Source organism: Brassica napus, chromosome C3, assembly GCF_020379485.1.
Source record: "Brassica napus cultivar Da-Ae chromosome C3, Da-Ae, whole genome shotgun sequence".
In the NCBI taxonomy this organism is placed as follows: Eukaryota; Viridiplantae; Streptophyta; class Magnoliopsida; order Brassicales; family Brassicaceae; genus Brassica; species Brassica napus.
The window spans coordinates 12,838,540-12,971,728 of NC_063446.1; the positions used below are offsets into that span (position 1 = coordinate 12,838,540).

Consider the following 133,189-nt stretch of genomic DNA (forward strand, 5'->3'; position numbering starts at 1 on the left):
CTTCTTTTTTTAATTTCATATTATTAAAAGATATTAGAAAAATCACATTAAATATATAGTAAAAACATTTATATTTTTTCTTATATGTTATATTTTGAATTTTTCAAACCGTCTATATATTATTAGAAATTTGAAGATTCTCACTCTGAAAATTTTGTGATCAATAGATTATTTTTTTTGTTATAATAAGTTACAAATGATCATAAAATATAACGCATATGAATTTTTATTTAATAAATATTCAAACTAAATAATGTATATATATATATATATATATATATATACTAATGATTTAAAGCAACAATATTGGCTGATCAATTTAGTTGTCCAGTTGAAATCTTTCAAAAGTATGTGAAAGACTAAAGTCAAAGTAAATATGGATTTAGAATAATAGTTATATTTTACTAACCAAAATACCGAAAAAAACCGAACTGAATCGAAACCAACCCGATATCTGGATTGAACACCCCTAATCCAAATGAAGCCAAACTATTGTTTAATTCTCCAAAATATAATAAAAATAATAACTTAATTCCGCGCAAGGCGCGGATCTTATCCTAGTAGTAATTGTAAACTTCAAAAATATAATTACATTGATTAAACTTTTATTGGTTAAAAATTACTGGAAATAGTTAACTACAAAAATAATACATTTGTAACTAAAATTTTGTATACTTTCTTAATAATGTACAAATTCTAAAACATACATATTTTAAAAACAAAAAAAAGAATAATATTTTATATATTCAGAGACAGCTTTAAGCAAAGTAAAGCAAGTGTAAATTTGCGGTCTACACTTACACTTGCGGCTGTAAATGGATATATGAATCTTAGGACCGGTTCTTCTGTTTATATCTAAAGTTATTGTATATACATTAGGTTTTGATGACTGAAAATAAATTATTTTCCAAATATAAAGTTGTATGTACAAAAATATTGTTTTAGCATTTTTTTTTTTTTGAAATAGAATTTACGTAAAAATATAGTTTAAAAAATTGAGGTCATCTAAGACTATATTAGTCTCAAACAAACTATAGAGTAATCAAAACAGTGATCCAGAGACGGACCTACATGATCAATAGGGGTGTCAACTGACAACCCTTAAATTATATAAATATGAAATGTAAGCTAGGAAACGTTAGTGTAGACAACATATTTGGTTTGATTCAGTCATGAACTTAGTGCTGGGTTAGCGGTTAAACCCACTCCGATCCGCCATGCGGACCTGCGGATCGAATCACTTTTTTGATTCAAGAATTTGACCTGTATAACCTGCAAACCAAAAATCTTATACCCACATCCACCTCGCCAAAACCCGCCTGCACCCGCCTGCACCCGCCTTGCCAAAACCCGCGAATAAACCGCCTGACTGCCCGCCGCAGTTCGATATCTTTTTTTTTTTGTATTTGTCCATTTACATGAGCATGAGACCCAGGTGAACAAATATCCTAGGTCCGCCATTGCGGTGATCTAGGACAATAACGTGCTTCAAATGAAACTGCGAGTGAGATGTTATACTCTTCATGAAAATAAAATAAAAACATAATATTACTCTTAGGACGTGGCATGTAAGTGGTGTTTTAATCACATTTTTTTTGGTTCAAAATGGAAGCATCCCTCAGCACAATTAAAGAAGTATAAAGGGATAGAAAAGAAGGTATTGCTGAGTGGCATTCAAATCTATGAGAATTCAAAGGCAAATAATGACATGAAAATATATATTTATCCAAAGGATCGTTAATTAATGAGTTGAGCTCATTGGTTATTCTTTCTAAAATTTTATTGTTGAAGCAACAACTCAACGGATTTGTCAATGTAGTAGTGTTGACAACTCTTAGCTCCATTAGTTGTTGTTGTCCTTTACATTTTCCATTAGACTACTACTAATGTGTCATCCACTTTTTTTGTTGACAAAAAGCTAATGACAATCTAATCCTTGTCAGCATCCAATCCATCATGTAAGTCTTATTTGGTCGGTCCATTTATTGGTTGGTTTGACAAATTTGTGCCCATCCCTTGTTAGTTTTCTTGATAATTTTCCACAAGACCCTCTTATTGGCCCTAGCAAATAATATATTCAACTTTGTCTACAATATTACGTGAATTGAGATATTACTATGAAAACACAAGACACATTAAACAAGTTGAACCAAAACCAGATGACCGTTCAAACTACCATCAGGCATATTCTCAAGAAAACCTCAAATGAAACCCTAAACCTTTGGTATCTAGTTGACCATGCATGGAAAGTGCTTTAAGTAGGTTTATCATATAATATATATAAAGACTAGTGGGCTCCTCCACCTAGTGATGTATACTAACTAAAAGATACAATTCCACTCTGTAAAATGCGAATGATGTATTATCATTAGTACTAAATAGTAGAGGATTATGTGCAAGGTATGTGAAAGTGTTAGAATAAAAATAGTGGCGCATATACAGATTGTGTGTTAGTGAACTCGTGCGCTTGCTAGTTTTGACCCCATTTACATAGTTTATATTACTTTTGCATACCTCATAAGTTGAGAGACTTAGTGGATGAAGTTAACCAGTATCTTCTACCTAACCAAAGCTCTTTAAATACTCTTTAACTAACATCTCTTCTCACCACTACAATATTCTAATTAAGACTACTTTCTCCTCTTATTAGTCTTCTTTTTCACCATTGATATCAATACAACAAAACTTATCTAGTATCAAAAGAACGTCTTCTAATTGTGTATTCTCCACTGCTTTTCTTTTGTTTATTCACCAATTATATCAGAAGAATCAAGAGCAATGGAGGGATATAAGAGAGTGAAGTTGCTTCTCATCTTTCTAATAATCTCCTCAGTGGCAACCAGCGCAAGTCCATGGCTGCCGATGGACGGAAACTATCCAGGTAGCTATTGCTTAAGCTGGAGACTAGCAATAGAAACCAACAATGTACGTGCGTGGCGCACCGTTCCTATTCAATGTATGCGTTATGTTGAGGTATATATGCTGGCTGGTCAATATGATAGAGACGTTCAGTTGATTGTGGAGCAAATCAGGGTTTATCTCAATGAGATAGTCCTTCCTGGTGATGGTATGGATGCATGGATCTTCGATGTTGATGATACTTGCTTTTCAAACGTCTTTTACTATCGGCTCAAGAGATACGGGTACACACAATTTATTTTCCTTCTCACATTTCAGACTAATTATGTTAAACCAGTCTGCCTAACACTAGTAGAAATTAATCATATAGCCACAAAAAAAATTCGCGACTGATGTGTCATATAGGTGACTAATTATGTCATGTTTCTAAATAAACCGTGAGTATAAAATACACTGGTAGCTCAACTGATGTATTAGAAGACATCTTTAAAAGAAAACTAGTTTAACATGTTGTTGTGTCACTTAGACCTAAAGTTAACATGCAGATGTGACCCTTATGATCCAACTGGATTTAGAAAATGGGCGATGAAAGGAGAGTCTCCAGCAATACAGCCTGTTCTTGAACTGTTTAACGAACTGATAGAAACAGGTTTCAAAGTTATCCTAGTAACCGGAAGAGATGAAGAAACTCTTGGCCAGGCAACACAAGAAAATTTGCATAATCAAGGCTTCACTGGTTATGAAAGGTTGATTATGAGGTTAGGATCAGCTTTGCTTATTTTCTTATAGAATTTTTTCATAATATAAAAAGAATAATAGTAGGTCTTTCGTAATGGGGACAAATATTATACTTTCAGGACGCCAGAGAACAAAAAGCACAGCGCAACAATATACAAAACATCAATCAGAAAGCAAGTGATGGAAGAAGGTTACAGGATATGGGGCAATGTAGGTGACCAATGGAGTGACTTACAAGGAGAATATTCAGGGAACCGCACCTTCAAGCTTCCTAACCCTATGTATTTTGTTCCCTAATAATTCTACTATAAACCATTTTCTCATTTTCTACCAATCAAATTAAATGTACAACATGATCATAATATATACACAAAGGTACATCTCGACTTGTCATGTGGCGGTCCAGTTTGCTCTTCCGTGAAATCATAATAACAACATGATTTTCAAATTCATTCTAGTGATCCACCTTCCGTCTTCTTCTCACATTGGAACCACAATAAAACCTCCTTGCTCAAAGATTATATACCATAGACGAAGAAAAAGAATATGAATATAAATAAGCAAAAAAAATTTTAAAAGATTCCAAAATCAAACAATAAGAATCAATCCAATAAATGTCTCTGTTTTTGTTTTTACAGTAACAATTTTCAATGCACGCCCCCTCCACATGCACATCATTTTCCCTACATATATATTTTATATATCTGAACCTTCTTTTCATATATCTCTTTTTTTTTAATGAATCTCTGATGTAGTCTCATAATGACGAATAAGTAAAAATAAATAAAAAAATAAGGAAAATAAGGAAGGAAAGCCACATGGTCGCTCACCGGAGAGAGAGACCATAGGGAGACCTTGACCACCACCACTGCAGTCATTACTGGGCCAAACCAACACATGAGTGTTTGTGTATGCAGACAATGTACCTCTGGTTGAAGAAGATTAAACCATTTTAAAACGCTCCTTTAGCATCCTGTTTTGGGGCGTTTACCACTTGAGTTAAAAGGCGAAACACTTCCACCGCCGCTTGGTCCTGGACTCTCTTCCCTCAAGTTGTTCGAGTTTATCAACGCTAGCTCCCTTAGCTGCTGCCTCTTTATGAAATCTTGCGAGTCGTCCTTCATTACAACCACCAAACACAAAGCGTTATGTTAAAAACGAATCCTATGTTTTCACATTATGCTTGCGGTAGAAAACAAAGTACAAAAGATCAAAGACAAAAACAGTTATGCTTTTTGGCGTTTGCGATTACACCAATTGGCTGCCTTGACTGGTATGACAGTGGTCACACATGTCTGCATAATTGAATACTAACCGCAAACTCCAAAGAGTGTATACTAAAATACAAACATTGAGACCAAAAAAAACAAGTAACAATAGAGTCTCAACGGTGCAAAACAACTAAGGAAGAACCTAAAAGAAAAACGTGGCCTTTCAATCTAATACCATCAGAGGAAGACGAGACTACAATCTTAACTGCCTTGTGCTGATTATACTAATAGAAGAAGAATTGAAAAAAAGAGTGGAGAAGAGATGTGTGTGTTTACCACAGGCTTAAGTAACTCTTCTATAATCTCTTGAGCTTGTCGCAGACGTATCTCCACAATACTGGCTGGAAGATCTGCTTCTATTAAGATGTGAAGCTGCTCATTCAAGTGTTCATACCCCGGTCTTCCCCTTAACTTATCTTCCTACAATTTTTGATCATCAAACAAGAAAAATACAACAGAGAGAAATCAATATAATCCTCATTGGAAGCTTATGACATGTTATTTGATCTGTGATAGTGTTTGATGAAGTGTCATGGAACTCACCTTTTCAGGATCCTTAATTGAGCCTTTCCCTCTGATGAACACGCGGCAGCCAGTGGTAGCTTCAACGCGTTTTAACGAGTTGCCTCTAGGACCGAGAAGTCGACCAACAAAATTGAACTGATGAAAAGCATTGAAAAGTTCAGAAACTGTACTGTGAAGTTCTTTGCATATAAACAATCTGAGTACTCACATTGGGATAGCTATCTACTGGAATCTCCAGACGCAATATCCTTTTCACGGTGTATGAGCTTGGGCTTCCTGGTGCACCTTGCCAGTCCATTGTCATTCCAGGTGTTCCACTAAGTCTCTGTAAGAAACCGAGTGTTTTAGACAAAGCTTTGGTGAAGCATTGTCAAAGAAAGAAGCTAAAGTAAATGAGGCTTTTAAGCTAAAAGATTGTGAATGAAAGGTGAAACCTTTAGATACTGAGCTTAAAAAAGATCAACTACTATACAACTGTGTAACTGAAGATTAGATGATGACAATACCTCCTGAGGAAGGCCGTTCCAGCCACCACCTAGCCCGGCGTTAGAAACGTTAGGGATAAGATTAGAAGAAGCCATAGGACTTGGACTTCTGTGTCTGAGCCTATCAAAATCGCCAAATCCTTGGTTAGAAGACATCATTCCAGACACCCTGAACATCTCTGCACATCCAAGAAACCCCTTTTTAAACAAGGAGCCAATTGACACTAAGGCTAGTACTAAAGTGTGACGACACTGATTGATTCAAACATACCACTGAAGAAACAAATCAAGAAATTAGAATTGAAGATCAAGAAGAGAGTGAGATAAAAGGAGAAACCTTGATTCAGCAGGCGGCTGCATATAGGCAAGACTTGAGTAAAAGGTGTAAGCTTTTGATGTTCGGCGAGAAGCTCCGTCAAGTACTGAGAGCTGTTTCGAGACAAGAAAGAAACAAATCAGATCGGTATTTTCTTTTTTTCTTGCTATAAAAACGAAAGGAGCGTGTGTGTACCTGTCGATCTCAGGAGGAGTGCTTCGAATCTGAGGAGAAGCAGCTCTAGCGGGAGAGGAGAAGTAAGAGGAGTTGTTGTTGTATAGCCCAGACATGGGTGATGGGTTCTGTGCTCTGTGCTCAGTTTCCTTCTTTCTTCTTTCTGTATACAACAAGCAAGAAAGACGCAGAAGTAACAGCTGAAACTAAAAGAAAAGTAGAGAGAGAAAGACACCAAATGTGAATCCTGCAGAAAGAGGCCTCACTTTTTTTTTTTGTTTTCTTCCTTTTTATTGTTTTTTCTTACTTCTATTTTTTTTTTTCGGCTAAAAACTTAGTTTGACAAAATTAAATTTTAAAAATGATTTAGGTGACAACGTGGATCTTTCTGTTTAAATATATGTATTCCTTCCGATTTTTAATATATTTTTTATATAATTGTGTAAACTAATTAAAAACACTTTCAATTTTTTTTTTTTTTACAAAAACTCATTAGTTATTTATTTATTCACAATTCGACCAATGATAGAACACGCTGTATATATAAAGAAGCAAGCTATACAATATAAAAAGTTAATAAAATATACGTCAGAAATAGAAAACATTATTTATTTTGGAACAAAATATTTCTTCTATGATTTTGTGATTTTCATCAGCAATCGCTAGGGGGCAACTTGGGTATGTGTTGGGTGTTAGATCGTATCAACCATGCAATCGCTCATCAGAGCGTCTTTTGGGCTGTATATTTCCTTTTGTATTAATTAAAGAGAAAATTACTAAAATAAATCTTGACTTTCGAAAATAAACCAAAAAATCTTTAACTCACAAATATGTTATTTTAACCATCAATTTCTAGTCAAACACGAATAAATCTCATACTTTCGTTGATCAAACCATTTCAATCTCGTCAAAAATCAAATATTTAGTGTCGTTAGATATATTTAACAGTTGACTGAAGCCAAAATGGTTTGATCACAAATATGAACATTTTTTGTTTTAATTTTAAAGCTGAGGATTAAAATATCTTAATTAAAGATTGTTTTAATTTTAAAGCTGAGGGTTATTTTTCTGGCTTATTAATCAAATAACTGCTGATAAATGTGTTCATGCCTCCAAGTTTTTTATTCATGTATGGTAATTGTTTGAAAGTGGTCTCTCGTTTATGTTCAATGAGTCTTCTTCCCCAAGTTACATATTCTATAGTACCTTTTAACTATAAAATGTAGCCAATGATGTCCAACTAATCCCACTGTCTTTTGACTGTTTATATAGATTGCGTGGTTACTTTTCCAAATCTCAATAAAACCTTTCTAAAATCAAGTATTCGTAGTTCTTATATGTTTTGTCTCCTTTTACCCTTCTTTTTTAAGAAAACGTACCACTCCTACGATATTTTGTATTATATGTATGATCTCTCATAGTAAGCAACATTACATCATTTCAAATAATAAAACTATGTAGGTATTATTAAATTGTAATTAAAATGTATAATTTAACAAAAAAATAGTTTGAATATTCCAATTTTTGTACAACTTAAATTTTGTCATTGAAACGGCAAAACGAACTAACATAAAATTTCGGGGACACTGATGTGATACTTTTGAGACTTTTATTAAGTTTAAGTTGGCAAGAAAAGAGCCCCCAATAGCCACTAAGTCAAAAGAAATATGAAATCTCAGAACGATATATCTTAAACTTAGCCACATACACTCTCGGATTAGTGTTGAAGAGTGTGATTATAACGTTATGTTCGAGTATTGCAACAATACTGAACATCAAGAGGCTTGGGAAGTTTGTTCCAAGTTTTGTAGGGCCCTAAAGTAGTATTGTAGCTTATTGTTTTACAATTTACATATTGGGCCTTATAACCATTTGACCCTATGCACGTTCCCATGGCCAGCCAGCCATAAACATAAGACCATCGAACCTGAACTATTCATTAAGTATCACTTATATACCATGTTCAAAAACTCGCTAGACGGAACGCGTTCGGCTAACCTGGGTCTAGCGAGTTATCAGAAAATCGGAAAAAAATCGGAGAGTATACGAGGAGTAGTTTTTATAAAGAAAATGATTCTAAAGGAAAAATTATACAACATTCGGATAAAACATATTTATACCGACCATGACATATGAAGTATTGTAGCCTAGCGGTGTGAGGAGCTAAAACTTGACTTTAGAACCAGGGTACGATGGCAGTTAAGTGTCATTTTGTGTGTTTTCATTTTTTTTAAGGAAGGGTACAATTGTAAATTCGGCTTCTTCTTCCTCCTCCTCGAACTCTGACCTAATTTCTGCGGCCGTTTTCTGTGTTTTCAACATAAACACAATTTGTTTTTCGCGATAGACTTCATTTCAACTTAGTTTTTCCATTACTAACACTAAACTAAGAAAGATCTATGAATTTATTACTGATTTAGACTCGAAATCGACATACTGTATACACTTTTCTTTTTCTGAACCGAGTTTTAGTCCGATTATGGTAGAATCGCAGCAGCGGAGCTCCGCCGAAAGCTTTTCCGGCGTGGAAGCTTTTCGAACATGGGTTATATATAAGGTGAAAATCTCTCGACTAAGTTTGTTTTGGGTAAAAACTCTCAAACTAAGTATTTAACGTAAAAGCTCTCAAACTAACTTTATTTAATAAATTAAACCTTAGCAGGTCTTAATTATCATTACTATCGGTAAATCTTTCACTACAAGAAAACATATTTTTTACTAGGGCAGTATTCGTTGTAAATTTGTCGTAAATGGGGTGTTACGACGAATTAACGCCGAAAGACGTTTCGTTGTTAAACGTCCGTCGTAACGGAGGTTTCGTCGTAAACGACTCGTTACGTTTACGACGAAATATATTCCTCGTAAAGCGCAGGGAAAGGATTCGTCGTAAACGCCACGTAAGTCTTCGTCGTAAAGCCCACGTAATTATTTCGATGTAAAGCACACGTAAATACTTTCGTTGTAAATCACTCGTAAACATTTCGATGTAAAACCCTCGTAAATATTTCGATGTTAATCGCTCGTAAACATTCGATGTAAACTCCATGTAATGTTTACGAGGAGTTTACATCGTTTCTTATTATATTATTATTAATTAGTATATAATAGATTTTAATTTATATTTAATATTCAGAATTTAAAATAATTTAAATTTTAAAACGAAATATGAAATTGGAAAACATATTTTAAAAAGTCATACAATAATATTTAAATTCATAATACAAACAGAAAAATAAAAAAAACTACATATTGTCGAAGTAGTTGGTTGGGTTGCTCGGCTGTTGACGGATTGGATCGGACTCTTGGGGATCTCGTGGTGGCATTCCAAGAGCGGCTCGTCTCTCACTCAACATTCTCTGCATAACCGGGTTTCCCACGGCCATCACGTCTAGCAAATCCTCAAGAGAGTCTAAACGAACCTGCTAGCTATCCATTTGAGCCTTCTGGCTATCCATTTGAGCCTTCATCTGAGCAGTCTCTTCATCCCGTCTCGAAGTGTATGACGAAGTTGCCCTTGCAACTTCGTTAACAGAGCCTATACCGACTATCCGTCCCTTCTTTTTAGGAGCCACCTATAAAATCAAAACATATATTAATATAGTTAATTATGTTAAAATATTTAAAATAATGTAAACAAAAATTTTAAGTTACCTCTTCGAAGATTCTGTCGACCTCTTCGGTGGACAATGTGACTGGTAATCCATCAGGAGACTCCTGGGTTAGTTGCGTCTCCCGTTCTTCAATCCGACCAGCCACTGTTCGGAAGAGTTTCTCAGATGCGGGATCCACAAAAACTCCGTCGGATGTGGCGTGAGTCATCTTGAATAGGCCAGACAGAGAAGGTAAGACTCTCGTCTTCTCGAACTACAAAAAAAAATTAAATTAAATATTATAAATTATATTAATTGAATATTTTAAAATATATATTTAAAACAAAACTTACAACTTCTAGATGGACTCCTGCATGAGGTTTTTGTCCGGTTCTGTGAAGCATGGGCAAATGACCATCTTTATCCTTCGTCCTTCGAGAAGCCGAGCACGAATTGGCCTTTTTGATCGAAGAGGGGTGCTCCCAATAGGCGATGAGGCCATCCCACACATCCGTCGTGAGCTCAGTGGGCTTTCCCTCATACCCGTAGATCTCCCACTTGTCCTTCCAATCAGAGACTGTGTTGCAGAGGTGTATCTTTGCCTTTGCAACGAATTCCGCCTTCACCTTCTCGGTGATTCCCAAAGACCAATGTCACTTTTGCTGAAACATAAAAATTTTGAAAAAATTACAATTAATAATAAATATTAAAAATATATATATTTATTTAAAAGTGAAAATTTAATTAAATTTAAAAATCTTACCGCAAAACATTTAAACCACGTGATCTTAACGTGATTTGGTGTCTTGCTCCAGTTCGGGTATGCCCCATCGTAGTAACCCTTAATCGTCGCCGAAACGCTCCGGCTAACACGGTTGTTAGCCCCAAACCTGAAAAAAACAATTTAACCGTTACAAAATAAAAATTAATTAAATTTTAAAGTAATAAAAATTAATAACTTACCAATAAGTTCCTCGGGGTCTATCGGGGTCTAGAACATCCAAACCCTCCCGTCCAGGCTGGGCAAGCAAATCCTCCACCGTATATCTCGCGAAGGGAGCATATGAAGGCACACGCAAATCCGGATGAACTGCACCTTCTGGGACAGGCTCAGGTGCAGCCGCTGGAGGAGGAGGTGGAGGCATCTGCGGTGGAAGAGGAGGACTCGAAAAAACTCTCTGAGAAGTCTGAGAGTCTGGAACTGCATCGGAAGATGATGGACCGGAAGAAGATGTACCGGAACCGTCGCCAAACAACTGGGCATAAGTAGGTGCTGCTGGTTTCCTTCTAGGAGCCATCTAAAATAAATTTAAATAAATTTAATCAATTATGACGACATAATTAAAAAATTATTCCGTTACCTAACTAATCACCTAAACTATAGGATTCCGTCATCTAACTGATCACCTAAACTAATTATCTAAATAATCACCTAAACTAATTACCTAACTAATTAATAACCTAAACTAACTTAAAAAAAAAAAAAGGAGGAAAGAGAATGTACCTTAGAGAGAGAGGAGAGGAGTTTGGGAGGAATGGACGAGGCAGCCTCGTCTCGGCGTCCCAATATATAGAAAATGTTTCGTCGTAAACGCGACGTAATATTACGACGAAGTTACCAGGCCCGCGTTTTTTCATTTACGACGAAGTTACCAGGCCCGCGTTTTTTGATTTACGACGAAATTACGTCGAAAAATCGGTTTACGACGAATTTACAAGGCCCACGTTTACGACGAAGTTACCAGGCCCGCATTTTTCCATTTACGACGAAATTACGTGGAATAGATAACCATTTACGACGATTTTACAACGCTTAACCCTAAACACCGAGAATGAAATCCCTAAACCCCAAAGTCACATATCATCTAACATCATATCTCTTCTCTACTACTTTGTGCTCTTTCTCCAACTTAAACTCTAAAACCCTAAAACTCCAAATAATTTTTTTAAAATTAACACAAATACATATTATATAAAACAACATTTGTTACACATACATTAGGATGGTAAAAAAACAATATTTCTTTAAACATACGTTACAATAGAGAAATACAACATCAGAGACATATATTACATCACTCTAAATCGTTTTCGTTCTCATCAATATTACATCACTCTAAATCGTTTTCGTTCTCATCACTATCATTACAATCATCATCGTCGCTTCTCTCGAACTCGTCTTCACGTGCTTCATCTGTCGCATCTTCGGGAATATCTTCATATTGAAAGTTTTGCGGGTCGATCAAAAGGATTTCATCAGTTGGTTGTTCTGGTACCTCAACTTCATTGATAGCGTCTTCTTCTTGCAAGGGCGGTTCTTCTCCAGCGACAATGCGTCCACGAGGTGTAATTTTGATAGCAGCTAACCAGTTTATCCCGGAAGTTCGAAGCCGAGGATAAGGAAGGAAGCTTACTTGCTCGGCTTGTGAAGCTAAAATGAAAGGCTCAAATTTGTTGTATCTTCTCCCAAAATTGACATCCACAACACCAAATTTGTTATACCGAATCCCTCGGTTCACAACAGGATCGAACCATTCACATTTGAAGAGGACGCATTTTAGCTTCAATAACCCCGAAAATTCCACTTCAATAATCTCCTGCAAGATCCCGTAAAAGTCCGTTTCACCTTTCACACATATTCCGTAGTTACTCGTTGCCCGATGTCTCCCATACTCGTATGTGTGAAAGGTAAATCCTCGTGTGAAATACATAGGTGATGTGGTGACCTTTGCAACTGGACCTTGAACCAATTCGTGAAACCATACGGGATAATAAGGATCGTCATAATCAACCTGCAAAAAGCAGTTATTCTTAATTAATATTGAAGTATCAAAACACTTACTTAATTAATCAATGTATGAGATATATTACGTACCTGTGATTTTAACCACTTGACAAAGTGCTTATCTTTACGTGTGTCCACATCAGTTGCAGATATTCCTGGTATTGCTTCTTCAACTTGAGATACAAACATGCTGCAAATTAAACAAATAATCAAGTCATACATAATTAACTGCAATTCATATAATTAACATTCACAAAAATATTTACCTTTCAAAGTAACGGGTCACTGCATCCTCGCTGTTGAGCAGAATACAAGTGTGGGCACTATGTTTATCCTCTTCACATGACCACCATACTTCTTTCGTTTTACCACCAAACCGTGCAATTTCGCAGAAAATGTCAGGAACACCATCAATTGGATATGATGTCGGTACTCCACCATCATCATATCTTCTAGGAATTCTTTTCCTCGTACGAACAGTTGGAGCAAAGTAGTATGATGTGAAGTTAGATGTTTCGGCTGTCAAAATTCCCGCAACTATTGAACCTTCCACCTTTGCAAGATTTCTTGCTTTCCCCTTCAAATGTTTCATCTGTCGCTCATACGGATACATCCATCCGTTGTGAACAGGTCCATGAAGCAATGCTTCATACGGTAGGTGGACAACTAGATGCTCCATGACGTCAAAAAATGAAGGAGGAAATATCTTCTCCAGGTTGCACAATATGATCGGAATGTTATGATGAAGTTGTTCGATGACTTCTTCCTTGAACGTACGTGTGCTGAGATCTCTGAAAAAAGCGCCGATGGCTGTATATTGCAAAAGTAATCAAATTAATAACATTTCATAACATATGTATATATATTAACGTTTTATAATTACCTGCAAGTGCTTCATGGACATTTGCTGGAAGGAGCTCGGCAAAAGCAAATGGAAGTAGTCGTTGCATAAACACATGACAATCATGACTCTTCATTCCGGAGAACTTTTGACCTCGTTCAACACATCTTGACAGATTTGAAACATAACCATCAGGAAACTTAACTTCTGATGCAACCCAGTCAAACAAGGTTGTTTTGGCTTCTGATGACAACCGGAAGATGGGAACAGAAACGTTTCCATTGCTCTTGATATGTAACTCACTTCTTGAGCAAATATCAGGTAAGTCCATCCTTGACTTTTTGTTATCTTTTGTCTTCCCAGGGACGTTAAGTAATGTATTCATGATGTTCTCAAAAAAGTTCTTCTCAATATGCATGACATCCAGATTGTGGCGTAAGAGAAGATCCTTCCAATAGGGTAGCTCCCAAAATATACTCTTCTTATGCCAATTGTGAGACACACCATACCCATCAGGCATATTTCCAGGAACATGACAATTTCCTCCAACTTTTACTGTTTCCTGAGCTCCGTAATAATCAATGTCTGCTTCGATCTGCTGGCCGGTGAGATATGAAGGAGGACCGTCTCTGACAATTTTTTTGTGCCGAAACAATGTCTTATTTCTTCTGTACGGATGGGCAAGTGGAAGAAAGCGACGATGACAGTCAAACCAACAACTCTTCCTACCATTTTTCAGTTGAAAAGCATCCGTCGATCCAAGACAATATGGACAAGATAATCTTCCATGTGTTGTCCAGCCAGACAACATCCCATAAGCAGGGAAATCACTTATCGTCCACAGCAGAACTGCTCGCATCGTAAAATTGTTTTTCAAGGAACAATCGTACGTCCTCACCCCTTCTGACCACAATTGCTTTAGCTCTTCTATCAATGGTTGAAGAAAAACATCAAGAGACCGTTTTGGATGCTTCGGCCCAGGGATTAATATGGTCAAACATAGAAATTCTTGTTCCATGTACATATTCGGCGGTAAATTGTACGGCGTAAGAATGACTGGCCACAAAGAATATTGTCTACCAGACATTCCAAATGGACTAAATCCATCGGTGCATAACCCAACATAGACATTCCGAATATTTGTAGCAAAATCTGAGTGTACCTTGTTGAAATGTTTCCACGCTCTTGCGTCTGATGGATGTGCAACCTCACCATCTCTCTGGACATGTTCCGCATGCCACCTCATCAACGCAGCAGTCCTCTCAGATTGATATAATCTTTTCAATCTGTCTGTAATTGGTAGGTACCACATCCTTTGGTACGGTACCCTATTCCTCCCACGGCCTTGCGGTTTGAATCGTGGTTTTTTGCAGAATCGACACTCTTCTAACTTGTCATCTTCTTTCCAGTAGATCATGCAGTTGTCGATGCAAACATCAATCATCTCCGAATGCAACCCAAGACTATAAACCAATTTCTGAATCTCATAATAAGATTCAGGAGACACGTTGTCTTCTGGCAAATACTCTTTAAACAACTCCGCTCATGCATCCATGCAATTCTCAGGTAAATTAAGATTCGTTTTAATATTCATCATCCTAGCTGCTAGAGACAATTTAGAGAGACCTTCTCTACAACCAGTGTAGATTGGTTGATTTGCAGCATCTAGCATTTCATAAAACCTTTTTGCATCCAAATTAGGTTTTTCTACATTTCCAGTTCCATCAGCTATTGTTGTAGTTGTTTCTAAAAATGCATCACTAATCATATCTTGAACCCTGTCATGATCTACCATCTGCTCATGATCTTGATGATAATTATATTCATTATGCAAATGATTCGGTTCTTCACTATCATGACCATCCTCAAAATTATTATTACTACTACTAGCTTCATTTCCCTCATAACCCTCTCCATGTTGATACCAAATGTAGTACTGTGGTGTAAATCCTCTGTTTACTAAATGCTTCCATACAGTTTCACTACGTGCAAATTTTGAATTCTTGCATTTCTGACATGGGCAGAACATCTTACCGCTTTCATGTGTGATCGGTGTACAGCCCGCCTGGTGCATGAATGTCTCTAGCCCGCTCAGAAATGCGTTCGTCACCCTCCCGTCGGAATCTTTGTGCAAATACATCCAACTCCGTAACTCGTAAATACTACCGCCACCGGCCATTTTTTTCTTAGATTTTTTTTTGAAATCTTTTTTTTTCTGATTTTTTTTTCGGATTTTTTTTTTCTCTCGTTTGTGTGTTGTGAGGAAGAGAGTTGTGGGAAATGACATATATATAGAGAAATTTTCGAGTTGGGTAGTTGAAATATAACAACGATTTTACAAGGAATATTTTACATGGATTTTACATGGTTTTAACATATTATTTACAACGACTTTACGACGAAATTAGGTAAGTTAAAGCACATTGAATACACGTTTTCACCTAAATATAACGGTAACATGCTTCGTTGTAATGTCGATGTAATGATTACGACGTATTTCTCATTCCGCGTACATTCGTCGTAAACTTACATGGAGTTTACGACGAAATCAATTCGTCGTAAATTTACATGGCGTTTACGACGAAAGTTAGATTCCTCGTAATTGCGTTGTAAACACCATGTAAATTTACGACGAAATATTTTCATCGTAAATGTTCGTTGTTATGGGCACGTTTTCTTGTAGTGTTTAGTTTAGGTGTTTCTACATTAAGTAAACATAGTTGACGGATTTTACCATTAAAAATAAAAAAAAAAAAAAAATTCAAAATTTTATAATATTATCTTAAAAGTAGTAACTTAAAATTTTAAAATTAGCATTTTAAAACAAATTTGTAAATATATGAGTTTGTTGTGTTTTTAACATCAACATTATATATGTATAAATTAAAAAAGTAAAAACCCAGAATAATAAAATTACTAAAAGGTTAAAAATGTAAGAAAACAAGAAAATATAACAAAAAAACATATTCTATCTAATAAAAATGTAATAATAAATCTTTAGATAATTTTTATTAAATTTTCTGGGGTTTTACATTTTAAATTTATACATATATAATTTTTATGTTAAAAATACATCAAACTCATATATTTACAAAAAAAAGTGCTAATTTTGAAAATTTAAGTTACTAATTTTTAGATAATATTATAAAATTTTGATTTTATTTATTTTCAATGGTAAAACTCCTCAACTATGTTTATTTAAAATAGAAACACTTAAACTAAAGATTTACCGGTAGTAATGGTAATTATGATCTGCTCGAGTTTAATTCATTAATTAAAGTTAGTTCGAGATTTTTTTCGTTAAATACTTATTTTGAGGGTTTTATCTCAAAACAGACTTAATTGAGGGCTTTTAACGTAAAAAATCATTAATATAATAGAGATATGTTTTATTTATGATTTTTTAAAAAAATATATCTTATCTACGAACCTTAATTTTGAAATGCCCAAAACTAAATTGGGCTGTGAATAGACGTTGGGAAATGGGCCTAGCCAGTCTCCACTCGATAAAATATTTATAAAAAAACCTCGGGCAAATAATTAGATTTTTGTAAAATTATTATACTAATTAAGTGCATTGGTTTAGATTTTTTTTCTTCAAAATATAAATAAATCGAACTCTTCGTAAAAGAAATTAAAATTTTATTCATTAAATATTACTTCATCCGTTTCGTATTAAGTGTCGTTTTAGAGAATTTTTTTCGTTACAAAATAAGTGTCGTTTTCGATTTTCAATGCAAAATTTATTAATTTTATGCAAAATTTATTTTCTATTGGTTGAAATATGGTTAGGTGTATAGGTAGTAGTGTTTTTTTATAGGAAATGTACAAAATTAATTGTTTTCTTAATCCGTGTGCCGAAACCTAAAACGACATTTATAATGATACAGAGGGATTATTATTTTTTGAGATTTAATTAGATAAAACTCTTGATATTGATAACCTAACCGATGATATATGTCATAATCATTATTCTTTCTCAGGTTTGCTGTTAAAAAATTAAAGTATGTATGGTATGATGAGAAAACAACGTTATTATCTTGAAAAAATTGAAACCTCATCGACTTTTCACATTATGTCGATCTTGGTGTATTTTTTTCTCCGAAACCTCATAAAAACGAGACATATGCATGTTCTTCTTTTTGTAACCCTCCTCTTTTCTTCGGAAGAGACTCGCACCACCAACGCGTAACAATAACTAAATCTTGCTGTGAATCTTGTGAATCAGCTTCTTCAGCGGCTTCGAGGTAATCCACTGGTTTTTTTTTTTTTTTTTTTTTTTTTTTTTTTTTTTTTTGCTTGTCTTCAAATTTCTCAACCGTTTCTTTTCAACTTACATTTTTGTATTTTCTTATGTTTTATAGATGTATTCGCCTTATGATGATAGTGACTCTTCAGTTGAAAGCCAGATCCTTCTGATGCTTGGAGCTGTGACGGTAAGTATTGGCGCAGGTCTGATATTTTATTGCGTAATTAGATTATTAAGAATGTATCGTTCTACTACTCAATCTCCGGTGCCAAATGCTGGAGACATAGAGTTAGGACATCAAGAAGTACAACTAGCTCCTGTGCTAACCGGGCCTCGTAGTCTGGTGGTAAAGGAACCTCGGCTGAGGTGCCCGCCACCCGAGTTCGAGCCCCGGCCACGAGGGGTATTTACATGGGATGCCTCTCGCCCTCCAGACCACTTCGCGTAACCAGGGGCCCTTAAGTGGACGCTTAAAAATCCTGTAATGGCTTGGGCTTAGGCCCGGTGGGCTAGTCGATCACGCAAAGTGGTCGGATACTGGATTATCAAAAAAAAAAAAAAACTAGCTCCTGTGCTAAGGGAAAACTTTGTATTTGTGCATGGGGAAAACGAGTGTAACATCTGCTTAGAGGAATTCGAACCCAACGTCGTATTGGCAAATACGCTATGTGGGCATGCATTCCACTTAGATTGTTTACGTAAGTGGAATGGAAATACTTGTCCAACGTGTCGTATAAATTTAGTTTAGTTTTCTGTACAAATAGGCCAATGATATTGTATGGATTTTTAAAGTAACAGAATATATATTTTATTTCAATAGTTTAATTGTCCAGTATTTGGAAATTTGTAATCGATTCGCTAGGTAATTCGTAACTTTTGTAGCCAGATTTGTTTCCCCAATCAACACAATATTTTATATTTTCATATCCATTAATAATTATGGATATTGGTGGTAAATGTCTAAAACTATAAATAAACAAAAGACAAAAGATTAATAAACGCTAATATAATAATAAAATTTAAAAAACCCTTTTTTTGTCGGCTAAGTATCATTAATTTAAGCCCAATGGGAATGAAACAAGAGGCATAGGGTTTACAAATGAGGCCCAACAGAGAGTTAGCAAAACAAATTTAAAGTTTAAGCCCAAATTTGAGGAAAGCTTGGGTAGTTGGGTGTTTATCTCTGCTCCCACGTGTTCAACATCAACGCAAGCGACGAAACGCATCCATCATGCACCCTAGCAGTCGTCGGTCACCCTGAAGCAACTCCTCCGTGAACTCGACGTAATCGTTTCTTGTTGCTTTGTCCCTTTCCGGTCGACGTTGAGAGCAACCATGCTCCAAACACCAATACCAACTTAAGCTACTTCTATGCATAGCCTTCCCTCTCTGCTTTAATCTTCCTCTGCCTATTAAGAAGAGCGCACCTCCGTCGTCTCCGGTAAAGATTTAAATCGGAGATATGTTCCCGCCCCAGTAAGGATTGACGGATCTGAAAGCCACCGAAATAACCGTCTCTAACATGGTAAATTCCGAGTGAAAATAAAAGATGATAGGAGTGATATGCAAACAAAGAGAAGCACAGCGAAATTATTCAATTAAAAGATGATCAAAATTTTTTTATTAGTTCAACTAAACATCAGAGAACGATATAAGATGGTTGTTAACCCACTCTGATTTGAGTTGAAGAAAACAAAAATCCTAATGTAGAACGGGAAGATCCCATAACTAAAATAAAAGATCATGGTCAATGAAAGAAAGAGATACTTCTAGCTGACTTATGATCAAACAAAACAACAAAAGAAACAAACCTATCTCTTTTACCAAAAACGAAAAAAAAAAACAAAAAACAAACCTATCTCCATCCCTTTGAAGGATTTTGAGGAGATGAAATTTTCTCAGAGTCTATTTTTTTTTCCAAAAAACCCATTAGAAAATTAATTAGTTGTCGACTCAAATTGTCTTTTTTCTTTCGTCGACTGACTCAAATTGGTTTTATATGACTAGTAACGTAACGTTCGTAAGGTAATAATGACTCAAATTGTTGACTGAAAATTAACGTAACGTTCATAAGATATTATGACTAGCAATAAATTAATTGGTTGTTTACTTGCATTGGTTTATATACGACGATCAATATCAATGGAGAAATTGATAAATTGAACTAAGATTACAATGGCTTTACATATACTGTTCGTTCTCTTTTCTCATGTGCTTTTAACGCAAGTGGTCGAAGGAAACACTGATGTAAGATTCTACGACACCTACTGTGTTTTTAATTTCTTAAGATTTGATGTTTTCAATTTAGAATTCATTTTCTTCAATTTTGCAGGATTTTGATTGTGTTGATATATACAAACAACCAGCTTTCCAACATCCATTGCTGAAACACCATAAGATTCAGGTATGGTGGTGATTTTGGTTCAATTAAACATGGAATAATCTTGTAAGAGCATAATCTTCTAAAATAAATTCTTAATCTTGTTATCGTGTGTAAAACTACAGGAAATTTTCTATCCGGATGAAAATCTTGATAGAAAGGGTCAATATAAAACGAATTATCAAAGTTGTCCAAAAGGAAAAGTGCCAATCTTAAAACAAAGAAATGGAACTAAGAGCGTTCATCTTGACACAGTCGAGTATCCGGGCCAACATGTAAATTTTTATTTTTTTTCATTGTTTATAGAAATATATCCATTTACTGCGATGCAAAAAAATATAGGCATCCGGAACATCATGGCCCAATGGTAAGGACGGACTCCTTCCTGCACCCAGGTTGCGAGTTCGAACCCTGCCGGAGGGAACTACCTCATGATGTCTCTGGACACCCCACATGGATATGGGTCCATGCTTTAGGGCTTATTTGAATACTCGGAGAGAGAGTCTATCCGTGGGCTGCACCTCTCTTTGGGGATTAGTCTGGACCTTTCCATGGGCCTGGGATACCCCAGGTTAATCAAAAAAAAAAAAAAAAAAAAAAATATATAGGCACCGATTGGGGTTGGAACTTTGAGGACATTAGAATGGTTAACAGTCTTCAAAACTTTTTTTTTACCCAATCATACTTTGATGGCTTACGTTTCACTAAAGTCTCAAAAGTCACTTTCAGTTATTTTTTTTCAATTTTTTTCTTGAGATGCTTTGCTTTCTTTTTTTGAAAATGATTATTATTATATTTCTACCTCCGAACTTTTTCAAATTTATTTTTCTTATACTAAATTAATTTCATTAAATAAAAATTTGACTAATTAATGTATAATATTTTTTCTTGTTCTTTTGAAATCCATTTTATAGTGCTTTATAATTATATATATCAATAAAAAAAAATTTAGTTTTTTAATAATTATATTTTAAATAGTAATTTTATATATTCTTTATTTATATATTTTTTCTTGTTCTTTTGAATTCTATTTTATAGTGCTTTATAATTATATATATCAATAAAGAAAATTTTAGTTTTTTAATAATTATATTTTAAATAGTAATTTTATATATTTTGTTATTTGTGATATAATCCTAGCATCTACGTGTTTTTAATAGTAGTTAATTTTGTGAAAAATTTCCATAGTTTTTAAAGCCACAGTTCTTAACAATCCGAAAACCTAAAGCGAAAGCCTAAAGCGGAAGCCTAAAGCGTAAGTCCGTAGTAACAATCGGAGCTATAATACTAAATAATTCTGATCACCAACTCAATTATACAGTTTTCCGGAACTGATAAAATATGACTTTCCTTTTGTAGATAGTCACGTTGTTGCCTTCTTACTAGCCTTGTTGATTATAATAATTAAAAGGGAGAATTGCCAAGTGTGACTCAAAACTTGGAGTAAAACCCAAAACAATACCCCAACTTGGGTCAAAGGCAAAAGTAACCTAAAAGGCTATTGAAATTACAACTATCCCCTTGTGACCAAACAAAAAAACGGAATTCTTTTTACGTTTCTACCCCTCGCAAGTCGTCTGTTTAGACGACTTGAAAATAAGTCGTCCAGACGACTTAACTTAAAGTCGTCTGGACAGTTAGTCTTAAACATAATTTAAAAATTTTGTAAAAAATATTTTGATAAGTGAAAAATGGGAATTATGTAATTAACATATGTCTTAGGAGGTATAAATTAAGATATAACAAATTTCAATTGTTTTCAGCATAGATGAGTGAAAGTAGTGAGTCATGATATTCTTAAGTTTATGTTTCATCAACATATGTTGTAGTATTGTATGTGTTCTTAGGGTTAGATTTTGGAAAGCATTAAAACCGTTTTTGAAAATTTTTAAAATAACTTATGCGTGTTCATTTCTGTGTATAGTAAACACTATTTAAGTATAATTTGATTTTATAACGTGGTTAGTTAGTTAATCTAGTCATTTTAGTTTAGGGGTTCATTTTAGGGTCTAGGACGACTTAATATTTTGTCGTCTGAAAACAGACGACTAAATATTAAGTCGTCTGTTGTACATTATCAGCCAGAATAAGTCGTCTAAACCGGACCAAACCTTAAAGTTTACCAATGTAATTTTAAAGCTAACCGGATTATTTACCCAATATATAAGGTGATTTTTTTTTTTTTTTTTCATTTTTCGCGATATTCAGAAACCCTAACAGTTCTCTCTCAAAGGCGATTTCGAATTCCCACGATTTCCGAACAAACCATCGTTCTCAACATCGGCTATCTATCTCACTTCATTCTCACCGTTGTCGCCGCAGCTTCTTCTAACCCTAGCGCCGCCGATTCCTCTAAACCCTAGCGCCGCCGATTCCTCTAAACCCTAGCGCCGCCGCTTCCACTATTTCCGAACAAACCGTCGCCCTCGCCACCGTGGTCACCAACGTTCTAAACACTAGCGCCGCCGCTTCTTCTAAACCCTAGCGCCGCCGCTTATTCTCTGTAAACCTTAGCGCCGTTTCTCTGTAAACCCTAACGCCGCTAAGTCATCAATCTCGAGGAAAAGATGAACATAAAACGTTGTCTCTATCAATTTACTCATTCTCACCGTTTCACGTTTATTTTTTCAGATCTATAACCGCAATGACGAGTACTCCAACTCCTTCTGCGACTGGAAGACTTGTAAGTAATTTAAGTCGTCTGGAAAGTCTTCCAACTGGACGACTTAGTAGATGACTTAAATATAAGTCGTCCATTTGGAAGACTTTCCAGACGACTTAATTATAAGTCGTCTACTAAGTCGTCTGGACTTATATCGTTGTCTTTGATTATTTTGCAGACAAAAAGGATGGATATTCCAGAACTCCCCCGTAGGTTATACACATCAGGGGAAGAACCAGAAGCCCACAATAGCATTTCGTATCATACGGATAACAGCAAGTTGCATACTGCTCTTAGGAAAGCTCTTACTGATGACGAATTTGAAGAGCTCAAGGAGTCGAGTTTGGGAGTTTTCATCAAGTTCAAGGAGCAGGGATTTGGTTGGGCTTCAAGGCTGGTTCACTACATGCTCAGTTTCAAGCTGGACATTAAGAAGAAGTATGAGATGTGGTCTCTCGTTGGTCCAGAACCTTTGAGGTTTTCACTGTTAGAGTTTGAAAACCTCACTGGTCTAAACTGCGAGTACATCGAGGACCTTGAGACACCAAAATGTGATGTTACCCCAGAGATGGTTTCTTTCTGGGGGATGCTGGGAGTTCATCTGGAAGCTGGGCCAACTACTGATCAGATAATAGCAGCACTGCAGAGATGCGGGGATTGGTCCAGGGAAGATCGCAAGCGGCTCGCGTACCTCTCCATCTTCACTGGATTCATTGAAGGGAGAAAGTTTTCAACCGCTACACGATCTACTCTGGCAAGGCTAGTGATGGATTTAGAACGGTTTGAGAATTATCCATGGGGGAGAGTCGCATTTAAGGTGCTGATGGACTCTTTGTGGAACAAAGAAATTGCTGGCTGTTACACCGTGGATGGGTTTATACAAGTTCTTCAGGTCTGGACGTACACAGCTATGCCGGAATTGGGTGCTAGTATTGGTGGTCCCAGAGCAGACAGTCCGTCTCCACCGATACTGGCTTACGAGGGCAGCAGAGGCCGCAGATCAATGAAAGCTGCTATCTTGAGTCAGGTATTTACTTCAATCCAAAAGTCTGCGCAGACGACTTATTATAAGTCGTCTGGAAGGTCGTCCAGCTGGACGACTTATCGGACGACTTAATTAAGTCGTCTGGAAAGTCTTCCATCTGGACGACTTATTAGACGACTTATTATAAGTCGTCTGGAAAGTCTTCCATCTGGACGACTTATTAGACGACTTATTATAAGTCGTCTGGAAGGTCTTCCAGCTGGACGACATAGTAGACGACTTATAATTAAGTCGTCTATTTAGTATTTTTTTTCAAATATCTAACTCGATTCTTCTATTTACTGCAGACCCGCGTGATCAACTTTGTTGAGAAGGACATTAGTGAAATGTGGCCAAAATGGGACTCTGAGGTTGAGGACCTGCCCGCGGAGAACATCATTAAAGTCATGTATGAGCGGAGACCGTGGAAGTGGACCATGGATTGCTGGGAAGTCACTGGTACTAAGGTCAATACAAAACCTAAGGTTGTGACTCCATCAAAGAAGGCCAAAGAGATGGTTGTGTTGGAGGAGGAGGAGGAGGAGGAGGAAGACAATCCAAGACCTCGGAAGAAAGCTCGTAAAGAGGCTCCTAAAGTGGCTAGTGAAGAGGCTAGAGAAGAGGCTAGAGGGGTGACCAGAGAGGAGTTGGAAATTATGTTCAAGGGCGTAGCTGACTGCATGAAAAAAGGGTTTAATAAGTGCATGAGGGAGTTTAGGAAGTTGTCCGATAGATTGGAAGCTGTGGAGAAGAAGGTTGGTGTCACCAATCAGGCTACCCCTCAAGATAAACAGCCTACCCCTCTTGCCAAAGAAACCGGGGGTAGAAACAAACAGGCTACCCCTCAAGATAAACAACCTACCCCTCATGCCAAAGAAACCGTGGTTAGTAACCAGCCTCCTCCTCATCAAACCAAACAGCAGCCTCCTCCTCCTCAAAAGAAACAGCCTCCTCCTCAAAAGAAACAGCCTCCTCCTCAAAAGAAACAGCCTCCTCAAATCAAAGAGGTTAGTATCAAATCCAGGGTTAACTAGTTGTCCAGACGACTGTAAAAGTTGTCTGGACGACTAGTTGACCCTGGACGACTTAAACGTAAGTTGTCTGGACGACTAGTTGACCACGGAAGACTTAATTTTAAGTCGTCCAGGTCCAACTAGTCGTCCAGACAACTTTTGTTTAAGTCGTCCAGAGTTAACTTGTGTGCAACTTTTATTGCAGAGATGGTTGCCGGAGGATACAGCAACCGAGGCATTCTCGGTAAATAAGACCTCCAAAGAGATTGTTGCTGTCACTTCCACCGATCACCAACCGAGCCTCGCTTCCACCGATCAACAACTGAGCCTCGCTTCCACCGAGCCAAGCGATCCAGTTTCAGAACCGAGCCTGGTTGTATTGGACAAGCGTGCAAAGAGTAAAAGAGCGAAGAAACCTGCTCCCACTGTGAGATCTCCTTATACGGCAGAGAAAAAAAAAGATAAAGTGGGAGCCTATAATCCATTTCCGCCAGTAAACAAAGATCGGTTGAAGGAACTCGCTGATTGGTTGAAAACTGATCCGTAAGTGATTGCTTTACCCATAATAGCTTGATTTAGTCGTCCAAAACTGATTGCTTTTTTTGTTTGCAGTCATTATTTAACTAAGACCGAGGACAAACCACGTACATCACCAACAAGGTGGTACCACTTCCTCCGGACAGCCAGAGGATGGCTGGAAGACTGCGTAAGTCTTCTGCACACGATTTAAGTCGTCTACAAAGTCGTCCAAGTAGACTACTTTCCAGACGACTTATTATAAGTCGTCTGGAAAGTCGTCTACTTGGACGACTTTGTAGACGACTTATATTTAAGTCGTCTGGTAACTTCTAACTTGTTATATTTAATATGCAGCATATAGATGCTTGGATTAATGTGCTAAGGCAGAGGTATCAGGAGAACCCACAAGCTTTCAGGAGCGAGCGAATGTGCTTCCTGGATCACAACTTTTCCCAGTCTTGGAGAGAGCAGTATCACCTCTTCAAAACATCGGAACCTGATCACAAAGGTTTAGGAAGAGTTCTACCTGGTGGGGCGTCGTATTTTTATGACGGATCAATACCTTCATTTTGCCAATCAAACAAGAAGTGGGGGGAGGACATTGATGATATCTATGCGCCAGTGAACTTGGACGACAAGCATTGGGTTGCTATTTGGATATCGATCCCTAAGAGGCACATAGTCGTCTGGGACAGCATACCTTCATCTAGTGTACCAGACGCATGGGATGCGATAATGGAGCCTTTTCTCCAGATGGTCCCTTATCTGCTTGTTGAGTGCGCAGCCACCGACGAAATACGGGTCAAATACGGGTTGGAGCCATACACATATGAGAGACCGCTGAAAGGTGTACCCACGGCCAACAATGGTGATTGTGGCGTGTACACTTTAAAGTACATTGAATGTCATGCTCTCGGTGTCTCCTTTGACCCTAAAGACTTTGCTAGGTGCAACGCAAAGAAAATGAGGGATAATATGGCGGTGGATATATGGAAGGAGCTTGTTGATCAGCATCTAAAAGATAATGTGGATGGTGATAGGTTCGTGGGCTTGTATGATTAGATTAGTGTTTGTATTTGAACTTGTCTTTGTATTTGAATATATAAGTTGAACTTGTAAATATATAAGTTGTAAATATATAAGTTGTCTGGAAGATTAGTGTTTGTATTTGAACTTGTAAATATATAAGTTGTCTGGAAGAAATAAGTCGTCTGGAAGGTTTTCCAACTGGACGACTTACAAATAAGTCGTCTAGAAGGTTTGGACGACTTATTATAAGTCGTCTGGAAGGTTTTCCAACTGGACGACTTACAAATAAGTCATCTAGAAGGTTTGGACGACTTGAAGGGATAGTAGAAGGTAGTCTAAAAATAAAATACACTTGAAGGGATAGTAGAAGGTCGTCTAAAAATAAAATACACTGGACGACTTAGTAGAAGGTCGTCTAAAAATAAAATACACTGGACGACTTAGTAGAAGGTCGTCTAAAAATAAAATACACTGGACGACTTAGTAGAAGGTCGTCTAAAAATAAAATACACTGGACGACTAAAAATTTAGTCGTCTGGACGGGTAATCAAGACGGGACGACTTAAAAATTTTGTGTACATTGTGGTTTCGTATGGCCAGTTTCCTTGCAGTTTGAGCATCTCCGTGCCCTGTGTTTCTTCCTGGGTTTGTGTCCTCTCATCCTAGATAGCTCCAACCAAGATTGCCATCTTGATTTCTTCGGTCTCCCCCGACCACGCTTTAGTTCTGGAGGAAAGCATTCTCGTTCCTCATCTTTTTCCCATTCACCAGCTTCATCAATATCCCTTTTCTCTGAAACCGTTTCGACCTTGCTGCGGCTTGATACACAAAGACATACTCTATGGGTTTTGAGTATCTCCAGCAAGTTTCGAACTTGTCTATCACTTGTAACATGAATGGGAAGACTGCCTGGAGCCATCATCATTTCTGCTGGTAATGAGTAGCTAATCTCCACACTCACTGTTCTCATGTCCAGGTTATAATCTTCTTGAGCCATTGCAACAAGTTCAGCATGTGTTGAATCTTCATTCAATAAAAACAATCTTCCTCCTTTGAGATCATCAACCACAAAATCCCAACGGAAATCTCTCAACAACCATTCTCCATACACTGCATGTAACTGAAAAATCATCTGCAAATTTTCAAAATAAAACACATTAGTAAACATAGAGAAAAGGGAAATGAAGAAGTTCAATAAACATTGCCGCAGACGACTTAGCATTAAGTCGTCCCGAAGACTTAAAGGTAAGTCGTCTAAAGAGGTCACTTTTGCAATTGAAAAAGTCGTCTAAAGTCGTCAAGCTTTGTTTGTTAAAAAAAAAACTTCAGACGACTTATATATAAGTCGTCTACGAGAAACGGGCTAGTTTTGCATTTGACCGAATCGTGTCAGATCTTTGACTATTTCTGGACGACTTATAATTCAGTCGTCTCTGGGAAAGTTAAAATTTCAATATTTTATGAAAACTTGACGACTTACACGTAAGTCGTCCTAGGTTAGTTTTGTAATTGAAAAATAAAACTTGAAATTTAACTTTCTCCAGACGACTTAGATGAAAGTCGTCCAGCTAAACGACTTAATTTAAGGTCGTCCGGGATAAGCAAGGTTTGACCAGAAAATTGGGAAAAATTCTGGACGACTTTGCTTTCCCCGGACGACTTTAAATTAAGTCTTCTAGAGGGACGACTTTATATTAAGTCGTCTGGTTAAAGTTAAATTATGAAGTTTTATTTTTCAATTACAAAACTAACCTAGGACGACTTACACGTAAGTCGTCAAGTTTTCATAAAATATTGAAATTTTAACTTCCCCAGAGACGACTGAATTATAAGTCGTCCATAAATAGTCAAAGATCTGACACGATTCGGTCAAATGCAAAACTAGCCCGTTTCTCGTAGACGACGTATATATAAGTCGTCTGAAGTGTTTTTTTTTAACAAACAAAGCTGGACGACTTAATTTATGTCGTCCGTTTGAACAGAAGACTCATCAGTAAGTCTTCTACATACAGATGACTTACTAGTAAGTCTTCTACGCGAACAGATCTTGAAAAAAAATTCAAATTCGTACCTTAAACTAGGTGAGATGACTTCGTTTGCACACAGGGTCTTCTCCAACCACCCAGAACCTCAAACGAAAGCAACCGTAAGTCAAAACGAAAGAAATATGGCTCTGCAACCATAGCCCATATTTTGAATCAAAAGCTTGAGTTTTTTGGATGAATATAGAGAGAAAGTGAAAGAAATGTTGTTTTTAGTTCATAACAATTGAAACAGAGAGAGTGTAAAGAGATTTACGTGCATTAAAGGGCATTAAAAGCTCCAAACAGTTCGTACAAGGTTGTTGCCACTATTCATTGCAGTGGCAGTATTGTAAATACTTGAAGAAGATGAGGTTGAGACAGTAAAGAAGCCATTTTCGAAAAAAAAAAAAAAAAAAATGTTAATGGCATTTTCGTAGATAAAGTGCAGGTGTGGGGTTAAAATCTCAAAAAAAAAAGGAGTCAAAAGAAAAGGTTAGTTTTCTGTTTGACTCCAAGTTTTGAGTCACTTTTGCAAAAAGCCCTAATTAAAATGATTATATTTTTATATTTGTGAGTACAGTTTGCAACAATTGAGACCGTTTTGGATGGGAGCATCTATCGAGGAGCAGAAGCTAATATAAGTCTTCATAGCTTAACTCTGCAGAATAACCAGTTCAGTAAAAGTCAAATTTGGTTAGAGAATGGACCCCGTAATGAACTCAATAGCATTCAAGTTGGTTGGGGAGTAAGTTACTGTAAAACTTTTGCTTTTTTTTACCACCGAAATTCGTTATAGGAAATTTGAGCCTATAACCAAAAAAAAAAATATATTTCACCAAGTAACCATTTCATTCTCTTTTTTTTTTCTATCTCTCTCTATCATTTTACTACAAAACTAATATTTTTCCCAATATAGTTATTCAGCAAATTAACCCATTTGTTATTACCATTTAAAAAATAATAATATAAATGTGTTATTATCATTAGATTCTTGTATGAATATTAAATGAAAGTTTCATTTAAAACAGTATAATATTTGATTTTTAAGTTGTAGAAAAAATATGGCTGTCTTTTTGACATTTAATTCTTACAGATACAGTGAATACAAGTATATAAAAATGTATTATAAATTAAATTTTACGGTTATCCAACAAATTATCCACATTAACACGTATTTTTGGATACAGTATGTTTCATCATGTATTTTATAATTTTATTTAGGTACATCCAAGATTGTATGGTGATACTCACACAAGATTTACAATATATTGGACCGTAAGTAAATCAACTATTTTCGTATTTATGTTTCCTTATACATTGCAAACCAGTAAACAGTTCGTGATTAATTAAAACAAAGCAGAACAATTAGTGATTAGTCTTTCTCCTTCCATAGTACTTGCCTTATAATTGTTTTTAATTAATCAGGCAGATGGTTATAAAAACTCTGGATGCTATAACATACAATGTCCTGGCTTTGTTATTGTAACTCGAATTCCTTGGATTGGAATAGCGTTTCCTAGAACCTCTATTTATGGTGATAAAAAATCATTTACTTTCACACCGCAAGTATTCCAGGTAAATTTTGCTCAAGTTTCTATACAATAAACTAAATAGTTAATTTCTCTTTAAAATTTAAAATTTTAATGTTTTATCGAATAAATAAATTGTATATTGATTTAAAATTATTTTAAATAGTTAACTATAGATAGAGAATGATATATTTATAACCAGATTTTAATGAGCTTTTAATAAGTGTGAAGACAGAAAAAAAGATATCTCTTGGAAACCAAGAAATATCTTAATAAAAGTTACAATTAAAAAAAAACATCCAGGCTCTGAAATATGTTTGGATGTGTCCTCATATTTTATCTTTTTAGTATTTTCTTAATATAGTTTCTATTAGTTTTTCTTATTAAAATCACATTATGCTTATAAATTATAGATATATTCTTAATTACTTTTTGTCTAAATTTTATTAGGATGGCTTAAGCGGAAATTGGGGATTGAAAATATTTAATGAAGTAATTGGTTACTGGCCCAAAGAACTATTCACACATTTAAACGACGGAGCATCTTTAATACGTTTTGGAGGAAATACATTTATGTCTCCGGATGGAATAAGTCCTCCAATGGGAAATGGGCATTTTCCGGTTATCGACTTTCAAAAAAGTTCATTTTTCCTGCATGTCAAAGTTAGGAACTCGAATTATCAGTTACTTGATATTGAAGACAGGAAAACAAGACGTTATTCAGATTCGTTCCAGTGTTATAGATTATCGTATTGGGGTTATGCGAAGTCGAATGGAGTATCCTTCTCCTTTGGAGGTCCAGGTGGAGACTGTGGTACTTGATGATTATGAATTTTATATATGTAATACCGACCAAAATTATCAAAATTATTGCATATTAGGACCAAGTATCAGTACACCTTCTTACGCTTTCCACGAAAACCGGAAATTATATTTTCCCGCCAAATCAAAAATTTCATTTGCCACTTCAAAACAGAAAATCACGTTTCCCGTCAAAACCGAAAAATCGCAATTTCCCGTCAGCCTGAAAAATCATGTCTCCCGCCAAAACCGTAAAATCGTATTTTCCCGCCAAAACCGTAATATCACAATTTTCCACCAAAACCAAAAATCATGTTTCCCCGTAAAAATAAAAAAAATTGTGTATTCCTCCAAAAAAAAACCATGTTTTCCACCAAAACCAAAAATCATGTTTCCCCGTAAAAATAAAAAAAATTGTGTATTCCTCCAAAAAAAAACCATGTTTTCCCACAAAACGTAAAATTGGATTTTTTTCGTCAAAACAATAAAATCACATTTTGACTTTTATTATAGGTGAGATGTCATCACCGCATGTGAGGTGAGGTGTCATCACCACAAATCTTATAAGAATTTTTAACGTTAAAAATCATATATATAATCACAACCACAAATACAAACATAACTTTTCATGTCGAAACGTAACAAAATACGCAATAAATAATTTAAAAATGATCAAATAAATTATTTTATTTCTTACAAAAAAAAAGTGTTCAAAGTCCAAAAGAGCGGGAAAGGAGATCAGGCGCTTATCAGATCTAATCCCAAAGAGGGCTTAGGGTTTATAAAACACAACACAGAACAAGACCAACAAAGATCATCACTTTCATCATCCCCTCCTAATCAAAAATGGACAAGTACGAGAAGCTCGAGAAGGTCGGCGAAGGAACGTACGGCAAAGTCTACAAAGCCATGGAGAAAGACACCGGAAAGCTCGTCGCTTTAAAGAAAACCCGCCTCGAGATGGACGAAGAAGGCATACCGCCAACAGCTCTCCGCGAGATCTCTCTCCTCCAGATGCTCTCCCAGTCGATCTACATCGTCCGCCTCCTCTGCGTCGAACACGTCCTCCAATCAAAAGACTCTTCTTCTTCTTCTCAAAAATCCAACCTTTACCTCGTTTTCGAGTACCTCGACACGGATCTCAAGAAGTTCGTCGATTCGTATAGGAAGGGCGCGAACCCGAGGCCGCTCGAGGCTGATCTTGTGACGAGGTTTATGTTTCAGCTTTGTAAAGGTGTGGCTCATTGCCATAGTCACGGCGTGCTTCACCGTGATCTCAAGCCGCAGAACCTGCTTCTTGATAAGGAGAGAGGGATTTTAAAGATTGCTGATTTGGGTCTTGGTCGTGCTTTCACTGTTCCTTTGAAGTCTTATACTCATGAGATTGTTACGCTTTGGTATAGAGCTCCTGAGGTTCTTCTTGGCTCTACTCATTACTCCACTGGTGTTGACATGTGGTCTGTTGGATGCATCTTTGGTTAGTCTACCCACCACTTGCTTTGATGAGATGTTGTGTCTTTGGTCTTGTACTTGTTTGCCTTATTGATGTTTGTTACTTGCAGCGGAGATGATAAGGAGGCAAGCTCTTTTCCCTGGTGACTCCGAGTTTCAGCAACTGCTTCATATCTTCAGGTATTTTGATGCCACTGATACATGCTCATGAACTGATTTAGGATTATATCGCCAATGTTAATATCTAAACTGAATCTTTAAACATGGTTCTTTCTTTTTGGTGCGTGGAGATTGCTTGGAACACCAACTGAGAAGCAATGGCCTGGTGTGATGACTCTGCGTGACTGGCATGTGTATCCAAAGTGGGAGCCGCAAGACTTGTCAAGTGCTGTTCCTTCTCTATCCCCTGAAGGGGTTGATCTTCTCACGGTATGCTCTTCTTTCTGTTGGGTTTGCTAGTTAATGTCTATTTGTTTGAGTGTGAGATTAAAGTCTGAAGCTTTGAACAAAATGCAGAATATGCTGAGGTACAATCCAGCTGAAAGGATTTCAGCAAAAGCGGCTCTTGACCATCCTTACTTTGACAGCCTTGACAAATCTCAGTTCTGAAGCTGAACTTGTCTGAACAATCATCCTCTGGCAAAATTGCAATCTTGTATTACTGATCAGGCTTCTGCTTGGAGTCTGGAAGTTGATTCCTCAGCATCATCTTGGTGATTTTACTTTTCTGGTGTTTGAGCGATTTCTACGTCCATTTAAATTTTAGATGACAAATTGCAACACAGAGAGATGAATCCAAAATGCTCTGATTATTTTTTCTCAAGCAAGAATCATAGTAGTGTACATAAATGGGAGCTGAATCCCCCAAATGGTTCCTGCTTCATTACAACTACAATTGCTGCTCAAAGACTACAAAGTTCACTAATCACATTACACATAATTTTAGGAAGAAAGCAAGATACAAAGAGATCTCCATAGCTACTCTTTGTATCTTGCTTACCATTTCCTACTATCCATTGATCTTCTGTATCTGCTTACAATATCAGATGATCACATCCTGCTCGCTTGTTATGTAGATACTGTTTGTGTTACTATCTGGATGCCAAAGTCCAAAGATGGTTCCAGACAGAAATATGAACGCTGCAGGTGTCATGAATTCAGTTCTGCTAGCTTCTGTCAGCTCAGCGTTTTCACACCTTTCATGAACAAAAGCTCTATTAGCAAACATAAAACACACAAATACATGCAAGAGACTGAAGGACTCGGGAACCGTGCCATCTTCGATTGATAGGATCTTCAAGGAGACATGACTTTGTAGCTCTCTTGAAAATCAATAACATTATCCATGGACTGATGCAGATAAAACAAACACTTGCGCAGGTTTGAGTTAACACATAGCTTAGTTGACAAGTACTTCAATCTAGTCAAAGTACACAAAAAAACTTGGCGAATGAAAGTGGTGACGAAGGAGCTCAGTGAGAAGACAAGTGTTGTGTATATGTATTGCCTCTCAATCCACTAGACAAGCTTCGACTGATAGGCACTACCTGAATCAGAACTGGTCATGGACATAGCTAAAATGAAACAAGAGTTAATATATAGTCATATATCCTTAATTTGTAAAAAAAAATATTAATATTAAACTGTTTATGGTTGCAAAATCTTAGATTTTCCTGAATGTAACTCATCTATGCAGAAACTATTTCATTTATATTTCGACATAATTTTTATATTGCTTAATTGATCCTAGTTCACGATAGACTTTGGAAACATTATAACATTTTTAGCAAGTCTATTGAATATTTGTGATAATTTTGTAACAGACTTGTTTCATGCATAAATAAAACTATAAAAGTAAAACATGTGTCATCTTATCTTATATAATAAAGGAGACTTGCCTCTCTCCTCCTGCGTCCACGTCAGCAAGGAAGGAGGGGTAAATCGCGACACATCAGCACATCACCCTCTCTCCTGCGTTTAAAATGTCATTTACGGATCGTATATTTTGGGCTTTGTCGTTTGTTTTGTATTATGTATTTTTTTGGGTTTTGTGGAATTTTTAATATTTGGACCTTGGTATGTTTGGCCCAGAGTTAGATATATTATGTTTGTGTATCGTCTTCAACCCCGACGTCTTCTAAATCCTAATCTCAGCTTCTTAGTCATACACCACAACTGAGTAACGGCTTCACCACTTTATGCTGAAGCCATAAACCTTACATTTAATCTTAGTTAAGTCGAGCCCCACTACTTCTCATTACTTCACAACCTTCGATCTCTTCGGTTTCTTCGCGATTTTGGATCCATAAATAGGCAGCTCCTTCTTGATGGTTCTCACAGATTCATTACTTCTTCCTACTTAAAACTCATACAAAATCCTGCATTTCTTCACACTTCACTGTCAATTGGCATTGCATAGGAAAACCGATGTGGTCTTCAAATCACGACGCTTCTGGACCACACCTTCTGTAACAGTTGCCTTTACCAATCATCTGTGAAATTAAACAGATCACGGCGGTTTCCCACATTTTACAGTCCGACTCCAGCCCACTTCTCCAACAGATCTCCGACGATTAATAGGAACTCCGCGACTAAGAAATTCTTTGAACGGCCGTTTCCTCCTCCGTCTCCGGCTAAAACCATCACAGCTGTTCTCACGAGACGCACGGCTCCTTGAAGCCACACTCTACGGCAATCCTTGAAAGTAGCGAAGCTGAAGGAGGTGGGGTGGGTTTGGATAAGAGCTTTGGATTCTCCAAGAGTTTATCTAGCAAGTACGAGATTGGTGATAAGTCGGTCGTGACCATTTTTGACACACTTGTCATGCAAGTTTAAGGGTGATAACAAAGGACAACAAGTCGCTGTTAAAGTTATTCTCAAAGAAAAGGTTAGTGCTTTTTGATTTGATATCTTCTGGTTCTGTTGTAGTGATGAGATCTATTAGAATGTTTGTAATTTGTTGTGTAGATGAAGACGGCTATTGCCATTGAAGATGTGAGTAGAGAAGTGAAGATATTGAGAGCTTTGTCTGGCCATGATGACCTCCTTTATTTCTATGATGCGTATTAGGATCATGATAATATCCATACAGTGATGGAGTAAGCTCTCTTTTAGTTTAGAGTTTGTTCCTATATCAGCCTACGAGAATCTTTAACAAGTGTTTTGTTGTTTTAATCTATGTGAAGGAGGAGAGCTTTAGGATTGAATATTCTCACAGTAAGGGGGCAGTACACAGAGGAGATACAAAGACTATTATGATACAAATATTGTATATAATTGCATTTTGTCATCTCCAAAGTGTCGTACAACAAGATCTCAAACCCGAGGTGATTAAAGACCCTTTCTTTTGCTTATACATTTGATGTCTTATCGCCATCTTATACCTAAAACTGCTTGCTTCAGAATTTTCTATTTACCTCAAAAGAAGACACCTTACAGTTGAAGGCAATAGATTTTGGCTTCTCAGATTATATTGGGTTTTAGGTAAAAGACAAGATCCTATAAGGATATATCACTCTCTTTATGCGGAATGATTAGACCAAGTTAAAAATAGAAGCTTAAAGCCTCATAGAACGACAATTCAAATTCATCATACCCCTTTGGTTCAAATTCAATTCCATAATTGTGTGACTTGCACGAGAATATACCTCTTAATTATTTTAAAAGTACGATAATTGTGTTTTACACTTAAAACATACAAAAAAACGATTATGATACCATGCTTTGCACTCAATGTCAACTCGACTTTCACACTCCACCAAAATTAGACATAATGTTACAAAGATCTACGACTATATCTCCAAGTCATTTTGTCGCTATTATTTATTGTATCAATTTAATTGGTTGTACATTTTACAATGTCTTACACTACAAAAAAAGAAGTGAATTGTATCACTTAATTTATATCACAAAATAAAGTGATTCTATTTTATATCATTTTTGTAAATGAGACAAATATATAAAAGTTAGCATCATTTATAAGAAATTGATGTTTTATTAAATTATTTGGCATCAATTCAGTAAAATGACATATTTTTGTTGTAAGTTGTAAGTTGTATCACTTTAACAAAAAATGATACTATTATATAAAGTTATATCAATTATATAAATGATGTATTTATTTTGCTGTTGACATCACTTATTAAGGTGATACTTATAAATAAAACCGATCCTAATAATTTTTTTTATATATCATATATAATTATGTTAAATAATTTCAGTTACAAGAACTGATGTAACAATCACAAAACCAAATAAAACAACCCACTAAAACCAATCCGTTTAAAAACTATTATAAACTTCACAATCCAAACATTACGTGAAGTAGTTACTGATAGATTCTTTGGGTTTGGTATGTTTTTCTGTAATTCAATTAGTATTTATTCTATAACTGTTTACCTCAATCAAAAATCTTCTTCTCTATCATGATCCATATTTCATGAGTTCTTCTTCTTCTCTCAATTTTAAACTTTTTGTTAGTTTAAATTTTTCAACAAATATTATTCATTTCTTTCTTAAATTGAATTAACGTCTCCGGTCTCTCTCTATATATATATTTGTTTTTGTACATTGTCGAGATTTCAAATTGTGATGACAATGAGGTGTTTAAAGAAAAAAATGATGATAATATCTAAGGAAGAAGATGATGAGACATGATGTGTCTAGGGTTCTTGGTATTTTGAAGGTATTATAAACAGATTTGACTTTAGAATAAATCTTAGTTATGTGGCAACTCTTTTTCCTAAAGATTGGTACTATTGTTGCCAGGTTTCAATAGCAATTGGGTTCGATGCTGGAGTATTGTCGTGTCTGGAGTACATGCATGAAAGCAGAATCGTGATCTGAAGACGAAGAGTACAGGACTGCCTCATGTTGTCTGAAGTATAAATTAGAAAAGTAGGAGCAACAAGCTTCACGCCATGATGGAAGATTGAGGATGAAAATAAGATTCAAAGAACAAGAAGAAAAAAAGAAGAATCTAGATAGAAGAAAATCATGATCAGTTATTTTTAACTATTTTTTCTCTAAATTCATCTATTTTAGTGATTTATCTGTAAAGCTTCTTTAGTTTTTTTTTCTCATCAAATTATACTTTCAGTGGAAAAGAATAAGAAATAGTCAATGCAATTAATTTTTTTATTTTATTTATTGACAAATTTATTTACTGTATAAGAATAATTAATAATATTTAAATTTAAAATTATAAAAATATAATCATTAAAATAATTTCCGAATTTTAATTTTTAATTTTTAATAATTGATAAATAATAAATAATAAATTATTGAAATCTATTATTATAATTGATGTTAACACTAACATCATTTAAAAAAAAACTGATGTAAGTTTTAGTATCATTTTTTGCAATTGATATGTATTTAACATCACTTAAAAATTGATGCAAATATTCAAATTTTTAACATCAATTATTAATAAAATGATGTAAATTATTTGCATCACCACTTTGAGAGTCATTTATATAAATGATATAAATTTCTTTTACATCATTTATAAGTGACTCAAAAATATAAAATAAATGATGTTTGATCATCTTTTTTTTGTAGTGTTACATCAAACTTATATAAGTAAAAAGAATATTTAGATAATGAGTTCGATTAGTTGTGTTGTAAATGCAGAAATTTTGATGTAAGAATTTGGACTGTAATTTCAAGTGATATAGTTGTAAGTTTTTTTATCTAGAAAAAATTATAATTTTTAAACCGCTGAATTAAGAAAAATAAAACGTAAAAGTATATGATTGTAAGTTTAAGGGGAAGGATCTATTAAATTACATCGAGACGAATGAAAAACAAAATATATAAATAGTTTTAAGTGAAATGAAACATTTCTACAATTTAACCCAATTAAACACCATAAACCAAAATTACTCAGTTTTTGTTCATTCTGCTCACTACCTTATATATAACTTCCAATAGCCAAAAATTGGATACTAAAAATTTTGAAATGCTTAAGACAACAAAAATGAATAATTTAAAATAAATTTATAACTGTATAGCTACTTATGTTTTTTTATAATAAATTATAATATATATATAATCATACTAAATATATATTCAAAATTAAAATTTAAACAAAAATCCCGGGCGTAGTCCGGGCCAACCCCTAGTAGACTCATAAAGAAGTAACAAATTATCTCTCTTGTTTTTTTTTTCTGATAACTTATCAAACTCATTATCATCACATTTTTTACATGCAAAAAAATACAAGTTATCATGCAGTGTTCGAAATATTCCCTTTTTTTTTTTTGAAAAAGGGCTTGTGTTCGAAATATTCTTATAGCGGCGGTTTATGTTGAATGGTTCTATTATTTGTTGTAAAAGAAAAACTTTCATAACTTACAATTATTATTATATATATATATATCCGACTAATCAGCCTCAACCACGCCTCCTTTTGTTGAACCATCCATACAAAAATACACTGTTCGACTTCATTTAAGGCCGAAACCAAAAACTGAAAACAAAAGTTGTTTCTGTTCATGTGTAACATTTAAAGAACACACATGCATAAATTACATAACAAAAAGGGAACTACTACTAGAAAAAGAACTCTCCCGAATACATCCTCTCTCTCTCGTTTAAACCCTAACGCGGCGGTGACAACCCCCGACGCCGGTGCCCTTTACCGGTGTCGGAGGATCCTCTTTCCTCCCCTCTCTTGTTTTAATTTGCCCTATCGTTGCTTCCCCCCTTTCGCCAGCGAGATGCTCGTGGTTGTGGAGTTCATCAAAGGTCTCTGGTGCTTGCTTTGACCGGGGCGGAGTAAGAGCTAAGAAGACTGAAGGTGGTTTCTGGAGCGGCGGCGAGCTGCGTGAAAAGGAGGTCCTGATACGGGTCGGATTTTAGGGTCTAGCTATCGGAGTCTGGAGATCCATTTTCCCCTCGGGTTCTTCGACTTCCAGCTTTGAGGCAGTGGAGCGTGGTTGATTTTGTCACTCTGTTTACAGATCTGAAGGCTGAGCCACAGTGACGGCCTGATTCTCAGATTTGTACAGAGAGGGGTGCATGTGGTAGCGTGCGAAGCTTACTCGGTGCGTGGGTGGCTCGTAGTCTATTCTCACCCAAGTGAACTCTGGAGGTGACCCTTCGGAGGCGTACCGGAGTGGATAAGGTGGCCGTGTGGTCATCGAATAAACTCTTGTGTTACGTGTTTGTTGACCTCTCAGATGTCGGAAAGAACCGTCTATGATTCGGTCGGCAGAAGGGAGGGAGACGCTTCATTTTGCATAAGAGAAATCTCGACATTGGCGTGATTGTTCACTGTAGAGGAAGCTGCTACTCCGGTTCTCGGAGGCAGAATGTGTCGGACCTTTTGCTCTTCCGAGTGGCCGGAGGCTCGGTGAAACACTTTTAGGAGTACGGTATTCGCATTGAAGATCCGGTAGCTGTGCTCCTTCTTCAGTTACAGGTCCTGCTTGACGCGGATGGAGCCACAGCCTCAACCCGACTTTCACAGTTCCAAAACCACTGATAATAACTTCTGGTCCTCCTTGGTGAGAGATTATGCGTCCAATGGGCGATGTAGCAACTGGCCGTGGTTCAACAGTTTCATCTTTAGTACCAGTATGCTAAGTGCTTTAATGGAATCTCTCTATAGGAGTCTCGTAGGTCGTGGTCATGTTTTGGTTTAACCGTTTTTTAGTGGTAGAATTAGGTGGTTTAAGAGATGGTTCATCTCGGGTCTTGGGATGAACTCGTTCTCGCAGTGGTGAAAAATGCAACAATGTATTCTAGGTTGTGCTGGATCCAAGTGAGAGATCACCTAGTGAGTGTTCCAGGCTGTTGCTAAGATGCGTTGTTGTATGTGTGGTCGAACTTGTGTAGTCAAAAACTTTGTACCAATTTATCTGTGAATGAAATAGTTGATGTTGAGACAAAACAAAAAGGGAACTACTATATACTTAAAAAGCTTGGAAAAAATTCAATAAGATCTAAACATCTTGTCGAGAATGATGGTCAATGCCATGGCCACACGAGGCTCCATCTCCGGTTCAACTATAAGTTTGAACACATCTTTGCCAAAGGAACCTCCTCCAACCATTGCATCTTTCCTCTTGATCTCTGCCGTTTTCCTCTTGTTCCTCCTCACGTCTACTATTTTGCAGCTTCTCTGCCCGTACGATCCTTCAACCTCATATAGTATTGTCTTCTTCGCACTAACCCACGCCAAGCTCCTCTTGTTTGTTAGTATGCTAACGTTTTTCTTTGCTGTAAATATTGGGTCTCTTTGTGTTTCTCCATCGTATACCGCCCAGCAATCTCCCATGCTCAACTTCTGGTCGATAAATCAAGAAGAAAGGAAAAATTCAAGACTAGTTTCATAATAAGGATTCACCACCAACGATAAATTGTTCTAGTGGCTAAAACTCTTGGATTATCTAATATGAAAAGTACCTTTCGGCGGATGGAGAGGAGAGGTAAGCCGGAAGCGTCCATAAGGACGATGTTGTCTCTAGTAGAGTTCATGTAGTTGTCAACCCTAAAGACAAGGTTTCCATTAGAGTTGTAAACTGTGAATCCATCGCAGTTGAAGAGAAGAGACTTCCTCCACACCGTTAAAACCACGGCTGCTTTACTATCACACAAGCTTTCCTCGTAAGTGTTTGGGAACTTTGGGTGAACTTTTGTCATTTTTCTTCTTGATTCTCTGTGTGTTTGATGATTCTTGTTGGAGAAGATGAGTTGATATTTTGTTTGATGAAGGGGGTTGCGTGTTTATATATACAATGTAGAAAGAGAATATGGCTGCGCAAATGAAAAGAATGGTCTCATCTTCTTGTATTCCACTAGAGGTATCATTTTCAGTCTATTACTATAAGATATCTAGTCTATTTAATTTGTATATTAAATTAATTTATTCCTTTATATAATCGAATATTATAGTACCGGTTTTAATTCACCTAAACTCCAACCAAATATTATATAGGAACATTGTATTTTTATTCCAGATCTGGCCAATACTGGCCCTACAGAATAGCTTATGGTCTCATATTTAATATAAATCTAACGCTAAGAGTTAGGAAAAAATCCCTCACTAACCCTAAATCAAATAGTTGAGAAATTTACATGAGTAGTACAGTACACGACTAATCAAATACTGTTTGGCTATTGTAAGTTTTAAATATTATCGTTGTTTTATTAACGTGCTATTTTATAAATTTTATTCTCTCAACTATATACTGAAGTTCAAGTTTCAAAAAAGAAAAAAACTATATACTGGTGTATACTTTTAGACTAAAAATAATATTTTATTATTTTCCCTTACATTTTTCTATTATAAATAGAGATTTTTTTTTAATAAATAGAGAATATTATTGTCTCATGTATAGAAAGAAAAAAAGAATCGACAGCAAGGAAGACCTGCGGGCCATAATATATTGTCTTTCCCGTGCATCTTTTTATAATGGAAAAAAGAGAATCTGTAGAAATATTCTTCATTTTCTTATATATTTCTGCAGAATTATCGCTTTATTCTCCAAAATTGAACCCAAAGTAATATATGATATACCCTAGTAGTCTATATCATAAACTGATAATCAATATGTATTCTTGATCCAAAACCTAATATAGTTAATTATTGGCTCTTTAAAACCAATTCTGTATCAGATATCAGATAATGTAGTTTTATAAAATCAAGCTTTTGAGTTATTACCATGAACATTTTGAGCCAAGGAAAACCATAATCTAGTGGAGCTGTGGAGGATAAGAATTGGTGGAAAGCAAAGTTCAGATATTGTATATAAATTCATAAAAACCAATTCAAAGTTTCAAACATGGTCATGAAGTACACCAAATTTTAGCAAAAGAAAAAAACATGGTCATGAAGTAAAATGAGTTAATAAATCGAGTTTTGAACCAATCCTTGGTTTTAGTATGATATGAATATATGCTGAAAGGAGGACCACTGTACCATATCATTGATCATTATAAATAATTAAGCCTAAGAAGAAAGTATGTGGCTGAGAAACGATTAGCGGTGGGAAAAGAAAAGTAAAACTATTTCTAACAAAATTCCACTAATTATTTTCTGATTAAAACTTTGATACTATTAAAATATCCTTGTTATATTTTTCCACGTCCGTTGGTAATAATGAATGTTCCACTTACGTTGACCTCTCATATTTATATTCCTTTTCGTTATCTATCGTTTGTTTACAGAAAGTGATTACGACCTTTGAGAGGTAAGACAGACGCGTCCCACTTTCACCAAAATAAAATTGGACTGAAAATTACGTGCTGCACTTTGAAGAATATGTTCTCTTGCTCTCTCTTTATTGCACTGCAGATGTAGTACAGCCTAATTGTTCTTCCTACAAAATCAGATTCCTCACTCTATATAGTCTATACCATCTCATTATTCTCTCATCGTAGCTAGCTTTACCGTGTGTTTACATGCTCATTTTGCATTTTACCTCGTACGTCATCATAAAATGGGTATTACGTGAATCTCGCTTTTTAAAGTAAATCCTTAGCTAAACTTTCGGTTTCAGTGGATGAATCCATTTTCCTATGCACTGCAAATGACTGGTATATTTTTAGAGTTTTAAGGTACTTATAAGATCCGCTTAAGAATGGAACTCAACATAATATATCATAGCTCAGAGTTCGATTTTCTTTATAGTTTTGTCAGCCTGTTCTTAGAATCTCCAATAAAATACTAAATATAAATAATCTAACATGAGACCACCAAAAATAAAACTACAACACACCTACGCGACTTTCATACCAACAAAGGGATCAGTTCACAAAATGAACATTTTCCTTCAGAAAGGTTCAAGAATCAAAACCTTAAACATAATCTTTAAACAAAAACTGCAATCCAATTATTAGAGACAAAATCTTCCACTCAGAAATTAAAAAAAAATATATTAATTTAGTATATAACATATACGAATCAATCCATTGTTCACCTGAGGACAACGAAAAAACTGATAGCTATACCAGACGCAGAGGAGATTAGGACTGCTACCTTCACGATCCATGCTGATAAAGCACCGGGACCGGATAGTTTTTCTGCGGGATTCTATCACTCCAATTGGGACTCCATTGGAACTGATATCGTCGAGGAAATTCAAGATTTCTTTGTATCCGGAATTCTACCTCCAAAGATCAATGAAACGTACATTCGGCTTATCCCAAAATCCAAAGTCCTAAAGCGGTTGCAGAGTATAGACCGATTGCTCTTTGTAATGTTTATTACAAGATCATATCCAAGATACTCACAAAGCGGCTGCAACCGCTGCTCCCGAACATCATTTCCGAAACTTTGTCCGCCTTTGTACCGGGACGAGCCATCTCCGACTACGTTTTAATCACACATGAGGTCCTACACTTCCTACACAACTCTAAGGCAAAAAAACGGTGTTCAATGGTGGTAAAGACGGACATGAGTAAAGCCTATGATAGGCTCGAATGGGAGTTCATTAGACTGGTTCTTGAAAGACTTGGCTTCCACCATAGAGTAATCTCATGGATAATGGAATGTGTCTCAACTGTTACCTACGCTTTCCTCATCAACGGCTCGCCTAGAGGAAGAGTTAAACCGAGTAGGGGGATCCGTCAAAGAGACCCACTATATCTTCATCCTTTGCGGCGAAGTACTCTCGGGTTTGTGTAACAATGCACAAGAATCAGGCCGGCTGGCTGGGATACAAGTGGCAGCGGGAAGCCCTCGAATAAACCATCTACTCTTTGCGAATGATACGATGTTCTTCATCAAAGCCGACAAGGACAACACAACAGAGCTGAAAGCGATCTTGAGTCAATACGAAGCTTCCTCGTGACAGACCATCAACGCCTCCAAATCGTCCATTACATTCTCAAGAAAGGCGTCGGCGTCATTGAAAGAAAGCATTAAGGGCTGTCTACAGATACAACGGGAAGGAGGACTAGGAAAGTACCTCGGACTGCCCGAGCACTTTGGAAGGAGGAAAAGAGATATATTCTCATCTATTGTGGACAAGATAAAAGTCAAGGGTAGTGGCTGGTCTAATAGACACCTATCTTCGGCTGGAAAAATGGTGATGCTACAAAGTGTCTTAACACCAGTCCCGTCCTACGCGATGACGGGCTTCAAGTTACCGATCTTGCTTTGCAATCGGATTCAGTCAACAGTGACAATATTCTGGTGGGACAACAACACTGGCAGTAGGAAAATGGCATGGGTGTCTTGGGCAAAAATGACTCAACCAAAAGGAGAGGGAGGGTTGGGTTTCCGCGACTTCCAAAGCTACAACGACGCTTTCCTGGCTAAGCTTGGTTGGAGAATAATCCACAACCCAAACTCTCTGATGAGTAGAGTCTTAACCGGGAAATACTGCACGAGCTCAAACTTCCTGAGTGTACAACATCGAGCTGTGGAATCACATGGATGGAGAAGCATATTGATAGGAAGAGACCTCATCTTGAGTAATGCGGGGTGGGCAGTGGGAAATGGTCAATCAATCAAGGCGTGGTCTGACCCCTGGCTCAGCCTTACGGAACATCAACGCCCAATGGGACCAGTCCCAGAGCACCAGACGGATCTTACCGTCGCAAGCTTACTCCTGGCCGATGGTTCCGACTGGAACAGAGAAGCGATCCAACAGTACTTCCCTCAGGAAGAAGAAAGGATTCTGATGATCAAACCTAGTAAAGTTGGAGCAGCGGACAAACTGATTTGGCTAGGCAATGATACAAGAGAATATACTACCACGTCAGGATATCAAATGGCCCTTAAGAACAGCACACCACCGGCAGCACCTCGGCAAGAACCCTTTGACTGGTATGGAGGAATCTGGAAGATGAACGTAGCACCAAAGATAAGGGTATTCTTATGGAAGATCTTTCAAAATGCCTTACCAGTGGGAGAGCGCCTAGCAACAAGAAATATCCCTTATCCTAGAATGTAAGCGCTGCAATCAACCAGAATCTATTACTCATCTGTTTCTCCACTGTGAATTCGCACAAAAGGTATGGGAGATCGCCCCTTTTAGTGAAAGCATGGATAATATAGGAATGGTAGATTTGGCTTCTGCATGGCCTACTCTATATGGATTGAGTTGTCTCCCACCTACTGGAATTGGTGCAGGACCACTGGCCCCGTGGATCATATGGTCTCTATGGACGGCAAGGAACAAGCTGGCCTTTGAAAATAAGGCAAGCACACCTGAGGATGTGATCTCCAATTCCATCGGAACGGCATGAGAATGGTTAAACGAGCAGCTAAGGGACTCCTCTGCAAAAAAAGCTGTAGCTCCTAAGACTTCCCCAAACCCACCTAACACAGTAATGATTAAGACGGACGCGGCCTAGAGGGGTGACCTAAGGATAGCGGGTCTCGCGTGGAGTATTGAAGGAAACGAGCAACAGCTTACTAGAATGGCTCACTGCCATTATGTAGCTTCACCGCTAGTAGCAGAGGGACTCGCCCTTCTGGAAGCTCTTGTCTTCAGCATCTCAAAAGGCATACAACGGGTGCAAGTGTTCTCGGACTCCCTCCAACTGATTAACGCTCTGACAAAAGCAAAGCCAATTGCAAAATTGCATGAAATTACTTCAGATATCTCCTCTCTAGCTCTTAACTTTGAGTTTATTTCTTTTTCATGGATTCATCGTAGCCAAAACAAAGAGACTGAAGCTTTAGCTAAGCAAGCTTTGTTTATGGAATCTGATGTAATGAACATTAGGGTTTAACCCCTTATTAAGAAAGTTTGTGTCACAAAAAAAAAATCCATTGTTCACTAATTTTTTTTAGATTGTAAGCTCATCTAATTTATTGCAATAAATCGTATGATGTTGATGGTCTAAATTAAAAAAAAAAATCAAGTAGAGTTTTTTTTTTGTCGTGGCTTTGTGAAGTAGTCGTGTGTCTTTATAATTAGTAGACTGGCCATCTTACTGAAGAATGGTCATTTAGTGAACCAATATAGACAACGTAGGCATGGGCATTCGGGGTCCCAATCGGGTTTCGGTTTTATCCATTCGGGTTTTGTTTTTTCGGGTTTATCAAAATCAACCCCATTCGGGTTATATAAAAGTTCGGTTCGGGACCGGTTCGGGTTCTATCGGGTTCGGATTGGGGTTAGTAAATCTTCAAAAAATCGGTATAACCCATTGTACTTTCGGGTTCGGGTCCCAATCGGTTCTTCGGTTTAAAAATACCTGATTTGAACCTATTTTGTAACTAAAACATAAATGAAATCGGTTCTTCGGATTTAAAATACATGATTTGTACATATTTTAATAGCCAAAACATAACTAAAATCGATTCAAAAATAAGAAAAAACATCAAATGTGATCATTCAAAATCAAGCGAAAGATAAACATAGTTAGTGATAGAAAAAAAACCAGATAAATAAAATCATAAAACAAAAACTAAGTTCTCATGAAATGAGAAACATTATTCAATGAAAACAAAACCAAAATCTAAAAACTTCAGGCTTCAACCGCCACATTCCACCATCAACCTTCGTGTAACAAATAATTATTTTAGAAGTTCAATAATATCTTAAAGTATTTTGGATACATATTAAGAATTAAGATCATATTTGGTAGAAGTTCTTTTTGTGATTTTAAATGTTTCGGGTTCTATCGGATATCCATTTAGGTCCGGGTTCGGTTCGGATAATACCCATAACCCAAAATACCAAAAAACAGGATCCATTCGGTATTTATGTCGGGTTCGGATCGGTTCAGATTCATTTTTATCGGATCGGGTTTGGATTTTCGGGTTCGGTTTATTTGCCCAGCCCTAAGACAACGTGGTAGAATGACTAATAATTTGAATAAATTAGGTGATGACCATTTAGTAGGCCCGAGACAGATCGGATATCCGGACAATTTTAAGGTATCCGGATCCGGATCGTTATCCGGCGGATCCATATTTTTATTATCCTTATCCGGATCCGTGGTTCTCGGATATCCGGGTGTCGGATATCCTTCTAAAAATTGTAATATCCGCGGATATCCGGATCCGGATTTGGATCCTTAAAATAAATAAAATAATAATAATAATATATATAAAATATTAAAAATAATTTAAACATAAAAAATATATAATGTTTTTAATTATTTCTATGTATAATATTACAAAATTTACATAAAATTTACATATACTATTATAAAAATGAAAATGTATTAAATAAAGTTAGATTTTATATATAGATATTACTATTTTTGAAATAGTTATTAATAAAATTTACGAATCCGGATATCCGGACTAAAAAATCAAGATATCCAGATCCGGATCCGGCTTTAACGGATCCAACATTTTATTATCCGGATCCGGATTCGGCCCCTCCGGATATCCGGATTTTCGAATCGGATCCGGATCGAATCTCGGATCGAATCCGGATCTCGGATAAAAGTCTCAGGCCTACCATTTAGTATACAACTTTAATGAAAAAGACCATTTAGTTGAACAATATAAATGCATATCTATCATCATCATCATCCTCAGCCTTAACCTATCTTTCTCTCTTTTTCTTTCCCATGCATTCGGAAACACGTAAATCCTCTCATAATATATATATATATATATATATATATATATATATATTATTTGGGCTTGTATCTCCTCACTAAATTTGATTCAGTCTCAAAATCGTATGAAGTAAAGATATATGCAAGTATTTATATCAACCAAAATGACATTCCATGATTCAAACTGTGTTTTTTTGGTGGTATAATAGCAGTGTAAATCACTTATTCACTTAGTGAGTAATTTAACTTCGTTATTAAAAATGATTTCAACTCAAAATGATATCATTCTTTTTTTTTGTGAGCTGCCTGTATATTAAAACCAAGTTCTGACCGGAACAGAAGTTATTCCAAAGAACAATTTCAACCGACCATGTCTGGTTTACATGGGAAAATAAAACGCTCAAACATATATAATGATAGTATTATTCATTTCAAAGCTTTGTTATTCACCGAGAAAACTAACAATTTGTACTATTTTTTTATGGCTCCATTTACTAGTGTTGCACATTATCTTGAAATTATATATGTGATTAAGTGAATGCTTAGTAGGAAAATTATATAATTAGTTTTGCATCACGAAGATAATGATTTTTATCACTTTCTCAACTGTGTAAAGTGTAAACCGCTGCACTGAGAAATAGATAAAAATTCTCATCACTTTCTATTAAGTCAAAAGCAAGAAAAAAAACTGACACATGACACAATGGGAAAATAACAGGAGGAAAAGAATGGCACACCTCTATGCCAAAAATCATATACAACATCAAAGTTCCTTCACATACTCTTTTATATTAATCAAAGCTGATTTTAAATCATCTTGACTCACGTCTCTTAGAAATCAATTTGCTATCAATTTTAAAACCCGCTTCTGCCTGCTCTCTTCCCTTCAGCATTTCTCACTGCAATGCATTCGAGTTTATGTACCCCCCAAAAATGAGATGTCTGCTCAACCACCAACTCTAATTCTTTTCTTTGCGTCCGTGACCTGCTTCTAAAGCATTGGCCTCGTGTAGATTTTTTACTTTCTCATCAAGGGTTCACGTTACAGTCTCTCAAGAACCGATCTTCTCGATTCAGATGGTTTCTCCAATAGCTGAAATGTGGTGCTTTCATAAACCAGAAGCTTCTGGACTGTAGCAGAAGCTGAAGAACACCATGAACCCTAGAATGATTAATCATCTCTTTTCTCTCAAGTCCTATTTCTCTACTCAGACACATATTTCATTGTCGGATATTGTTTACTCTCTATTTCTCACATGTGCAACTGCAAAGTGCTTATTTTTTTTTTGCTAAAAAACTGCAAAGTGCTTATTACCCTCCTCGTTGAAGTGTCTTTACATGTTGTATACGGATTCATCTCTTATAAGTTGCCTATGGATTCTCATAACAGAGGTCCAAGTCTTCATGTCTGTTCCTAGATAGTTTAAATTTGTTAGCAGTTAACTTAATTATAAATCATTACTTTAAGTACATAACCGTAATTATATATATAACAAAACCAGTGTAGAAACTTATCACGTGCATAAAACGTTTGTCATAAAGAAGTAGCAACTTATCTCTCTGTTTTTTTCTTGATAACTCAACAATCAAACTCATGATCATCAGTCATCACTTTTGTCACGTGCAAAAAAATACAAGTTATCATGCAGTGTTCAAAATGTTCTTATATAGCAACGGTTTATGTTGATTTAGTCTCACCGATTTGGTCGGTTGAACCGTTCTAAATAGCTTTATGATTTGTTAGAAAAGAGAACTTTCATAACCAACAGTTGTTAAATATACTTATCAGCCTCAACCACGCCTCCTTTTTGTGAACCATCCATACAAAATACACCGTTAATCGACTTCATTTATGTATAGTATCAAGGCTAAAATCAAAAACTGAAAACAAAAGCTGTTTCTGTTCATGTGTAACATATATAAGAACACACATGCATAAACTACATAACAAAAAGGGAACTAATATATACTTAAAAAAGCTTGAAAAATCAATAAGATCTAAACATTTGGTCCAGAATGATGGTCAATGCCATGGCCACGCGAGGCTCCATATCCGATTCAACTATAAGTTTAAACACATCTTTGCCAAAGGAACCTCCTCCAACCATTGCATCTTTCCTCTTGATCTCTGCCGTTTTCTTCTTGTTCCTCACGTCTACTATTTTGCAGCTTTTCTGACCATATGATCCCTCAACCTCGTATAGTATTGTCTTCTTCGCGCTAACCCACGCCAAGCTCCTCTTGTTTGTTAGTATGCTAACGTTTTTCTTTGCTGTAAATATTGGGTCTCTTTGTGTTTCTCCATCATATACCGCCCAGCAATCTCCCAAGCTCAACTTCTGATCGAATAAAAGAAGAAAAGAAATTCAAGATTAGTTTCATTATAAGGATTCAACACTAACGATAAATTGGCCTAGTGGCTAAAACACTTGGATTATAAAAAGTACCTTGCGGCGGATGGAGAGGAGAGGTAATCCTGAAGCGTCCATAAGGACGATGTTGTCTTTAGGAGAGTTCATGTAGTTGTCAACCCTAAAGACAAGGTTTCCATTAGAGTTGTAAACCGTGAATCCATCGCAGTTGAAGAGAAGAGACTTCCTCCACACCGTTAAAACCACGGCTGCTTTACTATCACACAAGCTTTCCTCGTAAGTGTTTGGGAACTTTGGGTGAACTTTTGTCATTTTCTTTCTTGATTCTTTGTGTTTATGTCTTTTCTTTGTGTGTGTTTGATGATTGTTGTTGGAGAAGATGAGTTGATATTTGTTTGATGAAGGCGGTTGCGTGTTTATATATACAAATGTAGAAAGTGAGAATGTGGTGCTCAAATGAAAAGAATGGTCTCATCTTCTTGTATTCCACTAGAGGTATCGTTTTCAGTCTATTACTATAAGATATTTAGTCTTTTTAATTTATGTCATTAATCTAATTTATTCCTTTATATAATCCAATATTATAGTACCGGTGTTAAATATTCACCAAAACTCCAACCAAATATTATATAGGAACATGTATTTTTATTCCTGATCTGATCAATACTGGCCCTACAAAGTAGCTTGTAGTCTCATGTTTAATACAAATCTAATGCCAAGAGTTAGGAGAAAAACACACACTAATCCTAGATCTAATAGTCGAGATTATAGAAGAAATTTTTACAGGAGTATCAAACTACGAATCGAATTTACAGGAAAATATCACACACAAACCCTAGATCAAATATATAATTGTTTTCTTAACTCTCTTTTATGTTTTATATTCTCTCTACAATATATTGTTGTGTTTTTAGACTAAAAATAATAGTTGACAAAAAAAAAGACTTTACTTACATTTTTCTATTATAAATACAGAATATTATCGTCACTTGTACAGAAAGAAAAAAGAATCTACAGCAACGAAAACCTACCGGCCATAATCTATTGTCTTTCCATTCAAGTGCATCTTTTTATAATGGAAAAGGATAGTTTATATACGAAATGTTCTTCAGTTTCTTATATATTTCTGCCGAATTATCACTTTATTCTCCAAAACTGAACCTAAAGTAACATATGATATAACCTAGTAGTCTATATGATAAACTGATAATCAATATATATGTATTCTTGATCCAAAACCAAATATAGTTAATTATTGACTCTTTAAGACCAATTCTGTATTAGATATCAGATAACGTATTTTTATAAAATAAAGCTTTTGAGTTATTACTATGAACATTTTGAGCCTAGGGAAACCATAATCTAGTGGAGCTGTGGGGGATAAGAATTGGTGGAAAGCAAACTTCAGATATTATACAATAAAAACCAATTCAAAGTTTCAAACATGGTCATGAAATAAAATGAGTTAAGACTATGATATGATGAAAGGGGGACCACATCCACCATATCATCATTCATCATTGTAAATAATTAAGCTTAAGAACAAAGTATGTGGCTGAGAAGCGTTTAGCGGTGGGAAGAGAAAAGAAAAACCATTCCCAACAAAATTCCACTAATTTTTTGATTAAAACTCTGATATCATTAAAATATCCTTTGTGATATTTTTCCACGTCCGTAGGTAGTAATGAATGTTCCACTTACGTTGACCTCTCTTATTTATATTCCTTTCGTTATCTATCGTTTGTTTATAAGAAAAAAGATTGTGGTTTCTGCGGCATATATACACAAAAAGTGATTATGACCTTTGAGAGGTAAGACGCGTCCCACTTTCACCAAAAAAAACAATGGATTGAAAGTACGTGCTGCATTTTGAAGAATATGTTCTCTTTAGTGCACTGCAGATGTAGTACAGCCTAATTGTTCTTCCTACCAAATCTGATTCCTCACTATGTATAGTCTCTATACCAAATTATTATTCCATAATCTTAGCTTGAGTGTGTGTTTTGTATGTTCATTTTGCATTCTACCTCGTACGTCATCATTAAATGGGTATTATGTGAATGAAGCTTTTTAAAGTAAAACCTTAAATAAATTATAGGTTTCAATGGATGAATCCATTTACATACATATGCGAATTTATCGTGAGTGTTTATCACCAATGAAATTCGTGTCTTTGATTATTCTAAACCAGTTCACCAAAAATGAAACATTTCCATAAGCAAGGTTCGAGAATAACGTTCTGACTGTCTCCGTCAGTGGAACTCCACGTCCGCTCACGCAATCGATAGAGTGGAGACAGGCCCGGCCCCGAAAAACTTTTTTAAAAGTTTGGAAGCACAAAAAGAAATAAAGACTGTCAAGTGGTCTTGAATCAGTTACCTTCAAATGGAACATTAGCTCCTTTAACCATATTAGGTAGTGTGATAAATTTTTAAATGGCCGAAATATATATCTAATTTATTTGCCGGAAGCAGATGCTTCTACCGCTTCTGCCCATGGCCGCTACTGGGTGGAGACAATCAGTATATTAGATTTGTTTTTTTGGAGGTTCTAAAATCTAAATAGTAAACTTATCCTATAGCCACCAAAAGATTTTTTATGTGATTTAATTTGCTTTCACTCGTATGATAGTCAGAATCAATTTCTGAAAAATCACTTATTCTTCTACAATATTTCAGTTCAAGTATGCTTAATCATAAATTATTTTTGGGAAAATTATCAGAAAATAAATGCAATTTAGTGACATATTAGGTAAATCAGTTTTAAGAATCTTTCAATATATATTAACCACATATCACTATGCCAAAATGTTACAAAATTCTTTAGGCAAACGCTGCATCCAAACCCACTTATGTTTATCACATACGTGAATGACTTGTGCCTGGAGGTAGGCCAACCAAGATCGAATATAATCCGGTTTCCCACAAAATTCATTTCAGTAGAGCGTATGATATTGTTAGAAAGTATTTTTCAAAAAAGCCAAATAAAATTAGAGTTTTTGTTTTGTTTTGTGAGATTGACGTTGTGTGACTTTGTAATCAATTGAATGGCCATTTAACTAGGTGAATGGCCATTTAACTAGGTGAATGGCCATTTAATAAAAAAAGTATAGACGTGTTCGAATGACTATTAATCTGTATAAATTAGGTGATGACTGATGACCATTTTAGTGGACGACTTTGAACACCATTCAGGTAAACATAAATACATAATTACATGGGGTCTTCACGGGAGCTTCGACACCATACCTCACCAACATCTCTGAAGCACACAGTCATGTATCATCAGCTTTAATGGCAGAAGCCATTGCTGTCCATCGAGCGGTTTCTCTAGCCGTTTATTCAAACGTCCGATCTTTGGCGGTTTTATCTGATTCCTTATCTCTGATCAAGGTCTTGAAGAAGGGATGGTATCAACCTGAACTGTTCGGTATCATGGTTGATATCTATCACTTTATGTCTTTCTTTGATGTTATCACCTTTGATTTTATTTTTCGAAACTTCAACTCTGAGGCTGATTCTGTGGCAAAATCAATGCTCTCTTTGTCTGTAACTCACTTCACTATTGGAGTGTAGAACCCCTTTAAGTAATGCAATGCTTTGTTTGATCAAAAAAAAAAAGCATAATTACATAAATATCAAAAAAAAAATGCATAATTACATAAATGCGTATCTATCATCATCAACCCATCTTTCTTTTTTTTCCCATGCATTCGGAAATACGTGCATATGCATATAATATTGGCTTGTATATCTTCATTAAAACTGAACTGATTCAATCACAATATCCTATGAATAAATAATATATGCCATAGTTTAAATTGACCAAAAGGGTACATGACATGATTCAAAAACTGTTTATGCGATTCAACAGCAGTGTAAATCACATCTTCACTTACCTAGTAATTTAAGCTCTTCGTCTTCAAAATGATTTCAAACTCAAATGATATTATTATTCAAACGTATATATATAATGATATTATTCATTTTAAAGCTGTCGTTCAAGGAAGAAACTAACAATTTGCACTATTTTTTGAAGACTCCATAAACTTTAGTAGTGTTGCATATTATCTCGAAATTATATATGTGATTTAGTGAATGCTTAGTAGGAAAATAATATAATTAGTTATGCTTAACGAAGATAATGATCTTTATCAGTTTCTGATCTGTGTCAAATGTTAAACTGGTGCACTGAGAAATAGATAAAAATTCTCATCACTTTCTATCAAGTCAAACGCAACAAAAGTAAAAACTGACACATGAACAATGGGAAAATATAACACGAGGAAAAGAATTGGCACACACCTCTGCCAAAAATCATATACAACATCAAAGTTTTCTTCACATACTCTTTTTTTTTAATCAAAGCTGATTTTAAATCATCTTGATTAAGTCTCTTAAAAATCAATTTGCTATCAATTTTAAAACCCACTTCTGCTTGCACTCTTCCCTTCAGCATTTCTCACTGCAATGCATTCGGGTTTATTTACCCCCACCAAAAATGAGATGTCTGCTTAACCACCAACTCTAAATCTTTTCTTTGCGTCTGCCTGCTTCTAAAGCATTGGCCCTGTAGCCTTTTTACTTACTCTCATCAAGGGTTCACGTTACAGTCACTCAAGAATCGATCTCCCCGATTCAGATGCTTTCTCCAATAGGTTTTGTACTGTGGGATTCCCAGCTCTAGCCACGGCTTCATGTTCCCATTGTAGTGCAGAGTGGCTGCGTTTTTTATCGTTTGGGTATTGATGTAGTAGTCATAACCAAGCCCTGATAGAGCCCATTTGTCGTCAAGAGCATAAACTTTGTCTTGAAACGTGAGCAAACTTGCTTGCAATGCAATTGCTTCTCTCGACTCACCTCCACCACTCATCTGCTGCGCATAGAATAGAAAGCCATCGCTCAGAAACATACAAAATCACCTAGCAAGATCTATTCTAGGTTTTTCAGAAACTGACCTGTTTGTAAAATTTCTGGTATGTTTCTGAAACTCCCAGTTCCCTCCATCTAGCAAGATCAATGACATTCAATCCAGACATCCAGAGACAAGCGTTAGCATCAAAACTCCCTCCCTTGAGACTCTTTAGCTGACCCAATCTCACAGAGCACTCTTTCACTGCACCATTCACTTTTCCTTCCATATCAAGCTCCCAAAGAGGAGACAAGTCTCGCTGGACTACAACGTCATGATCCAGAATCACAACTTTTTTCAACTTGTGAAATATCTTTGGGAAGAGGTAGTGAGATTGAGAGAACAGGGATAAGTAATGTGTTCGTTTCCCTTGTGATGCCAAATTGTCGCCGCTGAGGAAGGAGACACGGAACTCCGCAGGCAAAGAGAGCTTCACATCAGAATTGTCCAGCTCGAGCTTTTCAATGTTCAATACTTGAATAGCTGCTTGTTTGCAGGGATTCCTGATAAACCATTGTTTCATCGCAAAGTAATTCTGCTCGTTTGTCAATACATGGAAAACAAAGTTTTTACTTTCCTGAAACATCAACAACCAACCAAGAGTTAGATATAAAGGTTCTATGACTGCATCAAAAAATAGAAACACAAAGTAAAGGAAACTGGATTTAATACATTACCCTTGCGTGTAAAACAGTTGAGTTGATAACAACGGAAGATGCAAGTATATTGTCGGAGATGACAACAAAGTGAAGCAATGAGGGATCTGAAAATTTCTCACTATCCTCAGTATCAACTGAACCTGACTTGAAATACTCCACAGTTAGTCTCATTGACAAGCAATGAAGACTCTTGGGCATTGTATGTACTGCAAGCTGGTAGAGGAACACGCTCTGTTTCATGTGGAAACTAGCTTCATCCTCGGTCATGTCCAGGATCTGTCTCAGTTTCTTGTCAACATTGTTACAGTCGACTGGAAAAGACTTTGCCTTTGAAATTACAGCTTCCATCTTCTCAAAATTTTTATCAACCCTGGCAGATCAGTGGAATGATGAATAAGTCGATTATAGGAAATAAACAGATGATTCTATACAGAAAACCTTCACCCCAAAGAGAACAAACAGCATCCTCTCCTATCATCTAGTGGATTAGTTTATTGATTCTTACTTCTTAGGCTGGTTTAAGATATTTGCACAGACAAGGCTTTAAAATAAGAGTATTTTTGGGTGTGTGATGCACATTGAAAAAATGAAGAGAGAAAATTATGACTGGGAGAGTTTAAACCACTAGAAAACAGGACGCCCAGACAGGAACTAACTAGGAGAGTTTAATTTGACTAAATCCGACTCTACGGGACTAACTATCCGTACAAACATGCTTAAATCTTAACTGGTAAAGAACTTACTGTGGTGGAAGATCAGCATCTGCTGAACTTACAATAAGAATACGCTCAAACTCTTGGATATTCTGTTTCATATCTCGAGTCAACTTGCTTTGAGAAGGCATTTTAGCAATACTTGGATAGTATGCCCTAGCCACAAATAGGAGGTCCTTCATGTGCTTCACCTTGGCATCTTTCATGGGCTCCTTATTTTCCTCCCTCCAGAGGCAGTAGCTCCCATATTCCACTTGACAAGTTCTCTGAGTTTCAACAGCATTTACCATTGCCCCCTGACCACCTTTGTGCGATACTTCGGTTATTGTTTTCTGTTCACAGAATACACCAGAATAAGGACGATTTGTGAGAGACACAAAAGACTATTACAGAAACCATTTGTACATTTGCAGGGCTCGGTTGGGCAACAACAGCTGGGGACACTGGTAATCCTGCAGATTAATTGAGGACAAGGCGTAAAGTTGCGGATCAAAATCAAAATAAAATACTGGGAGAGGAATTTCAAGAAAGTGGAACTTGTAAAGTAAACCTCTGTTTTTAGAATCACTGATGCTTGTCCTATTCATATCTCTGGAACCAGCGTTAATGTCGGTTTTCTAGCATGTCAAACAAGAAAAAAGCGTTAGTATAAAAACTGTTACAAGCGCATCTCAACCAAAGAATCAATTCTTCACCTTGCCCAACACACGTTGAGATATATAAAGCAACATAATTCATGAATGTATTTCAGCTTTCCAGTCGCATGAGAAAACCACTCATTCATCTAATTTTGTATCCCTTTAAGCAACATCACACAAAAGAATGCAAGATACAACAAGTGACTGACTAACTACAGCCTCTTCTGCTCTAGTTTATTTGCTGGGCCAAAAAAAAAAGTTTTTAAGATTCACTATTTAACTAGTGGCATCTTGCATAAGGTTCCATAAGTCAAACAGAGAGTTTACTTTTTTCTTTTTAATATTAGCATTCTTCAATACCAAGATGGGAAACATTAATGCCAAGAACCACGACTGAATACATTCTTTTTTCAATGGTGAAAAATTCAACATACATAAACCAGATCTGAACTGAACTGAGTGTGTCAAAACTTGAGAGCAGAGGGTAAGACGAAGAAGGGTTCCAACCATTATGGAGATCTAATTCTCCAGGTATAGGAAAAGATGTAAGCTTTTATAAAAAGAAAAGAACTAATCTAATGCTACAACACAGAAATCGAACAAGTCAAATGCCTTCACTCTACACTGAAAGAATGACAAGATTGGAAACATTAACGCCAAGAACTATGACTGAACTCATTCTTCAACGTTGGAAAATCGAACATATACAGACCAGATCTGAACTGAACTGAGTGTGAGCAGTAGGTAAGACAATGAAGGGTTCCAACCATTATAAAGATCTAATCTTTTTTTTTTGTTAAAAGTTAAAACAACAACAACTAACCTATACTATAACACATAAATGGAAACAAGTCGATGCCTTTGAAACAAGTGGAAGGACTAACCTTGGGAAGCACTGGATTGATTTTCTGGAGAACCTGATCCACTCTGTTAGATAGATCTCTCTGTAAAATCGAGGAAGGGAGATCGAGAACCAGCATACGAATTAAATCGAAATAAATGAAACGAAAGTTTAACAGTACCTGTGAATGGTTAGTAGCATTGGTTCTGCTTCTCTCGAACTGATTTTTCAAAGAAAGAGCGTCAGAACATTTACTAAACCACATAAAGAAACCAATTAAAGAAACGTAATAATGCTTACAGGAGAAGAAGGCTGGACAGTGACGATTCCTGGAGAAAGATAAAGTGGAGATGAGAATAGATCTGAAAGAGAGATCGAAGCGTGAAGGACAAGAAAGTACCTGGAGAGTGAAAGCTGTTGTGAAGGCCGAGCAAGAAAGCAAGAGGAACCAGCATTGAGAGGATAACGAGAACCAACACTCCAATCACCAGAACTTTCCACCGGCGTTTTCCTCCTCCTCCACCACCACCACCGACTCCTCCGCCTTTCATATTTCCGATTTAGATTGAATCAGTGCCTTTCGCATTGGATCTCAACAACGTCGGCGACGATGTTTCTCGCCACGAGTACACTCACTCAATCCACACTCTCTTTACTCGATGCCAATGTCTCTCTCCCCCCTCGCTTCACACACACACACACACTCACTCTCTCTAGCTTTCTCGCTCTTACTAGGTGCTGCACTAGTTAGCCCGATCGCATCGTCCCTTTACTTTTTTGCTAATTCGGAAGAGAGATGAGATACACACTCTATTTCGCACGTGTGTTTCTTTTTCCGCCGTTCGATTGATTATTCAGCCCACTTGCAAGATCTGTCTCCTGATCATAACACGTGTCTTTCTTCACACGGTGGTTACTTATTTTCATTTTTTTTTTTTAATTTTTTTATAGTCTCCCCGACAAAACCAATACTCCCGGATGCCTAGCTTTATTCGTCACCGTCAACGCCATTGACGCAGATGCACTTGGTGACGGTGGAGATGAGCTGAGACGATCAAATTACCGAAAGATCGAAGCTTTTATCCAATTATTACTGTCAAAATGCGTTTGTTTAAGCTTCTGGTATGTACGTTTTTTTACATTGGTCGTGTAATGTTTATTTCCTTCTGTTTCATGTGATGCAGTGACTGTTCGAGCATGTTATTAGTCGCGACGAAAGCTTTGGCCTTTGCGCATAACAAGGCTGTTCATTTGACAACAAGGGAAGTGCATTTCTTAAGCTCCATTCTAGCTAGTGTCTCCTCCCCTCGTGTCTCTTGAGTGACTTGCCTGAAAGTTGGGCTCTTGACACTGACACGTCATCCTCTCTTCTCTTTGGTAACTCTCTCCCTTCTTGTTTGTTCCATAATGGCTTTGGTGATTAGAAGAAGCAACATCGTTGGTCTGACAATCTCCTTATTACTGCAGGTATTGTTGTAGGGGTCTTATGCTTGAGCATTTTGGTTGAGTATTAACTGTGCCTTTATGTTTCTATGCTGACATTCGTGGGCAAAGGTATGACGCTACAGTAAGCACACGGTGCATGCCTTTTCAAAGGACATTACCAGGGAGGATGAGATTGTGGTTGCACTCGCGGGTGTACCTAATCTTGTTCGTGGAAGTTGGCTGAAGCCTTGAGCAGTTGTCATTGATGTAGGACTCATACGTTCCAGTAAATAAAGACTCATACAAGAGCATGACAACCATTATGATACAGAGAACCTTAGGTTAGAGATCAAATGAAAGGACCAAACTGTTTTTTCTTAGGTTTGTTTTGTTGTTTCTGGTTAGACATTGAAGCATGTAGTATGATAAGCGTCTTGTTGGGGATGTATGTTACGAGGAAGCTTTAGGTGTTGCCTCAGCGATCACTCCTGTGCCTGGAGGAGTCGGACCCATGACGGATGGGTCCATCTGATAAATGGTATCTATCTCTGTCATGTCACTAAATTTTGTTTAAACAAGGGGTTGATGACAAATTCACAAATCCCTTTTTAACTTGAATTATCATGTTGTTGCATGCTATGGTCTCTGATATAAGGCTCTTCTATTTATCATATACTCATGAATATCAAGGTCAACATAACCGCACCGAGGAGAGTTTAATGCTTTGTTGTTGTAGTTCCTGGTTTCTAGATACAGTCCAATGTTTTTTTGTTTCATTGACTCTTTACAAGATGGGGAGTCATATAACGCATGTGAAAGACGACGTTAGTTGGCCAATTATACAGAAAATAAACTAATTGTAACTTCTTTATTTTTTGCAAGTTCATTTACCAGCAACAATACCAGTGGAAGTATGGCGCGTTTCATATGCCACTGATTCTTTTTTCTTTCCACTGGAATAAAAATAAAGAAGTTACAATTAGTTTATTTTCTGTATAAAGATGAAATTACTAAAGCATGCATATGTAAGCAATAAAAATAATTAAAGACATAATTGTGCAAATAGTGAAACGGAAGCGGTGGTTGGAATCCTAAAAGAAGCAATATCATGTAAAGAGTACAAGGACCATTTAGAAACTAAACTAAAAATTGTCGATTAGAATTTGAAATAAAAAAAAGTAGCAAAATAAAGTCAAGAAACATTCATTCATCATCAAAGCGTTACAGAAAAAATCTTAACTAACTCAGTTCCCGCAAGGACTGAAAGCACACCATCATACCACTCAAGTTTCCCCCAACAGTCTCCTTTGCCTTTTCTAAGCGCTATCTCGGCACAATATATGGTCTCCATGTGAGACAAAAGAATACAAGATTTTCTACTCCAGAAAACCAGCATCTTTCCACCACCATAAGCCGTTAATTTAACATAAGAACCATAACCAGCAAAACGACCAGGCAACTTAGGTAGTCCTACCAAACCCTTCAAATCTCTCCATCTTGTCTTGTCGGTGTCATACCATCTCAGAGCTCCTTCTTTAGAAACAGAGTAGAGAACATTGTCAATCTCGCAGTAAGATTCCGAATACTTAATTTCACCCACAATTGGATCTATTTCAACCAGCTGGTCCCATTTACCTTGCTTTGAATTGAAAGCAAACACCCAACCAAATATATTAACCGCGTGGAGATTTCCGTTAATATTAAAAATGTGACTGGCTTGGTCCAATACACACCAAGGGATATCCCAAGTTTGCGTATTTGTGTTGAATACCTGGAGCAAGCTCTTCCAGGAACCGTATTGATGGTAGCGTCGTCCTAGTACAAATATATTTCGATCAAGGACAGTGGCAGAAAGTGACTCTAGCTCGACTGGCATGCTGGGAGCCTTACGCCACATGTGAGACTTGCAATCAAGAATCGAGACACTAGAGGTGGGGGTGGTTTTATCTGCTTGGCCAATGTTGTAGATATCAGAACCAACAGCCACAAGATCTGAATAACCAAAACCCAAACCCGCCACCCGAGGAGAATCATCACCGGGCATTGGGACGCTAGCCAAAACATAGCCGCCACTACTCTTACTCTTGGAGGAGAGGGTGTACCACTTATAAGAACCCATCCCGAACCTCAAGCACACATAGAGACAACTCTCCGTGAGGCCCAAGACTGACCTGACCTTGTAAAGCTCAGGTGAAACCACCATAGATCGAAAGCTCTTGGAGACTAGTGACAGAGTCCGATAGTACAATATTGGAACGCGTGCCACGATCATCACTAGCAAATCGTCCGGAAGTACTGACAAAGATGCCAATATCACATCATCGGATGTGTATGGAGTTGGCTTCTTCTTCTTCTTCGCCCTAGTACTCGTAGTCGTTGTCTTCCTCTTCAATACGAAATCGCCCTTGTTCAACCTCTCCATCTCTTCTCCAATTTAGGTTGGCGCCTGGCGGAAGAACAAAAAAAATTTGAGTAGTTGTGATAGAGGGAAGCGTAACAAGAAATTGTAATGAAACCGACAGATGGTACTCTTCTAAGTGCTATAAAGCTCTGGTTGCAATTGCAAATATAATTCAATCATAAAGTGGTTTTTTACAAAGACCTATAAGGTGTCTATATATACTAAGCAACTAAAAGATCCTAATTCTAATATCTAAAGTAATCATTATCTCTATAGGATTATGAAAGCATGACTATGATAAAAAGGAAAATAGAAGCTACACTGCATTAAGGTGAAACATAACTATGAAAACCGTTTGGTTTTATTTCGGTTCAAAGCTGTGTCTGCGTGTGTTACAAGCTTTGGGTATGAGATCTTTCATATTGGGCTTTATCAAGCCCACTACCTTTCGCTAATATTAAAAGCCGGATTTTGGGTATAGTATTTCGTTTACTTATTGCAATATCTCTTTTTTTTACAAATGATGTCGAATTTTGGGATTTTCTACAATCCTATACCATCTCTACTATATATATATATTATATATATAGATATATATATATATATATATATATAAAAGAACCTAATTTTGAGGCTTCTAAACCTATCCACCTCAACCAAAATATTTAGGGCAAACTAAACTGACAACTCAGCATGAAGTTTAAGAAAATCAGTAAACCGTAAAAGTAAATTTGTAAATCGACCATTCCCCTCCCTATCGATTCAGTTTTTCCTGATTAAGATCATACATACCTTCTCAACTTCTTCTCATTTTCTACCGGTTGTTTTTCACCATTTCATATCAATCTCTTCCAAATCCTCTTCAATCTCTTATTTTGGCTTCCCCCCCTCCCCTTCATTTGTATCTCCTAAAAAATCCATAGCTCTTGGTTTTGATTTAGGTATTATAGAATTTTTATTCTTTTCTGTGTTTTTTTTTGCTACAAAATCTGTTCTAATTTTAAATTGATCTGAACCAGTGAGGATCAGAGATGAGTCAGAAATATATATATATATAAAAGAAACTAATTTTGAGGCTTCTAAACCTATCCACCTCAGCCAAAATATTTAGGGCAAACTAAACTGACAATTCAGCATGAAGTTTAAGAAAATCAGTAAACCGTAAAAGTAAATTTGTAAATCGACCATTCTCCTCCCTATCGATTCAGTTTTTCCTGATTAAGATCATACATACCTTCTCAACTTCTTCTCATTTTCTGCCGGTTGTTTTTCACCATTTCATATCAATCTCTTCCAAATCCTCTTCAATCTCTTATTTTGGCTTCCCCCCTCCCCTTCATTCGTATCTCCTAAAAAATCCATAGCTCTTGATTTTGATTTAGGTATTATAGAATTTTTATTCTTTTCTGTGTTTTTTTTGGCTACAAAATCTGTTCTAATTTTAAATTGATCTGAACTAGTGAGGATCAGAGATGAGTCAGAAATATATATATATATAAAAGAAACTAATTTTGAGGCTTCTAAACCTATCCACCTCAGCCAAAATATTTAGGGCAAACTAAACTGACAACTCAGCATGAAGTTTAAGAAAATCAGTAAACCGTAAAAGTAAATTTGTAAATCGACCATTCTCCTCCCTATCGATTCAGTTTTTCCTGATTAAGATCATACATACCTTCTCAACTTCTTCTCATTTTCTGCCGGTTGTTTTTCACCATTTCATATTAATCTCTTCCAAATCCTCTTCAATCTCTTATTTTGGCTTCCCCCCCCTCCCCTTCATTCGTATCTCCTAAAAAATCCATAGCTCTTGGTTTTGATTTAGGTATTATAGAATTTTTATTCCTTTCTGTGTTTTTTTTGCTACAAAATCTGTTCTAATTTTAAATTGATCTGAACCAGTGAGGATTAGAGATGAGTCGGAAATGAAAGTGAACACGAAACATAACAATAAAAGAGTGACCTTAACCTTATGAAGCTTCAGATTAAGGTCGATGATAAGACCGGTTCAAATCTCCGATGCTTGCTTATGACCTTTGGGTGAGCACCGGTGACTATCACTCCGAAGTCCGGGACATCACCTGGTGAGTGTCCAAGCCGACACATCACCTGGCGAGTGTCCAAGCCGACATAGGAGCCATCACCAAACGCCTTCGTTCAAGCACCCCAGAGGAGCCCCACGGCCTAAGCACGCCAGATCCAAGGAGAAGGCCCGACTCTTGAAACCCTAACGCCGCAGCTTTCGCAGATCCGCCACCACACAGGTCCGAGACGCTGCTACTCCTCCACTCTTCCAGCGGTGAAGAGAAGGCTCCAGGCCAACGAGAAACTAGCTAAAGTGAACCGCCATCTCTCTAGAAAGCTCCACCGACACAAAACCATTCTCACCAATGGCAACAAACCCACCCCCGATGACTGACAAGCGGCTACGGGCAGCCTCTCAGTCGTCCTCAAAATCGAAACCGCCACCATCGAACCTACCCCCGATGATGTTCAATGTGTGGTTTAAGAGATATGTTTAAACGTTCTCTTGAAGTATAATATATAATCATATACCAAATTGTTATGTTTCAGAGCATGATATATTGAATACATTGCTATTGATATAGGTTCCATTTGGTAAAGTTGTGAGATGTCCGAGCTGTTTGATTGGCATTGCTGTTCCACAACCCCAAAACAGAGTTCAGGTAACGATGTCCCCATCCGATCGACAGTTAGTGATAAGCGTTTTCTCCAAGTTTAACTGTTAAATATGTTTCGTATGTTCCTAGATTGTCTATGTGATGCAGCTTATTTTGGTTCTAGTGAGTGGGTTGTGTGTCGTTATTTGACCTAAAAAAGACTGAGATGTGTGGTGTTTTGATGCTGAAATATTCACTTATTCTAAGGAGCACAATCTTTTGAACGCAACAAAGACGTTCCTCCGTAGGAAAAAGGGCTAAAGACGAATCCAGATAAAGAAGAACAAAGTCACCTCTTCCATGCACTCTATAGTGGTGAAATTCCCTTTGTAAACACAGTTTAATATTAAAAGAATGAAGTTAGATACAGAATTTTAACCGTTGCAATGGATTTCAGGTACAAACACCTTCGGATACAGCAGAAACGCACCAGTTTGGCGCTGAAACAGCTGAACTCCCTGTGCAAGAAGAAAAAAGAGTGACAATTGCGTTTGCTGTTCCGTAACATGTTTTCAGAAAAGTGAGGCACTGAACAATACCATGTTTTTTTTTCTCTAACATTTACATATGAATATTTAGTCTGAGGCTTAAGTAGAAACTCCATTATTCCACAGGAAAGCATTGCTCAACAGATAGAGCAGATCTTGGAACTCGAAAACCTTGAAGAGGTATACAATTCTAAAATTACTTTACATCCAAATCAAATGTATATTTAGTGAAATCTTCCAGTTCATTTGGGACAAAAGAAAGCATACTTGCTTTGTGTTAATGTTACTTTGGTGTTTGTTGTATGAGATGCAGAAATGTAAACCATAGGCCGAAGCAAACCATGAGTCAGAGAGACTTCTCAGCTCTCAACCTTAAACCTCTATATTAACAAAAAAAAACCAGGTTAGGAAATCATTATCATCTTCAATCATCATCATCAATCATCACAACATAGCTCATCATCATGGTAAGCAATCATCTTTCAGCGACATATGTATGGCCTTAATAATGTCTCTGCGGAACTGCAAATTAGATTCTTCAGTGACATGAACTTGTGGAATGTTGAGTTTTTGATGATATACATGTATGGTATTATAGAACCCTGGGTTTTAAAAAGCGTGCCTTAGGGTTGCTAAGGCTTATTAGAATCTATATCTCTCTTTCTGGGAGGAACACAGAGCTTGATGTAATCATAACACGAGAACTCGAGAAGGTTTGCTGATTTCTTAAAGCTTGTGTGTTTACCATGCTTAAGTTGTTTGCTGAACTAATTGTATTTTATTTTCGATCTGATTTCTACTATGTTTGTTTGTTCAGTATTTGCAAGTTGTTGGATTGAACGAGGATAAGGAGGAAACATGTAGAAGGAAGGGATTCTGGGGAGTCTTAATCAGTTTATACTACTTTGTAACTATAAGAAATTGTGCTTAATAGATATTTCGTTTATGGTTATGATAAGGATTGAATGATCTGCTGCTTCATGAGACAATGCAGAGCAGCAGGGATATTTACTTCCGGCTAGGGGTAACCATAAAAATATATAGAAGATTAACTTCGTTTTATTCTCTCTTTTTTTTTTGTGCTGAGAAGTGGGAACTCTTTCATGTAAAATGATAAGGCATGTCGTGAATTGGTTGAAAGCTATGTGTTTCTTTGTTATGTCTCACATTCCTCATAACAAAATAATAGACTAATCTATAGATTGTTTATAAATTTCTGAATATTAATATTTTGTATTACTATAATAAAAATAAATTTACATAAATGTAATTCTATAACTTTAAGGAAAATAAAAACTATTTTCACATTAGAGATCACACAGTATAATATAAAACTAGGTGTTTTGCCCGCACATGTGAGCATAATTTTCTTATCAATAATTATTAGTTTATATCTTATTAATCTAAAACCAGCATGATAAGTTATTATATATGTTTTCAGATAGTTAAATCAAACATCAAAGTATATATATATGTCAAATATTTTATCAAAGTATATATTTATTATTGTGTAAAATTTTTTAAAACACTCATATATTAGAAATAGTTTAGAAAATATCTTTATATAAATGTTTTTTTCTTGAATAATATTTAATTATAATTTTTTGTATCTATTTAACTTTTATAATAAAAATATTGTTTTCAGATAGCAACAAAATATATATAAGAATTATCTGATTTTTAAAACTTTTGATAATTTTATTATATTATTTTAGAATCAATTATTTAATATTAATATAACATATAAATTTTATATGATTAAAACAAAATTCGTTTTTAATTATATATAAAATTCATTAAGGGTATTGTTTTAATTAACACATTAGCGAATCAGTTAGAAATTAATAATAAATCAATAACCTAGCTAAAAGTCTAAAACCTAATAAAATATGACAAATAAGAAAAACTAACTAAATTTTAATATAAAATAGAAATTTAATATTACTAAAATAATTTAATTTTATAATATATATATATATATATATATATAAGATTAATTAATGGTATTTTTTAAATTAACAAATTAGTGGCTTAGCTAAAAATAAATAATAAATCAATGATTTAGCTAAAAACTAATAGAAACATGACAAATAAGCAAATTTACTAAAATTATGGATAATTAAAATATAATTGATTCTTTAATACAAAATTAAAATAAGAGTTTTGTTAAATCAAACATAAGTCTGCCGTATCGGTGTTACAAAAAAACAATCATTAATAGTGTCGTAGGAATTATGTATTTCCCATTAGCGAATAAAATTTAAGGATAGCTCAACGTATAGACGAGATTATGGAGATTGATATGGGAGTTGAGATAACGGACACAACTGTTCCTCGGCAAAGAAATGCTCATGCTAGATATCCTGGATAAATGAAAGAGACATATCTGGACTTGGCTTTGTGCTAATGGATGGTGACTTCCAAATGCTGTTTGGAGCAAGGGCCGATATACACACACCAAATCACCACTGCAAGCGGAAGCTGAAGGTTTGCTATGGGTAATGCAAGTGATACTGAAGTTTGGACATATAGAGATGGTCTTTCAATCGACTGTGAACAACTGGTTATACTCATTCAAAAGGAGGAAGATTGGTCTGCGTTGGACTCGGAGCTCGACGAAATACAAGCTATATCCAAAGAATTTTCTGAACTTTCAATTGCTTATATTCCTAGATCTTTAAAATTCCGTACGAATAGCCTAGCAAAAGGTGTCCGATCACGCGCATCTCGATCAGCTTTTTTAAACCCGTTTGCACCAAGTTGGCTAGCCCCACAAGCTAGCATGAGGGTGCCAGAATGATGTGGTCATCAGATCAGAAACTGAACCGGAGGTCAACCCAAAGCCCTACTCAACCAGCCAAGGCGCCAAGCAGAACACATGTGCACTAAAAATACTGTATCTTACAAACCAGGAGGTTTTAAGTTACGAGAAAAATTTTAATGGACTCTACACTCAAGAAGGAGTCCAGCCCATTGGGAATCAGTCCAAAATATTCATGGAGCAAGAAGTTATGAATTTTACAAGTCAGAGGTTTTCCAGCCCGTCCATCTGCGAGTACCCGACTTTAGAAGGAGATTTAAGCTCAAGTAAGGAGCGGCCTGAAGCAAAGCCCATCATAGGAGTCAAGAGGAGTTTATCAGATTTCCATAAAGTCCAAGATCAGGAGAAATGGCCACGGAATTATGAAGTTATGATCCAATCTCCAAAACCGGTCAATCCAGTTCTACACTTGCCTCAATTGGAAGCTAACCGGTTCAATCAGCTTCAAACCAGATATTGGCGACCAGGAGATCATTTCAACCAGTCAGGAGATATTATAGGAGTCCAGGAGGAGTTCTGCAAGTTCATACCATGCACCAGCAACCATTGGATCATGAGGATCCTCATTTACTCAAACCTGCCTTATTTGGAGCAAACCGACATTAATGTCCAACAACTCTTTTCTCTTCAGATCAGGCACGAGATCAGAACCTATAAAGCACCCAGGAAGGTCCCAAGGAAGCTCTCTTATCTATTAAAACTGTCCAGGTTCAAGAAGAATCAAGTTTCTCACTTGGAGCCAAAATCCCATAAAAGGCTCCAACGGCTAGTTTTTCGATTTTGTTACTTTGCTTGATTTGTTTCGTTTTCTATTTGTTTTAGAACGTTAGGACCTTTGTCTCTGAGCCTTATATAAGCTCCTAGACGTCCATTGTAAATAACACCCTTAATCACCAAGTTAATAGAAAGTTTATTCAGTTTTATCAAAGTTGTTCTTTGTATAAAATAACGGTCTTTAGGATTCAAAGAGAGATTCTTTGCTGTCTTATTGATTTTGTGAGTCTAGTTTGTTTGTGCAAATCAAACAAGCTCAGTACACAGATTGAGAGAGTCAATCACTTCGATCCATCATTCCATCAGATTGAGAGATTCAATCAAACCTTCCTCCGCAAATCCACTTCAGTTCATCATCTAATCAAGCTGAGAGTGATACACATCCAGCAGCTTGATTCCATCCTATCCTTTGTTTATTTATCTTGTTTTATTATCATTATCATCATCATTTCATTCGTTTTCATATTTGTTTCTGTTTGCATCATAAAAACTCTAAACTCATAAAAATCGGTTCTCATTGTTTTCAGGTTTAAACCTTGGTTCCACCATTTTTATCAATTCGTGGGTTACCCCCCCCCCCCCTCTGTGCCTACAACATTTTGGTATCAGAGCTCAAAGCTCATGAATCAGGTCCATTCTATCCTTGCATCATATTTCATTTGCTTGCATTTGTTTTCATCATAAACCGAAAATCCAAAAAAAAAACTGTTTCTTTGTTCAAGTTTTGTTTCTGCGTTTGTTTTTGTGTTCTTTCTGTTCGTCCTCTTAAAAGCCACGAAAAAGAAAAGAAAAAGCTTTATTTGATTCATTTAAAATCGAAAATCCCAAAAGATAAGTGTTTGCATTCATTAGTTTCCATAAAAGAAAATCCCAAATATCCCATTAAAAAATGATGTTTTGAATTTGTTTCCTTTCCATTAGCATCCATAAACTTAAAAGCCAAAATAAATCATTCTCAGTATTTTTCATACCATTTCTAGTTGTCCATTTCGTTCTTGCATCAAGAAAACCAAATAAAAATATTGCATCTTAGTTTAAATCATTTTTGCATATTGTTGGTTAATACTTGCATAATTAAGAAAAAAAAATCAGCATTAGTTTGCTTTTCATATTTTCTTTTCATTTGTGTTCATTGTCATTTAATATTGTTTCATTTCGAGATTTGCATTAAGAAAACCAAAAGAAAAATAGTTTTTGCATAGTTTATTTCAATTCGGGTCATCATAGCATATTTTCTCGGTTTAGTTTTAATTAGCTTGCATTTTTTGGTTCCTATTTTGATTCGACCAGAACTTCCCATACCTTCCTTCACTGGATCTTTGAAAGTGTTTTCAGGAAGCCATGGTAGGAAAAACACACGGCCAATGTCAGATGGCCAAACAGAACCAACAGTTGACAGCTTTGCAAGAGATCAATGATCGGATTGCTCAGTTGAGGAAAAGAAACAAGGCACGAGGCCAACGTCCACAGCAAGGAGAAAGGAGATTTGGAGATGCACCAGAGGCTGTCTATGTCGATCCCAAGCCACCAGATCCTTCAAGGATCAATCAACATCCAACTTCTCAAACCCATACTCATCATGTTGCTAATTCTCAGTTTGATCATAAATCTTTTGCTGATAAAATTGAACTCTTTACATTTTCAGGAGGAATAAGCTACCTAACATGGGAGAGGAACCTTGATGAATGGTTTCACTACAAAAACATCCTGAAGGAAGAGAGACTATCTTATGCCCTTGATCAACTAAGAGGTAATGCCTTTAAATGGTGGGTACAAGAAGAAGATGATAGATGGTTTTACAAGGAGCTAGCTATCAAAACGTGGAGAGCTCTTAAGGAAGTCATGAGGGATGAATTTGCACCAGAACTCACAAGTTCTAAGATCAAAAAGATATACCCAAGGAGGTATCTAACTCATGGTTCCAAAGAAAAATCAGAACCTTTTATTGTCCAAGTAAAGGCTAAGGTAAGTCCTATACTTGATAAATTTGTTTATAAATCATCTCCCACTGGTATGAGTCACTTGTCTTTGTCCAAGAATGTTAAGACAGGTCCTGAGGTTCAGAAAGACACGATCTCCCCATCCTTGTTGAGATCAAAAGTTGTCCATGATTTAAGTCCAAGATACAAGGAGATTTTAAACCCAAATAAAGAAGAGCCATCAAGCCAAGGTAAGTCTTGTAACTCTGAGGATTTGAAAAATCAGACATGTTATAGATGTCATAAGAAAGGACACTATGCTGTAGTTTGTCCTACTAAGCAAGCATTGATAGAAACATCACTAGAAGAAAAAATAGATTTATCTATGAAAAGTGATAGTTTTATTCAAACTGATTTATTGGTTCCGAATTCTTGTATAATGCACTTGTCTTTGTCAAAGGGTGTTGTAACAAGACTTAAGGAGCAAGAATTTAAAGAAGAAGAACCACCAGGCGTGACTATTGTGATGGACCAGAAGATTGTTCAAGAGACAATGCAGTCCATATTGCTTAAAGAAGCAAAACCAAAACAATACCAAGGTAAGGCTTTAGAATCTCAAAAGAGAATGAAAGCTGACTTGCTCTATCTTGGTGCAGATTATACATTTTCGAGGTCGAAACCTTGTAAAGAGGGAGGGGATGATGTGGTCATCAGATCAGAAACTGAACAAGATGTCAACCCAAAGCCCTACTCAACCTGCCAAGGCGCCAAGCAGAACACATGTGCACTAAAAATGCCGTATCTTACAAACCAGGAGAGTTTAAGTCACAAGACAAATTTTAATGGACTCTACACTCAAGAAGGAGTCTATCCCATTTGGAATAAGTCCAAAATATTCAAGGAGCAAGAAGTTATGAATTTTACAAGTCAGAGGTTTTCCAGCCCGTCCATCAGCGAGTACCCGACTTTAGAAGGAGATTTAAGCTCAAGTAAGGAGTGAACTGAAGCAAATACCATCATAGGAGTCAAGAGGAGTTTATCAGCTTTCCAGAAAGCCCAATATCTGGATAAATGGCCACGGAATTATGAAGTTATGATCCAATCTCCAAAACCGGTCAATCCAGTTCTACACTTGCCTCAATTGGAAGCTAACTGGTTCAATCTGCTTCAAAACCAGACATTGGCGACCAGGAGATCATTTCAACCAATCAGGAGATATTCTAGGAGTCCAGGAGGAGTTCTGAAAGTTCATACCATGCACCAGCAACCATTGGATCATGAGGATCCTCATTTACTCAAACCTGCCTTATTTGGAGCAAACAGACATTAATGTCCAACAGCTCTTTTCTCTTCAGATCAGGCACGAGATCAGAACCTATCAAGCACCCAGTAAGGTCCCAAGGAAGCTCTCTTATCCATTAAAACCATCCAGGTTCAAGAAGAATCAAGTTTCTCACTTGGAGCCAAAATCCCATAAAAGGCTAGTTTTTCGATTTTGTTACTTTGCTTGATTTGTTTCCTTTTCTATTTGTTTTAGAACGTTAGGACCTTTGTATCTGAGCCTTATATAAGCTCCTAGACGTCCATTGTAAAAAACACCCTTAATCACCAAATTAATAGAAAGTTTATTCAGTTTTATCAAAGTTGTTCTTTGTATAAAATAACGGTCTTTAGGATTCAAAGAGAGATTCTTTGCTGTCTTATTGATTTCGTGAGTCTAGTTTGTTTGTGCAAATCAAATAAGCTCAGTACACAGATTGAGAGAGTCAATCAATTCGATCCATCATTCCATCAGATTGAGAGATTCAATCAAACCTTCCTCCGCAAATCCACTTCAGTTCATCATCTAATCAAGCTGAGAGTGATACACATCCAGCAGCTTGATTCCATCCTATCCTTTGTTTATTTATCTTGTTTATTATCATTATCATCATCATTTCATTCGTTTTCATATTTGTTTCTGTTTGCATCATAAAAACTCTAAACTCATAAAAATCGGTTCTCTTTGTTTTCAGGTTTAAACCTTGGTTCCACCATTTTTATCAATTCGTGGGTTACCACCCCCCCCCCCCCCCCCCCCCTGTGCCTACAACACAGAAAAAGAGAATAAAGTTGAAAGTGAAACTAAATATCCCAATGAACAAATTTATCAGAAGTCCATATTTACGTGGATGTCTATATGGGACAAACAATTCTTTTTTAAGACAATTATAGAATATAGTCACGAAAATCAATCCTAAAATATATAATCTAAAAAACCATTTAAACAAACCATCAAAATTTTCAATATTACACCAAATAAGTATATAAAGACCAACTATATTTTCTTCGTGTATAATGTGTTGTGGTAAGATTCAAAAAAATTAACTTACTTTAAAGTAAGGGAAAATTAGATTTTTAATTCTAAATTTAGAGTACAAATATAACATTTTATAAAACTAAATAATTGACGTAATAGTACAAAAATATGAAAAAAAATCAAACTACTATCCGCGCGTAGCGCGGACAAGGACCTAGTTTTAGTGTAAAAGCTTAAAGTTATATACTCTGAAATAGAGTGAAACTGAATTTATTCTAACCATATTCATCATTCCATATATTTAGTCATCATTATATTTTTAATTATACATTAAAATATAATTAGAGTCGAACTTGTTTATATTTTGGGGGTGTTTCATTTTTAAAAATCAGTTTTAGAGTGGCATTTCTAAAAATCTGTTTTAGAGTGGCATAACCTTTTAGTTAAATAAAGAGTTTGCGACTAGAAACAAATAAGATAGTATAACGCCCCCATTTTTTTTATAGCAAATGGCTCATCCACGCCCGTTCACTTGATCCATGGATCTCATCCCATCCGTCGGTCGGTCCGTTAATTTTTCGAGGTCCAAAATCATAGTTTACTGACTCTACAGTTACCACATGACCTTTTTCGTATTTTGGTCTCACTTTCACGCTATTGCGAATCACTTTCTGAAATTCTAAACAGATGTCTGTGGAAAATGTAAGTGCACTTTAATGACTAACGTAGCCAAATCAATTATTTTAATCTTTTTTACATATCAAAACTCGGGATGTGATAGATTAATTTACATTTTAAAACATTTTCTCACACTTGTATTACATACTTAAGTACTTATATACTAGATGATAACCCGCGCGCATGCGCGGAGTGAGTTTTTCTAATAATGTTTGTTTATTAAATAGTTATAACATTTTGTAACACTACAATCTTTATCGATTATAAAATGACGAATATACATGTTGGTTTCTTAAATATATCATCATTGTTGAAGAGTTAACGTATTACATATCATTTTAATTATTTTTAAGACTTCATATGCACAAAAGAAATTAAGTTTTTTTGGCTGACACAAATCACCAAAATCAGATAGACAACATCGATTGTATAATAACGAAAGAGATTAAGTTTTCTGTTCTCGATTTGTTCACTATTGACTCTCTATAAGTAAGTTCATTTTTTACATGTATGAAATTGTGCTTTCATTCTCCTATTTTTTTTATTGATATAATTAAGTTTCTTTTTTTAACTTCTTCTATAAATTCGGTGAATTAAATTAGTGTCATTTTTTTAAAAAATAGACATCTGTAAAAATTAGTTTCACTCCAGATACATATTTAAGAATCAAAATTTTGAAAAAAATCACCAGCAAACTATATTAACAGATTAGTGTTCAAATCTAATATATCAAGCTGTTATAGAATACTAGGTCCGTGTCCGCGCTACGCGCGGATTCTATATTATAACAATTTTAATTTTTAAATTATTTGAATAGTTAAAATTATTTTGAATTAATTTAAGAGCAAATAGCTTAAAATGTTTAAAACAATAATGTAGATGATTATAGTTGAAATATTTCATTATGATTTTTAAAAACATCATTATATTGATAGATTTTGTATTTCATTTTTTTAAAAATAATTTAATGTTTTTATTGTGTTATTTTAAATATTTTCTCCATGTATCTTCTTTTTTCTGTTTCAATTTTTAGCAGGCTAATTATATTGATAACTATTATTTTCTTTTGCTATATTCAATTTTGTTGGTATGGCATAATTTATGATATATTGAAAAATATTTTTATGTTATTTCTTCAAATATTTTAGCATAGATACCAACTAATTTAAGATAGTATTTTCCTTTTCTAGATTGTTTTATACTGTTTTTTTTTTATAAATATGGCTATTTGAAAGTTGTACATTCTTTAAGACATGTTAAAAAAATCAAAATTTTTTATGATCCATTCATTAGGGCAAAGCATTTTATGCATTCATTAACTAAAGAAGATAATAAAATAGAGTTTGGCCGTTTCACAAAGAAAATCAATACATTTGCTTTCGGCTATATTATGATCCATTAGATAGAGAGGTTAGAACTTTATTCAGAAGTTTGCTCCCCAATTTGGATGACCAAGTTGTGATTGCTGATAAGCACCAAGTTGAAAGTTGTACATACAACCCCAACATTACCACCAAGCCCAGGTCCCATGTGGTGTGGATTCGCCATTGCACCAGGTTGTGGGGGATGGAAGAGACCCTGGAACTGCATTTGAGGAGATTGTGCAGCGGCGTTGAAGGATGGATGTGATGTATGGGATGGTAAATAAGCACCATGAGGCGTTTGACCAGCTACGTTGTAATATGGAGGAGACTGAAGGCTTGAAAGATCTCTTGGATTCTGCATCCAAATATCAGAAGTCTCAGCCTGCTGCGTCATATAAAGAAACACAACTCAGAAATACGGAAGGTAAAAAAAACTGTGGTTGGGGTAAGAGAAAGTTCCATCTTTGTTAATATTACCTGAGGGTTTTGAACGTAGATATTTCCATCTTTGTATTTCATGCGAGATGGATCTTCAAGACCCATGGCGTTTCCAACTACATTGGGAGTATTAATCTGATACGCATTAGGGTTGTTGTTGTAAGTCCCAAAACCAGTAGGACCACCTGTTGGGACTGGCTTGAATTGCTGGATGCCATACTTGACACCATTTGAACCAGGATGAGAACCACCTCCAGGCATCAGAACATAGCTATTTCCATTTGAAGGGTGTGCATACGTTGCTGGGTTACCTGAGTAGCCTGGCATGGGCATCTGGGGAACATAGGAGACAAACTGACGATAAGGCATCAGATTGGGAAAATGTGCAACTTGAACCTGCGGGTACATCTGTTGCATTGACGCCTGCTGTTGTTGTTGTTGCTGCAGCATGGGAATCGTAGATGAAGGGCCATTGTTCACCATTTGAGTACTTAACACCTGCTCCATTAGCAAAATGATACGTTAGTTTTTCTTGCCTAATGAAATGAAAGATAATCATGACACATGTAGGGCCCAACTGCTCAAAGAAAAGCCTGAAGACAACTTAATGCCTTGGATTTTCTAAAGGTACAAATTGCAGGAAACCTTACAGGAGCTTTTTGCAACTCAGGAGGATCTTGCTGCTCTTCAAACTCTAAAGGAGTATAATGTGGACCGTTCCTATTGAACAATTGAATTTCTGAGTACTCATCCAAATTGTCAGATCTGTGAGCTTCCTTCTCTTCGGGTAACTGTTGCTCAGATGCCACTGATACACGTGAGTTAGATTCAGAAACTCTGACATGATCATCAAGAATATCAATAGGCTTATCCCCCGGACCATCTGTTAAAGTCTCTGGAGAAGAAACTGGCGAACTGCAAACAATATCACCAAGTTACTTAAGGAAAGATGCAAGGTGATCTTAAACTTTATTCAAAATGTACAAAAACAAATAATAACACCAACTTACCTACGATCAGTTTCTCTAAGTTCTTCTAAAGAGTGGAAAGCAGATTCTGAATTCACTGATGAACTAAACTCTTGAACAAAGCTACCAAAAGTAAGCTGACATCGGTCAGTTTCTGGGACGCGAATATGATCAAACTGGACGCTAAGAAATCAGATCTATAAATAGAAAAATAAAGAGGAAGGCGAAAGGAATCCATTGAATGTGTTAAACCAAGGTTTGATTACAGGAGTTAGTGGTGAAGTTACTCAAGAAAACGGATTTAGAGAAGAGAGAGATGGAAGATCAGGAAGACGAAAGGAGGGTGAAGAACAAAATTAGGGTTACTACAAAGACAAAGAGGACAGGTCGCGTAACACGTCGGTCTTTCATCTCCAGAATGTGGGCTCAAAAACATTCATACCATACAGGCCGGAAACATCGCAGCCCAAACCAAAAGCCCAAACAAAGTTAACTCGACGATGACGTGGCTGTTTGCTGCATTACTATTGGTCGTTTTTTCTATCCGACGGGGAGGGCTTCATAGGGCTTTATATTGTGCTTTTAGTATAGTTTTGATATAAATGCAGACTTGAAATATAAATGTTTGTCTAGTATATATTCACCAGCTCGGTCTAAATATCATCTAATTCTAGAACAACAAAACAAATAACTTATTTCACAAGTTCGGGTAATATCCGAATCCAAACGGGTAATATCCGATCCCGAATGGATATCCGAAGATAACCAAACATAAGTATACTTAACCCTATTTTTCTAGTTTACTTCTCTCATTTTATTCAAAATATTTATATTAATTATGTTTATTTCTCAAAATTATATAATATACATATAAGTATGGACATAATTATTTGCTACTCACTTAAAATATATATCAAGCTCTTGTTTCTTGCATTAATAAAATTTGCTTCTAAAATTTCAAAACAACAACTAAATTAGTGTTTTTATTTTTAAAGTTTAATCTCCAAACCTATTAACAATTTAATTTAAAAAAAAATTAGAAAACCAGTTAAAATATATTTTAAATACAAGAAAAAAACTTAAACAATGAATCCTTTATTTATTTTTTCTTCAAATTTAAATATCCAAACCCGACCCAAAATATCCAAACCCGAACATAAAATACCGAACCTGACTCGGAATGTAGAAATATCCGAATGGGCTTCATACTTTTATACTGAAATACCCGATACGAACCCGAACGTGTATCCGAACGCCAAACCCTACAATATATGATCATTATTTGTATCTTTCTTGAACAAAAAAAGTAAACCATTGATCACAAAATTTTCAATATGAAACTTTTACCATTTTTAGTAATTTATAGTCGTTTTTAAAATTTTGAAATATAACATATAAGAAAAAAATCTAATTTTGTAATTGTATGCTTAATGTGATTGTTTAATTTCTTTTAATAGTATAAAACTAAACAAAAAAGAGAAGGCTTGAAAAATTGTTATCAAATATGTATTACTATGTGGACCGCCCGCACGCATGTGCGGGTATTAACATTAATATTAAATTGCGGGTATTAACATTAATATTAAATTGATAATTACATATTTACAACTATATCATACTTATGTTACATGTATGTGGTTAATATGAAAGATTCGATGTTACATATTAATATTTATACTATGTTCATATGAACAAAAAATACATTAGAACGTTTATATTAAAAATATCAGTGTTTCGTATAAACAATATGAGTCCATAAATTAGAGAAACCAGACCTTAAGACCAAAGCTTCGAGTTCTGTCTAGATTAAGGTAAAACCCACACATCATATAATATCATATTTCTCATGTCTTGAGCGCCATATAATCATGAAGAGTGCTCTCGATTTTCTTAGCACCAACATCTTTCCAGTCTATTGAAAACACTGTCCCAATAGATTCCACCTGTTGATTGTGCAAAACTGCAAAAGAGTCGATCAAAATGCCAAAGACATTGTAATCTCCATGAGAGAAGAAAGATTAAATAGGAATATAGATAGATAGATACTCACAAATGATTTGCTTTAGCACTCCTTATATCCTCATCAGAATTCAAATATATCTCACGGAAGAACTTGTTCAAAGCAGCTTCTCCTTCAAGCTTATCATCCTTCTATTCTTCTTCACTTCAGCTTCAAGCTTGTCATAGTCCTTTACTTTATTGGAAGAAGGATAAGTCGGTCTCATTGAAACCTCTGCACCATTACACAAACAAATAATATAAATTTTAAAATGTAAAGAGTCTGTTATTCAAACTTCTCATCAGGTAAAACTAAATAATAAGAAAATAGAAAATAGAAAACCTGTTTAAGAAATTCAGGTCTTGCAAAACTGCTGGTTGTTTGTCATGTTCAAGAGAGGCCCATGTGATTATCTCTGCTTTTAAAAGAATTTTCTTAAATTTGGTTGATATTACTTCATATATGCACTTCACTACTGCTATCTGAATACACACCGCAAGGGAAAAAAAAGGTCAATACAATGTGTACAACTCAGAACATGCCATGGTTGGGTTTAAAAGGACTGCTTGGTACTATCTAATAAAACATATCATTTATATCTGATAAAGTGTATCCTTTAGATACATAACTCTTTGAACTGTTTATAGGTTAAGCATGATTATTCTGTTAGTTCAAAAAGTTAGAGTTCAAAAGGTTTAAAATGACTGTTTGGTACAATCTAATAAAATGTATCCTTTAGATGTCAATTATCCAATTACATCTATAAACCAATTACCTTTCCCAACAATCTCGGTTTGAGATGATACGCTTTCTCTCTTGGAACATCAGTCACAATACTCAGATGCAAAATCACTAACATAATTGACACAATTTACATAGAAGTGTTTATCATGGAGGTGTGTTCTGAGAATGCATTATGCTTCAAACGATCACATTTAACACTAATCTTAAAACATCAGGAAAATATAATGAGAAAAAACAAATATTTCACGCATAACCCCAATAAAAAAATCAGCCATGAAATATAAAAGAGAGATTTGAGTTACCTGAGATTTATTATCATTGGTTTCATTGTAACATCTTAGATGATTTACGGTTTCCTTCTCTAAGCCTTGAGTCAGAAAAGAGGTAATTCTAACAAAAATATTTAAAGATGTAAACAATCCCCAAAAGATAACAAATTATATAATTGATAGGACAACGTCAATGAGTTTCAAAGTTTTTAAAAAGCTTTGAGATTAGTTTTGGCTCTCAGACGTACTTGAAGAGGATCACACACAATAAATAAATTGCACTGGATTAGCATACACATCTTATATTATATTCTTTTCTTTTTTTTTAACGCTGGTTTATTATGATCTGACAATTATGATATGAGAAAGATTACATAGACGATTCGACAATCGACAATACTACCTGCCTTGTGAAGATCTACACCTAACTGCATCACCTGAGCTGTCCTATGAAGATCCACGCCTGGCAAGATTTACTTGCCCCATATTGAAGATCCCTTGCAAGCCTTTCCTATGTAGTCTGCATAATTGTTTAATAAACCGCTATCTCCGGACTTGAAACCAGGATTTCCTGTAATCTGCAATAAATTGCATAGTTTGGGATTCGAACCCCAGACCTGGGTGTAGAAGCCTTTAAACCTTAACCAGTAGGCTACGGTGCTTCCACAGTCTTATATTATATTCTTGCTAAGTGATTTAAATTTATATAAAAAAAGAATTACCTTTTTCGAAAGGGATGATCAGTTCCAGGATAAACAGAGTCGTCTCTTTTTGTTAGTTGAATCACTACTGATGCAAAAATATAGATAGAGATACAACATGGAGAGGAAGAGAACAAAAATTAATGGAGAAGAAGAATCCCTCATAAAATTACCAGTAATGGTGTTCCCGCCTATGAGTTACTAATTGATTATTATACACCTGCGCAAGATCACAAAAGTAGAATTTAAACTAGAACGATCAAAAACATAAAAGATAAATGCATGAAACTAATGGGGGTGGCGTGATATTTATATAGCAAATTAGTTTAAGTTTCTAAATGACCTAGCTTTCAAAAGAATCTATGCGATAGAATATCCTCTAATAAATTTAATTCAGCTATGAAATAGAATATCCTCTAATAAATTTTTAAAGATATTCTGGTTAGAATATATACATAATTTTGGTAACTCAAATCTTGCTATATATATATATATATATTTAAATATTAAATGCATGATATAAGGAAAGAAGATATCTCGTCAGTTGATTGCAATTGGTTTTTGATAAAACAAATCTCAATATAAGGATTTAAATAATAGATAATAAGGAAAGAATAAAAAATTTAACGTTTAAACCCCTCGACTAAGTTTGTTTTGGCTAAAAACCCTCAAACTAAGTATTTAATAAAAAAACCCTAAACTAACTTTATTTAATGAATTAAACTCTAACAGGTCATAATTACCATTACTACCAGTAAATCTTTAGTTTATGGGTTTCTACACTAAGTAAACATAGTTGAGGAATTTTACCATTAAAAATGAAAAAATTCAAAATATTGTAATAGGAGGATAAATTTTCAAAATACATTTTATAAATTAATGTATAAGCTTCTATAAATGACTTAAAACCTCTTATAATAATTTAAAACATCTGATAAGCCAATATAAATAATTTTATAAATGTATTTATAATTTTATAAATGATTTATAAAGCATGCACTGAATTATTAGACATTAGAAGTTAATATGATACTTTATATACAAATATAATTATTTTTATACGAATATAAAATCATTATATCAATTCAAATAAATATTTTTGTAGTATTTTATGTAATTTATAAATATATAAAAATATTGATCGCGTTATTACTCTTTCGTAGTTTCAACAATTAGTTACCATAAATAATTATTTCTAATATTATGTAGATTATTTGTAAAGTGGTAATTGAATTATCATTTCCTTTTAGATATAATTATAATAAATAAAATTAAAAATCTTCGGCCAATCAAATTATAACAATTTGAAGAGTTCATTTATGATCAACACGTAATTAAAAATCACTTATGTGACTTCTCAATCAATATAAGTAGGATTTATATTTTTATAAATAATGTATATTTTATAAATAATTTATAAGATTATATAAATAATTTTAAAATTCTGATAAATTTATTCTGTAAACAACGATAAATAATTTAAAAATCATATTAATAGACATGTTTGGATTTTGTAATAGTTAAAATAGTTATTATATAATTATATTCGAATACAATTCATCAAGTAGAGTATAAAACTATTATAATTATCTTATATAAAAATTCGTTCATTATATTTTATACTTTATAAATATTAAAAGTAATAAATAAAAAATAATTAATCTTTCTATAATTTCAAGAATTAGTTGCCATAAATTGTTATTTGTAATATTCTTTAGATTATATGGCAAGTGATGTTAAATGTATTTAGAATTACCTTAAATTTTTAGATCTAATTTAAATAAATAAAAATTAAAAACAATCGACCAATAAAATTATAACAATTTTTTGAAACTTTAGCTATGAGCGACACGTCACCAGAAATCACTAAAGTGACTTCTCATTTAATACATAGGGAGATTCATAATCAATAATTGTCATTTATATATATTAACCATATTAGCTAATTCTGTAGCTTTTATTTAAGGAAAAAAAATATTTTTTTGTATACTACTAATTAATTTTATAGTTAGTTTAATAAAACGCATAGTATATATTTATATGGACCATCTTATTTTTCTAACAATTCTAAGAATCATTCTCGTGATGACACGTGGCTATGAAATATGTTGTAATGCTCCAAGATTAATATATAGGGGATACTAAGGCACATTTATTCACTTTTTGTTTGGATGAAATTTCAAATTTATTGATCAAGTAGTAGAAATAATTACATTTACAAAAGAATCAGACTATGAAGAATATACTGAAAAAGAAAGAAAGAATGTATAGGAGACCTATAGCAATACCAGCTTTTGTCTAACCCATGAGCTCAAACCATCACTGTAGAAGTCCAGCATATCTATGCTGCGGACCATACTTCAGCAACACTATCCTGTTTCTCATTGATCTGTCAATAGCCTTATGCATCTTGTTTGTCGACGTCCAGCGGCTCTGATGTCGCCTGCAGTTTCTTTCTCTCCATATATGATAAATGACTGTTTGGAAGATCATCTTGAGTAGAATGGAGTCAAGTCTTTCTCCTCTTGTGTTTGATCGCATTAAGCGTAATAGACCAGTCAGGGTTAGTATTGCGACCAAAGAATCCTCTCACTAGACCTTCCCAAACAGTGAAGGAGTAGGGACAAGCAAAGAAGAGATAATCTCTTGTTTCCATGGTGAATTGTTTCCTAAGAACCGGTAAGTTTGATGATAGACTTACACTTGACAAATATTTGTCTTATTCCGAAAAAGGAGAGACCAAGCAGGATGACGGAACTGCGGCCCATTAGCTTGTGTAATGTAGGATATAAAATTATTTCCAAGGTACTATGTCAGAGGTTGAAAGGTTTATTACCAAAATTAATTTCAGAGACACAGTCGGATTTTGTCGCTGGTAGGTTGATTTCGGATAACATTCTCATTGCACATGAGATGTTTTATGGCTTACGAACCAATAATTCATGTAAGAATAAATTTTTAGCTATTAAGACAGATATGAGTAAGACATATGATAGAGTTGAATGGCCTTTCTTAAAACATCTTTTACTGAAAAAGGGTTTCTCTTTGGATTGGGTAGCTTTAATTATGCAATGTATATCTTCAGTCAATTATAAGGCATTACTAAATGGTCAGCCTAAAGGGCATTTCGTCGCCTTGTGGAGGACATCTTGGATTGTTCATGGTTTTTCGAGGGATATCCATTTTCTGAATTTCGATTTGTACCAGAGCGCCTTTCTGAGCGCATCGATGGCCACCTTGTCGTTTATCCCGCTGACCCTAGACATTACCAACTTGAATCGGCTGATGAACTCGTGGAGGGGTTCATCTTCCCTCTGGGACAGACTCCAGAGATCGACATCAGAAGTTTCTCTATCTATGAACATAGAGTATTGCTTGAGAAATTCCGATGCGAGCTGTCGGAAACTTCCGATAGAGTTTTGCTTAAGGCGCGCAAACCATTCGAGGGCTGCTCCTTCTAGATTCTCGACGAACAGGCGGCAGTAGCCAGCGTCTCTTTCGCCGTCCTTCAGCCTCGCTCTTCCCATCGTGATGTGGAAAGCCTGAAGGTGCGCTCTCGGATCGGTCGTACCATCATACTTCGGTACTTTGACTTTTCATGGATCGGATACCCTCGTATCTGAGATGCGAGCGGTGAAAGGGGTCTTCCGAGCCCCTTCCAGCAGCCTGTCGATCTCGGGGGCCGCACTGGTAGCGTGATGGATTTGAGATTTTACGGCTCTTACTTCTGCCGCAGTCTTGGTGATATAGTCGCGAAGATCGCTTATATCCGACGTCTCGTTAGCAGATTTCCGCGGTTGTCGGCGTTTTCTGCGAGTGAGCTCGGTTTGTTTTTCAGCCAGCTCTTCTTGTTCGTTCCAATAGAGGATTTCCTTCTCTTCTGTCATTGGTTTGTCGAACGGAGAGCTTTCTCGAGTGAATCGGCTTCTGATCCTCCTTGGATGCCTATCGATGTCCTCATCAATATTGTTGGAGACATCGCTAGGATCCCGGTCGACTTGCTCGACTACGTTGTCCTCCGAAGCCTTCGCGGGAGGCGGAGGGCTTTCAGAGTTTCCCTTTTTAATGGGAGATTTCTCGCTAGGGTTTTGACCCGAAGGTCGTTCTTGCGCGGCTCCAGGCCTGTTGAGCGGGGTTACAAAGTCGAGTCTTTTCCCGCGGACTTTAGTGGTTCCGCGGAGGTGGATTGCTCGAGTCTTTGCCGTTAAAGTTTCAACTTGTTTGGTCAAGGTGCTCACGAGCTTATCATGTTCTTCCGACCTTTTTTGTAGGTGGCGAACATCTTTTTAAACTCCTCGAGCGCCGCGGCGTTGGCTGGTGCGTTGGCCGCGGATACGTCCGCTGCGGGAGTGTGGAGATCAGTGCCACTGCCTCCGTTAAGAGCAGTCTGCACGTTATCTGTGTCGTCAGTTGACATGTCTGGTTGAGCGTGATGTGGTTGAGAGTTAGATTGATCCGTACCCCCCTCCTTCTAGCGCCAAACTGTGGGAACCGAAATTCGCACTGTCGATTTCCGTTTAAATAAGGAAACTAGGAAAACCCTAATTTCGCAGAGGTCCCGGATATCTGTTAATACCACACGCTAAGCAATTAGAACACAAGATAACAACGATAAATTATACAAAATCGTAAAAAGAGAGCAAAGAGAAATCTTATTCCGAATTTGCGTATGAGCGTTTACAACAAGGTATAAGCCTAGGCTCGAGAGCTGTCGGCGAGATTCCTAGTTCTAACAACCCTAAGACGGCTAAACCTAATTGAGGCGCAGCTCGAATAACAAAAATGGAAAATTGCCTAATTGCTCTAAGTGCTAAGTTTTCTCTGAGAAAAATCCTCCCTCATGCCTCTCGCCTAGGACTCTTTATATACTGGCTCCAAGGTCGGTTTACGCTTTTCCCCTTCTGCCCTTAAGTCGTCATAGCATAAAAATGGAGATATTCCATTTTTCCGATCTTCGTTATTATCTTCAAAATTTCGTATTTATCCGCGGAAACTTGACATTTATCTTTCCTTGCGAACCAAGCGTAAACCGTCATGCGGCTTACAGGCTGTTGGTTAAGAAATCATAAGTTGGGCCTCGAGTCATGTCATAGGTCCCTTTGGGTCGTCTTCCCACTCTAAGCGTTTATTACGGCTTTTTTCGATAAAGAACGAACTTTCCGCGGTTTTTACGGTAAAGTTTGATCGATAACTTAGAATGGCGGGGAATCGTGAAATGGGTTCGCTACGGTCTTCGGGAGATAGCATCGAAGGGTCGACGAGAACACATGGACTAATGTCGTATCGACGTTTCGGAAGAGCTTGGTCGCTACGTAGCCACCGAGCGAGCGCTCGTTCGCTACGTAGCGACCGAGCGGAATGGACGTTCGGTCGCTACGTAGCGACTGAGCCTTGGCTTGAACTCAGTCGCTACGTAGCGACCGAGCGGAGCACGTGTTCGGTCGCTGCGTAACGATCCTTTTCGGGCTCTTGTCCGATGACTTGCGTTTCCTCCGCAAAGCTTTTCGTAAAGAATAATCTATTTCGAAAAAATATTTGTCGAAGAAGTTTTCTACATTTTTCTTCTTTGGGGATTTGGACGTTAACTTTGTCGTAACCGTTTTCGACCCTAACAGATATTCTCATATATTGCAAGACAGTGGAAAAGCATGTACAACATTTGGAGATTGTTCTGAAGCTGTTTGAGAAACACCAACTGTTTGCTAATAAAAAAAAATGCTCCTTTGGCCAATCAAAGGTGGAGTATTTGGGTCATTTGATAAGCAGTGAAGGCATTTCGACTGATCCAGAAAAGACGGAGGAAATGTATAGATGGCCCATTCCGAAAACAGTAAAAGATTTAAGAGAATTTTTGGGTTTAACAGGCTATTACAGGAACTATGTGAAGGGGTATGGTTCTATAGCTCGACCATTAACTAGTTTGTTGAGGAAGGATGCTTTTGAATGGTCGGTACAAGCTAGAAAGGCATTTGATGAGTTGAAAATTGCGATGTGTACAGCACCGGTCTTAACGTTACCAGATTTCTCAAAGATGTTTGTAGTAGAATCTGATGCATCTGGTTAAGGAGTGGGTGCGGTATTGATGCAGAACCAGAGGCCAGTGGCGTATTCCAGCTCAGGGTTGTCAGATAGGGAGCAGATAAAACCCATTTATGAGCAGGAATTGATGGCAATAGTACTCGCGATTCAGAAGTGCTGTCACTATTTGTTGGGTAGGAAGTTTATAGTGCACACTGATAAAAAAAGCTTGAAATTTCTCTTGGAACAACGAGAGGTTTCTTTGGATTATCAACGGTGGCTTACTAAGCTTTTGGGCTATGATTTTGACATAATCTTTAAGCCATGAATGGAGAATAAAGCTGCAGACGGTTTATCTCGGGTAGGAGTGCAGGATTCTGAGCTGACGAAGTTGTCATTAGCTGCATTAACGGTTCCGGCGAGTATTCAAATGCAAGACATCTTTGCGGAGATTGATCAATCGCAGGAGTTACAAACACTGAAGACAGCGATTGGTAATGGGACAGTTAAGAAAGCTGGCTACGACATTGTTCATGGCAGAGTACGATATAAGGATCGCTTGTTTTTGGGAAAAGATTCACCTCACATACCGTTGATTCTTCGAGAGTATAATGACAGTCTCTTAGGAGGTCATTCGAGGGTATTGAAGACTGTCAAACGTGTTCAAACGGTGTTTCATTGGCGCAAGATGATAAAGGATATTCAGGATTATGTAGCCGCTTGTGATGTATGTCAACGACATAAATACTCAACGTTAACTCCGGCTGGGCTCTTGCAACCGTTACCTAGTCCTCAACAGGTGTGGGATGGTCTTTCTATGGACTTTATTGAAGGGCTTCCGGTTTCTCAAGGGGTGAATGTTGTCCTGGTAGTGGTTGACCGTTTAAGCAAATTTGCTCACTTCTTAAGTTTGAAGCACCCATTCACAGTAGTGGACGTTGCGAATCTGTTCATTAAAGAGATCGTCCACTGACATGGGTTTCCCGCGTCTATTGTGTCAGACAGAGATCACATTTTCTTAAGTTATTTTTGGAAGAGTCTGTTCAGATTGGGAGGAACACAACTTAAGTACAGTACAATTTTTCATCCGCATACTGATGGGCAAACAGAGGTCCTTAACCGATGTCTCGAAATGTATTTGCGTTGCTTTGCTTCTTCTCATCCAAAGTCATGGGTGAAATACTTACCATGGGCGGAGTTATGGTATAATACAAACTATCACACCGCTTTGGGAACAACGCCATTTCGGGTGGTATATGGACGGGATCCTCCATCTATATTGAAGTTTGAAGAGGGATCAACTGCTAACTTCGATTTGGAATGTATGTTGAAGGAAAGAGATAGCATGTTGAAGCAGATTAAACAACATTTTCTATTGGCTCAGGATCAAATGAAGACTAATGCTGATAAACATAAGAGAGAGCTGGTTTTTCAGGTGGGTGATATGGTGTTTTTGAAGCTACGACCGTATCGACAACGTTCTGTGGTGAAACGTTTGTACCAAAAGCTAGCGGCTCGTTACTTTGGTCCATTTGAAGTTACTGGTCGTGTTGGAGCGGTCTCGTATAGGCTGAAGCTACCAGAAGAGTCGAAGATTCATAATGTGTTTCACGTCTCCCAATTGAAACCAGTTATTGGGCAGAATCATCACGTTTTGGATTTACCACGTTCGTTATCTGAGGCAGAGGAGGTGGTGATTGAACCTGCAGAGGTGCTAGACACACGCTATGATGCTCAGAGTTGTTTGGAAGCATTGGTTTCTTGGACAGGCTTGCAAGATTATGAGAATTCATGGGAGAAGACAACAATGTTACTTGAGCAATTTCCTCATCTGAAGCTTGAGGACAAGCTTCGTTTCGACGCGGCGGGTATTGATAGACCGTTAAGAGTCTACGTTCGAAAGAGATAGAGAACAATTGAGGAAGCAGACGTGGCAGAGTGACGTGGAAAAGAAGAAGGGAAGATTAAAGAAAAGAATAAATAGAGGAGTTAAGAGAAAAATAGATTCATTCCGTTAGATTGTAACAGAATCATAGGCTTGTGGAGAGAGATCTCACAAGATTGGCAGACTCGAGAGCTTGTTCTCGTTTCTGAGGATCAGATTCATTCGGAACTTTGGTTCTTGGTGAATGTGATATTGATACTTCTTTGTTAATCGAATAATACAACTATTTGCTTAACAATCCATCTCAATCAAACCGGTATTATCATCTGCTGAAACTCCGGTAAAATTCTTGAGCCTTTTATACGATCCATACATATTTCTCAATGTATCGTACTTGCTCTTGAAAGAATCCCAAGGAAGACTTATACCAGTTTTCTCCAAAAATTCTTTACAAATACGTTCTTTCCCCGCTTCTTTCGGTAACTTTTGTCTGTATCTAACTTTCCAAGTATATCCCAATATGCTCATCTTCCCATATAATTTGTTTTTGTTTCTATAGTTATGTTAAAATATTAAAGTATTATAACTTCATATAATTTTAAATTTAACATATCAATTATAAAATTTACCTTACAACGTGTAGTTCCACCGCCGTCTTCAGCACCAGCACCAACATCATCAACATTTTCATTATTAGACATCTTCATCCGAAAGAATAAACATAAATTAATAAACATAAAAAGATACTCTGTTATTTTTAAACAATATATAAAGCTCAAGTAAAAAATGAAAATAGGTTTTGCACGTAAAGAAGAAAAGATAGAAAATCTCAACTTAAGCTTATTGATTTTTTCAAGTAAAACCATTTTAATATATATGTTGGAAGTAAAGAAGAAGAAGATATAAAAACCTTTTTGCAAGTGAAAAATAAAAATATGTTTTGCAAGCAAGAAGAGGACGAGAAGAAAACAGACCTTAAGCTTTTGGGTTTTGAAAATGACGTGATACCACACTAACTTAGGTCAATATATATAAAATTTTGTGACTGGTATTTTTTTGTGAATTATCAAATAGAATTTATGCTTAAGGTTTTGTATAATTGACTAAACGTTTGAATAATTAAAAAAATTAGGAACAAGAAAGATTATAAAATCTTTGACTAGCATAAATTTAGGTAGAGTATTTATGGGACACTCAAATGGTTGTTCACGATTTTCTCTTGTTGTAAAAAGGTTTGTTCACGATTTTCTTTTTTAAAAAAAAACAGAAAAATCAATTAAATTTGTAATTCAACTCCTAAAACATGGGAATTTGGTTGATGTAGGTTTATGTTTTGAGTTAGCAATTTTATAAAGGATTTAAGTCAAAGTTGTAACTCAACTACAACACATCTTAAATCAAACTTAAAATCAAAAAAAAATAAATTTAATGCATGATTGGTAACATTTTTGAGTTACAAGCTTAACTCAAACTTAATCAACCCTACCACATGTCACCAATCAAAGGTATGAATCTTAAAAAGTTTTCCATGGTCACACTTTGACTGGTGTAGTTCTTGTTTCTAATCATCTAGTTTTTCAATTTTTGGCGAGTTATTCTTGGGTTCACCCCCTAGGGTGAACCTCTAGGTTCATCAACCAATAGGATTTCATTATTTCAAATTCGATATCTTTTAAAAAAGGAAACAAAATATTGTCAAATTATATTATACTTTTAAAAAAAAAGTAAAAAAAAAACTAGTTACAGAAAAAAGAATTAAAAAAAAATCTTCTTAACGTCGTTAACAAAAAACTAAACCCTAAATCCTAATCACTAAACCCTAAATCCTAAACCCTAAACCCTTGGGTAAACCCTAAACCCTTGGGTAAACTCTAAACCTTTGGGTAAACGTAAAACCCTTGGATAAATTGTAAACTCTAAATAAAAACACTAAACCCTAAAACTCTAAACCTTAAAACCCTAAACCCTAAACCATAAACCCTTGAGTGTTTTAGTGTTTAGTGATTTTGATTTAAAGTTTAAGATTTATCCTAGAGTTTAGGGTTTACCCAAGGGTTTAGGGTTTAGGATTTAGGGTTTAGGGATTAGGATTTAAGTTTAATGTTTTGCTGACGACGTTAAATTTTTTTTTTTGTTGTAATTATTACTATTTTTATTTATTTTTTTTACCTATTAGTTTGAAAAAGATAATATAATTTGACAATATTTTGTTTCCTTATTTAAAAGATATCAAATATGAAATAACATAATTTTATTGGTTGGTGAACTTAGAGGTTCACCCTAGGGGATGAACCCAAGAATAAGTCATTTTTGGCAGGGCATTTCAAGCATACCTTATTTAATGTTGTCTCAAGTACTCCTAACTTTAGGGTCATAGTACACAATCTACTCCAGCACAACGGTTACGCTCCACATACGTTTGATAACGATTCTCAAGCAACCGTTGGATTGTGGACACTGCTAGAAAAACTCAGAGAAGACGGTCCTATGACACTGAAGAAGTAGATCACTCTTTCTTCAATTATCATTCCACAATGAAGTATTTCCAAGATTGTCTATGGTATGGTGCATGCAACCATGTTCTTATATAACTAGTGTTTAGTTGCCACCATGATATATACTTACTCTTGCCCTAGATCCGCCCATTTATATATTGCAACACAAACCATCTACTATATAAAGGGATACTAAGAGCATCAGGAAATGAAAAAATGCAAAGGCACAATACATATTTGATTAGATTTTTATCATGCCACCACGGTACATATTTGCAGTTACCATGCCACGGTTAAGATGCCATGCCACAGTTAAGACCCTATATCTTCTAGAGGTAAGATGTGACGAAGGAATGTAAATGTACTATATCCAAAGAATAACAAAACGCAAATCCAAAGCCTAAAAGTGCTCTCTTCTTTTACTAACGATCAGGTGAACCATTACGCAACCTCCTTGTCGGTCTCAGAGTTCGTCTGCTTGTCCTGCGGTGGCAGTGGTAGAGAAGCCTGTGTAGTGTTGGACAACAGAAACTCAGCAAACTCAGAATCGAGGCCAGCCCTCCACAACTCAAACTCAGCATCGTCTTGATCATGTTGCAAGCCTCTCCCTATATCTTCCGTGAAACCTTGAGACCCCATGTGTTGCTGATTTTCAAACGCAAAACCCCTTTGCTGCTGCCTATCAAACGTGAAGCCACTTTGTTGTTGCAGAGAATGCTGTATAGTGTTGGACAACATGGCCTCAAGCCCAACATCGCTTTGACCATGTTGCAAGCCTCTCACTATGTCTTGCGGGAAACCTTGATAACTCATGGGTTGCTGAGTTTCAAACGCAAAACCGCTTTGTTGCTGCGTGTCAAACGTGAAACCCCTTTCTTGAGTTTGAGGACCCGTGTGATGCTGCGTTTCAAACGCGGAACGCATCTCTTGCGGCGTAGGCTGCGTTTCAAACGCGGAACCACTTTGTTGCTGATCCATCTGCTGCGTAGGCTGCATTTGAACTAAACCTTGATAACCTATCTGAAGCGCGAGTTGATCCCTGAGTGAATCGTTTTCTTGTCGAAGCATAACTATCTCTTGTTCTTTGAGGAAGAGGCGGTAGACGCACCCGTAGATGGGGTCTTTGATTCTGGCTCGAGCCTCGTACACAAGTGTGAAAACAACCGCTTCACGCTGACCAAAGTCTACTGCATTGAGCATCTTCTTCACGTTGGACGACCCAAACACATGGTGCACACACTGGAACTTTTCAAGCTCTTGCGGAGGGAAGAAAGGTGCAAAGACACATGATTCTGTGCATTTTTTATTCAGAAGCCTGCATGCTCCACATCGTGGTCTCTGCGCCATATCTATAGAAAGAAGACAAAGATTATGTTTCTTTATGGTAATTAAACGAATCGACGAAGATAACCTAATGAATAATAAGATCTACTAATCCACGCATGAACCAAACTATATATGAACAGATCATATATCTAAGGAAGAAACGAAACGTACCTCGACTCAGTATTATTCAGATGTTTCTGTGTGAGCTCCCAGTGCCTTAAGCTCCAAGAAAACGAAAGATAATAAAAAACGAAAGAGAAAAAGGAGCGCGCTTCAGTTATTATAACGTTGAGATTAGTTGGTGTAGCATTTACAACCGTCGGATCCTTTTTTTTTTTCTTTGTGCAACCACGTGCGTGGATTAGAGCATGATTATCCTAATGCTCATCTTAGGGTCTATTGTGATTTCTTTAATAGTATTAAACTAGCGGAATGAATATTATATATAAATTATTTTTAAGTATTATATATTTTTTACATATTATGAAATAATAAATATATATTGAATAATTAAAAATTTAGTAACTATTACGTATATAATTAAATTGGTACAAATACTTAAATAAATTTTATTAATCCAGACAAACATTTTTTATTTATTTTATATGATGTAAAATTAAGTTTAAATGATATTAACATAGATTTATAGTACATTTTTTATATTAACATCTGTTAAAAAATATTTTATATTCATATTATTTTTGATCATTTGTATTTCTTTATAACATATTTTTTAAATCAATGATAACAATAAAAAATTGTGGGATGTTTAATAGTTTAATAATTTATAATTGTAAAAACATTCAATGCAAAGTTTAAAATCTAAATATTAAGTTGTTAATAATTGTTCAAAATGTTTATCAAAAAAATTCAAAGCAAATTCGAAATTAAATTACTTATGTATTTTATATGGTATATAATTTATTTTAAAAAAAAATATTAATATACATATATATATATATATATATATTTATTAAATGAGATTTCCTACTTATGTAATTTCGTAATCATTTGTATCTTGTTATAACATAAATTTTAAACCATGGATCACAAAAATTTCAATGTGAGATTTTTAACAACTTTAGTCATTTATATTCATTTTTAAAAATTCAAAATATAACATATAGGAAAAAATTTAAATTTTTATTATATAGTTTATGTGATTGTTTAATTTATTTTAATAAGTTAAAATTTTAAAAAATGATAGAGAATAGACTATTTTTTATCAAATCTTTATTATTCAAAATCATTAATTGTCATATATACTTTAGCCACTTTAGGTAATTCCGTGATTTTTATTTTAGGAAACAATGAAAAGCATTTATGATTAATTTATGGTTAGTTTAATAAAAAACTTATTATATATTTATATGGACCAACATATTTTTCTAAAGATTCTAAGAATTGGTGTGGTGATGACATGTGGCTACAAAAATATGTTGTAATGCTTCTCTTTTAATATATAGGGGATAATAAATGTGAGGTTAAAAAACCTAATCAAGAGACCCGAATATTTAGCACCTCCAATTCAAGTCTCTTATTTTGGAGTTCTTAAAGAATAAATTAAAAGATAAATTTTTTATTAAATAAAACATTATAAAAGATAACATTTTAAACATAGATTTAAATATAAAACTTTAAAAAAAAGATTAGTAAAAAATACAATAAAAATAGAAAGATGCATCTGAGATCAGTTGTTGTCTTCATCACGTCCAAATTTAAGCCATACATGTTCAACCAAATCATCTTTCAGTTGTTGATGCATTTGTCTATCACGAATTCTAGTCCGAACATCTATCATATTGGCGACATTTGTAGGGATATCTGTAGAATACGTGAGATCCACATGTGAAGTTCCAGTGTCTTCTCTTTGTTGGAACTCTGAAACATCAAATTGAGTGTATTCATCTCGTTCGTCTTCTACTATCATATTATAGAGTTTGATACATGCTCTCATAATCTTTCTAATTTTGACTTTATCCCAAAAAAGTGCTGGATTTTTAACAATGGCAAAGCGAGCTTGCAAGATTCCAAAAGTACGCTCGACATCTTTTCAGACAGCTTCTTGACGTTGCGCAAATAAAACTGCTTTCGGTCCTTGTGGTATTGGAATATATTGGATAAAAGTTGTAGGACTGCTTTGGACAATGGTTGTTTCATATACCTTAAAAGTCTTTGGTTGATTTTTGTTTGTTTTCTTTCTCCAGTCACGATGTACAGTTCGACCGTTTCTTTTTTTTTGGATCAAACTACTAATATCACCAGATAGAAAATGTTAAACTCTAAGAATGGGGTGAGTATTTGTGCTAAAGAAAACTGATTTAGCCACTAATATAGTGAGATATTATAATATTAGAAGGTATGAAAACTCTTCTCTGTTGTCCTACGCTGGACATAATTAAGTTGTTGTCAATTGATTCTATATTTATGATAATTGGAAATACATCTTTATTTCTTCTTTAGATCATCCTTAATTGGTTTACGGTTCGACCATTTCTAATATACTGATAGTAACATAATATTAGATGTTGATTATCTTCTTCCAATTAGAAATGCAAAGAATGAGAGAAATTCAAGGTGAGACCACTTTACAATTTTGTCATCATATCTATATAGAGTTAGTTTATAGATTACTCTATATGTTTCAAAATGTAATCAGTTTTAATTAAAATCTGTAATATTTAAAAGTTACTACTTTAGAAAACTATCATTTAATATATAAATTTAATCAATTACACAGTAATTTACATAATTTAGTTGGCCAAACAATATCCAATAAATATAAAGTTGCATTGAAATATAAAAACAATTTATATAGTGAAACAAACAATATTTTTAAACCATTATATTATAAAACAATGGGAATATTCAAATTATATTGAAACATTAGAATATTAAGAATCAGAAAAGCTGAAATCTCAACGTCGATCATTTATGTCGGCCATGCCTTAGACCATCTCCAATGTATTTCTCTATTTTTCTCTCTAAATTAGAGGAATTTCATAATAGAGATGGATTTGTCTCATGTTTTTTTACTATTTTTCTCCTAAAAAAGAATATTCTTGATATATTCTTTTCTAAGTTTACAAATAATATTTTTTATTTGTGAAAGTTGAAAACCAGCCCAATTTATTTTAGTATTTTATAAATTATGATATTATTTACACTAAATATTTATTTACAAACTATTATGTAAATAAAAAAATATAATTATATTTATATAAATAATATATTTCACTAAAAAATATTTTTGGTTATAATTGTTTAAGTAAAAAGTTAAAGGATCATTTTGTAAAAACAAATAGAGTAGGTGACATGACAAAATTATAGTTTCTCATTGGCCGATTATTTTCGTCTACGTATACACTCTATCTGAGCCTTATATCCTTCTTTTATTACTTGTTTGATAGTCCTAATTTTTTGCTTTTTTATGTTGCATTTCATGTTTTTGGTTTAGTTTTATTGTGAAATAATAATGAACTATTAGGTTACGGAATATATTGTTCTTTAACTGTACTGACGTTGAATTGACTAATTAATAATGAATAATTTGGTTTTTTTTCTTTTTTGTTGGATGTCAAATATTGTTTGACTCACATTTTTATAGTGTGCGATTTATAAAAAAAATTAGATGATTTATTTATTTTCTGTATTTTTTCCTAAATGAATGTAGACTTTTTGTTTTAGATATCATTCATTATCTTCTTCATTTTTTTCCCTGCAAATTTATCATATTTAGGTCAGCGACAGCTGTACATTACTTTGTTTGAAGTGGCTTAGATGAAATAGATTTTGTAATAAACTTCAATATCTATGTTCAAGTGTGATGTATTTTGAATAAGCATCACTCTAGGAGTATTTATTTTTTTAAAAAATTGTTATCTAATGAAACCGAAGTATTTTTAATTTAACGTTTGTCTATATCTAAGGTTCAATATCTATGTTCATAATTTCTACTGTTCTGAAACTTAACGTAACTGGCATTCTGACTTGTAACATGCTTCAACCAGCTTTTGTTTTAGATTGGGTGCAACAATGGCTGTGGTTTTAGTCTCGTGTGGTTGTAAAAAGGGATGCGTAAACTGGTTGATTGCATAATTATTTATTAATTGTTCTCAGTATGTCACTCATTAGCTTGCCCTGGTAACGTAAATGTATCAGAAGTTCAATAATTAAGTACCAATAATTTTAATGAAAATATATTACTTTATCTTCTCTCTACTGCTCCAGTTTTAAGATTTCTAAAGAAGGTGTTGAACAAATCAATCGTTATCAACACATTAACACCAAAATATTAACTTACTAGGGCCGATGATATTTTGAAAATTATGTAAATAGTTAGAGTAAATATTCAATATAAATTGTTATATTGATGACAAAAAAAAAAAAAAAAAAATTGTTATATTTTAAAATATACATATTAGTTAAATTATGTATATCTATACTATTATTTGAGAAGTGAATTGGCTGATTTGTCATCTTCTCCATAATTTTAGGTAATTTTTTTATTTTTCATGTTTTTATTAAGTTTTAGCTAAATCATTGATTTATTATTAGTTTTTATTGAGTCACTAATTTATTAATTTTAAAAAATACCCTTAATGAATCTTATATATAAACGTCTTTCGTCGTTCACATGGATCAACATCTCCCGGTGTGGTTTACAGAGTCAATATGACTCTATAATGTTGTCGACAAAAAAATGAACCTTATATATAATTAAAACAAATTTAATTTTAATAATATTAAATTTATATGATATATTAAATATTTAGTTAGTTTTTCTTATTTGTCATATTTTTATTAGGTTTTAGACTTTTAGCTAGGTTATTGATTTATTATTAGTTTCTAATTGATTCACTAATTTATTAATTTAAACAATACCCTTGACGAATTTTATTTTAATAATTTTAAATTTATATGTTATATTAAATATTAAACAATTCATTATAAAATTATATAATAAAATTATCAAAAACATATTTAAAAAATAAGATAATTTTATATATCTTGTGTTTCTATCTAAATATTTTTTTTTAAAATAAGATACAAAAAAAATTATAATTAAATATTACTCAAGCAAAAAAAAATTATATAAAGATATTTTCTAAACTATTTCTAAGAGATGAGTATTTTAAAATAATTAACACAATCACAAGTATATATTTTGATGAAAAATATTTGACATATATAAATACTTCGATGTTTGATTTAAAAGTTTGAAAATATAAATAATAATTTATTATGCCGATTTTAGATTAATAAGACATAAACTAATAATTATTCATAATAAGATTATGCCCGCATGTGCGGACAAAACACCTAGTGTTGTTGTATTTGAAGACTAAATATATCTCATGCCGTATTGATAAGTACTTTTTTTCATGTTGCCATCACATCATTTTTTAGTAATTTTCTGGAGCTGGATGAATCTAAAAGTATCGTGAGGAAAGAGATGAACTTGTAATTATAGATTAAGTAAATATTTATTTGTAAATTTTATTATTAGGTCGGTTAATTATTGAGGTTAAATATTAGTTGTGTAAACCGTAAACAATAATATTAAAATATAGTAGCTTGACATGTTGGACAGCTTAAATTTGATATAAACCAATCAACGATGCACTCGTGGTGAAAGATATGATTGCATGGTAATTTGTTGAATTCTCTTTGCTTACAATATTGTTAATGAATACAACGCATAGTTAATCTTTTTTTAGGTGTGAGTGTCCTAATAAATACATCTGAATCAATAATTACACAATATATTTGGATATTAGATGCACCTCATAAGTTATGATATGATAAAAACTTTCATAACCACGGCATAATTACCCTATTAAGAGTAAAATATAAGATAAAATAAATAATATATATAAAAATTTATATTTTAAACCCAATAAAACATTTGACTGAAATAAATAATATATAATGATCAAATCTTAGGGATTTTTATGTTTTTTCGTACTTAGTATATATTATGTGTTGAACTTGAAAAAATGACTATAAATTAATAATCTACTTTGTTGACGACTACTCTGATAAGTATTCTTTATTTGCGACTTTATTTGGATATAGTATAAGTTGTAAGCTAGTTTTATATATTTTTTTGCGTGACTCGTATCTATCTGGTAAGTTACATTGTATGTGTATACATACAATTTATTAGTAATATTTGTGAAAATTACATTCGGTTAGGCCCATTTAACTATATGTACCATTCGATAAGTATTCTTATTTCTTTTATTCGGTTTGGTTTTTAGAACTACTAATTATTACGTTTCGCTCATGTAATGTGAAATACATTGATTCATAATGTTTAAATATATAATGTAATTTTTTATTATTTTTATATATAATGTAATGTTTTATGTACTCGTGGAATGAAAGCATCGCATCGTACTGTGAGAACCTATATAAAGTATTTGTACCAATTTAATTATATATGTAATAGTTACTAAATTTTTAATTATTTAATATATATTTACTATTTCATACTTTCTAACCGTTTACTGTATAAGATCAGTAGGTCGATTTAATTTGCCTACGTGGATAGTCTAGATGTTGATCTTATTCAACTTGTAGTATTGTATATTGATGCTCCGCTTAGGGTCTCTTGTGATTTTTTTAATAGTATTAAACTAGATTAAGATCCGCGCCTTGCGCGTGATGAATATTATATATAAATTATTTTAAGTATTATATATTTTTTACATATTATGAAATAATAAATATATATTAAATAATTAAAAATTTAGTAACTATTACGTATATAATTAAATTGGTACAAATACTTAAATAAATTTTATTAATCCAGACAAACACTTTTTCTATTTTATATGGTATAAAATTAAGTTTAAATGATATTAACATAGATATATAGTACATTTTTTATATTGACATATGTTAAAAAAATATTTTATATTCATATTATTTTTGATCATTTGTATTTCTTTATAACAAAATTTTTTTAAATCAATGATAACAATAAAAAATTGTGGGATGTTAATAGTTTTAATAATTTATAATTGTAAAAACATTCAATGCAAAGTTTAAAATCTAAATATTAAGTTGTTAATAATTGTTCAAAATGTTTATCAAAAAAATTCAAAGCAAATTCGAAATTAAAATACTTATGTATTTTATATGGTATATAATTTATTTTTAAAAAAAATATTAATGTACATATATATATATATATATATAATATTTATTAAATGAGATTTTCTACTTATGTAATTTTGTAATCATTTGTATCTTGTTATAACATAAATTTTAAACCATGGATCACAAAAATTTCAATGTGAGATTTTTAACAACTTTAGTCATTTATATTCGTTTTTAAAAATTCAAAGTAAAACATATAGGAAAAAATTTAAATTTTTATTATATAGTTTATGTGGTTCTTTAATTTATTTTAATAAGTTAAAATTTTTAAAAATGATAGAGAATAGACTATTTTTTATCAAATCTTTATTATTCAAAATCATTAATTGTCATATATACTTTAGCCACATTAGGTAATTCCGTGATTTTTATTTTAGGAAACAATGAAAAATATTTATGATTAATTTATAGTTAGTTTAATAAAAAGCTTATTATATATTTATATGGACCAACATATTTTTTTAAAGATTCTAAGAATTGGTGTGGTGATGACATGTGACTACAAAAATATGTTGTAATGCTTCTCTTTTAATATATAGGGGATGATAAATGTGAGGTTAAAAAACCTAATCAAGAGACCCGAATATTTAGCACCTCCAATTCAAGTCTCTTATTTTGGGGTTCTTAAAGAAAAAATTAAAAGATAAATTTTTTTATTAAATAAAACATTAAAAAAGATAACATTTTAAACATAGATTTAAATATAAAACTTTAAAACAAAGATTAGTAAAAAATACAATAAAAATAGAAAGATGCATCTGAGATCAGTTGTTGTCTTCATCACGTCCAAATTTAAACCATACATGTTCAACCAAATCATCTTTCAGTTGTTGATGCATTGGTCTATCACGAATTCTAGTCCAAACATCCATCATATTGGCGACATTTGTAGGGATATCTGTAGAATACGTGAGATCCACATGTGAAGTTTCAGTGTCTTCTCTTTGTTGGAACTCTGAAACATCAAATTGAGTGTATCCATCTCGTTCGTCTTCTACGATCATATTATAGAGTATGCTACATGCTCTCATAATCTTTCTAATTTTGACTTTATCCCCAAAAAATGCTGGATTTTTAACAATGGCAAAGCGAGCTTGCAAGATTCCAAAAGTACGCTCGACATCTTTTCAGACAGCTTCTTGACGTTGCGCAAATAAAACTGCTTTCGACCCTTGTGGTATTGGAATAGATTGGATAAAAGTTGTCTGAGAATATTGCCCTTTCTAAGCGGTGGGACAATTCTTCCACTTCCAATGCATACAATCGATGCTTCCTATCATCCCGGGAAATCCACTATGCTCGCCAATATCAAATAGACGTTGAAGATCAGCCGAGACAGAATCGAACCGACAAATCAAATCAAACATGCGATCAGAACAAGAAGAAGCCTAATCAAAGACATGCATGAGTGAAGAACACAAGAGTACCTTTCGCTTTGAGGAGAGTTAGAGAGATATAGAGGACCGTCGCCGTCGAAGAGAGCCACGACGAGGGAGAGAATCACCGATTCCCTTCGTCGATGACATGCACGGAGGCAGACGGAGCCGTTTCGTCGAGGAGCCACCGAGAGAGACAGAGTCGCCGTTTGAATCGCACAGAGAGAACTTGAGAAAGAGAGAGAGAGAGAGAGAGAGAGAGAGAGAGAGAGAGAGAGAGAGAGAGAGAGAGAGAGAGAGAGAGAGAGAAGGAAGACTATCGGGCCTCTTTCCTCTCACACGCCTGCACGTTTCCTCTAAGAGACGCCTCTTCACTCCCCGTAATTAAGACATGGTTCTTACACAATTAACTTAAGAAACCCCCCTCCCCCCACCCCCCCAAATACCGCGATAATTGTGCTCTTATAATCTCCTCTCGAGGTAAGTCCTCTTCCTCTAAACGCAAGCTAATTTTCATGGCTGATTTTAAGCCCAATAGTATATAGGCCAATACCATAGAAAGCCCACGACGCCTAAACCCCCAATAGTAAATTTAACGGGCCTATGAAATACAGCCGATCAATACCCGAACTTAACCCAATACTGCTAACCGAAACCAAAACACTACCATTCCCACACATTTTAAAAACAGCAGCAGGTTCATGGCTTTCGACTCCAGTATTAACCTGGTGTTCAGAAAGAAAAAAGACTCCAGTATTAACCTTACCATATCGTAATTAACCTTTTTTTTTGTTATCCATAGAGACACCATCTATTAAGTTATATTTGGTAGACTACGTACCATCTTGGGGGATCAGTAATCAACATTATAATGAGTCAGTTTCAAGGCTCCTCAGCGCGCCACGTCAACATTTTGTGGGCCCCACTTTTAAAAAAAGTGAAAAAATGTCAAGCCCATGGTTTGAACCCAGGTTATTGACATATAAACACCAACATCTATACCACTAGACTAAAGAATACTTTGTACATTGATGGCCGAAACTAATATATATTTATGAAGGTCGTTTTAATAATGTCCCACAAATAAATAAAATGATTTACAAATCATGTTTTCTATTATTTGCTGATTGATTTGTGGGCTTATTTTTTAAATTCGCTAGCCCATCTATTACATCAGTTTATTCATTTGATTAAAGCCTAAGCCTATCTTAATAAACCATAAAACTGACCCTAAAAAGCCTGCAAGTCGTCAGCTCTTCGTCTTCGACTGAGACCTAAGGTTTTCCCAATCCTGCGCCTCTCCTCCAATATACATACGCTACTGTCTAAACTTCTCCAATCAAATCCATGGAACTCTTAGTCTCCCTCTATCTCTTCATCTCCCCCTCTTTACACACACCATCAAAAACGCTAGCATCTCATAACTGATACGAACGGCTTCGCTATATATAGGACGTGCTAGATCCAGGAGTCCAACCTCTCATATCTACCAGCACTGGTTTTTTTTTCAATTGTTGAGCATGTCTGTCTCTGATGCTATTGCCGTCCTCCCCACCACCTTTAACGCTCTCCGCCTTTGTCGGTCTTCTCAAATTTGTTGTTGGCCGTCTCCTCAGCTACTGGGATCCCCGTAACATCAATAAAAATGGTGAATTTATAGGAATCACCCTCCTTTTGCTAGAAGAAAAGGTACCGTCATCTTCACTCTAACATGAATGATTTCTTCCTTCCATATTTCATAAAAACTAAAACTATTGGTTTACGTATTTAACTCTTCTTACCGACAATCTTTACGGACGGCAGCGATCGTAGATGATAGGTTTGAAGTTGGAAGATGGACAAAGGTTCGATCATCTCTAGGCTCTTGCAAACACAAACTTAGAACCTCCGGTATAGTTTTATATATCACAGTCAAATTTCTCCAACGCCGTACATTCATATTAGCTACTGATTTTTTTTTTTTTTGACATCTATTAGCTACTGATTCTTAATTCCATTTGTTAACTTTCAGATGTTGTTGGCCAGAAACGTTTTCTGCTAGGCACTGACCTCAAAAACGCCTCAACAACGACTCGGCTTATGGTATGTTTTAAGCTCATTGACCCAAGCCCGCTTTCACATAGTTCTCATGTTTTTATCCATTTGCTCATGCTTTAAGAAAACTTATATAATCTCATACACCAGTACGGTGGTTGTGTACTTGCTTTGTGTGACTGACGATGATGCGGCCCCTTTAGGGGTCTTATGAACTTAGATGATATAACCCAGTTTGTCATGGTGGTCACCACGGTAAATCCAAAAAATATTTATGGATAGTCATCTATTTTTTCTCAAGAAACATGTTGATGCTATACAATTTCTGCTGAATATAGTACTTTCATGCATATATCTAACAAAATAACATCATCTAAACACATACGTACAATTGTGTTTTAGACCGCCAGCAGCAACAAAACTCCAGACGTGGATTCCCAATCTATACTACCAGCAGCAACTGTTGGCTACACGGTTCATGTGCCCATGAGAGCCGAAGAAGTTGATGAAGCAATGCCAAGCTTTGAAAACGAAGAAAAGAGGCACGTGAGTGATTGTTTCAAGTCCATCAAACTGTCATCCCCACTTAGCTTATGTGTCAATGAAATAACCATTTTCGTATGTTTTTTCCTATTTTCAACTTTGGTTGTCTTTAATTATCTGCAAACTATCTCCCACCAGGAGAAGAGTTACTTGGTTTTTAAATAAAAGGGAACATTGATGGGTCTTTGCATTTCGTGATAATAAGCATGTCTTTTGCTTCATGCATGAGAACATGTTCAGATAGTTACATGGCATCGACGTTAAACAATGCATCAAAAAAACCAACTAAAATTCAATAGCCACCAAAACAAAACAAAAACCCCAGAAAAAGTGACACAAGCACACCATCATATGTTCCTCGGTGGGAATTGGGATGCAGACAACTAAATACAAAAAATATGTATGTATCAACTGGTCTTCGTTCACAAAGTGTCCTACACGTAATCAACAACAAACAGTTGCCTCCCTACTAATTCCACCACCTCCGACCCTCTGCTTTGCCAAATAACTGCACGCACCAACACAAGTGTAAGAACAACATAACTAATAACGCTAATACTAAGTAAAACTGAACAACAACAGCATACACAAACAACCCCGCGCTTGCACGTAACTCGACCTCTAGTAATTTAAATAGGAGAAAAGATACTCATGTGCTTGGACCCCATGACGTAATTAACTATAAATTTACCGTCAACGATATTTACACTCACATCAACTTGATTCTTTATATCCTAATTCCTAAATGGACATTCCACAGCAGCATCAAAAGGCTATTTCATACTCAGAATGATCATATCTTCCTTCAAGATTATAATTTGCAGAAACGCTGATCTTTATTTTACTATTGACAACACATAACGTAAGTTTCACCTAGCAAATCTAATTCTTGCAGTAGGTGAGTCTCCCAAATCGGATCCAGGTGGGAGTGATCAGAGCGTCCAGATGCTATGATCGACATAATATGACAGTGGTGGAGAAAGATATGTGTGAGCGATATGCTTTGCTTTAGAGACAAGAGATGGAGAGGATACTGACAGAGGTGAGATGTAAGGAGAATGAGGTGAAGAGCTTCCGTCAAGGTTTAACGGAGATGGCAGGGCGTTTGGGAGATTTGGAGATGAAGAGAGCATTGTTGGAGAAAAGCATGGCGTTTCTGAGCTCCAAGGTAGACAAGTTTGATGGAGAATCTGTGTTAGAAAGCTCTTTTGATCAGTCTTGTGTCGTTTTTGGCGTTTGCGGTTGCAGTCCTTAAAATGGTCGTCTAAAGATGCCAACAATGCACCAGTTTTTTTTTTTTTTTTTTTGCACTCAACTAGAATAATGTGATCAACCAAATATATTAACGTTAAATTTTGTATTTATTCAGAAACATATGACTACATTGCAATGAAGTACTATCTTTCATATCATAGAAAACAAAGGCAAGACAAGGGTATAAAATCCATGATCCATCATTAAGCCAGATGCATCCATCCATATATGTACACAGTGTCATACACAACATGTAACAAAAGAGTTTTTTTCACGATTCAAAGAGCACAAACCTCAGCGCTTATGCTGCTTCTCTATGTCATACAGGACACAAACATCTGCAGCCGTTTTCATCTGATACGCCACCAAAGAAACAACAACAACAAAAAGAAGATAAGAAACCAGAAACTGCTGACTACTATCGTGGAGTTGGAGGGACTGATTATTTGTGGATCAGCTTTATTTACCTGAATCACATTGATGATCTGCTTGATCGACCAACCAAATATGCTCAAAGCCAGGAGTAAAGAGAGCGGTGAAAAGTTCGTCAATGATTCAACCACCACCTGAAGAATGGAACCCGTGAAATTGTAAAGCGCAAAGCTAGCTAATAGAGATTAAAAGGGGAAGAGAAGAGAAGCTCACGGTCATCAGATTTTCAGTATGGTTCTTTGCTATAAGAAAGAGGATTATGTAAAGAACCTGTAGTCATTTGAGAAAACTCAGTGTTACAAGAAAATTGCATCGAACAAGTTTGGTCTATCAAGTGTAACTAACCTCGCAGGAAACACAGCAATAACCCATGAACATCCGGTTACCATAGTATAGTCTAAACAGCCAGCTCGTGCTATCTTTCACATCCTTATGGCTGGTCTTCCCTGATAGAAATGTACTGTGACTCGAGTATTATTTTTTCGTGCTATGAACAAAATCTATATACGAAATGTAGTAGTTGAATGAAGAGTACCTGTACATTTGAAGCCAGTGACTAGCAATATCTAAGGCCAGCAGTGAGAGGAACACCAAGCTAGGCCTGTGTTGTAGTAGTTGTAAGTCCAAGACTATGTATGTTAAACGTAGATTAATCAGCCAAATCCATCAAACCGAACACTCTCACCTGTATATTTGGGAGATAATCACGAGAAGACACGCTGTGCTCACTCTGTAACCAAAACGTGGATAATACGTAGCAGACGATTAACTTGTCTGTGACCATGTCAAGAACAGCTCCAAATGTAGACACTGAAAGGGGAAGAAGACAAGATACGTGTGTCAAGTTAGAATTTGCTGTTAAGTTAGAATATATCCGACTACATGAAACTCAAAACTAGTAAGTAGTAACATAAACGTCAGGAACTTATGAGCAAACCATAAGAACCAAACAACGCAACAAGTGGTTCGTAAATTCAACCAAGGTCTCATTGTTCGCATTGTCAAAAGAACCTGTTTCCTTCTCAAGTGTCAATTTAGCTCGTAAATTCAACCAAGGTCTCATTGTCTTTTACGTATTTACGCATTTCCCTTGTTGGGTTCTCATGAAGTTTGTTCCTTTACTCTTACCGTCGCCTAGGTACAGTGTTCATTGCTCAGGTCTTGTTGTTATCTTGCCACACACATAAAGTAAGTTTTACCTAGCAAATCTATTTTCTCTGAGCTCCCCATGTTATTATTCCGGTTTAATCCGATTCTCAAGCAACCGTTGGATTGTGGACACTGCTAGAAAAACTCAGAGAAGACGGTCCTATGACACTGAAGAAGTAGATCACTCTTTCTTCAATTATCATTCCACAATGAAGTATTTCCAAGATTGTCTATGGTATGGTGCATGCAACCATGTTCTTATATAACTAGTGTTTAGTTGCCACCATGATATATACTTACTCTTGCCCTAGATCCGCCCATTTATATATATTGCAACACAAACCATCTACTATATAAAGGGATACTAAGAGCATCAGGAAATGAAAAAATGCAAAGGCACAATACATATTTGATTAGATTTTTATCATGCCACCACGGTACATATTTGCAGTTACCATGCCACGGTTAAGATGCCATGCCACAGTTAAGACCCTATATCTTCTAGAGGTAAGATGTGACGAAGGAATGTAAATGTACTATATCCAAAGAATAACAAAACGCAAATCCAAAGCCTAAAAGTGCTCTCTTCTTTTACTAACGATCAGGTGAACCATTACGCAACCTCCTTGTCGGTCTCAGAGTTCGTCTGCTTGTCCTGCGGTGGCAGTGGTAGAGAAGCCTGTGTAGTGTTGGACAACAGAAACTCAGCAAACTCAGAATCGAGGCCAGCCCTCCACAACTCAAACTCAGCATCGTCTTGATCATGTTGCAAGCCTCTCCCTATATCTTCCGTGAAACCTTGAGACCCCATGTGTTGCTGATTTTCAAACGCAAAACCCCTTTGCTGCTGCCTATCAAACGTGAAGCCACTTTGTTGTTGCAGAGAATGCTGTATAGTGTTGGACAACATGGCCTCAAGCCCAACATCGCTTTGACCATGTTGCAAGCCTCTCACTATGTCTTGCGGGAAACCTTGATAACTCATGGGTTGCTGAGTTTCAAACGCAAAACCGCTTTGTTGCTGCGTGTCAAACGTGAAACCCCTTTCTTGAGTTTGAGGACCCGTGTGATGCTGCGTTTCAAACGCGGAACGCATCTCTTGCGGCGTAGGCTGCGTTTCAAACGCGGAACCACTTTGTTGCTGATCCATCTGCTGCGTAGGCTGCATTTGAACTAAACCTTGATAACCTATCTGAAGCGCGAGTTGATCCCTGAGTGAATCGTTTTCTTGTCGAAGCATAACTATCTCTTGTTCTTTGAGGAAGAGGCGGTAGACGCACCCGTAGATGGGGTCTTTGATTCTGGCTCGAGCCTCGTACACAAGTGTGAAAACAACCGCTTCACGCTGACCAAAGTCTACTGCATTGAGCATCTTCTTCACGTTGGACGACCCAAACACATGGTGCACACACTGGAACTTTTCAAGCTCTTGCGGAGGGAAGAAAGGTGCAAAGACACATGATTCTGTGCATTTTTTATTCAGAAGCCTGCATGCTCCACATCGTGGTCTCTGCGCCATATCTATAGAAAGAAGACAAAGATTATGTTTCTTTATGGTAATTAAACGAATCGACGAAGATAACCTAATGAATAATAAGATCTACTAATCCACGCATGAACCAAACTATATATGAACAGATCATATATCTAAGGAAGAAACGAAACGTACCTCGACTCAGTATTATTCAGATGTTTCTGTGTGAGCTCCCAGTGCCTTAAGCTCCAAGAAAACGAAAGATAATAAAAAACGAAAGAGAAAAAGGAGCGCGCTTCAGTTATTATAACGTTGAGATTAGTTGGTGTAGCATTTACAACCGTCGGATCCTTTTTTTTTTCTTTGTGCAACCACGTGCGTGGATTAGAGCATGATTATCCTAATGCTCATCTTAGGGTCTATTGTGATTTCTTTAATAGTATTAAACTAGCGGAATGAATATTATATATAAATTATTTTTAAGTATTATATATTTTTTACATATTATGAAATAATAAATATATATTGAATAATTAAAAATTTAGTAACTATTACGTATATAATTAAATTGGTACAAATACTTAAATAAATTTTATTAATCCAGACAAACATTTTTTATTTATTTTATATGGTGTAAAATTAAGTTTAAATGATATTAACATAGATTTATAGTACATTTTTTATATTAACATCTGTTAAAAAATATTTTATATTCATATTATTTTTGATCATTTGTATTTCTTTATAACATATTTTTTAAATCAATGATAACAATAAAAAATTGTGGGATGTTTAATAGTTTAATAATTTATAATTGTAAAAACATTCAATGCAAAGTTTAAAATCTAAATATTAAGTTGTTAATAATTGTTCAAAATGTTTATCAAAAAAATTCAAAGCAAATTCGAAATTAAAATACTTATGTATTTTATATGGTATATAATTTATTTTTAAAAAAAATATTAATATACATATATATATATATAATATTTATTAAATGAGATTTCCTACTTATGTAATTTCGTAATCATTTGTATCTTGTTATAACATAAATTTTAAACCATAGATCACAAAAATTTCAATGTGAGATTTTTAACAACTTTAGTCATTTACATTTGTTTTTAAAAATTCAAAATATAACATATAGAAAAAGATCTAAATTTTTATTATATAGTTTATGTGGTTGTTTAATTTATTTTAATAAGTTAAAATTTTAAAAAATGATAGATAATAGACTATTTTTTATCAAATCTTTATTATTCAAAATCATTAATTGTCATATATACTTTAGCCACATTAGGTAATTCTGTGATTTTTATTTAAGGAAACAATGAAAAACATTTATGATTAATTTATGGTTAGTTTAATAAAAAGTGTATTATATATTTATATGAACCAACATATTTTTCTAAGGATTCTAAGAATTGGTGTGGTGATGACATGTGGCTACAAAAATATGTTGTAATGCTTCTTTTTTAATATATAGGGGATAATAAATGTGAGGTTAAAAAACCTAATCAAGAGACCCGAATATTTAGCACCTCCAATTCAAGTCTCTTATTTTGGGGTTCTTAAAAAAAAAAATTAAAAGATAAATTTTTTTATAAAATAAAACATTATAAAAGATAACATTTTAAACATAGATTTAAATATAAAACTTTAAAACAAAGATTAGTAAAAATACAATAAAAATAGAAAGATGCATCTGAGATCAGTTGTTGTCTTCATCACGTCCAAATTTAAACCATACATGTTCAACCAAATCATCTTTCAGTTGTTGATGCATTTGTCTTTCACGAATTTTAGTCTGAACATCCATCATATTGGCGACATTTCTAGAGATATCTGTAGAATACGTGAGATCCACATGTGAAGTTCCAGTGTCTTCTCTTTGTTGGAACTCTGAAACATCAAATTGAGTGTATCGATCTCGTTCGTCTTCTACTATCATATCATAGAGTATGATACATGCTCTCATAATCTTTCTAATTTTGACTTTATCCCCAAAAAATGCTGGATTTTTAACAATGGCAAAGCGATCTTGCAAGATTCCAAAAGTACGCTCGACATCTTTTCAGACAGATTCTTGACGTTGCGCAAATAAAACTGCTTTCGACCCTTGTGGTATTGGAATAGATTGGATAAAAGTTGTCCTAGAATATTGCCCTTTCTAAGCGGTGGGACAATTCTTCCACTTCCAATGCATACAATCGATGCTTCCTATCATCCCGGGAAATCCACGATGCTCGCCAATATCAAGAAGACGTTGAAGATCAGCCGAGACAGAATCGAACCGACAAATCAAATCAAACATGCGATCAGAACAAGAAGAAGCCTAATCAAAGACATGCATGAGTGAAGAACACAAGAGTAGCTTTCGCTTTGAGGAGAGTCAGAGAGATATAGAGGACCGTCGCCGTCGAGGAGAGCCACGACGAGGGAGAGAATCACCGATTCCCTTCGTCGATGACATCCACGGAGGCAGACGGAGCCGTTTCGTCGAGGAGCCACCGAGAGAGACAGAGTCGCTGTTTGAATCGCACAGAGAGAACTTGAGAAAGAGAGAGAGAGAGAGAGAGAGAGAGAGAGAGAGAGAGAGAGAGAGAGAGAGAGAGAGAGAGAGAGAGAGAGAGAGAGAGAGAGAGAGAGAGAGAGAGAGAGAGAGAGAGAGAGAGAGAGAGAGAGAGAGAGAGAGAGAGAGAGAGAGAGAGAGAGAGAGAGAGAGAGAGAGAGAGAGAGAGAAGGAAGACTATCGGGCCTCTTTCCTCTCACACGCCTGCACGTGTCCTTTAAGAGATGCCTCTTCACTCCCCCTAATTAAGACATGGTTCTTACACAATTAACTTAAGAGAACCCCCCCCCCCCCCCCCCCCCCAAATACCGCGATAATTGTGCTCTTATAATCTCCTCTCGAGATAAGTCCTCTTCCTCTAAACGCAAGCTAATTTTCATGGCTGATTTTAACCCCAATAGTATATAGGCGAATACCATAGAAAGCCCACGACGCCTAAACCCCCAATAGTAAATTTAACGGGCCTATGAAATACAGCCGATCAATACCCGAACTTAACCCAATACTGCTAGCCGAAACCGAAACACTTCCAATCCCACACATTTTAAAAACAGCAGCAGGTTCATGGCTTTCGACTCCAGTATTAACCTGGTGTTCAGAAAAAAAAAGACTCCAGTATTAACCTTACCATATCGTAATTAACTTTTTTTTTTGTTATCCCTAGAGACACCATCTATTAAGTTATATTTGGTAGACTACGTACCATCTTGGGGGATCAGTAATCAACATTATAATGAGGCAGTTTCAAGGCTCCTCAGCGCGCCACGTCAACATTTTGTGGGCCCCACTTTTAAAAAAAGTGAAAAAATGTCAAGCCCATGGTTTGAACCGGGTTATTGACATATAAACACCAACATTTATACCACTAGACTAAAGAATACTTTGTACATTGATGGCCGAAACTAATATATATTTATGAAGGTCGTTTTAATAATGTCCCACAAATAAATAAAATGATTTACAAATCACGTTTTCTATTATTTACTGATTGATTTGTGGGCTTATTTTTTAAATTCGCTAGCCCATCTATTACATCAGCGTATACATTTGATTAAAGCTTAAGCCTATCTTAATAAACCATAAAACTGGTCATAAAAAGCCTGCAAGTCGTCAGCTCTTCGTCTTCGACTGAGACCTAAAGTTTTCCCAATCCTGAACCTCCCCTCCAATACACATACGCTACTGTCTAAACTTCTCCAATCAAATCCATGGAACTCTTAGTCTCCCTCTATCTCTTCATCTCCCCCTCTTTACACACACCATCAAAAACGCTAGCGTCTCATAACTGATACGAACGGCTTCGCTATATATAGGTCATGCTAGATCTAGGAGTCCAACCTCTCATATCTACCAGCACTGTCTTTTTTCAATTGTTGAGCATGTCTGTCTCTGATGCTTTTTTTTATATATTTATACTGACCAACATATTTTTCTAAGGATTCTAAGAAATTGTGTGGTGATGACATGTGACTACAAAAATATGTTGTAATGCTTCTCTTTTAATATATAGGGGATAATAAATGTGAGGTTAAAAAACCTAATCAAGAGACCCGAATATTTAGCACCTCCAATTCAAGTCTCTTATTTTGGGGTTCTTAAAGTAAAAATTAAAAGATAAATTTTTTTATTAAATAAAACATTATAAAAGATAACATTTTAAACATAGATTTAAATATAAAACTTTAAAACAAAGATTAGTAAAAAATACAATAAAAATAGAAAGATGCATCTGAGATCAGTTGTTGTCTTCATCACGTCCAAATTTAAATCATACATGTTCGACCAAATCATCTTTCAGTTGTTGATGCATTTTTCTATCACGAATTCTAGTCCGAACATCCATCATATTGGCGACATTTGTAGGGATATCTGTAGAATACGTGAGATCCACATGTGAAGTTCAAGTGTCTTCTCTTTGTTAGAACTCTGAAACATCAAATTGAGTGTATCCATCTCGTTCGTCTTCTACTATCATATTATAGAGTATGATACATGCTCTCATAATCTTTGTAATTTTGACTTTATCCCAAAAAAATGCTGGATTTTTAACAATGGCAAAGCGAGCTTGCAAGATTCCAAAAATACACTCGACATCTTTTCAGACAGCTTCTTGACGTTGCGCAAATAAAACTGCTTTCGGTCATTGGAATAGATTGGATAAAAGTTACCCATTTCGAGTAAATACCATCGGTGAGATAGTAAGTCATATGATACTCTATTCCATTGACAGAGTAAGTGACTTGCGGAGCTTGACCCTTTAATAGTACAGATATAAACTCAGACATTCTACACACACAATTACTCGTTCCCTCTTTCTCACATTTCATACTACATTTTGATTTTCTCACCTACAATAGCATATATGGTATTCCCTTCATAACAATACAAGAAACTACAATCTGAAAACTACAATAACACATGTATTTGTCATTATCCATGCGCTTGCGCGGAGCTACACCTCTAGTATTATAGTAATATTTAAACACAAGCTCAGTCCGGATGACATGGCATCTTGGTTGGTTCACAATATTTTGCCCATGTGGCAGGGTTTAGAAAGGAGGGATTTAGTCTCTTTTATATAGTAGGATATTTAAATATTCTAAATAAATTACACACTAACTAAAGCATCATGGTTGCACTAGGGTTTATATTCTTTATTGGAAAAATTTTGGTCAATTTGATATTAATTTTTTTTATTTTAAAATTTTGATTGAGTATAATTTCATTTCATTTAAAGTATTTAGTAAACTTTGAAACTGATAGAATAAGTTATTCACATCATTTCATTATGAACGTTCTTTCATTATATAATTGATAATTCCGTTACAACTTTAGAGAAAGAGTTTGGCTATTTCATTCTGTTTCCAGTGTTCTTCATGCATACATGTATATTAGAATTTACCAACAATAAATTATGTAAACAAGAAATATATTTTTGTAAAATAATTATATCTTACATGTGAAGATGCCAATTTTTTATTTTATTGTTTGGATCTAGGCTCGAGTGTCTAAGCAAAAGAGATTTGAGTTTGGCCATGAATTAGTAACTGAAGACCTGGGAAAGAAGGAAAGAGAGAGGGATGAGTAAAAGAGGCAAACTACGTCTTTAATCCATATGTAAAAGTGACTAAAGAAGCTTCCCAACGCTAAAGCCAAAGGCGATTTGGATGCCTGCGCTTTTGTGTTTCATTTTTTTGGTTATAAATTTCAATTTCTTAAGACCATAACACGCATAAGTTTTTTCTTTTAACTGTCAAACCGAAAAAGCAAACGAAGAGTGTTTAGGTGTCGTCAGGTAGATCTTGTTCATTGTGAAAGTCGATCGTTTTGAGATTACTAGGTGTTTAAGCATGTACAAGATAGATCATTCATTCTTCATTCGTTTTATCCCACCAACCATTATTGATGAAGTCATCACAGGTGCTCCTGAGATCAATCTCCAGTCATGATTAGACTGTTCAACAATCTCTAAGTGAATGTGAACACAAACCTAGAACTCCAATGTATAATATCATATTGCAGCTGGGTTTATATTATGTTTTGATATCATAACTGATATTTAAACTAGTAGATGTGGTTGGTCAAATACGTGCTATCCAGAGCTCTGACCTCACCAAAAATATAATTCGAGTCGTGATTCGTCTCCTCATTGATCCGTAAAAAATAATCAGCACACAATTCTCTTTATATTACTGTATATATTGTGCTAACATCAATGATCAAAGATATTTCCTACCCAAGATCTGTTGTTGTTTATTTATCTCCCTTACTTATCAAACTAATTTCACACAAACCTTTTTTTTTACAGCTTAAAAGAAACCACAACAGTCTCAAACAATCAAAACACCAAAAACTAGAATCCAAAAAAGACGAATCATTAATGATCACATCTCTTTTTGTCTAATCTTACAAATAAACTTCAAAACAAATATACCAACCAATCACCTGAACTAAAATTCAACGAAACATACATCGAGTCAGCAAAAAAAAATACAAACTACACGGCTAGCTAGCTATTTAACAATTTACAAACTTACTTTCACAGATGCTTACGAAGAAGACGAAGACGACAACCAAGATCAGTAAAATCACCTAAACGAAAAAGCAGAAAAAGTTACGAACTCTGATAAATACAACTAACAACAATTTTTGTTTACATATTACCCATCAAATAAAAGTGAAATAAACACATGCACACCAAGAGATAGAAGAGACAATCCCGACAGCCACAAAAGCGGCAACACCATCTCAACCTGCTCACTCCTCTTGTCTTATGAAAATAGCTTACATGCCGAATGTCAAAAGGCCAATGCTATTGTATTCTTATGAGAAATACATAAATTCGTTTAAAACTCATTAAGGCCTAAATACTCAGATTTGTCATTCATTTTATTGTTATTTCTACAAGTATTCATGTATTTGTTTTAAAGGTTCGGTAAAAGCAACAATTTTTTTTAAAAAAAACATATAACAAACATAATCCTACTATATAAAAGGGACTAAATCCCTCCTTTCTAAACCCTGCCACATGGGCAAAATATTGTGAACCAACCAAGATGCCATGTCATCCGGACTGGGCTTGTGTTTAAAAAAAAAATTATTTTCAGAGCCCATTCGACCCATCTCGAAGCCCATTCCCGAGCCACTCTCTCATAAGCAAAATCCCGTGTTCTAAATACCCCGTGTTAAATTTTTTAAAACACTCATATCTTAGAAACAGTTTAGAAAATATTTTTATATAAATATTTTTTTCTTGAATAATATTTAATTATAATTTTTTGTATCTTTTTAACTTTTATAATAAAAATATTATTTTGAGATAGCAACAAAATATATATAAGAATTATCTTATTTTTAAAACTTTTGATAATTTTATTATATTATTTTAGAATCAATTATTTAATATTAATATAACATATAAACTTTATATGATTAAAATAAATTCGTTTTTAATTATATATAAAATTCATTAAGGGTATTGTTTTAATTAACACATTATCGAATCAGTTAAAAATTAATAATAAATCAATGACCTATCTAAAATTCTAAAACCTAATAAAATATGACAAATAAGAAAAACAAACTAAATTTTAATATAAATAGAAATTTAATATTACTAATATAAAATTCATTTCTTAATATATATATATATATAATATTAGTTAAGGGTATTTTTTAATTAATAAATTAGTGACTTAGCTAAAAATAAATAATAAATAAATGATTTAGCTAAAACCTAATAAAAACATGACAAATAAGCTAATTTACTAAAATTATGGATAATATAAAATATGATTGATTCTTTAATACAAAATTAAAATAAGTGTTTTGTTAAATAAAACATAAGTTTGCCGTATCGGTGTTACAAAAAAAACAATCATTAATAGTGTCGTAGGAATTATGTCTTTCCCATTAGCGAATAAAATTGAAGCAGAGTGTTGGAGGATAGCTCAACGTGTAGACGAGATTATGGAGATTGATATGGGAGTTGAGATAACGGATACAATTGTTCCTCCGCAAAGAAACGCTCCTACTAGACATCCTGGATAAATGAAAGAGACATATCTGGACTTGGCTTTGTGTTAATGGATGGTGACTTTCCAATGCTGTTTGGAGCAAGGGCCGATATACACGCACCAAATCACCACTGCAAGCGGAAGCTGAAGGTTTGGTATGGGCAATGCAAGTGATACTGAAGTTTGGACACAGAGAGATGGTCTTTCAATCGACTGTGAACAACTGGTTATACTCATTCAAAAGGAGAAAGATTGGTCTACTTTGGATTCGGAGCTCGACAAAATACAGGCTGTATCCAAAGAATTTTCTGAACTTTCAATTGCTTATATTCCTAGATCTTTAAAATTCCGTACGAATAGCCTAGCAAAAGGTGTCCGATCACGCGCATCTGGATCAGCTTTTGTAAACCCTTTTGCACCAAGTTGGCTAGCCCCACAAGCTAACATGAGGGTGCCAAAAAAGAGAATAAAGTTGAAAGTAGGCCTGGGTTCGCGGGTCAACCCGCCCCGCATGACCCGCCAACCCGCGGATCGTTTCTTTTTTTTTAGTTAAAATTTCGACCCGCTCAACCCGCAAAGAAATAAACTAATACCCGCATCCGCCCCGCTTTATTTTGCGGGTAACCCGCGGGACCCGTAGGTTATATTTTTAATTAAAAAAATAATTATTTAATTATTTTTTCTATAAAATAATATATTTATAAGTAATTTTTATATTATTTTTAAAAATATTTAATTATTTTTAAAAAAAAATATTTTTTTTCTAAAAAAAAATCGAATTTTTCAAAAAAAAAATCGAATTTTTCAAAAAAAAAAGATTTTTTTTAATTTTTATTTTATTTTGCGGGTTGGCGGGTATCCGTAAATCAAAATCCACCAACCCGCATCCGCCCCGCAAAAAATAGTCTTAACCCGCACCCGTACCCGCGACTTGATTTTTTTAAAACGCTCGACTCGCACCCGCCCCGCGGCGGGTCAAATGGGGCGGGCCCTGCGGGCTTTGATTTAAATTCCCAGGCCTAGTTGAAAGTGAAACTAAATATCCCAATGAACAAATTTATCAGAAGTCCATATTTATGTGGATGTCTATATGGGACAAACAATTTTTTTTAGACAATTATAGAATATAGTCACGAAAATCAATCCTAAAATATATAATTTAAAAAAAACCATTTAAACAAACCATCAAAATTTTCAATATTATACCAAATAAGAATATAAAGACCAACTATATTCTCTTCATGTATAATGTGTTGTGGTAAGATTCAAAAAAAATTAACTTACTTTACACTAAGGGAAAATTAGATTTTTAATTCCAAATTTACAGTAAAAACATAACATTTTATAAAACTAAACAATTGACATAATAGTACAAAAATATGAAGAAAAAAAATCAAAATACTATCCGCGCGTGATGACAAAAAAAAAAAGATGACAAAAAAAAAACTATTCGCGCGTAGCGCGGACAAAGACCTAGTAAGGATAATAAAAATTATTACTTAATACACACAACTTACACAACTAAATTGGAGAAAAAATGTTCAGAAACAAAATGTACTCTCAACAACCTTAATCTAATTTATGTATTCTCAACATTATAAGAAACAAATTAAAAAAGACAAACAAACAATAAGTCTTAGTGACACAACTAACAACACCATGAACTATATCAATCACATTAGTAACTCAGTTTAATTATTCATAAGTGGAGAACAGTGCCTACATAATTCATCATCACAACTCTAACCCTATAACAATAAAAAACTTGAAAAACAACGATCAACCCAAAACGCAAAATTCACAACTACAATAATCCTAGAAAATATTGAGATGAAAAAAGAACTCTGTCCACAACTCCGCGCAACAATGCCCCTAGTGCATTTATATTAGTTACTCTATGCATTTTTAAATTTAACCCTTAATAATTTATTAAAATTACTGATATTAGTTTAAGATTTAAAATTAATTTTGAAAATATACTTTATTATTATAGATGCTTTAATTTGTCCAAAAATTTATTCCCTTTTTTGGTTATGCTAAAAAAATTAAAAAAAAAAACTTAAGGCTCTAACTGGTGACCAAATTGAATAAAAAATTATGATGAATTCTTTGTTTTTCAGATTTTGTACTAGTTGTGTTGAATTTTTTTTCCAATTATTGATATTCAGGTCCTATTCTTTTCCTCAAGATTCTTCATGGATGAATGAAATTATAAAAAAAAAAAATTATCTTAAATTTTGATGAGTAACAAATTGAAAAAAAAAATCTTATTTTTTTATTTTCTTAATTTTTGTAATGAACTTTTATTCATTATTTTGTTCATTTTTTTTCACTCATCTAGTGGTCATCAATCCAAACCTAAAAGAAAAGCATAATAAAAAAAGTGGTAAAACTTTAAGGATCTAAAAAAGGAAGATAATTTTCAAAAATCTGAAAAAGCAGTTTTAGAAGGAAAAAAAGATGAACAAGGAAGAAGAGTAATTATATTCCTTTGTGCTAAAAATCTAATAATCTTTATTTTTCTCATTACATTATTTGAAACTTGTCTTGTCTTGTATAGCTAAAAATCTCTATATTCAGTTTCATAATAAAAGATATCTTAATAATAAATGGAACATGATTACAACTTAAAATCATGAAGTGAAACCAACTTACCCAAACCATCCAATTTCAATTCGGTTAAGGCGGTTTTCAGCTCCAGAGAAAAGAAAAAGAATAAAACACGATTCCGAATCCAAATCTCCATTTTCAAAGAGAGAGAGAAGAAGAAACATCTCCATTCTCCGAGAGAGAGATCTGAGTCGTCTCCGGAAACAAACGACCTAGAATCCGAGAGTGTAGTAGAACAACAAAAATGGCGTGGCAAAAGGAGAAGATCGTCGGAAGCTGCTTCGCCGTCGGAGCTGCCTTCGCCGTCGGAGCTTCCTTCCTCCACCTCTTCCTCAAAGGCGAGCTTCCCTTAGGCCTAGGCCTCGTCCCCTTCAGGAAACGAAAACCAGTCCGCGTCTACATGGACGGTTGCTTCGACATGATGCACTACGGCCACTGCAACGCGCTCCGGCAGGCGCGTGCTCTCGGCGACCAATTGGTCGTCGGCGTCGTCAGCGACGAGGAGATCATAGCTAATAAAGGACCTCCCGTTACGCCTCTTCACGAGAGGTGGTGACGATCTCTCTCTTTTGATTCTTCGTTGTGTATCCCAAAATCGCTTTATTGTGTTTGTGTCGTTGGTTGTGTGTGTGTTAGGATGATAATGGTGAAGGCTGTAAAGTGGGTGGATGAGGTTATTCCCGATGCTCCTTACGCGATCACGGAGGAGTTCATGAAGAGGTTGTTTGATGAGTATCAGATTGATTACATTATCCATGGGGATGATCCTTGCGTTCTTCCTGATGGAACTGATGCTTATGCCTTGGCTAAGAAGGCTGGGAGGTATAAGCAGATCAAGCGTACTGAGGGAGTTTCCAGCACTGATATCGTTGGTAAAATCTTACCTTCAATTGTTGCTTAGACGAAAGGTTTCGTTTTTATATCATCTGTTAAGGGGAGATACGAGCTGCATCATGTTTATGTTATTTAATTGTTCATGATAGCTTAGACTCTCTGATCTCTAAGATGTGTAGTCACATAAAGATTATAACTTTGTTCGAGTTTCTGCAGGTCGTATGCTTCTCTGTGTAAGAGAAAGATCGAACAGTCAGAGTCATTCGTCTCTGCAAAGGCAGTTTAGCCATGGCCATAATAGCCCAAGGTTTGAGGACGGAGCTTCTTCTGCTGCTGGTACTCGCGTCTCACATTTTCTTCCTACTTCCCGCAGGATCGTTCAGTTCTCCAATGGAAAGGTGTGTGGAGTCTTAAAGAGTCTTCTTTTCTTTGTGTTTCTACCTGTTTACCATACTCAGGGAAATAACTTAGATCTTTGGAGTTTTGTAGATCTATATTTTGCTTACTGATATAGTAGATTGAACAGGTACATGACTCTTGACTTCTAATAGCTTTGCAAGTGGTTCTTGGCTCTCTTTTCAGCTGTTTTAATCATTAAAGAGAATGGATAGCAGCTTTTGTCATCATTTTGATAATATTGTCTGGTTCTTGCTTTCTGAAACATAATTAGTTCCTTTCTATGACCATTTAACCAATCATTGGGTACTTCTTATGTGTGTTATCTATAATTTTCCTATTTTGTGACAGAAGGTTGCTTCACATCTTATTTTTATCGCTTATGTCAATTTATGTCCGCTAGATTTAACTTAAGATATTCCTCGATTGATTTAGTTTTCTCCATATCATTTTGTATAATGGGTTAATCAAACGTACATGCTTATGGTGACAGGGGCCAGGGCCTGGTGCACGCATAATTTACATAGATGGTGCGTTTGATCTTTTCCATGCTGGCCATGTTGAGGTGTAGTAAGTTAAATTGTTGCAGACAAAATATTACTGAGCGACCCTCCATTTTAATTCACCAATGTTGATGATACCTGTTCTTGATTATTCAATTCGCACAGATTCTCAGGCGTGCTCGAGAGCTGGGAGACTTTCTTCTTGTTGGAATACATAATGACCAGACTGTCAGGTTAGAAAAGGCTCATCTTTTGCTTTATAGTGATTGTCTCAGTTTTTGTTTCGTTTATCTTTGTCTTTTGGCCAATCAAATTTAATTGGTAATATGAGTGTTGACCAAAAAATTGGTGTTAAATAAATACTTCTTGTCCGCATTCTGGTTTAGATTTGCATAATTGCATCTCTGCTTAAATTCGTTGGACCAGACCAAACTGTTGCTTGTTATACGTTGATGTGCAGTGGTAAAAGAGGAGCGCAACACCCAATCATGAATCTCCATGAAAGAAGCTTAAGTGTTCTCGCATGCCGCTATGTAGATGAGGTGATAATTGGTGCTCCATGGGAAGTGTCAAAAGATACGGTGAGATTATCTGCTCTTTACTTAACAACGCCCAAATGGCTTTCTTTCATGAAAAAGCTAATTTTGACAATGATTTGAATATTGCAGATCACGACATTTGACATTTGGAAAGTGGTTCATGGGACAGTAGCCGAGAGCGATGATTTTCAAAAGGTAAAACGAGATTTATATAAGGTAGAATACAAAGAGCTGGATTTTCTCTAAGATTCTTGTTGAATGATTTGACAGGAGGAAGGTAACCCGTATGCTGTACCAAAAAGCATGGGCATATTCGAAGTACTAGAAAGCCCTCTTGATATCTCAACCTCCACCATAATCAAGAGGATTGTAGCAAACCATGAAGCTTATCAGGCATGTTTATCTTCTTCTTCTTCTTTTTTTTATCGTTCCTCTTGTTGCTTCACTCTGGCCAATGTCTCAGTCAATGTCTTTCTGTGTGAATACAGAAACGTAATTTGAAAAAGGAAGCTAGTGAGAAGAAGTACTATGAGCAGAAGTCTTTTGTGACCGGTGACTAAATAGAATCAGAAGCTATATATGTTTTAGAAGACAAAAACCATCTTCAGGATGTGAATCCCTTATTTCTTTGTACTGGCTATAGTACCTTACATGTTACATTTTGAATTCTCTAGTTCATACTTTACATAGGGCATTGATGGTTGTAGTACCAATTGCTTCTCTGTATTTTCTTCAATTTTTGGGATGTTTCATTATATTTTTGACTTTCGCTCAATCAAATTACAATGATACGAACTTGAATTTATTAGCTTACAGGCACATAATCATACAAGCATCAATGAGTTAGAGCACTTTGGTTTTGTTAAAGAGTCTCTCAATAGCAAACCACACAGTAATTCTAGTTAAAAATATTGTTTCAATAAGACAACTGAAGAAAGAGTCTTGCAATTAACATTGCTCCTCAGTCTCAGGCATTGCAGTTAACTTTCTTCTGTTGGAAATAACTGAGAAGCAATCTCCAGAGCTCCCCACATAGGCGCATCATTCTTTTTAGACCCACAAAGAAACAACAAAATCTCTGTTTTAGCAAAAAAAAAATCAGGCGATTCAGATAAATCCATAATGTTCAAACATAGAATGTGTATGTGACTTACAAGATAAACGATATCAAAGGCCTTACGGTAGCTTTCAAGACTCTTCTCAACGTTATCATTCCTGAAAACAAACAAAAAGCTGTGAGAGGAGATAAAAGAACGGAGCAAAAAAAATATACAAAAGAAAACACTCACAGGAATCCAATAGATATTCGAGTGTCGTAATTCAAACCATCAGACATCCTCAGATCCCCCATATGGTCTCCTAGAAGCAAAACGTTTGTTCTTTGTTTCACGTACGCATTCTCTTCTCCTTCCCCACCATTGTCAACACCGAGGTTGTCGTGAAGCAGAGCAGCCATGTCTAAAGCGTGTTCATTCTTGTTTAGCACATGAATCAGCTTTCCTGTATTGTAAGAAGTAACGAAACTGCAGTTTATTAAAGTAGAACTTGTGTCTCTAACTAACATTCACCAAATGTTCTACCTTTAAAAGACACAAGCAGTCCATCATCATCGAACACCATCCTGTTGGACACAATCTTTACATTCTTGAATGTTCTATGAAGCTTCTGCCTCAAAACCTGTTAGAAAAAAAAAAAGGTATATTCATTATACAGGAAACATAAAGAGTAGATAAGTCTCATTTACTAATAGAAGAAGTCTTTGGAGATTTCACCTCTTCAATAACATCAGCAAGTCCTGCTGAAAAAATCAAAACTGGGATCTCCTTATCCTGAATCAGATAACAAATAGAGTTGGATTGGTTAATTATAAACAATAGCTTGTTTCTTTAACCATTATAAGCATAACAACTATCAATCCTGAGTTTGATTTTTTAACCTCCAAAAATTCAAAAAGCTCAACCACACCATCTCTAAAAGCTATGGAGGAATCAGCAACAGATTGCTTGATTGCATCATATGTTAAACCTCCCTCAACGAGAAGATTATGAGTTTTACTCCACCTGGTAGACACAAAACAAAAGTTGTCAAGTTTCTTGCAGTTAGAACATGAAAAGACGAAGAAAAATGTATGTGATTGGTAAGAAGAGTATATACCATTCTTCCATGAGTTTGGTTTTCTCTTCAAGGGGAATGACAGGAGAGAACTCAAGAGGATGATAGTGTTCATACAATGCTTCCCTCTTAGCATCGTAATCTGCGTTTCCTTGCTGCAAGATGCCATGACTGCCTTACAAAACAGAGCTGGTTTCAGCTTTGACCGATGAGAAGAGGATAAAGATTAATGGGAGATGAACATACTCATGCCTCGAACTCCATTGACTCTGTATCTCGTTAAAGTCCCATCGAAGTCTGCAATAACCTAAAATCACCCAAAACAACACAGACTTAAAAGCTTTGTGAAAGAAGAAAACTTCTGACTCTATAGACAGAGAGACGGAGAGAGAGAGAGAGGGAAAGACCTGAAATTTGGAAGGACCCGCGTCACGGATTAGGGTTGTTTTATCAGTGAGAGCTCGAGGATGATCAATCACAGTGTTGGCAGAGAGATCAAGCTGTTCCATTTGATGTCTGGACACAGAGCAATCCTGAGAGAAACAAACAGAAAAAAGGAGGAAGCTTTTAACGGATAATGGTTGATTGTTACAATGGAGAGAGAGACTGACGCTGTGGCTGAAGCAGCGAGTAGATGAAGGTGTGAGCTTGTGGTGGTGATTATGGCGGAATAAAGAAATACGAGTTGTCGGCGCGTGAAGGCGCGTGCAGCAGCTTATTATGCGCATCAGAAGAGATGCTCTCGGCACCGAGAATCAAAAGGGCTACTACTCTCTTTGTTAGTCGAGACAAGGGGGTGTTCAATCCGGATATCGGTTCGGTTTTGATTCGGTTTTTTCGGTTTAATTTTCGGTATTTCTGTTAGTAAAATATAACTACAATTCTAAATCCATATTTACTTCGGTTCGGTTTGGTTTATATACCGTCGGTTTTTTGGTTTATATACCGTCGGTTTTTTGGTTTATTCGGTTTTATACCAAAACATAATTATTTAGTTTGGGATCATATTATATAAATTTTAGAGTTATATTGTCATCCAGTCATTTACTATAAAAATATTATATTTTCAAATAAAAGAAAAAAAAACGCTTATACCTTCAGATGAAATAATCAGATCTAGAATTAAAATCAAAGATTGAAATTTTGAAAATAAAAATAAAAAACAAAAGAGAAGTACGAAAGAAAAGTTTTTCCACTCTTCCATATTTAGTGTTCATCAAAGTCATGCTTTTTCGAGTGAAACTTTGTTCATTTATAAATAAGAAAAAAGTTGTGAAGTTTTTTTTCTAGTTATTATCCATCAAATTTATAACATTCACTTCAATTTAATCAATGCTAAAAGAAAGCAAAATGATTAAAAGAAAAAAACTAAAAAAATAAGAAGCCTCAGTTGCGATGAATTTTTCTTTAATTATATTTTAAGTGTTTTTCAAATTAGGATTCTTTATTACTATAAAAATATGGTAATAATTATTAACAAAATAATAACTTATATTACAAATAGATTTTCATGTGACGTTATAAAATATGTACATATTTACGTGTTTCTACTTTTGATCGGTTTTGTTCGGTTTAATCGGTTATAAACCAAATCATATCCAAATTCTACGGTTTTTATAAAATCATATCCATTCGGTTTATATGGTATATACCAAAACCACACTATATTATCTATTTCGGTTCGGTTCGGTTTGGTACGGTTTGGTTTTACCGCGTTGGACAGGCCTCAGAGGGCTTAATAAACAAGATTTGACGTTGACCCAGATCACCTCTTCTAAAAAAAGTTGTAACCTTTTATATTTTCTTCTTGAATACAACATACAAAAACAGAGTTTTTGCTCTCCTACAAAAAAGTTGTAACCTTTTTGTATTCCAATCTTCAATACAAACACAAAACAGAGTTCTTTCTCTGAGCATCGCACTGTACAACTTTGTTTCTCTTTAACTATGTTTTCATAGTCCAAACAAATAAGAAAAAAAGCGTTACAACAAATGATAGAGTAGGCAGATACTAGTAAGTAACTAAATCAGACACACAAGTGAAAGCTTTAGAGGGACTTGAAGTAGAGGTGATGATCAGAGAAGAGAATCCTGTAAGCTAGCTTGCATCTACACTTCAATCTAATTACAAATCCATCTCCAGATCTCTCTATCCTCATCCCTTCTCCACACTCTTCTTCTTGCTGCGTCTGCAATGATTTTCACTATTAATCACTTGAAGTCACTAGAATGATAAGCGTAAGATGCAAATAAAGCAAAACCTCATAAGCATCATAGTTAGTCTCTTCTCGGTAGATCTCTTCATAAGTATCATAGTTAGTCTCTTCGTGAGTGATCTCCTCAACGTGATTGTTAACCATCTTCATCCTCTAGTAAACAACCAAATGAAGATTCTTTATTACTAGTTAATTAAAACAGTCAAAGTTCTTGATTATACAACAAACCAACCTCTGTTTCAAAACTCTTGGAATCAAACGGCGACGTTTCTTGCTTCTCGGGAACAGGGCTTTTGCGGGTCGGGTCGTCGATGGAGCTGAGAGGAGACGTGATAAAGATCGGGTCTTGGAGGGAGACTCTCCTGCGTTTGGGCTGATCTGACTCGTCGGAAACAGGGGAGGAGCGTTTCAAGGGGCTGATATCATCAGGAGAAGCGGCGGAGAGGAAGGAGGAGCGAGAGTAGTCGTAAGGTGGTGGGGAGGAGAGGCGGAGGAGAGAGAGATCAATGTCGTTGATGTTCAGATTGCTACGTTCTTGAAACTCGTTTTCCATTACCATCATCATCATCTTTCTTCTTCTTGAGTTCTCTCTCTCGCCAAGTTCTTTGATAACGAAATTAAGTGGGAGTTCGTTGTGATTGATAATACAAGCTCAAACCATTCATAGTGCCCCCACTATATAATTATATACTAAGATGCGTTTTGCGAATCCTATTGAGATGATGAACTCTATAATTTAGATAAAAAAGCTTATTAATCGTCATTCATTTGTTTTCTTCTTCCTGCTACAGTCTACTTACTATATGTATTGTATATTATCAACATCATACTTTTGAAAAAAAATGATTCTGAAGAGTTAGATATAAAACTAAACGATGTAAACTAGTTCTTTTTGTTATTTGATTAAATCAAAACATATTAGCAAACTACATAAGCTGTAATGATTTCTCACATAACTTACTAACCAATTAACTTGTACATATGAGTTACATAATTGCACGATCAGCATGGACGTAATTTGTATATATGAGTTACCTAATTGAATTAATATATATAAAAAATCATTTCTATAATATTTTTATAATTTTTTAAAAATAATAAATTAAAATATTAATATAATACTATATAAACTCATATGCAAATAAAATTTCAAACATTTATATAATGTTCTATTTTATTTTAATTTAAATATTATTATTTGTTGTTTAATAATTTTAGGGAATTCAATTTTATTTTCTTATTAATTTAAGAAAATTGATTAAAGTATTATGAGTTGGTTACTAATTTTGAAAAATCCAATCACCCAAAAAAATACTTTAATATTTAGTTTAGAGTTTAGTGATTATTTTTTATGGTTTTAGTATTTAGCGGATAAATTTTTTTTATAAATTATTCTTAAACATATAAATAATTTAGAAGAATTAATTTAATTTTTATCATAAATTTAAAGTATTTATAAAAATAGTTATCTTTTTTTATGGTAAATTTGAAAGTGACATCAAAATTAATTTGTGTCAAGATTGAAATTCCCTCTGAATATAACTAACTCTAAGGTTAGTGGGTACTTTGAAGAAAACAAAATAATGTAAATGGTATTTTTAGAGAAAAGTCGAATTAAATCACTAACCAGTAAGTAACAAAGATAGAGCAGAGCGATATTTTGCAAACCGGGATGAGTGTCGTCGGCGTCCACCGTTTAGCTCCTCCTCTACTTCCGGTACATTTCTTAAGCTCTTATCAACCCCATAACTCTCGAGCTGATTACTAATCTTCCTCCTCTGTTTCACACCAGCTTTCACTCCCTACTCCTCCACACGCCTCTCTCAGCATCACCGCCAATCAATCCGTAGTCCACCGGCTGGTTACCTCCTTTAGTCAAAGTGTTAAGTCTTTTCTCCCTTTTATGTTTGCTTTATAGTTTATGGTCTTGTTCCATTGAGAATGTGTGCATGTTTAGGCTTCCCACCATAAACGACCTGATGATGCTGAAGCTGAATCTGAATCTGAACCTTCCGTTGGTGAAGGTATATTCATCTATTGACATTGTAAGACTATAAAATTCAGTCAGGCTTGCATCAAAGTCTTTGCCTTTTTTTTTATATATCTGTCTTTCTTTGTGTTTGTTGTTAACTTGAGTTGTGACACTGTGTTATCTTCTTTCTCTTCCTTTTTTTTTTTTCTATAGGAGAAACGTTGGATAAGAATGTGACACGCAGGAAGAACCCCTTCGTTTCAGAAGAGTATGTGATTTACAGACTTAAGTCCTTCATTTGATACACTTTACGGCAATTTTGTGTGAGTATGTAGTTGTGGGTACCATGTTAAAGCACTTCTTCACGCCTCTTGTTTAACAACATGCGCTTATTAGGTAATCAGTGATTATTGTGAAGAACAAGTCTTGTAGCTTTGGTGTTTCTTCCTTCTTTATGTGATAGGTTTTGGTTCAAAAGTTTGCCTCAGCTTACTTGCATTTCCCCTTTTTTTCTGGTCATCATGAACATTTCATTCGTATTTTATTATATGGCCTGTCCTAATCTCTTAGCTAATATCATTTATATTCCACTCGATGCATTGCAAGGAAGGATTTGTGTAATTAATATAAGCTTAACGTACATCCCTTTCCTTATGATGATCTTGTGCTGCAGGCTTCTCATGAAATTGAAGAGATATGGATTATCTGGAGTACTGTCTTACGGTTTACTTAATACAGTCTATTACAGCACTGCTTTCCTCTTGGTGTGGTAAGTTGAACATACTTTTGATCGTATCCTCTGCACAAAGATACATGAACATTGTCTTATCATGGAACCATTACTTTGTTTTTCTTCTCTATTTTGCTACAGTCTGATATGTTGAGTACGTAGGCGGCTTAAGTTTTGCCTTACCATTGTTGTGAACGCCAAATTTTATTAGAAGCCACCGTTGACATTGATAGTTTTTCTTTGTTTTTGCTCCATCATCACATACTTGAGCGAAAACAGTGACTATTATGTATAGGTTTTATGTCGCCCCAGCACCTGGAAAAATGGGTTATCTCGCTGCAGCTGAGAGGTATGACACATAACCTTCAGCATTTCACAGCGTTACAGGGACCTTAGTGAAAGACTCGTGTTGCATGCAGATTCGTTAAAGTGATGGCCATGGTCTGGGCTGGAAGCCAAGTTACTAAGCTCGTCAGAATAGGAGGGTACGTTAATGCTGATATTTAGTTTCTTACTCAAAGATTGTACTTAGTTTGTTATGATGGATGCAGGGCAGTGGCACTTGCACCTATTGTTGATAGAGGACTGTCTTGGTTTACAGTTAAATACAAGTTTGAAAGTCAGGGAAAAGTGAGTCACCCAATATTGCTCTGAGTAATACATACATACATACATCGATGATGATAACGATGAAGAGTGATCTAAATCTGTGGATGCATTGTGCTTTTTGTTAGGCTTTTGGCGCAATGGTTGGGATATGTCTTGGTCTGGCTTTGATGCTATTTCTCGTTGTGACACTGCTCTGGGGCCTAGCACAGAGTAATAGCTGCATTTGGTGGTGCTTGCGTTTACAACAATTTTGGTTTCGGTTACAACTTACAACAGTATGTACTCGAGAGGCATTGTGGACATGATCTGATGTTCTGTTTTTTATTTTTTTTGTAAGAATGATACGATTTTGTAAACTAAAATAATTAAGAAAATAGTTCAAATGTGTGATCTCTTAGGACAAGAGTTGCTGCAGTAAAGCCAAAAAAGAACAAAGAAAGATGTTTAGCATATCTCAGAGTTGCAGAAGCAACAACACAGAAATGGTTATGAAGAAGGGCTTGAGTTTGGTCTTGAAACACCCACCATATGATATTAGACTCACTTCACCTCAGTGCACTAAAAGTTTCTTCTTTAAGAATATTAGACCTGTGAGAGATATATCAAAGTCAGTTCCTTTGATTTAATAGCATTGTTGTAATACAATTGTGAAGCAGCCAAATAGTTCTTCTTTTAATCAGAGAGAACACAAATGCAAAGATAAATAAGGAGGTTGCACCCATTAGCAGCAGCAGCTTAATGGTGCAAATCAAGAAAAGGCCATGGCGGGCTTGCTGGTCCCGTTAATAGCTGGGGCAACACCGCCTCTCGTGGCCTTCACGTATGAAATGTATTCACTATAATGCATGCTGAATAATGTACTCTGGTAACGTGTTAGATGGATTCTCCTACGCACTGATTCAGTTATTTCACCGTTGTATCCTGCTTTACGTACCAGCGAGTCTATTGCCTCTATCTTTGTCCAGCCTGCGCAATGACAAGTAGCCGTAAGATTTGATGATGTATTTAAACTTTTGGTCCAAACAAAGCGAGGGAGTTCTAAGGTCAAACCAAACATATAAACTACTAAGCAAACCTAAGTTTGTGTCATCAAAAAATGGTACCTTCATGAGCTGGGACCTCAGGCAAATATGTGGCGCTTCGCTTTGTGTTAGACACAGGTTCAGTGAACTCAATGATTATACCATGCTTTCCCACCTTCATAGCCAAAAACAGGGAAGGTGTGTAAGACATCAGAAGGTTTATCAGATGTGCGGATTGAATAGCATGCATTACTTGTTATAACAGAAGAGCGGAAGATAAATTACTTCCCAATCAAGATAATCCTCAGCAGTTTCGTAATCAGTCAAGACAGAGACGGTACATTGCAGAAATGGCAGTTCTTTGGACTGTATTGGTGGGAACCTACGATCCCTCAGGGCACTGTAATAATTTACATATAACAAAAAGGTCATGGTGGTGTATAAGGGCAATATACACATATATATACATGCTTCATCTGTGGTCTCGAGCCCAAAATTTCTAAAACTGAATTACAAAAAAGAAACTTGGAGTAAGGTAACCTGGTCAAGGCATAATCCTTGAAGCCACTGATCAAGCGGCGTGCTTCCAGTGTACCAATACATCCACGCAATCGAGGCTCCCCTCCATTCACTATTTTCTTCCATGTCACAAACAATGGACTACAAGAAAAAAACCACTAGACTATAAGGAAAGACCATGTGTTTCAGGAGACACCAAAGCAATCATCCATATATAAGATAATTGCTGAATACATGATATGAGCCAAGTATGATTCCCACTACTAAACATAAACACTGACAGCAAAGAAAAAAGGTTTCACTATAGAACACAACATCCTCCTGCATGCAAGATGACGAGCGTTTATCCATAAATAGGAACAAGAGTGTTGAAGAACAAAACTAGAAGCTCAGAACTTGCATGTCATAACATAACAAAGCAAAAAAAAAAAAGGAAAGGGTTGAAAAGAAAGTAACTGATTGGCGTCGTCAAAGGCAGGTGGAGGAGTCTCATCGTTGTTGTAGTGACAGACCAAAGTGTCGAAACAGTACACTGCCATCTCTCTGTTCGCCATTTTTTTTTTTTTTTGCTTTTTTAGACAGAACCGCAGACATTAAAAAAAAATCAAAACTTCTGTAAAAAATCGAAAGCAAATTCTAAAATTTAATAACGAATGTTACGAATCATACAAAGAATAGCATTGTCAGAGAAAAAAAAAAGTATGAAACTTTAAGATCGGAGAAGGAAACTGAATCAATAGCTAGAAGAGCATAGAGATTTGTGAGAAGAATTAGAAATCAAATCAAAGAGTTAGTGAATCAATTGGGATAAAACAGAAGATAGAAATGAGAAAACCTTGAGAGAATCGAAGAAGATGGATGGCGTGGTGAAACTGATAAAGCGTGTGTTACGTTTATTACTATTAAAAGAAAGCTTTTGATTGAGAGCGCATTGACAAGTTTTTTTGGTTGCTGTGTCTTTTTCTTAAGGACGTGATGCATCCCCCTACCTCCATTATTTAAAGGTTTAAAAACAAAAAGATATATATGTTGATAAATGTTTTTATTGACATTAATTTATTGATATATATTGGATATATAAATATCTTTATTCAAGATTAAATTTAATAAAATTTAATTTGAAAAATAAAATAATAAGTATTGCTCTCTCTGTTTCATACTATATGTTTTCTTAAAAAGTTTACTTCAATGTAACATTAATTTTACTGAATTAATAATATTTTATAATCTATTTTACAATTAACTGAAATATTTTTAACTTATACTTTTATTGATGATTTTGTAATAAGTAAAGTTATTAAAAAAAATTTATTTATACGTACGTAACATCTTATATTATGTATTTAAACCAAATATTCGACTAGAAACTAAACATCAAATTCATATTTATGCATAATGAACTATACTATCAAATTTATGCAGTGAGATATAGTCTCAGTTTGGAAGTAGATAAAAGATTTATTTAAGAAGAGTAATTAAATGTTTTGATTAGTAACAACTAAACTAAAAAGATGAGGAAAAATTATATTGAAATCATCTTTACCCACATCTATATTTACTTTTATATTTCTACTATATTTACTTTTATATTTCTACTAAAATAAAAATATTTTATTATAGAGTTAGAGTTGCTACAATATATATTTATGTAATATATAACGTATATTTATATAATAGAATTTTTTAAACAATAAGTTATTTAAAATGATAGATGAGTTCAATGATGTTTCATTGGGTTTGTGATCTTAAAGATTTGCAATAAGACAAATATTCAAAATCAATCTCTACGTAAAATTATGGGAGTTTGAAACAAGCGCAAACCAAATTTTCTCTTTCACGGCAACTAACCCTAACCTCGTCGATCTTCAATCCGGTGGCTTCTACCGCCGCAACTGGCTCCATCGGCACCCTAGCTACGGCGAGAGCTTCCTCTGAACCTCAGATCGTTGCACACCTTCATGCAATGGCCGTTCCTTCTGTTACAATCTCCGACGAGACCTCCGCTCCACCTCCATGATCTCCGACAACATGTCTGCTTCTCCTCCTGTGATCTCCAACAATCAACCTCCAGACTACTCACCAGCCTTAGCTACCACCGGTATTCCACCTCCATCTCAGTAATCTCCAAGCATCGTTAACAAAGTTCTGCCATTGGTAATCTCAGATGAAGGTAATTACTCAGATTTTGATTCTCAGGCTGCAGAAGTTGTTCAAGTAACTGGTTTTATCCCTACCTTGGAAGCATGGTCAAAACCTCTCCATTTCACGCCAGCTCCACCCCCCCACCCCCTCCCCCCGGAACCCTGCAACTCCAAGGTTTGGTGTTTTAGAGGTTGTAAGAAGTCGGTTAACTTCATTTTGGCTTTTAATCCGTGAAGCTACTCTCAATGGTCAGAAGCAAAGAAAGGGGATATAAGATATCCTGAGAAATTGTGTCTCAGCTTCCAGTTGAGAATATTCCACCACCTCCGGCTCTCAAAGGAGATGATACTTTTCGGTTTTCATGGGTGGCTCGTATGAATCAAGCATCGAGAAATCTTTTTCGGGCTGCTGACCCGACTTGCCGTTTGGATGGTACTTCTCAGGTGACAATTTCATCTAAGGTCCTTAGGCTAGGCCCATAAAATAAGAAAGAATACATAGTCGGCCAGTTTTATATATGTTCATGTCTTCCTAGTGGACTCATTCATGCAAAATTGAATAGGTTATGGGGTCCGGAATGTAAGATAACCTGTGATAAGTTAGGTGACTCTTCTTTCTTGTTCCATATTCCTCATGAAAATACTCGCAAATGGGTTATCCAACGCGGAGTATGGCATATTGATGATTGCCTCCTCTTCGTATCCCCTTGGAGCCATGTTAACGCATTCCAAGTCCATGAGATTTCTACTCAGACGATGTGGGTTACTCTTAAGAACAAACCAAAAAGTATTTTCTAATTTTTTTAAATATTATTAAGTTTAGATAAATAATGTAGGATATAAAACCTACATTTATCACTCTATAACAGCACACAAAACAAACGTTTAACAACCTTATTTTTCTAAACAATTGGAGTTAATTATATCTTCACTACTTGTTGAAGCAATTAAAGTTTTATTAAGGTAAGTTAATTTATTAATGTTTTAATAAATATTATGTACCATAAATTTTTATAGCAATTAGTCTTAGGGGGTGTTATTGGTTTATATATTTTGATTGATTTAGAAATCCATATAGTATTTATAAATCCAAGTAAAATATGCAAATCCGGAGGTTTTCCTTCGGATTGAGTCTTTGTATTTTTAACTAAAAAATCCAAACAAATCCATTCAAATCCATTATTAAATCAAATATATTAGTAAATCCGTACAATTGAATAACACTTGATTTGATATAGAATTTATGAATCATTAAACCAATAACACATGATTTTAATACATATTTAAAAATCATAGAACCAATAACTAGATTTAGTTCGGATTTTCAAATCCATTAAAATACAACAACCAATAACCCCTACTAAGTTGTTAACTATAAGTAAAAATTTTGTTATACTTTAATTAGTTTTGTATTTTTAAAATTTTTATATTACTTTATATAAAATGTTTTAATAAGTTTGTTTTTCTATTGTTTTAAAATATAATTAATTTTTAGTTTATTAAAAAAATGTCACTATTATTATGTAATATACCACATGTGTAGAGACTTATATTACCACAATTTTAGAAATAGTTGTTAATTTTATTTAAATTTTTAATTTAAATTTGAATATATTATTTATCTACAGTTACTTGATTATAATTTTTACATAAAATTAATGCATATATAGTTAAATTGTACACATGGAATTAATTTTTCTTAGTTAACCATTAATGAATATATATATAGATTATAGTTATGGCAATTTTATTTTGAAAAGTATGTCTACACATTTTACTTAAAGTTTTATATGTATATATCTACATATATTATATGTACAAGTTTATAATATAAAGTCGATGATATATCCAAAATTATGTTAAATATAACTAATTTTTATATTTATGTTTAACATA

General features: G+C 35.1%; 16 protein-coding genes, 1 long non-coding RNA gene and 1 pseudogene across 25 annotated transcripts; 6 read left to right on the plus strand and 12 right to left on the minus strand.

Annotated features, from left to right (window-relative positions):
• The first annotated feature begins 2,456 nt into the window (after positions 1-2,456).
• On the plus strand, positions 2,457-3,990 carry LOC106409506 (acid phosphatase 1-like). The gene is made up of 3 exons (XM_013850134.3): positions 2,457-3,143; positions 3,405-3,617; positions 3,717-3,990. The coding sequence occupies exons 1-3, from the start codon at positions 2,779-2,781 to the stop codon at positions 3,892-3,894; spliced, it is 756 nt and encodes a 251-aa protein (XP_013705588.2). The 5' UTR covers positions 2,457-2,778; the 3' UTR covers positions 3,895-3,990.
• Positions 3,991-4,185: 195 nt separating this feature from the next.
• LOC106407465 (KH domain-containing protein At2g38610) lies at positions 4,186-6,651 on the minus strand. The gene is made up of 7 exons (XM_013848330.3): positions 6,390-6,651; positions 6,216-6,307; positions 5,900-6,057; positions 5,602-5,718; positions 5,412-5,528; positions 5,145-5,288; positions 4,186-4,715 (listed from the first exon to the last, which is right to left on the minus strand). Exons 1-7 carry the CDS (start codon positions 6,482-6,484, stop codon positions 4,563-4,565), a joined length of 876 nt encoding a protein of 291 aa, XP_013703784.1. The 5' UTR covers positions 6,485-6,651; the 3' UTR covers positions 4,186-4,562.
• Positions 6,652-17,307: 10,656 nt separating this feature from the next.
• On the plus strand, positions 17,308-18,379 carry LOC111204030. The gene is made up of 2 exons (XR_002656455.2): positions 17,308-17,831; positions 17,949-18,379. It is a non-coding gene; the product is annotated as an uncharacterized LOC111204030 (long non-coding RNA).
• Positions 18,380-19,942: 1,563 nt separating this feature from the next.
• On the plus strand, positions 19,943-30,900 carry LOC106408310. The gene is made up of 7 exons (XM_013849105.3): positions 19,943-20,080; positions 20,166-20,237; positions 20,339-20,488; positions 29,065-29,229; positions 29,706-29,759; positions 29,910-30,059; positions 30,464-30,900. Exons 1-7 carry the CDS (start codon positions 20,009-20,011, stop codon positions 30,833-30,835), a joined length of 1,035 nt encoding a protein of 344 aa, XP_013704559.1. The 5' UTR covers positions 19,943-20,008; the 3' UTR covers positions 30,836-30,900.
• Positions 30,901-31,464: 564 nt separating this feature from the next.
• On the plus strand, positions 31,465-33,086 carry LOC106409271 (cyclin-dependent kinase B1-2). The gene is made up of 4 exons (XM_013849928.3): positions 31,465-32,291; positions 32,377-32,446; positions 32,557-32,695; positions 32,783-33,086. Exons 1-4 carry the CDS (start codon positions 31,661-31,663, stop codon positions 32,873-32,875), a joined length of 933 nt encoding a protein of 310 aa, XP_013705382.1. The 5' UTR covers positions 31,465-31,660; the 3' UTR covers positions 32,876-33,086.
• A 7,017-nt stretch (positions 33,087-40,103) lies between these two features.
• LOC106407238 (protein LURP-one-related 8-like) lies at positions 40,104-41,024 on the minus strand. 2 transcript variants are annotated; one of them, XM_048752571.1, is made up of 2 exons: positions 40,679-41,024; positions 40,104-40,556 (listed from the first exon to the last, which is right to left on the minus strand). In XM_048752571.1, the coding sequence occupies exons 1-2, from the start codon at positions 40,913-40,915 to the stop codon at positions 40,206-40,208; spliced, it is 588 nt and encodes a 195-aa protein (XP_048608528.1). In that variant the 5' UTR covers positions 40,916-41,024; the 3' UTR covers positions 40,104-40,205. The 2 variants fall into 2 exon arrangements, with proteins under 2 accessions (XP_048608528.1, XP_048608527.1); XM_048752570.1 differs by having other exon boundaries at positions 40,104-40,559; positions 40,679-40,993.
• An 8,551-nt stretch (positions 41,025-49,575) lies between these two features.
• Positions 49,576-50,567, minus strand: LOC106408967 (protein LURP-one-related 8). Its single transcript, XM_013849659.3, has 2 exons — positions 50,194-50,567; positions 49,576-50,085 (listed from the first exon to the last, which is right to left on the minus strand). The coding sequence occupies exons 1-2, from the start codon at positions 50,428-50,430 to the stop codon at positions 49,735-49,737; spliced, it is 588 nt and encodes a 195-aa protein (XP_013705113.1). The 5' UTR covers positions 50,431-50,567; the 3' UTR covers positions 49,576-49,734.
• Positions 50,568-54,316: 3,749 nt separating this feature from the next.
• Positions 54,317-58,657, minus strand: LOC106411125 (probable galacturonosyltransferase 7). 4 transcript variants are annotated; one of them, XM_013851815.3, is made up of 10 exons: positions 58,281-58,657; positions 58,181-58,209; positions 58,062-58,100; positions 57,924-57,983; positions 56,952-57,018; positions 56,807-56,853; positions 56,432-56,733; positions 55,707-56,058; positions 55,076-55,606; positions 54,317-54,990 (listed from the first exon to the last, which is right to left on the minus strand). In XM_013851815.3, the coding sequence occupies exons 1-10, from the start codon at positions 58,429-58,431 to the stop codon at positions 54,712-54,714; spliced, it is 1,857 nt and encodes a 618-aa protein (XP_013707269.1). In that variant the 5' UTR covers positions 58,432-58,657; the 3' UTR covers positions 54,317-54,711. The 4 variants fall into 4 exon arrangements, with proteins under 4 accessions (XP_013707269.1, XP_013707268.1, XP_048608530.1 ...); XM_013851814.3 differs by having other exon boundaries at positions 54,317-54,993; XM_048752573.1 differs by having other exon boundaries at positions 57,924-58,100.
• A 386-nt stretch (positions 58,658-59,043) lies between these two features.
• Positions 59,044-65,404, minus strand: LOC106408311 (F-box/kelch-repeat protein At5g51250-like). Its single transcript, XM_048752574.1, has 2 exons — positions 59,137-65,404; positions 59,044-59,106 (listed from the first exon to the last, which is right to left on the minus strand). Exon 1 carries the CDS (start codon positions 61,725-61,727, stop codon positions 60,519-60,521), a length of 1,209 nt encoding a protein of 402 aa, XP_048608531.1. The 5' UTR covers positions 61,728-65,404; the 3' UTR covers positions 59,044-59,106; positions 59,137-60,518.
• A 9,224-nt stretch (positions 65,405-74,628) lies between these two features.
• LOC106407380 lies at positions 74,629-76,327 on the minus strand (annotated as a pseudogene).
• Positions 76,328-90,448: 14,121 nt separating this feature from the next.
• LOC106408312 (LOB domain-containing protein 36-like) lies at positions 90,449-91,809 on the minus strand. Its single transcript, XM_013849107.2, has one exon. It carries the CDS (start codon positions 91,592-91,594, stop codon positions 90,689-90,691), a length of 906 nt encoding a protein of 301 aa, XP_013704561.1. The 5' UTR covers positions 91,595-91,809; the 3' UTR covers positions 90,449-90,688.
• A 12,432-nt stretch (positions 91,810-104,241) lies between these two features.
• Positions 104,242-105,609, minus strand: LOC106408315 (probable CDP-diacylglycerol--inositol 3-phosphatidyltransferase 2). Its single transcript, XM_013849109.1, has 8 exons — positions 105,579-105,609; positions 105,150-105,189; positions 105,065-105,109; positions 104,915-104,980; positions 104,725-104,839; positions 104,593-104,649; positions 104,415-104,513; positions 104,242-104,301 (listed from the first exon to the last, which is right to left on the minus strand). The coding sequence occupies exons 1-8, from the start codon at positions 105,607-105,609 to the stop codon at positions 104,242-104,244; spliced, it is 513 nt and encodes a 170-aa protein (XP_013704563.1).
• A 532-nt stretch (positions 105,610-106,141) lies between these two features.
• LOC106408318 (LOB domain-containing protein 36-like) lies at positions 106,142-107,047 on the minus strand. Its single transcript, XM_013849112.3, has one exon. It carries the CDS (start codon positions 107,045-107,047, stop codon positions 106,142-106,144), a length of 906 nt encoding a protein of 301 aa, XP_013704566.1.
• A 10,772-nt stretch (positions 107,048-117,819) lies between these two features.
• LOC106410835 (ethanolamine-phosphate cytidylyltransferase) lies at positions 117,820-120,775 on the plus strand. The gene is made up of 9 exons (XM_013851451.3): positions 117,820-118,249; positions 118,337-118,572; positions 118,751-118,932; positions 119,424-119,495; positions 119,599-119,666; positions 119,894-120,014; positions 120,102-120,167; positions 120,243-120,365; positions 120,461-120,775. Exons 1-9 carry the CDS (start codon positions 117,945-117,947, stop codon positions 120,530-120,532), a joined length of 1,245 nt encoding a protein of 414 aa, XP_013706905.1. The 5' UTR covers positions 117,820-117,944; the 3' UTR covers positions 120,533-120,775.
• LOC106410836 (7-methylguanosine phosphate-specific 5'-nucleotidase A-like) lies at positions 120,759-122,855 on the minus strand. Of its 3 annotated transcripts, none has more exons than XM_048752577.1 (10): positions 122,696-122,855; positions 122,492-122,617; positions 122,331-122,391; positions 122,127-122,259; positions 121,909-122,032; positions 121,745-121,801; positions 121,553-121,649; positions 121,262-121,472; positions 121,127-121,187; positions 120,759-121,018 (listed from the first exon to the last, which is right to left on the minus strand). In XM_048752577.1, the coding sequence occupies exons 1-10, from the start codon at positions 122,810-122,812 to the stop codon at positions 120,953-120,955; spliced, it is 1,053 nt and encodes a 350-aa protein (XP_048608534.1). In that variant the 5' UTR covers positions 122,813-122,855; the 3' UTR covers positions 120,759-120,952. The 3 variants fall into 3 exon arrangements, with proteins under 3 accessions (XP_048608534.1, XP_048608533.1, XP_048608532.1); XM_048752576.1 differs by having other exon boundaries at positions 120,759-121,050; XM_048752575.1 differs by having other exon boundaries at positions 122,492-122,838.
• A 1,080-nt stretch (positions 122,856-123,935) lies between these two features.
• On the minus strand, positions 123,936-125,043 carry LOC106409645. Its single transcript, XM_013850238.3, has 3 exons — positions 124,533-125,043; positions 124,346-124,453; positions 123,936-124,273 (listed from the first exon to the last, which is right to left on the minus strand). The coding sequence occupies exons 1-3, from the start codon at positions 124,866-124,868 to the stop codon at positions 124,133-124,135; spliced, it is 585 nt and encodes a 194-aa protein (XP_013705692.1). The 5' UTR covers positions 124,869-125,043; the 3' UTR covers positions 123,936-124,132.
• Positions 125,044-125,860: 817 nt separating this feature from the next.
• LOC106407123 lies at positions 125,861-127,996 on the plus strand. The gene is made up of 9 exons (XM_013847921.3): positions 125,861-126,017; positions 126,093-126,182; positions 126,258-126,324; positions 126,486-126,540; positions 126,946-127,041; positions 127,298-127,351; positions 127,422-127,487; positions 127,554-127,632; positions 127,737-127,996. The coding sequence occupies exons 1-9, from the start codon at positions 125,973-125,975 to the stop codon at positions 127,914-127,916; spliced, it is 732 nt and encodes a 243-aa protein (XP_013703375.2). The 5' UTR covers positions 125,861-125,972; the 3' UTR covers positions 127,917-127,996.
• Positions 127,959-130,126, minus strand: LOC106407122 (uncharacterized protein At2g38710). 3 transcript variants are annotated; one of them, XR_007321266.1, is made up of 8 exons: positions 129,988-130,126; positions 129,609-129,721; positions 129,174-129,293; positions 128,919-129,033; positions 128,715-128,808; positions 128,330-128,577; positions 128,137-128,199; positions 127,959-128,020 (listed from the first exon to the last, which is right to left on the minus strand). XR_007321266.1 is itself a non-coding variant. In XM_013847920.3 (7 exons), exons 2-6 carry the CDS (start codon positions 129,704-129,706, stop codon positions 128,360-128,362), a joined length of 645 nt encoding a protein of 214 aa, XP_013703374.1. In that variant the 5' UTR covers positions 129,707-129,721; positions 129,988-130,126; the 3' UTR covers positions 127,959-128,199; positions 128,330-128,359. The 3 variants fall into 3 exon arrangements, 2 of the variants coding, with proteins under 2 accessions (XP_013703374.1, XP_013703373.1); XM_013847920.3 differs by having other exon boundaries at positions 127,959-128,199; XM_013847919.3 differs by lacking the exons at positions 127,959-128,020; positions 128,137-128,199 and having other exon boundaries at positions 128,210-128,577.
• Between the last annotated feature and the right edge of the window lie 3,063 nt (positions 130,127-133,189).

Excerpts from the sequence above, each read along its gene's own strand:
- LOC106411125 (XM_048752572.1), bottom strand. The coding sequence starts at position 58,431 with ATGAAAGGCGGAGGAGTCGGTGGTGGTGGTGGAGGAGGAGGAAAACGC. Across the intron at positions 58,210-58,280 it reads CAACAGCTTTCACTCTCCAG|GAATCGTCACTGTCCAGCCT; the intron begins GTACTTTCTTGT and ends ATCTTTCTCCAG. Across the intron at positions 56,734-56,806 it reads CCCAACCGAGCCCTGCAAAT|AAAACAATAACCGAAGTATC; the intron begins GTACAAATGGTT and ends TTCTGTGAACAG.
- LOC106408310 (XM_013849105.3), top strand. The coding sequence starts at position 20,009 with ATGGCTTTACATATACTGTTCGTTCTCTTTTCTCATGTGCTTTTAACG. Across the intron at positions 29,760-29,909 it reads GATTTACAATATATTGGACC|GCAGATGGTTATAAAAACTC; the intron begins GTAAGTAAATCA and ends TTAATTAATCAG. Across the intron at positions 30,060-30,463 it reads TCACACCGCAAGTATTCCAG|GATGGCTTAAGCGGAAATTG; the intron begins GTAAATTTTGCT and ends AAATTTTATTAG.
- LOC106407465 (XM_013848330.3), bottom strand. The coding sequence starts at position 6,484 with ATGTCTGGGCTATACAACAACAACTCCTCTTACTTCTCCTCTCCCGCT. Across the intron at positions 5,719-5,899 it reads GGAACGGCCTTCCTCAGGAG|AGACTTAGTGGAACACCTGG; the intron begins GTATTGTCATCA and ends GGTTTCTTACAG. Across the intron at positions 4,716-5,144 it reads AAGAGTTACTTAAGCCTGTG|GACGACTCGCAAGATTTCAT; the intron begins GTAAACACACAC and ends GTTGTAATGAAG.
- LOC106407238 (XM_048752570.1), bottom strand. The coding sequence starts at position 40,915 with ATGACAAAAGTTCACCCAAAGTTCCCAAACACTTACGAGGAAAGCTTG. Across the intron at positions 40,560-40,678 it reads TCCTCTCCATCCGCCGAAAG|AAGTTGAGCATGGGAGATTG; the intron begins GTACTTTTCATA and ends TTTATCGACCAG.
- LOC106409506 (XM_013850134.3), top strand. The coding sequence starts at position 2,779 with ATGGAGGGATATAAGAGAGTGAAGTTGCTTCTCATCTTTCTAATAATC. Across the intron at positions 3,144-3,404 it reads TATCGGCTCAAGAGATACGG|ATGTGACCCTTATGATCCAA; the intron begins GTACACACAATT and ends GTTAACATGCAG. Across the intron at positions 3,618-3,716 it reads TATGAAAGGTTGATTATGAG|GACGCCAGAGAACAAAAAGC; the intron begins GTTAGGATCAGC and ends TTATACTTTCAG.
- LOC106408311 (XM_048752574.1), bottom strand. The coding sequence starts at position 61,727 with ATGGAGAGGTTGAACAAGGGCGATTTCGTATTGAAGAGGAAGACAACG.
- LOC106407122 (XM_013847920.3), bottom strand. The coding sequence starts at position 129,706 with ATGGCGAACAGAGAGATGGCAGTGTACTGTTTCGACACTTTGGTCTGT. Across the intron at positions 129,294-129,608 it reads GCCTTTGACGACGCCAATCA|TCCATTGTTTGTGACATGGA; the intron begins GTTACTTTCTTT and ends TTTTTCTTGTAG. Across the intron at positions 128,578-128,714 it reads TGAGGTCCCAGCTCATGAAG|GCTGGACAAAGATAGAGGCA; the intron begins GTACCATTTTTT and ends GTCATTGCGCAG.
- LOC106409645 (XM_013850238.3), bottom strand. The coding sequence starts at position 124,868 with ATGATGATGATGGTAATGGAAAACGAGTTTCAAGAACGTAGCAATCTG. Across the intron at positions 124,454-124,532 it reads CCAAGAGTTTTGAAACAGAG|AGGATGAAGATGGTTAACAA; the intron begins GTTGGTTTGTTG and ends GTTGTTTACTAG. Across the intron at positions 124,274-124,345 it reads CTAACTATGATGCTTATGAG|ACGCAGCAAGAAGAAGAGTG; the intron begins GTTTTGCTTTAT and ends AAATCATTGCAG.
- LOC106408315 (XM_013849109.1), bottom strand. The coding sequence starts at position 105,609 with ATGGGGAGCTCAGAGAAAATAGATTTGCTAG. Across the intron at positions 105,190-105,578 it reads AGAGAAAATAGATTTGCTAG|TGTCTACATTTGGAGCTGTT; the intron begins GTAAAACTTACT and ends TTCCCCTTTCAG. Across the intron at positions 104,302-104,414 it reads AGATCATCAATGTGATTCAG|ATGAAAACGGCTGCAGATGT; the intron begins GTAAATAAAGCT and ends GTGGCGTATCAG.
- LOC106407123 (XM_013847921.3), top strand. The coding sequence starts at position 125,973 with ATGAGTGTCGTCGGCGTCCACCGTTTAGCTCCTCCTCTACTTCCG. Across the intron at positions 126,018-126,092 it reads TAGCTCCTCCTCTACTTCCG|CTTTCACTCCCTACTCCTCC; the intron begins GTACATTTCTTA and ends GTTTCACACCAG. Across the intron at positions 127,042-127,297 it reads ACTGCTTTCCTCTTGGTGTG|GTTTTATGTCGCCCCAGCAC; the intron begins GTAAGTTGAACA and ends TATTATGTATAG.
- LOC106408967 (XM_013849659.3), bottom strand. The coding sequence starts at position 50,430 with ATGACAAAAGTTCACCCAAAGTTCCCAAACACTTACGAGGAAAGCTTG. Across the intron at positions 50,086-50,193 it reads TCCTCTCCATCCGCCGCAAG|AAGTTGAGCTTGGGAGATTG; the intron begins GTACTTTTTATA and ends TTATTCGATCAG.
- LOC106410836 (XM_048752575.1), bottom strand. The coding sequence starts at position 122,812 with ATGCGCATAATAAGCTGCTGCACGCGCCTTCACGCGCCGACAACTCGT. Across the intron at positions 122,033-122,126 it reads ACCAAACTCATGGAAGAATG|GTGGAGTAAAACTCATAATC; the intron begins GTATATACTCTT and ends TGTGTCTACCAG. Across the intron at positions 121,650-121,744 it reads TTGCTGATGTTATTGAAGAG|GTTTTGAGGCAGAAGCTTCA; the intron begins GTGAAATCTCCA and ends TTTTTCTAACAG.
- LOC106408312 (XM_013849107.2), bottom strand. The coding sequence starts at position 91,594 with ATGGCGCAGAGACCACGATGTGGAGCATGCAGGCTTCTGAATAAAAAA.
- LOC106408318 (XM_013849112.3), bottom strand. The coding sequence starts at position 107,047 with ATGGCGCAGAGACCACGATGTGGAGCATGCAGGCTTCTGAATAAAAAA.
- LOC106410835 (XM_013851451.3), top strand. The coding sequence starts at position 117,945 with ATGGCGTGGCAAAAGGAGAAGATCGTCGGAAGCTGCTTCGCCGTCGGA. Across the intron at positions 120,168-120,242 it reads AGAGCGATGATTTTCAAAAG|GAGGAAGGTAACCCGTATGC; the intron begins GTAAAACGAGAT and ends ATGATTTGACAG. Across the intron at positions 120,366-120,460 it reads CAAACCATGAAGCTTATCAG|AAACGTAATTTGAAAAAGGA; the intron begins GCATGTTTATCT and ends GTGTGAATACAG.
- LOC106409271 (XM_013849928.3), top strand. The coding sequence starts at position 31,661 with ATGGACAAGTACGAGAAGCTCGAGAAGGTCGGCGAAGGAACGTACGGC. Across the intron at positions 32,292-32,376 it reads GTCTGTTGGATGCATCTTTG|CGGAGATGATAAGGAGGCAA; the intron begins GTTAGTCTACCC and ends TGTTACTTGCAG. Across the intron at positions 32,696-32,782 it reads AAGGGGTTGATCTTCTCACG|AATATGCTGAGGTACAATCC; the intron begins GTATGCTCTTCT and ends AACAAAATGCAG.